This window comes from Ascidia mentula, chromosome 6 (genome assembly GCF_947561715.1).
Source record: "Ascidia mentula chromosome 6, kaAscMent1.1, whole genome shotgun sequence".
Classification (NCBI taxonomy): domain Eukaryota; kingdom Metazoa; phylum Chordata; class Ascidiacea; order Phlebobranchia; family Ascidiidae; genus Ascidia; species Ascidia mentula.
Window position 1 is genome coordinate 17851159 of NC_138571.1, and position 121896 is coordinate 17973054.

The 121896-nt window shown below is 39.0% G+C and overlaps 12 protein-coding genes and 1 pseudogene across 15 annotated transcripts; 7 read left to right on the top strand and 6 right to left on the bottom strand.

The window, feature by feature from the left end:
• Positions 1–20428: 20428 nt before the first annotated feature.
• Positions 20429–21574, top strand: LOC145907351 (uncharacterized; annotated as a pseudogene).
• A 4857-nt stretch (positions 21575–26431) lies between these two features.
• Positions 26432–29343, bottom strand: LOC145907352 (ficolin-1-like). The gene is made up of 5 exons (XM_082994770.1): positions 29121–29343; positions 28707–28849; positions 28311–28402; positions 27288–27355; positions 26432–26532 (listed from the first exon to the last, which is right to left on the bottom strand). The coding sequence occupies exons 1-5, from the start codon at positions 29341–29343 to the stop codon at positions 26432–26434; spliced, it is 627 nt and encodes a 208-aa protein (XP_082850896.1).
• Positions 29344–41144: 11801 nt separating this feature from the next.
• On the bottom strand, positions 41145–41924 carry LOC145907353 (angiopoietin-2-like). The gene is made up of 4 exons (XM_082994771.1): positions 41654–41924; positions 41458–41529; positions 41204–41343; positions 41145–41150 (listed from the first exon to the last, which is right to left on the bottom strand). The coding sequence occupies exons 1-4, from the start codon at positions 41907–41909 to the stop codon at positions 41145–41147; spliced, it is 474 nt and encodes a 157-aa protein (XP_082850897.1). The 5' UTR covers positions 41910–41924.
• A 3961-nt stretch (positions 41925–45885) lies between these two features.
• Positions 45886–52374, bottom strand: LOC145905942 (putative sodium-coupled neutral amino acid transporter 6). The gene is made up of 12 exons (XM_082993273.1): positions 52010–52374; positions 51528–51637; positions 51297–51463; positions 50866–50944; positions 50393–50487; positions 49332–49528; positions 48681–48760; positions 48233–48333; positions 47904–48028; positions 47428–47578; positions 46983–47098; positions 45886–46705 (listed from the first exon to the last, which is right to left on the bottom strand). Exons 1-12 carry the CDS (start codon positions 52181–52183, stop codon positions 46628–46630), a joined length of 1473 nt encoding a protein of 490 aa, XP_082849399.1. The 5' UTR covers positions 52184–52374; the 3' UTR covers positions 45886–46627.
• Positions 52375–53422: 1048 nt separating this feature from the next.
• On the bottom strand, positions 53423–54837 carry LOC145907354 (uncharacterized). The gene is made up of 3 exons (XM_082994772.1): positions 54802–54837; positions 54338–54459; positions 53423–53666 (listed from the first exon to the last, which is right to left on the bottom strand). Exons 1-3 carry the CDS (start codon positions 54835–54837, stop codon positions 53423–53425), a joined length of 402 nt encoding a protein of 133 aa, XP_082850898.1.
• Positions 54838–57776: 2939 nt separating this feature from the next.
• LOC145905537 (leukocyte receptor cluster member 8 homolog) lies at positions 57777–65293 on the bottom strand. Of its 2 annotated transcripts, none has more exons than XM_082992769.1 (16): positions 65111–65293; positions 64807–65025; positions 64068–64320; positions 63646–63815; positions 63278–63360; positions 63031–63174; positions 62742–62846; positions 62461–62580; positions 61805–61997; positions 61541–61683; positions 61202–61298; positions 60610–60726; positions 60469–60537; positions 59990–60122; positions 59389–59596; positions 57777–58800 (listed from the first exon to the last, which is right to left on the bottom strand). In XM_082992769.1, the coding sequence occupies exons 1-16, from the start codon at positions 65189–65191 to the stop codon at positions 58653–58655; spliced, it is 2283 nt and encodes a 760-aa protein (XP_082848895.1). In that variant the 5' UTR covers positions 65192–65293; the 3' UTR covers positions 57777–58652. The 2 variants fall into 2 exon arrangements, with proteins under 2 accessions (XP_082848895.1, XP_082848894.1); XM_082992768.1 differs by having other exon boundaries at positions 64807–65031.
• Positions 65294–65700: 407 nt separating this feature from the next.
• LOC145906463 (tRNA-splicing endonuclease subunit Sen34-like) lies at positions 65701–66677 on the bottom strand. Its single transcript, XM_082993880.1, has one exon. It carries the CDS (start codon positions 66589–66591, stop codon positions 65701–65703), a length of 891 nt encoding a protein of 296 aa, XP_082850006.1. The 5' UTR covers positions 66592–66677.
• A 472-nt stretch (positions 66678–67149) lies between these two features.
• Positions 67150–68510, top strand: LOC145905984 (uncharacterized). Its single transcript, XM_082993359.1, has 3 exons — positions 67150–67287; positions 67362–67619; positions 67692–68510. Exons 2-3 carry the CDS (start codon positions 67430–67432, stop codon positions 68450–68452), a joined length of 951 nt encoding a protein of 316 aa, XP_082849485.1. The 5' UTR covers positions 67150–67287; positions 67362–67429; the 3' UTR covers positions 68453–68510.
• A 2688-nt stretch (positions 68511–71198) lies between these two features.
• Positions 71199–82636, top strand: LOC145906446 (phosphatidylinositol 4-phosphate 5-kinase type-1 alpha-like). Of its 3 annotated transcripts, none has more exons than XM_082993859.1 (20): positions 71199–71310; positions 71821–71849; positions 72010–72102; positions 72513–72643; positions 72705–72822; positions 73452–73604; positions 73835–73954; positions 74319–74498; positions 74674–74757; positions 74997–75041; positions 75354–75426; positions 75792–75876; positions 76195–76278; positions 76460–76508; positions 76669–76750; positions 77532–77728; positions 78344–78392; positions 78707–78788; positions 79182–79257; positions 80782–82636. In XM_082993859.1, exons 1-20 carry the CDS (start codon positions 71253–71255, stop codon positions 80938–80940), a joined length of 1947 nt encoding a protein of 648 aa, XP_082849985.1. In that variant the 5' UTR covers positions 71199–71252; the 3' UTR covers positions 80941–82636. The 3 variants fall into 3 exon arrangements, with proteins under 3 accessions (XP_082849985.1, XP_082849986.1, XP_082849987.1); XM_082993860.1 differs by having other exon boundaries at positions 71824–71849; XM_082993861.1 differs by having other exon boundaries at positions 79182–79301; positions 80782–80918.
• Positions 82637–83824: 1188 nt separating this feature from the next.
• LOC145906758 (multicopper oxidase 3-like) lies at positions 83825–92717 on the top strand. The gene is made up of 12 exons (XM_082994209.1): positions 83825–83925; positions 83988–84060; positions 84534–84672; positions 85351–85537; positions 87579–87826; positions 88125–88241; positions 88723–88922; positions 89281–89470; positions 89841–90026; positions 90762–90901; positions 91411–91604; positions 92532–92717. The coding sequence occupies exons 1-12, from the start codon at positions 83838–83840 to the stop codon at positions 92711–92713; spliced, it is 1944 nt and encodes a 647-aa protein (XP_082850335.1). The 5' UTR covers positions 83825–83837; the 3' UTR covers positions 92714–92717.
• Positions 92718–94536: 1819 nt separating this feature from the next.
• On the top strand, positions 94537–100044 carry LOC145907355 (uncharacterized). The gene is made up of 13 exons (XM_082994773.1): positions 94537–94846; positions 94927–95063; positions 95130–95226; positions 95855–95951; positions 96010–96077; positions 96548–96779; positions 98106–98212; positions 98537–98608; positions 98711–98832; positions 99150–99246; positions 99501–99597; positions 99653–99720; positions 99812–100044. Exons 1-13 carry the CDS (start codon positions 94564–94566, stop codon positions 100042–100044), a joined length of 1710 nt encoding a protein of 569 aa, XP_082850899.1. The 5' UTR covers positions 94537–94563.
• Positions 100045–110136: 10092 nt separating this feature from the next.
• LOC145905545 (ficolin-2-like) lies at positions 110137–112577 on the top strand. The gene is made up of 6 exons (XM_082992777.1): positions 110137–110800; positions 110867–111006; positions 111219–111315; positions 111387–111483; positions 111606–111673; positions 112236–112577. The coding sequence occupies exons 1-6, from the start codon at positions 110452–110454 to the stop codon at positions 112454–112456; spliced, it is 972 nt and encodes a 323-aa protein (XP_082848903.1). The 5' UTR covers positions 110137–110451; the 3' UTR covers positions 112457–112577.
• Positions 112578–117377: 4800 nt separating this feature from the next.
• Positions 117378–119077, top strand: LOC145907356 (ficolin-1-like). Its single transcript, XM_082994774.1, has 6 exons — positions 117378–117677; positions 117771–117910; positions 117984–118080; positions 118139–118235; positions 118474–118541; positions 118845–119077. Exons 1-6 carry the CDS (start codon positions 117389–117391, stop codon positions 119075–119077), a joined length of 924 nt encoding a protein of 307 aa, XP_082850900.1. The 5' UTR covers positions 117378–117388.
• The last annotated feature ends 2819 nt before the right edge of the window (positions 119078–121896 follow it).

Here is a 121896-nt window from a genome sequence, read left to right on the forward strand (position 1 = left end):
GAGCAACAGCGACACATAGTGGAAGAGGAAAAAGGGAATGTCACGAAATGACTGTTAAAACTTGTCATTGTCCGCTGCAATATTCACATCGCTATATGACTTAAACCTTGGTTTCGTATATGTTTAAGATTTTCCCCGAAAAGTTACGCTCAATATTTTGTAAAGTAGATATGTTCACATTTTACACAGCAACAGACGACAGAAAACACACATGGAAATATTTTTGGAAACCGTCACGCATTTGTGGAAATATTGCTGGGAACCTTTGGGTTGATTAACTAAGCCACAAGAAGTTTCTCCCAGGATCTATAGAGAAGGTCAAACCTTGGTAGTTAATATGTTTGTGCAAGCGAAGCAACAGATTCGCCAAAACCACTCGTACAGGATGCAATCAGGACTGGTATCGGCACTCAAACCTGGGAAATAATGTCAAAGACGTCGGCAAAAGGCGCAACGTGATTCCATCGAACCAACGTTCTTCGTATCAATGCAATGAATAAACGCGGGAAACTGCATAACAGTTACTGAATTTAATGCCTCTCAAAAATAAAACAACATTTTGGTTCGGTACATATATGACGATGCATCAACACAAAAAAGCCATCAACTAATTTTTTCGACGCCTCCACCAAATATACTCCTTCTTACGTGCAAGTTTCATGCATTTTCCTTTACCAAAGAAAGGGCGCACAATACAGAAGGGAATATACTGGAATAGTGACATTGCCATATTTATGTGAATCATCAAAAAGGTCGATTTATTGGAACTTGGGCATTGCGTAAGAATGAAAGTTCCACAAAAGATTTCCCAAATATTTAGGTCAGTGGTTCTTAATCTTGGTTAGATCAAACCCCAGGGGTTCGATTTCGACGTTTCAGGTGTTCGACGAACCTCCAATGATTAACAAAAATCAGCGAACGTTTCAGTCACATTTATCTCTTAAATAGTTTCGCAAGTTAAGTTGGCACGAGGAAGTTGGATTGTAACCATTGAATACTTTCACTCGCATGTGTAAAGATAGTAATTGCTGGGCACTTGCGTGAATTTGAAAATCGTTCGTAGTCACGACTGTCGTAAACATTCATCACACACGTACAACATCAGTGGCTGGCGGTGCGGTTTTCGATATCGCGGCAAAATGCCGGACGTTCATACGTGTCGGCGCCTGCCGTGAAGGCGTGATTTTCTCCCTTGCAGCGACTGACGGCGGAGTTAAATCTGATTTAACTTTTCCGTCAACCGCAATGCTCGGAAGATTGTTTTCGCATGGTATTTGGTTTGTTATGATGAATTTTAGGTGGTTTAAATCACTTTTATTTATACGTTGAGTTTTTGGTGAAAAATTACCAGAAATTAATGAATAGATTATTATTGTTGCCAATGACGCAATAATTACTTTTTTGTTATTTTGAAAACGTTTGTTTAAATAAATCTTGTAGATCAGTTCCACAAATCTGGTCATTTTCTGATCCAAAAGTAATAGCGAACTAAATAATGCATTTGTTTTGAGTCACGCTCTGTAGCCTACATGATTATTTTATTGATTTTAAAGTTAAACGTTAAAAACAATTTGTCCTATCAACGATTTTACGACACAGAGGGTCAAGGTGTTTTAAACCGTACTTCGGGTATGAATCCCGCTGTCGCTTCAGACGGTGCGAAAATAATCCGCGAACAACTGCGTCTTTTGTGCAGAAAAGGGCGTTCCAAAACATATTTTTTCGTGCTGTGATGCAATCAAAACTCATTCCCGTGGCTGGGCTAAATATGCTTTACAGAGCGACCATTGCTGAACACGTATGGTGATGACCACTATGGAATATTATGCGAATTCACAATCACGGATTTTATAGTCATCTCTCCCCGACCCATCTTCAACACCATTGCATTCTAGTTGCGGTAAACGAAAAAACATAACATTCTGCATGCGAAAATGTCTTTGCTTTGTACACAGTTGTACACAGTAACACATTAAAATTGTGTTAGATTGATTTCAGTTCGTATTGCGTTTCGTTTTAAGTCTATATATTCCAATTATTGCTATTTTTGCATGTTTTCGGGGTTCGACGAATCCTTGCAGAGAATCCAAGGGGTTCGATGAGATTGAAAGGTTAAGAACCACTAATCAATGTTTTGATACTCAGACAAGAAAGCAACGAAGCGGGAAGTTTTCTGAGGGAAGGTTGGGAAAAAAGAACGTTGACTTCTTTCCACGTCTCTCTCGTATTTTAGCTGCATGTCTTGGTCTTTTTCGGTGCGAGCTTGGAAGTATGTGTAATGTGTAGTCACATACTAAAGTCTGTACACAACTATATGATTGACTCAAATGTTGCCAAATAAAAAGGTAACAAATATTAACAAAATGATGGAGTTTAAATATTTTAATTATTAGTTTTTTCTTCTGTCTCTTTCAAACGAATGTTCACTGGCATCGCAGCCAAGGCTTGGCACCCAAGCTTGATCAGCCACTGTGGCCCCTATAGGCGCAATGGGTCTTTGGGGCCTGATGGCTAATAATTGCCTGAATGTCTCTCTGTAGAATTCACAATGGCAAATACATTAATTCGAATAATAATTTATTATCAGGCTTTCGGGAATAAATTCCAAGCCCCGGCGAATAGCTTATGGAGTCTCAGTATTGATGGCCTTGTCACAATGATAATAGAGAATGCAATTGAACATGTAACAGACTGATCTTAACTCAACTTGTAATGCCATGCACTGCGATTTGAAACGTAAGATCACGTGACATTGCTAGAGCAGCAGCGACACAAAGTGGAAGAGGAAAAAGGGAATGTCACGCAATGACTGTTAAAACTTGTCATTGTCCGCTGCAATATTCACATCGCTATATGACTTAAACCTTGGTTTCGTATATGTTTAAGATTTTCCCCGAAAAGTTACGCTCAATATTTTGTAAAGTAGATATGTTCACATTTTACACAGCAACAGACGACAGAAAACACACATGGAAATATTTTTGGAAACCGTCACGCATTTGTGGAAATATTGCTGTTAACCTTTGGGTTGATTAACTAAGCCACAAGAAGTTTCTCCCAGGATCTATAGAGAAGGTCAAACCTTGGTAGTTAATATGTGTGTGCAAGCGAAGCAACAGATTCGCCAAAACCACTCGTACAGGATGCAATCAGGACTGGTATCGGCACTCAAACCTGGGAAATAATGTCAAAGACGTCGGCAAAAGGCGCAACGTGATTCCATCGAACCAACGTTCTTCGTATCAATGCAATGAATAAACGCGGGAAACTGCATAACAGTTACTGAATTTAATGCCTCTCAAAAATAAAACAACATTTTGGTTCGGTATATATATGACGATGCATCAACACAAAAAAGCCATCAACTAATTTTTTCGACGCCTCCACCAAGTAAATTTCTTCTTAAGTGCAAGTTCATGCATTTTCCTTTACCAAAGAAAGGGCGCACAATACAGAAGGGAATATAATGGAATAGTGACATTGCCATATTTATGTGAATCATCAAAAAGGTCGATTTATTGGAACTTGGGCATTGCGTAAGAATGAAAGTTCCTGAAAAGATTTCCCAAATATTTAGGTCAGTGGTTCTTAATCTTGGTTAGATCAAACCCCAGGGGTTCGATTTCGACGTTTCAGGGGTTCGACGAAGCTCCAATGATGTAAAAAAATCAGCGAACGTTTCTGTCACATTTTTCTCTTAAATAGTTTCGCAAGTTAAGTTGGCACGAGGAGGTTGGATTGTAACCATTGAATACTTTCACTCGCATGAGTTAAGATGGTAATTGCTGGGCACTTGCGTGAATTTGAAAATCGTTCGTAGTCATAGCTGACGTAAACAATCATCACACACGTACAACATTAGTGGCTGGCGGTGCGGTTTTCGATATCGCGTCAAACGGTCGGACGTTCATACGAGCCGGCGCCATGCCGTGAAGGCGTGATTTTCTCGCTTGCAGCGACTGACGGCGGAGTTAAATCTGATTTAACTTTTCCATCAACCGCAATGCTCGAAAGATTGTTTTCGCATGGTATTTGGTTTGTTATGATGAATTTTAGGTGGTTTAAAATACATTTGTTTATTCATTGGGTGTTTGGTAAAAAAATACCAGAAATTAATTAATAGATGATTATTATTGTTCGCAATGACGTAATAATTATTTTTTTGTTATTTTTTGAAAACGTTTGTTTAAATAAATCTGGTGCATCACAGCCACAAACCTGGTCATTTTCTGATCCAAAAGTAATAGCAAACTAAATAATGCATTTGTTTTGAGTAACGCTCTGTACATGATTATTTTATTGATTTTGAAGTTAAACGTTAACAACAATTTGTCTATCAACGATTTTTCGATACAGAGGTCAAGGTGTTTTGGTTATTTAAACCGTACTTCGGGTATGAATCCCGCTGTCGCTTCAGACGGTGCGAAAATAATCCGCGAACAACCGCGTCTGTTGTGCAGAAGAGAGCGTTCCAAAACATATTTTTTCGTGCTGTGGTGCATTTAAAACACATTCCCGTGGCTGGGATAAATATGCTTTATAGAGCGACCATATCTGGCCACGTATGCGAATTCAAAGTCTCGGGCTTTAGTCATATCTCCCCGACCCATCTTCAACACCATTGCATTCTGGTTGCGGTAAACAAAAAAACATAACATCCTGCATGCGAAAATGTCTTTGCTTGTACGCTGTAACCTAAATTCACTAAAATTGTGTCAGATTGATTTCAGTTCGTATTCCGTTTCGTTTTAAGTCTATATATTCTAATTATTGCTATTTTTGCATGTTTTCGGGGGTTCGACGAATCCTTGCAGAGAATCGAAGGAGTTCGATGAGGTTGAAAGGTTAAGAATCACTAATCAATGTTCTGATACTCAGACAAGAAAGCAACGAAGCGGGAAGTTTTCAGAGGGAATTTTGGGAAAAAGGAACATCGACTTCTTTCTACGTCTGTCTCGTATTTGAGCTGCATGTCTTGGTCTTTTTCGGTGCGAGCTTGGGAGTATGTGTAATGTGTAGTCACAGACTAAACTCACTGCACAACTATATGATTGACTCAAATGTTGACAAATAAAAAGGTAACAAATATTAACAAAATGATGGAATTTAAATTTTTTTGATTATTAGTTTTTTCTTCTGTCTCTTTTAAACGAATGTTCACTGGGATCGCAGTCAAGGCTTGGCACCCAAGCTTGATCAGCCACTGTGGCCCCTATAGGCGCAATGGGTTTTTTGGGCCTGTTGGCTAATAATTGCCTGAATGTCTCTCTGTAGAATTCACAATGGCAAATACATTAATTCGAATAACAGTTTATTATCAGGCTTTTGGGAATAAATTCCAAGCCCCGGCGAATGGCTTATGGAGTGTCAGTATTGATGGCCTTGTCACAATGATAATAGAGAATGCAATTGAACATGTAACAGACTGATCTTAACTCAACTTGTAATGCCATGCACTGCGATTTGAAACGTAAGATCACGTGACTATGCTAGAGCAACAGCGACACATAGTGGAAGAGGAAAAAGGGAATGTCACGAAATGACTGTTAAAACTTATCATTGTCCGCTGCAATATCCAAATCCCTATATGACTTAAACCTTGGTTTCGTATATGTTTAATATTTTCCCCGAAAAGTTACGTTCAATCTTTTGTAAAGTAGATATGTTCACATTTTACACAGCAACAGACAATACACATGGAAATATTTTTCGAAACCGTCACGCATTTGTGGAAATATTGCTGGGAACCTTTGGGTTCATTAGCAAAGTCATAAGAAGTTTCTCTCAGGAGCTATAGAGAAGGTCAAACCTTGGTAATTAAAATGTGTGTGCAAGCGAAGCAACAGATACGTCAAAACCACTCGTACAGGATGCAATCAGGACTGGTATCGGCAATCAAACCTGGGAAATAATGTGAAAGACATCGGCAAAAGGCGCAATGTGATTCCATCGAACCAACGTTCTTCGTATCAATGCAATGGATAAACACGGATACTGCATAATGGTAACTGAATTTAATGCCTCACAAAAAATAAAACAACATTTTGGTTTGGTAGATATGACGATGCATCAGCACAAAAAACACTTCCGGTGTCTCTACGGGGAAAATTGCTTCTTACGTGCAAGTTTCATGTAATTTCCTTTACCAATGAAAGGGCGCACAAAACAGAAGAGTGTCATTGTATAGTGACATTGCCATATTTATGTGAATCATCAAACAGATCAAGTTATTTGAATTTGGGCATTGCGTGAGAATGAAAGTTCCACAAAAGATTTCCCAAATATTTAAGTTCTGATAATGCGAAACGAAACAGAGTTTGGAGTTTGTCTGGATGGCAAATTTCTTGTGTTATGAGACGTAGCTGTGATTTGGTGTCAGGTATAAAGAGGGTTTCCATACCATGCTTATTTCTAGAATTTGTGCATATTTCCACAAGTAGTGTTTTTGAAAATAAATCTATGCCCTTTTCCAAGACACGTGTTTCCTTTGGACTTGCGTACTTGTTTTTTGTTTAGGTTTTGCGTCCTAACGAGTCTATTTCTTCAACAATTACGGATTATCAGTGACATGGCGCGGTGGTAAACGATTTCTGATGGACCACCTTCAGAAAAGTCCAATCATTCTGACGAATTAATATATCTTCAAGATCGGACGAAGTGTGAAATGCATTAGAAATGTCGACATCTAAAAGCAACATGCTTACGTTGACGATAATAACCCTGGGTGTAACACGTAATAGTAATTACAGCAGATTGCTACATAATAAACCGTGCAAATGAAAGCGTTGGTTTGAGTTCGAATTTCCATGGCATTTTTATATTGGAAGACGAAGCTGGGCGTTTTCTGAAGGAAGATTGAGAAAAAAGAACGTTGACTTCTTTCTACGTCTCTCTCTCTTTTATTTTAGCTGCATGTCTTGCTCTTTTTCGGTGCGAGCTTGGAAGTATGCGTAATGTGTGGTCACAGACTAAACTCACTGCACAACTATATGATTGACTCAAATGTTGCCAAATCATAGGGTAACAAATATAAACGAAACAATGCGATTTAAATACTTTATATAATAGTTTTTTCTTATATATTTTTTTATTAAATGTTCACTGGCATCGCAGCCAAGGCTTGGCACCTAAGCTTGATCAGCCACTGTGGGAACTGTAGGCGCAACAAATCCTATGGTGGCGAAAGGCCTGTTAGCTAATAATTGCCCAAATGTCTATTCCAATTGTCTCTCTGTTGAATTTACAATGACAAACACTTCGAATAACAGTTAATTATCGGGCTTTTGGGAATAAATTTCAATCCTCGGCGAATAGCTTATAGAGACTCAGTGTTGATTGTCTTGATACAGTGATAATAGAGAATGCAATTGAACACGTAACAGACTGATCTTAACTCAACTTGTAATGCCATGCACTGCGATTTGAAACGTAAGATCGCATGACATTGCTAGAGCACCAGCGCCACATAGCGGAAGAGAAAAAATGGAAATGTCACCCAATGACTGCTAAAACTTGTCATTGTCCGCTGCAATATCCACATCGCTACATGACTTATACCTTGGTTTCGTATATGTGCAAGATTTTCCCCGAAAGGTTACGCTCTATATTTTTGAAGCAAATGTGTTCACATTTTTCTCTTAAACAGTTTCGCAAGTTAAGTTGGCACGAGGAGGTTGGATTGTAACCATGGAATACTTTCACTCGCATGAGCTAAGATGGTAATTGCTGGGCACTTGCGTGAATTTGAAAATCGTTCGTAGTCATGGCTGACGTAAACATTCATCACACACGTACAACATTAGTGGCTGGCGGTGCGGTTTTCGATATCGCGGCAAACGACCGGGCGTTCATACGAGCCGGCGCCATGCCGTGAAGGCGTGATTTTCTGGCTTCAAGCGACCGGTGTTAAATCTGATTTGACTTTTCCGTCAACCGCAATGCTCGGAAGATTGTTTTCGCATGGTATTTGCTTTGTTATGATGAATTTTAGGTGGTTTAAAATACTTTTATTTGTACATTCAGTGTTTGGTAAAAAAATACCAGAAATAGATTAATAGATGATTATTACTGTTTACAATGACACAATAATTATTTTTTTGTTATTTTGAAAACGTTTGTTTAAATAAATCTGGTGCATCAGAGCCACAAACCTGGTCATTTTCTGGTCCAAAAGTAATAGCAAACTAAATAATGCATTTGTTTTGAGTAACGCTCTGTACATGATTATTTTATTGATTTTAAAGTTAAACGTAACAACAATTTGTCCTATCAACGATTTTACGACACAGAGGGTCAAGGTGTTTTAAATCGCACTTAGTGTATGAATCCCGCTGTCGCTTCAGACGGTGCGCGAAAAACTCCGCAGACAACCGCGTCTGTTGTGTAGAAGAAGAGGTTGTTCCAAAACATATTTTTTCGTGCTGTGATGCAATCAAAACACATTCCCGTGGTTAGGATAAGTATGCTTTATAGAGCGACCATATCTGGCCACGTATGGTGATGACCCCTATGGAATATTATGCGAATTTAAAATCTTGGACTTTAGTCATCTCTCCCCGACCCATCTTCAACACCATTGTATTCTGGTTTCGGTAAACAAAAAAACATAACATCCTGCATGCGAAAATGTCTTTGCTTGTACGCAGTATCCAAATACTAAAATTGTGTCAGATTGATTTCAATTCGTATTCCGTTTCGTTTTAAGTCTATATATTCTAATTATTGCTATTTTTGCATGTTTTCGTGGGTTCGACGAATCCTTGCAGAGAATCCAAGGGCTTCGATGAGGTTGAAAGGTTAAGAACCACTAATCAATGTTCTGATACTCAGACAAGAAAGCAACGAAGCGGGAAGTTTTCTGGGGGAATTTTGGGAAAAAGGAACGTTGACTTCTTTCCACGTCTCTCTCGTATTTTAACTGCATGTCTTGCTCTTTTTCGGTGCGAGCTTGGAAGTATGTGTAATGTGTAGTCACAGACTAAACACACTGCACAACTATATGATTGACTCAAATGTTGACAAATAAAAAGGTAACAAATATTAACAAAATAAAGAATTTTTATGATTTAAATTGTAGATTTTAGTTATTTCTTGAAATCAAATGTTTACTGGTATCACAGCCAAGGCTTCCCACCCAAGCTTGATCAGCCACTGTGACCCCTTTAGGCGCAATGACCCTTTTGGAGGCGAAAGGCCTGTTGGCTAATAATTGCCCGAATGTCTCTCTGTAGAATTCACAATGACAAACACTTTAATCCGAATAAAAGTTTATTATCAGGCTTTTGGGAATAAATTCCAATCCCCGGCGAATAGCTTATAGAGTCCCATTGATGATTTTCTTGTCACAATGATAATAGATAATGCAATTGGAAACGTCACAGACAGATCTTAACTCAACTTGTAATGCCATGCACTGCGATTTGAAACGTAAGATCACGTGACATTGCTAGAGCAGCAGCGACATATAGTGGAAGAAGAAAAAGGGAATGTCACGCAATGACTGTTAAAACTTGTCATTGTCCGCTGCAATATCCACATCGCTATATGACTTAAACCTTGCTTTCGTATATGTTTAAGATTTTCCCCGAAAAGTTACGCTCAATATTTTGTAAAGTAAATATGTTCACAATTTGCACAGCAACGGACAACACACAATTAGAAATATTTTTGGAAACCGTCATGCATTTGTGGAAATGTTGCTGGGAACCATTGGGACCACTAGCAAAGCCATAAGAAGTTTTTCGCAGGAGCCATACAGAAGGTCAAGCCTTGGTAAGTAATATGTTTGTGCAAGCGAAGCAACAGATTCGTCAAAACCACTCGTACAGGATGGAATCAGGACTGGTATCGGCAATCAAACCTATAAAATAATGTCAAAGATATCGGCAAATGGCGCAAAGTGATTCCATCAACGTTCTTTAGTATCATTGCAATGGATCAACGCGGAAAACTGCATAACAGTTACTGAATTTAATGCCTCACAAAAATAAAACAACATTTTGGTTCGGTATATATATGACGAGGCGAATAGCTCATAGAGTCTCAGTAATGATTTGCTTTTCACAATTATAATAGAGAATGCAATTGAACACGTAACAGACTAATCTTAAACTTGTATTGCCAAGCACTGCGATTTGAAACGTAAGATCACGTGACTGAGCAACAGCGACACATAGTGGAGGAGGAAAAGTGGAATGTCACGAAATGACTGTTAAAACTTGTCATTGTCCGCTGCAATATCGCTATATGACTTAAACCTTGGTTTCGTATATGTTTAAGATTTTCCCCGAAAAGTTATGTTCAATACTTTTAAAGTAAATATGTTCACAATTTGCACAGCAACAGACAAACCGTCACGCATTTGTGGAAATATTGCTGGGAACCTTTGGGTCCATTAGCAAAGCCATAAGAAGTTTCTCTCAGGAGCTATAGAGCAGGTCAAACCTTGGTAAGTAATATGTTTGTGCAAACGAAGCAACAGATTCGTCAAAACCACTCGTACAGGATGCAATCAGGACTGGTATCGGTACTCAAACCTGCCGTGAAGGCGTGATTTTCTCCCTTGCACCGACTGACGGCGGAGTTAAATCTGATTGAACTTTTCAGTCAACCGCAATGCTCCGAAGATTGTTTTCGCATGGTATGTGGTTGGTTATGATGAATTTTATGTGGTTTAAAATACTTTTATTTATTCATTGGGTGTTTGGTAAAAAAATACCAGAAATTAATTAATAGATGATTATTATTGTTCGCAATGACGCAATAATTATTTTTTTGTTATTTTGAAAACGTTTGCAACAAAGCGGGAAGTTTTCTGGGGGAATTTTGGGAAAAAGGAACATCGACTTCTTTCTTCGTCTCTCTCGTATTTTAACTGCATGTCTTGCTCTTTTTCGGTGGGAGCTTGGAAGTAAGTGTAATGTGTAGTCACAGACTAAACTCACTGCACAACTATATGATTGACTCAAATGTTGCCAAATCAAAGGTAACAAATGTTAACAAAATAATGGAATTTAAATATTTTAATTATTAGTTTTTTCTTCTATCTCTTTTAATCGAATGTTCACTGGCATCGCAGCCAAGGCTTGGCACCCAAGCTTGATCAGCCACTGTGGCCCCTATAGGCGCAATGGGTTTTTTGGGCCTGTTGGCTAATAATTGCCTGAATGTCTCTCTGTAGAATTCACAATGGCAAATACATTAATTCGAATAACAGTTTATTATCAGGGATTCGGGAATAAATTCCGAGCCCCGGCGAATAGCTTATGGAGTCTCGGTATTAATGGCCTTGTCACAATGATAATAGAGAATGCAATTGAACATGTAACAGACTGATCTTAACTCAACATGTAATGCCATGCACCGCGATTTGAAACGTAAGATCACGTGACAATGCTAGAGCAGCAGCGACATATAGTGGAAAAGGAAAAAGGGAATGTCACGAAATGACTGTTAAAACTTGTCATTGTCCGCTGCAATATCCACATCGCTATATGACTTCAACCTTGGTTTCGTATATGTTTAAGATTTTCCCCGAAAAGTTACGCTCAATATTTTGTAAAGTAGATATGTTCACATTTTACACAGCAACAGACAACAGACAACACACATGGAAATATTTTTGGAAACCGTCACGCATTTGTGGAAATATTGCTGGGAACCTTTGGGTTCATTAGCAAAGCCATAAGAAGTTTCTCTCAGGAGCTATAGAGAAGGTCAAACCTTGGTAAGTAATATGTTTGTGCAAGCGAAGCAACAGATTCGTCAAAACCACTCGTACAGGATGCAATCAGGACTGGTATCGGCACTCAAACCTCGGAAATAATGTCAAAGAACTCGGCAAAAGGCGCAATGTGATTCCATCGAACCAACGTTCTTTCGTGTCAATGCAATGGATAAACACGGAAAACTGCATAATGGTAACTGAATTTATTGCCTCACAAAAAATAAAACAACATTTTGGTTTGGTATATATGACGATCATCAGCACAAACAACACTTCCGGTGTCTCCACGGGGGAAATTCCCTCTTACGTGCAAGTTTCATGTAATTTCCTTTACCAAAGAAAGGGCGCACAAAAACAGAAGAGAATATACTGGAATAGAGACATTGCCATATTGATGTGAATCATCAAACAGATCAAGTTATTTCAACTTGGGCATTGCATAAGAATGGAAGTTCCACAAAAATTATTTCCATAAATATTGTTGCTGATTGCTACATAATAAACCGTGCACATGAAAGCATTGGTTTGAGTTCGACTTCCGATCGTAGACAAAACTTGTCTGGAGTTTTTATATTGAAAGGGGAAGCTGGACGTTTTCTGCAAGAACACTGGGAAAAAAGAACGTTGACTTCTTTCTACGTCTCTCTCTTTTATTTTGGCTGCATGTCTTGCTCTTTTTCGGTGCGAGCTTGGAAGTATGTGTAATGTGTAGTCACAGACTAAACTCACTGCACAACTATATGATTGACTCAAATGTTCGCAAAATGAATGGAAAAAAAACATAAACAAAATAAAGAATTTTAATGATTTAAATGGTAGATTTTAGTTATTTCTTCAAATCAAATGTTTACTGGTATCGCAGCCAAGGCTTCGCACCCAAGCTTGATCAGCCACTGTGACCCCTATAGGCACAATGACCCTTTTGGAGGCGAGAGGCCTGTTGGCTAACAATTGCCCGAATGTCTCTCTGTGGAATTCACAATGGCAAACACTAATTCGAATAACAGTTTTTTATCAGGGATTCGGGAATAAATTCCAATCCCCGGCGAATAGCTTATAGAGTCCCAGTGATGATTTGCTTGTCACAATGATAATAGATAATGCAATTGAACATGTAACAGACTGATCTTAACTCTACTTGTAAGCCATGCACTGCGATTTGAAACGTAAGATCACGTGACAATGCTAGAGCAGCAGCGACATATAGTGGAAGAGGAAAAAGGAAATGTCACGCAATGACTGTTAAAACTTGTCATTGTCCGCTGCAATATCCACATCGCTATATGACTTAAACCTTGCTTTCGTATATGTTTAAGATTTTCCCCGAAAAGTTACGCTCAATATTTTGTAAAGTAGATATGTTCACAATTTGCACAGCAACGGACAACACACAATTAGAAATATTTTTGGAAACCGTCTTGTATTTGTGGAAATGTTGCTGGGAACCAATGGGACCACTAGCAAAGCCATAAGAAGTTTTTCGCAGCAGCCATACAGAAGGTCAAGCCTTGGTAAGGAATATGTGTGTGCAAGCGAAGCAACAGATTCGTCAAAACCACTCGTACAGGATGGAATCAGGACTGGTATCGGCACTCAAACCTGGGAAACAATATCAAAGACATCAGCAAATGGCGCAAAGTGATTTCATCAACGTTCTTTAGTATCATTGCAATGGATAAACACGGAAAACTGCATAATGGTTACTGATTTTAATGCCTCACAAAAATAAATCAACATTTTGGTTCGGTATATATGACGAGGCGAATAGCTTATAAAGTCTCAGTGATGATTTGCTTTTCACAATTACAAAAAAGAATGAAATTGAACACGTAGCAGACTGATCTTAACTCAACTTGTAATGCCATGCACTGCGATTTGAAACGTAAGATCACGTGACATTGCTAGAGCAGCAGCGACACATAGTGGAAGAAGAAAAAAGAATTGTCACGCAATGACTGTTAAAATTTGTCATTGTCCGCTGCAATATCCACATCGCTATATGACTTAAACCTTGCTTTCGTATATGTTTAAGATTTTCCCCGAAAAGTTACGCTCAATATTTTGTAAAGTAAATATGTTCACAATTTGCACAGCAACGGACAACACACAATTAGAAATATTTTTGGAAACCGTCTTGCATTTGTGGAAATGTTGCTGGGAACCATTGGGTTCATTAGCAAAGCCTTAAGAAGTTTTTCGCAGGAGCCATACAGAAGGTCAAGCCTTGGTAAGGAATATGTGTGTGCAAGCGAAGCAACAGATTCGTCAAAACCACTCGTACAGGATGCAATCAGGACTGGTATCGGCACTCAAACCTGGGAAACAATATCAAAGACATCAGCAAATGGCGCAAAGTGATTCCATCAACGTTCTTTAGTATCATTGCAATGGATAAACACGGAAAACTGCATAATGGTTACTGATTTTAATACCTCACAAAAATAAATCAACATATTAGTTCGGTATATATGACGAGGCGAATAGCTTATAAAGTCTCAGTGATGATTTGCTTTTCACAATTACAAAAAAGAATGCAATGGAACACGTAGCAGACTGATCTTAACTCAACTTGTAATGCCATGCACTGCGATTTGAAACGTAAGATCACGTGACATTGCTAGAGCAGCAGCGACACATAGTGGAAGAAGAAAAAGGAAATGTCACGCAATGACTGTTAAAATTTGTCATTGTCCGCTGCAATATCCACATCGCTATATGACTTAAACCTTGCTTTCGTATATGTTTAAGATTTTCCCCGAAAAGTTACGCTCAATATTTTGTAAAGTAAATATGTTCACAATTTGCACAGCAACGGACAACACACAATTAGAAATATTTTTGGAAACCGTCACGCATTTGTGGAAATATTGCTGGGAACCTTTGGGTTCATTAGCAAAGCCATAAGAAGTTTCTCTTAGGAGCTATAGAGAAGGACAAACCTTGGTAAGTAATATGTTTGTGCAAGCGAAGCAACAGATTCGTCGAAACCACTCGTACAGGATGCAATCAGGTCTGGTATCGGCACTCAAACCTCGGAAATAATATCAAAGACATCGGCTAAAGGCGGAATGTGATTCCATCGAACCAACGTTCTTTCGTATTATTGCAATGGATAAACACGGAAAACTGCATAATGGTAACCGAATTTAATGCCTCACAAAAAATAAAACAACATTTTGGTTTGGTACATATGACGATCATCAGCACAAACAACACTTCCGGTGTCACAACGAGAAAAATTCCCTCTTACGTGCAAGTTTCATGTATTTTCCTTTACCAATGAAAGGACGCACAAAACAGAAGAATGTCATTGAATAGTGACATTGCCATATTGATGTGAATCATCAAATAGATCAAGTTGTTTGAATTTGGGCATTGCGTGAGAATGAAGCAATTTCCCACAAAATATTTAAGTTCTGATAATGCGAAATGAATCAAAGTATGGAGTTTGTCTGGATGGCAAACTTCTTGTGGTATGAGACGTAACTTTGATTTGGTGTCTATAAAGAGGGTTTCCATACCATGCTAATTTCTAGAATTTGTGCATATTTCCACAAGCAGTGTTTTTGAAAATAAATCTATGCCCTTTTCCAAGACACGTGTTTCCTTTGGACTTGCGTGCTTGTGTTTTGTTTAGGTTTTGCGTCCTAACGGGTCTATTTCCTCAACAATTACGGATTTTCAATGACATGGCGCGGTGGTAAACGATTTCTGATGGATCACCTTCAGAAAAGTCCAATCATTCTGACGAATTAATATATCTTCAAGATCGGACGGAGTGTGAAATGCATTAGAAATGTCGTCATCTAAAAGCAACATGCTTATGTTGTTGATAATAACCCTGGGTGTAACACGTAATAATGATTGCTGCAGATTGCTACATAATAAACCTGTGCAAATGAAAGCGTTGGTTTGAGTTTGATTTTTCCATGGGGTTTTCATATTTGAAGACGAAGCTGGGCGTTTTCTGAAGGAAGGTTGGGAAAAAGGAACGTTGACTTCTTTCTACGTCTCTCTCTTTTATTTTAGCTGCATGTTTTGCTCTTTTTCGGTGCGAGCTTGGAAGTATGTTTAATGTGTAGTCACAGACTAAACACACTGCATAACTACATGATTGACTCAAATGTTGCCAAATGAAAGGGTAACAAATATTAACAGAATAATTCAATTTAAATATTTTAATTCATAGTTTTTTCTTATATATTTTTTTTATCAAATGTTCACTGGCATCGCAGCCAAGGCTTGGCACCTAAGCTTGATCAACCACTGTGGCTCCCATAGGCGCAACAAATCCTGTGGAGGCCTGTTGGCCAATAATTGCCTGAATGTCACTCTGTTGAACTTACAATGACAAACACTTTAATTGGAATAACAGTTAATTATCAGGCCTTTTGGGAATAAATCTCAAGCCTCGGCAAATAGCTTATAGAGTCCCAGTGATGGTTTGCTTGTCACAATGATAATAAAGAAGACATTTGAACATGAACCAGACTGATCTTAACACTGCTTGTAATGCCATGCTTTGCGATTTGAAACGTAAGATCACGTGACATTGCTAGAGCAGCAGCGCCACATAGTGGAAGAAGAAAAAGGGAATGTCACGAAATGACTGTTAAAACTTGTCATTGTCCGCTGCAATATCCACATCGCTATATGACTTAAACCTTGGTTTCGTAAATAAGTAAGATTTTCCACGAAAAGTTACGCTCAATATTTTGTAAATTTTGCACAGCAACAGACAACATACTTGGAAATATTTTTGGGAACGTTATGCATTTGTGGAAATAGTGCTGGGAACCATTGGGTTCATTAGCAAATCTATAAGAAGTTTCTCGCAGGAGCTATACAGAAGGTCAAGCCCTGGCAATTAATAGGTTTGTGCAAGCGAAGCAGTAGATTCGTCAAACCACTCGTACAGGATGCAATCAGGTCTGGTATCGGCAATCAAACCTCGGAAATAATGTCAAAGACATCGGCAAAAGTCGCAATGTGATTCCATCGAACCAATGTTCTTCGTATTAATGCAATGGATAAACACGGAAAACTGCATAATGGTAACTGAATTTAATGCCTCACAAAAAATAGTACAACATTTTGGTTTGGTATATACGACGATGCATGAGCACAAAAAACACTTCCGGTGTCTCTACGGGGAGAAGAATGTCTTTGAATAGTGACATTGCCATATTGATGTGAATCATCAAATAGAACAAGTTGTTTGAATTTGGGCATTGCGTGAGAATGAAAGTTCCACAAAAGATTTCCCAAATATTTAAGTTCTGATACTGCGAATTGAATCAAAGTTTGGAGTTTGGCTGGATGGCAAATTTCTTGTTGTATTACACATAACTGTGATTTGGTGTGGAGTATAAAGAGGGTTTCCATACCATGCTAATTTCTAGAATTTGTGCATATTTCCACAAGCAGTGTTTTTGAAAATAAAACTCTGCCTTTTTCCATGACACTTGTTTCCTTTGTGCTTACGTGTTTGTTTTTTTGTTTATGTTTTGCATCCTAACGAGTCTATTTCTTAAAAAATTACGGATTATCAATGACATGGCGCGGTGGTAAACGATTTCTGATGGATCACCTTCAGAAAAGTCCAATCATTCTGACGAATCAATATATCTTCAAGAACGGACGAAGTGTGAAATGCATTAGAAATGTCGACGGAAAAAGAAACATGCTTGCGTTGTCGATAATAACCCTGGGTGTAACACGTAATAGTAATTGCTGCAGATTGCTACGTAATAAACGGTGCAAATGAAAGCGTTGGTTTGAGTTTGATTTTTCCATGGGGTTTTCATAAAAGGGTAACAAATATTAAGAAAATAATGAAATTTAAATATTTTCATTGATAGTTTTTTTGTCATACATTTTTTGATGAAATGTTCACTGGCATCGCAGCCAAGGCTTGGCACCTAAGCTTGATTATCCACTGTGGCTCCTATAGGCGCAACAAATCCTGTGGGGGCGAAAGGCCTGTTGGCTAATAATTTCCCGAATGTCTATTCCAACTGTCTATCTGTAGAATTTATGATGATAAACACTTTAATTCGAATAACAGTTAATTATCAGGCTTTTTGGAATAAATTCCAATCCCCGGCGAATAGCTTATAGAGACTCAGTGTTGATAGTCTTGTTACAATGATCACATAGAGAATGCAATTGGACATGTAACAGACTGATCTTAACACAACTTGTAATGCCATGCACTGCGATTTGAAACGTAAGATCACATTGCTAGATCACCAGCGACACATAGTGGAAGAGGAAAAAGGGAATGTCACGAAATGACTGTTAAAACTTGTCATTGTCCGCTGCAATATCCACATCGCTATATGACTTAGACCTTGGTTTCGTACACAAGTAAGATTTTCCCCGAAATGTTCGCAAATGCATTTCAACGCTCAGTATAAAATAGCGACTTATCGAAACCCAATATTTCAAGCTTACTCTTGCGGCTTTGAGTTTCTTTTATGAAACATCTACTTTCAATTGAGCGCATTATAGTAGATATAAAGACGTAAGAATACAAAGCGATTAAATTCATGCTTCTCATCGAACCTTCATGAAGAAATTGGTCGTGTTTTTTGAACACTGCAACATTATACCGTGTTAGAAATAGATATTAAGTTGTTTCGGTAAATTCACACACACCTGTGTCCAATATAGAACATAATGGATGGTTGCGACAGCAACGCACCGGAACTGACGTAGTGTTTAATTGAAATTGCACCTTAATATACGTACCGCCAATTTGAAGCACCACATAAATTGCACACGCACCAAACTTTAAACCGTACCAAACATATAAAAAACATTTCTTTCGACATCTTTCCACCCAATATTGAGTTCCAATTTTACACGGAAACAAGGTTTACAAACAGTTGTTTGTGCAGGAGACGATACATGGTTCTCGCCGATGCAAGATTTGCTGTCGCTAAACTTAACTCTGTGAGTCGGGTTGGCGAGCACGTGTTTGCACACTTCCGACGTTGCCGATCGTTGATGTTCAGCGATGCGTGTCCACAAGTTTCTTGATATCTGTCCAATGTAGGATTGACTACACGAATATAGGAGTTTGTTAACGACGGACGAAAGGTCTTCTTTTTGAATGGAAAATTCTGCGCAAGTTTGAGTGGGTCATGTTCCACGCCCTATACAGTCTTACTGTCTCTGCAGCGGTAATCGAAACGTGTTGATCTCCGACGGACTCGGTGGTTGATACGGTCTGGGTATGACAACCTCATCACACAGAATTTTGCGTTTTTGTGTGTGGATTTTGGAATGGCCACCTCATATTGTTTATTCATTACCGAACTTACGCACATAGCAACGAACTTGTTTCAACCTATTTTTCTCGAAATTATGGTTGTTTTGTTTATATGTGTGCACTACGGTATATAAGCATATTTTACCGTGCAAAATAAGTTTGATTCTAGCGCTACAGTGATGGAGCAGGAATTATGGATCGTGGCAAAATATATTACGGGAAAAAGGGCCAGGTTTTTTTTAGCTGCAGTATCTTTGTATTCGAAGACATTAATTAGGAAAGTTATTTTTATAGCAAGCGATAGGTTAGCGTACACGTGTCACAAACAAAAACGTATTATCATTGTATTTAATCTAAAAGAAACGACCGTTTGCAACTGTTCTGGTTACGCTGTATGATTAGTATAATGTGCCACAATCAATCTGTGACTACCTGTGTGATTACTACCACCGTGCGGAATAATGATAGCAATTAACTGTCATATAAATGCGTTCTTGTTATCGAACGTTTTCAGTTGATGGTTTAGCCTACAGTCATTTCGATACGAACAATTTAAGGAAACTCAACATCAACAGGGAAACAAAAATGTTCATCTTTTGTTAGTTTTCGTTCACTAATATCAATTCACTTATAAATGTTTTGACAAATGCCTTAGCCAGGGGTTCACAAATGGATTCATCAGGCTTGTCCACAAGCATATGAACAATGCACAATGTTACAGGACCTACGATGCAATGCGTGTTAATGATGCTTGAATGTCATTGCGTAAACCACTAAGTGGCGACAGCAACTCTGGAGCGATGTCTGACTGAAATAGGAAGTCATTGTGTTCGTACAACTGACTTGGAGGTCCACAATGCAACAGCACACATAGAAATCTGTTTTGAGACTAGATCTTATGCAGAAATATCTCGTCAACTATTTTGCAATGGAAATATTTTGCGGTGCCAGATCACCCAGCACATAGAACACAACACGCAATTGTATTCAATGTTGAGCAGAATGGGAGGCGCGACGGAAACACAAACACTACAAAAATTTCCATTTGTTTTGAGCTTGATTTATTAATAGCGGCTCGAGGCTCACGCTTTTGGGGAGAAGAGAAAAAAGAGTGTTTTTCTTGTAAATGTGTATTTGCCTTCCGCAGAGTTATTAAAATATGATAGGAATTCCATTTTATGGAAAGTGATTACTTGACCCACAAACAGTTTATCAAAAAAAAACGCATGTAATCCATAGTCTAATCTTTTTGCATGTAATTGCTTTAAGCGTAGTTCTTGTTGGTATTGGCAAAAATTGTTGTGAAAATAATATAACATTTTCAATTTGCCGCTAGATGTCGCAAGTGGTAGCGTATTGACAATATATTTTTATGTGTCATGATCAGATTCTACCTGTAGCACGCGTAGTGTGCGGACGTGCGAGAAATGGCAGAAAAGCCAAGTTACGCGCAAGTAGCATATAAAAAGTCGGCCGAATGGAGAAGGCCAAACTGTCTAAGTTTGAAGGCGGAAGGCATTTTGAAAAGAGAAAATGTGTTAGAAACTCTTAATAATCTACAGTACTCAATCAAAAAGCTTACTGGAATAGCTGAAATGAGGGGAAACTCTTTTGACATCACCTGTACATCTAGAGAACATGTGCTCGACCTATATGCAAAGCTTAGTACCCTAGAAGGGATAAAACACCTATGACTTTATGAAAGCGACAAAGTTAATGTCGCTGTAGGATGGGTTCCAATACCCTTTCCAAACCAGGCAATCGCAGAAGAGTTGACAAAAAAATATGGGAATGTTTCCAAGATGATACATCGTAAAGGAAGAGAAGGTTTGCTTTCAGGCATGCGTATCGCCACAATGAATGTATCCGACCTAGAAGATAACCCAATCCCAAGCTACATTCGAATTTTGGACTGCGAATTTTATGTTACCTACCATGGTCAGGTAGCAACCTGTAAATACTGCGGGGAAAAGGGTCACAAACAATTCGTTTGCCCAAAACGTAAATTGGATTTCCCAGAGCTTGCAAATGTTCAGCCATCAAAACGTGCAAACACATCAGAATTGAAGCAAAAGCAAGGTAACAAAAATCCCGGAGCACCAGGTGCAAGTCTGGAGCAACCTGATAAGAAAGCTGCGACTACAACTGATAAGAGCCCAAAGGGCGATAGTGCCAAAGTGCCAAACACTGTAGCTGATTACAACTTGACCGATGAGTTCCAACTGTTCCTTGTGGAAGTGGGGAGTAAAGTCTGCAAATGTCCGACATGTCGAAGCACAATGCGCCTTATGCCATGTTGTCAGGACTTTCAACCAGAATTCCGAAAGGAGGAGGGCACCTTCGAATGTATCCAATGCGAAAGGTACTCTATCATATGTGTATGTAACGCGATGAATCGCGTCCCTAAGTCAACGATGAGCATTGATTGTTGTAATGCTGTGTGTAAACATAAAATAATTAACTGTGGCTGTGGCAAAGTATTTGCGCAGCTCATAAACCCTGGCGAACCCTTTTGTTGTCCGTGCGGCATGGAATTTGAGTGGGACATCGAGATTGGACTGAAAAAATATTAAATAATGTCATAATGGCGTCACATATTGTTTCCTTTAATGTTCGGGGCCTAAACAAGACTATCAAACGAAAATCAGTGTTTAACTTTTTGCGTCGCAAGTGTCACATTGCTTTTTTGCAAGAGACCCATTCCAGTCCTGACAACGCGAAATTATGGCAACTAGAATGGGGCGGGGAAGCTATTTGGTCACATGGCAATAGGAGCAGCAGGGGAGTAGGAATCCTGTTCAACAAAGGCCTCTCTTATACGTTAAAAAACACCGTATCCGATCGCGATGGCCGATTCATTTTGGCTGAAATAGAAATTAACTCCAAAACAATAACCCTAGCTAATGTTTACGCACCCAACAACGACTCCCCAGAATATTTCCACAACCTATTCGCAGAACTGTCAAACTTTTCTGGTGCGCCAGTTATAATGGGGGGGGATTTTAACCTAGCATTTGACCCAAGACTTGATAAAACCGGAAACGCCCATCACCCCAACAAACGAGCAAAGGAGGCCTTACAAAACTACATGCAACACTCGAATCTTACCGACATTTTTCGATTTAAATTTCCCTCAACAAAAAAATTCTCCCGCACTCAGAAATCCCCACTGTCACTATCACGAATTGACTTTTTTCTTGTCGATCGCAGCTTAATTAGCGACGTAGTAAACGTTGACATTGTCCCAGGAATTATGTCAGATCACAGTGTGCTAACCTTAGATGTTGCAATAAACCCATCTCCGAAAGGAAGGGTCTACTGGAAGCTAAATACTATGCATTTAAAAGATGAAAAATACAGGGCAACAATCAGGAAAGTCATCAACAACTTCATTCTTGAAAACCCAGAAACAGACACAAATCCCCACACCAGATGGGACGCATTAAAAGCAGTAATTCGGGGTGAGTCGATCCGATTTGCGGCCGTATTAAAGCGAAAATTAACCGTCAAACATAACGCCTTAGAGAAGCAAATTACGTCACTGGAAACTGAGATAACCAACCTACAAGGGGACGATAAACAGAAGCGAGTCGAAGCACTTTCACAAGCTAAAGGAAACTTGGACACCCTTTTAGAGCGACAAACAAAAAGTGCTATTATTCGGAGTAGGGTACGTTGGGCAGAAGAAGGAGAAAAAAACACAAAATACTTCCTGAACTTAGAAAAACGACATGTCGCAAAAAAAAACATCTCTAGATTATTGATCAACGGGACTATATCCACTGACCATAAATTAATACTGAATAACCTAGCTGGCTTTTATACCCACCTGTATGAGAAACCTCCATGTTCGACTCCAAACACCCTGCTGACAAGTAACCTAGAAAAGCTCGCGCTGCCAAAAATTACTTGCGAACAAACGGAAAAACTGAATGAGGAGACAACGGAAGCGGAATTTTTAAATGTGATTAAAACCATGCAAAAAAACAAATCGCCAGGCTTGGATGGCTTCCCGGTTGAATTTTACAATATAGTTTGGGATGATATCAAACTGGTCTACCTAAATGCATGGAAGTTTACGGTTGAAACCGGTAAAATGTCCGCGAGCCAATCTGAAGGACTCATCACCCTAATTCCCAAACCAGGGAAAGACCTTTTACAGGCCCAAAATTATCGCCCAATATCTCTGCTAAACGTTGACTACAAGATCGCCGCCAAAGTGATTAACACAAGAATACGCGGTGTTATCGACGATATCGTATCCAACGACCAAAACGGCTTTCTTCCACACCGCTATATAGGAACAAATATCCGGTTGCTGTTCGACATGATTGACAGTACGGACCATTACCGCGTTCCTGGGGCAGTACTGTCTTTAGATATTTATAAAGCCTTTGACACTTTAAGGTGGGAATTTATCTACGCAACTCTCTCTGCGTTCGGGTTCGGAGTCAGATTTGTCAATCTCATTAAATGCCTTTACCAAAATGCCTCTGCGAGAGTCACCAATAGCAACTTTCTCTCAGAATCTTTTGACATAGAACGTGGCGTCAGACAGGGAGACCCACTCTCCCCAACGTTATTCGTGCTCTGCATCGAATGCCTAGCAACTGCGCTTAGACAGGGTGATTTTGAAGGCATACGACTAAACGACAAAGAATACAAAACATCCTTATTTGCGGATGATACACTCGTTTTTACTAAAGGTTCTGATGCGGATTTCACCAAAATCTTTCAAATTTTAGAGGAGTTCGGCGAAATGACAGGTTGCAAAGTAAATATGGAAAAGTCCTGTGCCTTTTTCATAGGTCCAAATCGCTCAAACCATCACAAACCATTTCAAAAGGATGGTCTACAATGGCCCTCGGAATCTATTAAGTACCTTGGGGTTATAATACCACTCACAAAATACAAAGATGAGGAACTTATCGAACTAAACTTTTCTCCGGCACTAAAAAAAGCGAACATAGTAATGAACCTTTGGGCGTCCAGAGGATTAACCCTTCTCGGCAAAATAACAATAGCTAAGAGTCTCATTATACCTCTATTGACATATAAACTGTGCGTCCTACCAGTGATCATCCCAAAAAAGTGCATTTGTAAAATCGACCGAGCCTTATTTAAATTTATATGGGGCTCATCTTGGGAACGAATTAAAAGAGTGAACCTGTGTAAAAGTTTGGATAACGGCGGGGCGGGCATGATACATATTGAGAACTATATGTTGGCTCTAAAATTTAAAGCGCTCAGGGAATTATTTTGCGAGGAAACAAAAAATATAACGGGTCTTCAAACTCCATTCTTACACCCAAACAGATTGGAGACACTTTTAAACGCGACGGTCGGCCCATCAAGTACAATCTTGAGGAGCGTCATCCCATTGAGAACCCTCCGTTGTAACATAAACATTGCGAAATCAATCCTGAGCAAAAACCCCGACCACGCATGCAACAGACCTCTCTGGCTCAACAAAGCATTAAAAAAACGCAGTAAACCCTTCTATTTCGAAAAATTTATAGACGCGGGAGTAATGGCCCACAACGACCTACTAGACCACAATGGGGAATATTTGAAATATGATGCACTTACTACAAAATTTAGTCTTGACCCAAGTACAACAGATTTCACTAAGTTTCTCAAGCTTATAGCATGCATGCCCGAGGAGTGGGACAATGGACCAGTGCCTTCACATAAAAACCTAACAGACGTTTTAAAAAATATCTTGACACATTGCGAGAGCACAAAGGCTTTGTATTCGTGGCTTCAAACCGCCAATATAATTCAACCCAAAGCACAAGCTGTATGGGAATCCTTAGTCAATGACAGAGTACCTTGGAGGCAAATATATAAAAATATACCGCAAGCTACAGTGGAAACTAAATTAATAAGTTTTCAAATTAAGCTAAATCTCAGGGCCATTGTGACCAATAAAAAGTTAAAAGATCTGAAGTTTATAGGAACAGGTTCATGTGTCTTTTGCGAAAATGCCGAGGAAACGGTTTTACATTTATTTGTAAATTGTCCTATCGCAGCACATTACTGGGAAAATGTATGCAGTTGGCTAAGCGCTAAACTCCGTGTACCCTTGTATTTTTCTCGTGCGCATTTACTGTTTGGTAGACATGAAAATAACAATATTTTTGAATGCTTTTAAAATTGCGCTCTTCTTTGTGCCAGATTTGTGATTTATCGATGCAAATACGGTAAGAGGAAACCAACAATAACAGAATTTGTTAACATGTTGCAAAAAACAAGATCTATAGAACTAAACATCGCCAGTGAAAAATACTGTAGCGAAACGAATTATTACAGAAGAAAGTGGTCCTACGCTGCTTGAAGCATATAACCAAATAACTTGACTCTCTTTTGCTGACTTCTCGCCATTGTGTTTAACCATTGTTTTTTGTCTTCTTGCTTAGCCTTTTCTTCAATTGTACGCCTTTAGCGTCCTTTTTCAAAAAAAAAAAAAAAAATGTGTCATGATCAGTATACTGGGAAAATGTAAGCTGTTGGCTTGGTGCCCAACTTCTTATTTTATGGCAAGTGGTTGGTTTCGAACACGAGTCACAAACAGGTTTTGTGATGACGATTACACGCTACTGTCACGTGATTTATGAAATCTGCCCCAATCCATCTGTGACCACCTGTGTGATTATTATGTTTTTGTGTTGTGCTAATTGCAATTATCTGTGTTTAAAGTGTGCTTGGTATCTAACCTTTTCATTCATTGGTTTAAAATCATTTCAATACGAACAATCCAAAGAAAAACAGCATGAATTTTATCGCAATTCTAGTCCCAGCATTTAGCAGGTTTCGAGACATTGAAATTAGCGAAATACTTGGTTAGCTGACTTTTCTGACTCCTCTTGCTTAAAGTTCCAGATGATTGCTAGGCCACGCTTTCGCGGTCTGTATTCATGCCGAAAATCAAGTGAGCTTTTGCCCTTTTACTCTACGCAAGGTTTCCGTCCTCGCTGAGCTCACCTAAGGACACCTGTGTTATTCTTTGACAGATGTACCGCCCCAGTCAAACTCCCCGCCTGACAAGGTTTGCAGGGCGGGCGCCACACTTAAGACTAAACCGTGACCAGGAATGTCTACTGCTTTACTGAATAATGACACAACAAGCAAAAGGTTCCATGTTTTAATGTTCCATGTATATTATTTTAATTTTATATGTGATGATTTGTGAAGCAAAGTATTTACAAAATATTCACAGCAACAAGCAAACACACTTGTGAATTCGATGCAATCGTGGTGGTAATAAGTATATGCGGTTAATAAATTGTTAATCACTTTTCAAAGAGTAATGAAAAAAAGGTATTTCCAGTAATTTCGATGATTTCTTTGTATTTTTATTAAATCACGCAAATAATTATATTTATTTGTTTTGTTTCATCTTCAGTTTTATTACATCACAGGTCTTATTTTCATTTCCCATGGTACATAACAGCGCAGTTTCCGCCATGTGAATCATGATCTCGGTCAAGTGTGGAGAATAGCCTCTGATTGTGATATTCCAGCTGATCAACTATTGGTGCAAATTTTTTAAAAGTTTAGTTTGCGGTTCAGATGTTAATCAGCTAATCACCTTGCATATAATTGAGAGCAGTGAATATTTAATATTTGTGGATTTAACGCATTTTGTGAGTAACATAGACAAATCTGCCAATAACGCTATAATTGCGAAACACATTATTTTTAATTCCGATTTTTTAGTATTGCGAATTCAGACTTCGTAAAAATTTTAGTTCTTGGAGACATTCTTCGATTTATTTTAAACTTCCGATTTTGGCGGCTAGCAAATTTCACAAATGATAAAAAAATGTTTATTAACCACCACACAAGTGATTAGCTCGTATATTTCCTTTAAAGTACGCAGACATTTATGGAAAAAAGTTTTGCACAAAAAATGTGCAAAACGAGTGAAATTCAGCACGTCTTTGACTCACCTGCGGCCGTAAACATGCTTTATATTACATTTGTATTGTCGGACGTGCATTGTGAAAAACTTAACAGGTTTTGCTTGGTTGTTTGGCGTATTGAATTGGTCAGTCTTTGTTATAAAACAGAATAAAATCAAGTATTTTTTACAAAATTTCATTACACTTTTAAGGCATAATTAAATGCGTAATTCTCAGTTGGGACTCACTGGCGACTGTTGGCAAAATAAAGTCCGTGTGATGCGGCCGGTATTAATAAAAAGGTTGTGCGCCCCTGAGTTAGAGGCTTTATTAAACCTCCTTTGTATCAAGCTAATTTATTTGAACGTGTTTGCTCGCTTACCTGCATCACCAGTGTACCCAGCAACAGTCAGACGGTAATTCTCCCCTGATGAACCGATGCTGAAGTTGCTGTCAAGATGGTACAAATAGGAACTCAAAAACTTGGCACTCAAACGCACGCATGTAGTTACCTGTACTTTGCATAATACTTTGTGTCATCAAAATTTTGCAGGTCAACGCGGAGCTCTTGACGTTTCCAACTTGTAAGTTCGTGCATCAGCTCCAAGCCTTAATTAATAAACAAACGTTAAGAGTTATTCGTTTTTTCTTTTACAAATGTTGTTGGTGTTTGACGATGAAAAGCTTGCACTCAAGAGCGCAGCCCAACATATGACAATCGTGACGACGAGAAAATACTAACATATTTGCATCTTCGATTGCTAGTGTTTGAAACTACCGCTGGAGGCGCTAAAGAACGAAACCTAATTGGGAGTTGGTAGTGATTGGCTGCATTGGTCAAGCGCCCAACCCGTATACCAAGAAATGAAACCTGATCGGGATTCAGGCATAGGATATTCCAGGGTGCAAATCACGGTCTGGCCAAAAAAAAAATCTAAATAAACAAAATCCTGCCAATCATGCCATTGCATGTAATATTATTGCCTGATATAGTGGTAGAGATCCACTACGTACATGTGAAGGTTGCCTGGCAAGTTGTACATTTGCGCACCAGTGTACATTGGTCACAATATACCCCGTGAAACCACAGAGCTCCTGTAGCTCAATTGGCAGAATGTTGGGCCTGGTTAGCCCAGGGTCGGGAGTTCAAACCTCACCGGGAGCTTGATTTTTCAAATCTTGCTCCGACTTGTCAGAAAAAAGTGGCTGATCCAGCTACTGCATTGCGTGGACTGCCAAGCCTGCGAACCTAATGATCGCGATACGATAGCTGTGATCCTCAAGCAAGCACCTGTGCATTTAGGCGATCCTGCCAATCATGCCATTGCATGAAACATTAATGCGTTGTAAACAAAAGAAACAAATTGATTTAAATGCGGGTGATGCTAATGTCGCAATACCTGACCAAAACTCTCCAGTAAAGAAACCAAATCCATTTTCATATTCTGTCCAGCCCCGATAAAAATTAGTTGAACCATCAAATCGTTTCTGTACAACCTGAAAATATATAAAGAAAAATAATTTACATTGTTTTGCTTGGATTTTTATATTTCGAGCAAACATCGAGCAACTACGTATATCCGTTACGTTACAATGTTCTTTGTATTTTATAGTTAAAATTGAAACAAATAATTTATTGAAAACGTGTGTATTTAAGACACCCTGTTTTGATTTGTAGCTTCGGTTCCATTAATATTGATAACATGACCCTGTTCTTTTGAAGAGGGGTTTCCATTCTTGGTCAAACGTTTGCAATTAACCAAAAATTTATTTAGTTCTAATCGCAGAAATATGAACTCACTAGCCAACCACCACCATCAGTTTGCATGTCGCAATATCCCTTGTATGGTTTAGGAGGAGAATATAAATTGTAGACTCCGCTTTGTGTCATTCCGTTCTGCAATGCATCCTTGCAACTGGCGTAAACAAAACGATTCATATCTCCTGCAAAATAAAACGTTATCATTGGTCTGAATAAGAATTATGTCCCTTTAACGCCGATATATTGAACTATCACCAAACTTAACGTTACTGTAAGATTTTTCTGCTATTCATCCTGTTTTGATGCTAATTTCGCGACAGAGACGGTAACGCCGGGTAAAAAAATACAAACTATTAAAATAACCTTAAATCATTTTTGCTTGAGGTTTAAACCAAGTGCCACTAACGCAGTTCCAAAATAAAATTAATGGAATAATTTAGCAAAACTAAATACGCCTGAGTTCAGTTTCCATTGCTTCCATCTTTGCTTCCAACCTCCTAAATTCATCTTCCCAGGTGTTATTGGCACCGGGTTCTCCTTTCGGTCCCTGGACACCACGAGGCCCAACAGCTCCCGGTGGACCCGCTGGTCCTGGTATCGGATCTTCGTTGCTTCCTCCACAAGTCAGGATGACCTGATTTGCTCTTTGGCACAAACTTAGAATTGGACAAATCATAAGGACTAGAGCGAGACCTTTCATCAATATTTTCAACATCATTTTGCAGCTTGAAACAAGCAATGCGGTAACTTAAAATACAGTTCGTGCTCAGTATCCAGTGTCTGGTATGATTCGTGGCAGAAATAATTTGGTACGTTCTTATTCAAACGTGACAAACAAATTGATGGTTAATTACAGTTCTGACGGACGAACACCACGATTGCAGAGCTTTCGGGAACCGAACATTTCATTTTCAGATTAAAAAAAAACGTGACAGACAGATAGAAAGTTAATGACATCCGTGACGATGATTTCAACACGACTTGCTTTATTCTTTGGTCAAATGTTACGAAGGGGTTACATCGCAAATTTGCATTTTATTTTGCAATACCTCTGCCCTAGGTGCAATTTTTTGAGATGGCTGTCATTTTCTGGTGCATCATACGCATTCATTAACAGTTATCTTGATAGTTGTCGTCGTTACTATTCTGTTTTATTCATTTTGCGCCCAAGAGCATTCAAACACCGCAATCTGCGTCATAATATCCATATTTACAAGTGATCAATCCAATGCTTCAGACTTGTCAGTCATCAGTATTATCAATAGTTTAAATTTTAGTTTAATGCACAGAAGAAAAAGTATGGCAATTGCGACATAACCATATTTATGTAAATTATGAAACATATCAACTTATTTGAACTTGGGCATTGCGTAAGAATGAAAGTTCCACAAAAGATTTCCCAAATACATAGGTTCTGATACAGTGTCTTTTTGCGCGTTATTTGTATGGCGAGCTCGGTTTTTGTTTAGTGTTGGCATCCAAGCGTGACTATTTTTTCATCAGTTACGGAATATCAATGACATGGTTTTTTTTTAAAATAAAAATGTGCCCTTTTTCAAGACACGTGTTTTCTTTGTACTTGCGTGTTTGTTTTTTTGTTTGTGTTTTGCATCCTAACGGGTCTATTTCTTCAACCATTACGGATTATCAATGACATGGCGCGGTGGTAAACGACTTCTGATGGATCACCTCCAGAAAAGTCCAATCATTCAGACGAATTAATATATCTTAAAGATCGGACGAAGTGTGAAATGCATTAGAAATGTCGACATCATAGCAACGTGTTTATTTCTGAGTCCATGTCGGTGGTAACCCTGTGTGTAACACTTAATTGTGATTGCTGATTATTGCTACATAATAAACTGTGCACAGGAAAGCATTGGTATCATTCCCAGTGGGTAAAAGAGCATGACTTCCGATCGCAGACAAAACTTGCGTAAAGTTTTTTTTACTGGAACCTGCAATAACGTACATAAGTCGGCTAAGACGAAGAGGGACGTTTTGTGAAGGAAGGTTAGGAAAAAGGACGTTGACTTCTTTCTACGTCTCTCTCTCTTTTATTTTAGCTGCATGTCTTGCTCTTTTTCGGTTGGAGCTTGGAAGTATGCGTAATGTGTAGTCACAGACTAAACACACTGCACAGCTACATGATTGACTCAAATGTTCGCAAATGAAAGGAAAAAATATGAATATACAGAATTTTAATTATTTAAATTTTAGTTTTTAGTTATGAAATCTAAATATTTTAATTTTGAATTTGTTCTCTTATTTCTTTATATCAAATGTTCACTGACATCGCAGCCAAGGCTTGGCACCTCAGCTTGATCAGCCACTGTGGCCCCGCAACAAATCCTGTGGAGGCGAAAGACCTATTGGCCTATAATTGCCTGAATGTCTTTCTGTTGAATTTACAACGACCAACACTTTAATTCGAATAACAGTTAATTATCAGGCCTTTTGGGAATAAATCTCAAGCCTCGACAATAGCTTATAGAGACCCAGTGATGATTTGTTTGTCACAATAATAATCGATAATGCAATTGAACACGTAACAGACTGATCTTAACTCAGCTTGCAATGCCATGCACTGCGATTTGAAACGTAAGATCACGTGAATTTCTACAGCAGCAGCGACATATAGTGGAAGACGAAAAAAGGAATGTCACGCAATGACTGTTAAAACTTGTCATTGTCCGCTGTAATATCCACATCGCTATATGTCTTAAACCTTGGTTTTCTATATAAGTAAGATTTTCCCCAACAAGATCGCAAATGTATATGAACTCTCAGTATAAAATAGCGACTTATCGAAACCCACAATTTCAAGCTTACTCTTATGGCGTTAAAAATCTTTTATGAAATTTCCACTTTCAATTGGGCGCAATGTAGTTGCTATAAATAACGTAAGAAAACAAAGCGATTCAATTCATATATCGAACCTTCATGAAGAAATTAGTCGTGTTGTTTGAACACTGCAACAATACACCGTGTTAGAAACAGTTTTTTAGTTGTTTCGGTAACTTCACACACACCTGTGTCCAATATAGAACATAATGGATGACCGTGACAGCAAGGAACTGAAGTAGTTTTGTATTAAATTGCAACTTAATGTACGAACCGCCGATTTGAAGCACCACAAAAATGGGACACGCACCAAACTTCAAGCTGTGTCTAACATAGAAATACATTTCTTTCCACGTCTTTAATCCAAATATGTTTCATGGGCACCAATTTTACACAGAAACAAGGTTTACAAACAGTTACAACAATCACTCTCTGCAAATCATTGACGAACAACAAATCACAAGAAACTTTGATAACGATTTCATTCACATATCTGAGAATGCAGAGGCTTCCCCATACAACAGAAAATATTGACATGTTTTACTTATTTAAAAGATCTTTCGGCAAAAACTCATGCCATAATATGTTTAAAAATCTCGTGACTGGTCCAGCTCCACAGTTATTAGAGCTGACCAAACTGACGTCATAAATCGTAGATAGGACTTGCGTGGGTGGTGACGTCATATATCATTAATTTTAGTCACACACCCGCAGGAGCGGAAAAAACAATTAACGCACAGTAAAAGGCACAAAACGCAAACAATAAACACATTAAGCTTTAAACAGTAATGTGGGAAAGGGGTAGGTATTGCCCACATTAAGTTGCAACTGTTGATGTTGTTTTTACAGCGATTCCATGAGCAGGAGAAGATACATGTCTCTCGCCGACTCAAGGATTTGCGGTCGCTGAACTTAACTCTGTGACTCGGGTTGTCGAGCACGTGTTTGCACACTTCCGACGTGTTTGCACACTTGATGTTCAGCGATGCGTGTCCACAAGTTTCTTGATATCTGTTCAATGTAGGATTGACTACACGAATATGGGAGTTTGTTAACGACGGATGAGAGGTGAAAGGTCTTCTTTTTGCATGGAAAATGCTGCGCAAGTTTGAGTGGGTCATGTTCCACACCCTATACAGTCTTCCTGTCTGTGCAGCGGTAATCGAAACGTGTTGATTTCCGATGGATTCGGTGGTTGATACGATCTGGGTGTGCTGGCAGCCTCATCACACAGAATTTTGCGTTTTTGTGTGTGGGTTTTGGAATGTCCACCTCATTTTTTATGCATTACCGAACTTGCGCACTAAGCTACGAATTTGTTCTAACCTATTTTTTTCGAAATTATGATTGTTTTGTTGATATGTGTGCACTACGATGCATAGGCATATTTTACCGTGCAAAATAAGTTTGTTTCTAGCGCTACATGGAAAGAGCATGAATTAGGGATCGTGGCAAAAGATATTACGGGAAAAAGGGCCCGATTTTTTTAGCTGCAGTATCTCTGTAATCGAAGACATGACAAAAATATTAGGAAAGCTATATTTAACTTTTTTTTTCGGGGCACATCAAATCCCCACGAATATCACACCACGTGAACGAATAACGCCACGCATAAAATTGAACAAAGTAAGTGGGGAAACGCAACGAATAAGGGAAAGGTCTTGACGATACACAGCGACTCCTTGCGGCAGCCAGTCCCTCGCGGGTAACGCACTAGTTGGCGCAAATACCTAGTAGGCACAGGAGAAAACACAAGGAAAAAAAAAACGCAAAACACACAAAAAATAATCGCATGGGGAGCTATCGACCCCTAGTGGTTGATTTAACATGGTGTAACTGACCACGTGTTGGCGCAGCTAAATGGCGGGCGAAGTGGGCGCTTTTATGGGGTGTCGGTATGCGTGATATTAAGCGTGTTTACGACATCGGCCAGGATTTCCTCGAGAAAGGGGTTGTCCCTATTTCGCTGGACAGTGAGTCTTAAGCGAAAGGAGGATTTGCAGGATGTTACTAGGTGGCGGGGTATGTCGTTGATGGGGCGTGTTTAATTCTGTTGCATGTTTTCCAGATAGTGTGTGTTAGTGCGGTGTTTAACAGTGCTCCTAATGTTTTCGTGTAAGGTGTTGTGTTGTGAAGTTGTGGAAATGTGATGTGTAAAGGGGGTGTCGAAAGGACAGGTGTTTAAGTCAGATAAAGTTCGAAAGACGTTGCGAATTAAGGTGAGCAGAGGTTGAATGGAAGGACAGTTGTGGAATAGGTAAGTAAAAGTTTCATAGGGGAATTTGCACAGGTAGCAGTGGGGTTGTTGGTCCAAGGGGAGGTATGATTTTTGACAATTTAACGGAAGAATTTTATGTGTTAGCCGAAAATTAAAAGTTTTGAGATAATTTGGAAAGATGGGATGGTGAATTTGGTGCCAGTCGTTGAAGGGATGTGGTGTGTTGGTTTCGTCGATGATCCGGAGATAGAGGGGTTTGAGTGTTTTGGTCATGAGCTCAGTTTCGGTGAGTTTGAAAGATTTGAGAAGATTAAGAATATGAAGATAGTGCGGAGAAGGTGTTGAAGCGTGTGGAAGAAAGTTTCTAGTTTTTCTAATTTCATGTTGCGTGATGGGGATTGATAGGGTTTCAATGTGTTGGTCCGGAATTAATTTAAGGGGAATTTCAGCGAATAAATTAGAGGGGTCAGGTATTGGAAGGTTTTGATTAGAATATAAAGTTTCGAAGAATTGCCGAGTGTGAGAAAGAAGTTCCTTGGGGGTAGAGAGAGGGAGGCCGTGGTCGTCTTGTAGTTCGAAAATGGGATTGTGAATGCGTGAGGGTAGTACTTCGGAATAGAGTAATTTATCGGTAATGTTTCAAAAATGGGAGTCGAAATTTGGGGATTTTTTATAGATTGAAAGGAGCGAAAGTTTTCAGAAGAGGGATTGTCGTTGAGAATTCGGCGGGCGGTGTCGAGTTGTTGCTGTAGGGTGTAAGTTTCTTCTCGGGATTGTTTAGCCAAACGTTTCGAATGTGATTTTGTCAGGGATTGAAATTTAAATTTAAGTGTTAGCCAAAAATCCATGGGGTTAGGGTGTAAGGGAGCGAGAGGTTGCCAAAGGGGGTAGAAGCGGTGAAAGTCGATACGGAAAAGAGGGTCGTTAAGAGTTTTAGTATTATTTTTCCATGTGCCACGGCCTCTGGGTGGAGAAGAGATAAGGTTAAGAGAGACCGAAACTGAGTCATGGTCCGAAAAAGGGCAAGGAGTAAAAAGATGATTATTGGGAGATAATGAAAGGAAGAGGTAAATTCGATCTATTCTAGGCTGAGAATTTGAGGCGCGGCGGGAAAATTGACGGAGATTTGGGTGTAGAAGCCGAAAAGAATCTTGTAAATTAAAAGTTAGTAATTTTATGAGGTTATAGCTGGGTTGTCGATTGGGTAGTGATGGGTATCTGTCTAAGGTAGGGTCGGTTACGCAATTAAAATCTCCAGTAAAAACAATTGGGGGGGTAGAAGAGATGTAGGGGTAGAGAGAGTCGAAGAATTTGTTGTTGAATATGTAATTTTTTGTGCCGGAGGGTGCGTATATATTAACTAAGTGAAAAGTGTGGGTCAGGGTTGATATATCGGCCGCAATAATGCGACCGTCAGAGTCGGAAGTTGAATTAAGAATTCGGAGGCTGGAGGAGTTTAGAAGAACTGCGACACCCCCGTAGGCAGAGCCTTTTAGAGGTGCCCAGTTTAAGAGGATTGGGCCGGAAGTCCATTCGGACTTCCACAGGGATTCGGTATGGGGGGTAAAGTGAGTTTCTTGGAGGCAAAAAAGGTCAAAGTTCAAGGAGGAAAGGTACCGAAATAGGGCCCTTTTCTTGGTTGCCTGGCCTAAGCCGTTAACGTTCAGAGTGCAAATGCGTAGATAAGAAATTGGCGCCATTATAAAAACAAAATAAAAACAAAGTCACGTGGTCAGTGGGGTTATTTCAAAAACAGGAGAATTAAAGTCGTCAGGTATATTCGCTTTACAACTACGAACAACTTTTTCTCCGGGCAAAAGATTGTAAACCGCGCCGCAGGTACAGCTGATTAGAATCCGCTGGCAGTTCTTATTAGTGCAGCGGGATGGGCTTGTATAGGCCTCATCCGGCGCCCAATTGCCGCATCGGCATTTAAAATGCACAGTACCACAAGAACATTTAATATCCTTGCCTGTATATGCAGTGAGACAACATGTCGTTTTCTTCGGTATGGGTGGTGAGTCCCTCTGTTTTCGTTTGCGGGAACGCACCTCGGTGAAGCCTTCTTCGTCACGCTTGGCTGCTTTGGGTGTTGACGTTGCCACGGGTGATGGTTGGTGTGTCGGAGCGGTAATAGTCAACTCGGGCTTCGGGATACGGTGTTGTACCGCCCCTGGTGTCTTGCATTTTGGACTCACGATGAGCGTTGCGGCGCTAGAGGGTGGTAGCGCCTCTGCAGTCTTGTTGATGTTGTGGTGCGTTGTAGCGGAAGTGGCCACCTCGGGCTGCAGGATACGACGTTGTACCGCCTCTGGTGACTTGATTTTATTCTTTTTCGCGGGCGTTGGGGCGCGCTTGAGTGACGCCTTTGGAGACTTCACGCCCCTTTGTGTGACGTCAGCCGTCACGGTCGGGGGCGCACGGTACGCAGCTGATGTTTTGCGCTTGCTCGCTGTGACGTCAGCCATCACAGTCAATGGTTCAGCACTTGCGACAACAGCTGTCGCGTTGCTGGTTTCACCTGGCCCGCTCTTATCAGTATCAGTGTAACTTCTGGCACATGCAGGTGCACAGATGGTGTGACCTCAGCGGTCGCTTGCATATTTTGGTCCGGCGCAATAACAGCTGTCAGACCTGTTGTAGCGTTAACTTCTGATGTCTTCTTATCTTCAGCTGGCACATTCGGCTCCTTATCGCCGGCACTATTCTTTTCGACTGCCTGCTTGCGCTCCACCGCTTGCCTCGCAAAGCTTGGGCAGTCGCTTTTCTGGTGGCCCATTTCCAAACAAAATTCGCATTTTTTTGGCTGGCCGTTGTATTTTATCTCGACCACATTCTTGCCAAGTCAAACCCGCTCTGGGATCGGGTTCTCTTTCAGCACAGACCCTTTCATAATAATAATTCGCTTGCCTCCGTAGAGTCCGCAATCGTTATTGGTTTTCCACCCTCTTAGTGTTGGGGCGTACTTGGCAAAATATGCGAGGTGCGCTTGCATTGGTATACGCGGGGGGACCTTGGTAAGTGTAACACATTCTTCATCTTCACATCTCGCGGTTGCGTAAACCGGCTTTCCGGTCGCTCGAAGTGCCATGGCGAATTCACGCGCCTTATCCTTGGTGCGGCAGTAAAACTTTACTCTGCCGTTAGAGAACTGCAACAGATCTTCTAGGAAGGTCCGCCAACGAATGTTATGTTGCCGCAGCAACGTTAAGATTTCGGGACGCTTCAGCCCGGGATTGAAACGGGCGTCCACTTCCAAATCCTCATCCGTGTCGAACGGATCTTTAGCTTGCACAGATCGGGCCGCCACACTGGGCCCGGCTACAGCTTTTGCAAAATTTATAACAGACATATTGCAAAACAGAAAAATGGTGTGTCAAGTGACAAAGGACACACCCTGGCCGCTTGTCGCTAACCTCAACTAAAACGTACGAAATAGTGGCCCTGAAAAGGGCCGGGCTGGCTAAACAAGCGACCTCAAGAATCTCCTCCAAACACATTCACAGCTGACAATTACGTTTCAAAAGAAGTTCCAAAAACAAACTGGTAAATCCTTCCGATAACTGCTTTGAACAACTTGCAAATGATTAAATAGAGAAAATAGCTTGTCGAAACAGTAGGTAACTCACGTATGATGCTTGCCTTAATCCCTTTCACTTTCTCGTGGGGGATAGTCGTAAGAAGATGGTCGATCATAAGCTTCACTTTCATCATTGTAGAATTTTCCGGCTGTCCATTTGAATTTACCGTAATCAGATTTGTGCTTTGATGCAATCCACCTCGATTCCCAATCGTCATCATTTAAGTCGTCTTTAAAGTATGTATCTGGGTCACATACCACCAAGGTGAAAAGACCGATCAGTATTAAAAGTTTCATTTTTTATGTATTTAAAAATGTTACAGTGTAACACTGTCATACAAATGCGTTCTTGTTATCGAACGTTTTCAGTTGATGGTTCAGCCTTTTCGACACGAACAATTTAAAGAAACGCACCATCAACAGGGCCAGGGGTTCACCATGGAATTCATCAGGCTGTCCACAAGCATATGAAAAATGACAATGTTACAGGAAGTACGATGCGATGCGCGTTTATGATGTTTGAATAACATTGCGTAAACCAGTAAGTGACGACAGCAACTCTGGAGCGATGTCTGACTGAAATAGGAAGTCATTATGTTCGCAAAACTGACTTGGAGGTCCACAATACAACAGTACACACAAAAATCTGTTTTGAGACCCGATATTATGCAAGAACAGCTCGTCCACAATTTTGCAATGGAAATATCTTGCGGTGTCAGATCCGTCACCCAGCACATAGAACACAACACGCAATTGTATTCAATGTTGAGCAGAATGGGAGACGCGACGGAAACCCATACACTACAAGTATTCCCATTTGTTTGAGATTGATTTATTAATAGCGGCTCGAGGCTCACGCTTTTAGTGAAAAGAGCATGTTTTTCTTATAAATATCTATTTACCTTCCGCAGAGTTATTAAAATATGATAGGAATTCTATTTTATGAAAAGTCATTACATGAGCCACAAACAGTTTTTGAAAAAAAACGCATGTAATCATAGTCTAATCTTTTTTCATGTAAATGCTTTAAGATGTTACGCAAACCCGTAAGCAATTTCACTGCCAGACAAAAAGTAGTTCTCTGACAAGATATCTGTGCTCTATACATCTTAGTTTCGTGGGTTTTTCTCGGCGGTCTTTGCCGGCGTTAACATTTGATTACCGGTACTTATCATTTGCAGGGATTAGACAAATCGACAGGGCTTCAATAAATACTAATTGACGCGATAAATAAACCAATAACGGTTCGTCTCCCTAACCCATCATTCACTTGTTGTACTTCTGTTTAGTGTAAAATTACCAAACCAGCAGTTTTACAATGTTTTCCATTTGTGCGCATAAGTTTGTGCGCAAAAGCGTCGCTGACAGCTCCCGCACGAATGAATCGCCCTGCATGACGTCACGCAACAATAATCTCGCTTTCGCACGATTACGTTCGCAACGGTTTAAACGTAAGTGTGATCGGCTGTATCTTACAAACCTGTGACCGTATCAAGCTACATTTTTCACTAAAAATTGTGGGAAGTTCTGACTATTTCATATTTAGGTTATTTTTGATTTTAATTTTTTATATCATATGCACTTTAACGCTAAACCGTGACTCGAAGGTCTCTTACACTTTTCTAAAAACAATGACACAACAAGCAAAAGGATCCATGTTTTAAAGTTCCATGTATATTTTTTCACATGTGATGATTTGTGAAGCAAAGTATTTACAAAATATTCACAGCATCAAGCAAACACACTTGTGAATTCGGTGCGATCGTGGTGGTAATAAGTATATGCGGGTAATATATTGTTACTTCTTCTGAATTTGCACAAGTATATAACTTAAGACAATTTCTTTTGTTTTTATTAAATCACGTAAATAATTCCATTTATTTGTTTTGTTTTGTCCTCCGTTTTATTACATCACAGGTCTTATTTTTATTTCCGAACGTTCACGTGATAGCAGCCACTTGTTCGAATCATGTGCACTTGTCTCCTCATTGTAATACTTTCCGTTCAGGTTGGAGGTAAAACAATACTTATACCACCAAGCTCCATGGTGATAAACAGCACAGTTTAAACTCCCATATAAATCATGATCTCGGTCATGTGTGGAGAATGGCATCTGATTGTGATAATCCAGCCAATCACCTATTGGTGCAAATTTTCAAAAGTTTAGTTTGCGGTTCAGATGTTAACCAGCCAATCACCTGGCATACATTTGAAAGCAGTAAATGTTTAATATATATAGATTTAACGCATTTTGTGAGTAAAATGGACAAAAGCGCAAATTACGTCATACTTGCGTAACTCCTTATTTGTGAGTCCAACTTTTTCGTATTGCGCATGCAGACTTAGTGAAATTGCAATTTCAGTTCTTGAAGATTTTGTTTCCATTTATTTTATTCTTTCGGTTTTGGCGGATAGCGAATTTCACAAATGATAAAAAAATGTTTATTAACCTCCACACAAGTGATTGGCTCGTATATTTACTTCAAAAGTATAAACGGTCAACAGATGAGGATCTAAAAAGTCTTGTCAGAAGGCACGCGACCGTATAGTATAAAATATTTTAGCACGCATCCTCATGTGAGTTTTGTAACTCACCAACGATTTAGAGCAGGGGTGCACAACCTGCGGCCGTACACATGCTTTATATTACATTTGTATTGTCGGCCGTGCATTGTGAAAAACTTAACAGGTTTTGCTTGGATGTTTGGCTTATGGAATTGGTCAGTCTTTGTTATAAAACAGAATAAAATCTTTCATTTTTACGAAAGAAATATTGTTAAATATAACATTTCATTACATTTCAAGACAGAGGTAAATGCGAAATTGTCAGTTTGAACTCACTGGCGACTGTTGGTAAAATAAAGTCTGTGTGATGCGGCCGGTATTAATAAAAAGGCTGTGCGCCCCTGAGTTAGAGACTTTATTAAACCTCCTTTGTATCAAGCTAATTAGATAAACATGTTTGCTCGCTTACCTGCATCACCAGTGTACCCACCAACAGTCAGACGGTAATTCTCCCCTGATGAACCGATGCTGAAGTTGCTGTCAAGATGGTACAAATAGGAACTCAAAAACTTGGCACTCAAACTCACGCATGTAGTTACCTGTACTTTGCATAATACTTTGTGTTATCGAAATTTTGCAGGTCAACGCGGAGCTCTTGACGTTTCCAACTTGTCAGTTCGTGCATCAGCTCCAAGCCTTAATTAATCAACAAACGTTAAGTTTTATTTGTTTATGCTTTTTACAAATGTTGTTGGTGTTTAGAGATGAAAAAGCTTTGCTTGCACTAATGCGCATCCCAATATATGACAATCGTGACGACGAGAAAATACTAACACATTTACACACAAGCCTATCTACCATTGTTAGTGTTTGAAACTACCGCTGGAGGCACTAAAGAACGAAAACTAATTGGGAGTTGGTAAAATGTAAATAAACAAAATAAACAATTGATTTGAATGCGGGTAATGCCAATGTCGAATTACCTAACCAAAACTCTCCAGTCAAGGAACCAAATCCCTTTTCATATTCTCTCCAGCCCCGATAAAAATTAGTTGAACCATCATATCTTTTCTGTACAACCTGAAAATTTAAAAAGAAAAACAAAATTGACATTGTCTTGCCTGGATTTTCGCTTAATATTTCCATCAAGCAATTACATGCATCCGTTATGTTTCAGTGTTCTATGCATGTTATAATTAAAATTGAAACAGATACTTTTACAGAAATCGTTTGTATTTCCTGCAGTAAAAAATTTAAGGCATCCCGTTATATTACAGTTTCGGTTGCATAACATTACCTTGTTTTTTTAAATAAAATTAATCATTCTTTGTCAAACCTGTACAATTAATCGAATAAAAATATATTTTTTTTCTTAAAAGATGAACTCACTAGCCAACCACCGCCATCAGTTTGCATGTCGCAATATCCTTGGTAAGGCCGAGGAGAAGATAAATTGTAAACCCCGCTTTGTGTCATTCCGTTTTGCAACGCATCCTTGCAACTGGCGTAAACAACACGATTCGTATCTCCTACAAAATGAAACGTAAGCATTGGTTCGAATATGAATTATGTCCCTTTAACGCAGATACATCTTTACTGATATCGACAACATTGCAATAATAAAAAAAAAACTTTCACCAAACCTGACATTACTGTAAGATTGTTCTCCAATTCATTCTGTTTTGATGGTAATTTCAAAACAGAAACGTTTACGCCTGTTAAAAAAATAGAATATATTAAAAATAACCTTAAATCATTTGTGCTTAAGGTTTAAACCAAGTGCCACTAACGCAGTTCCAAAATAAAAGTAAATGTTTACACTTTAGCAAAACTAAATACGCCTGAGTTCAGTTTCCATTGCTTCCATCTTTGCTTCCAATTTCCTGAATTCGTCTTCCCAGGTGTTATTGGCACCGGGTTCTCCTTTCGGACCCTGGACACCACGAGGCCCAACAGCTCCCGGTGGACCCGCTGGTCCTACTATCGGATCTTCGTTGCTTCCTCCACAAGTCAGGATGACCTGATTCGCTCTTTGGCACAAGCTTAGAATTGGACAAGTTAGAAAAAGCAGCAGAATGCAGCTGATATTTGCCATCAGAATTTTGAAAGTAGGCCTACAGAAGTTAAACAAGAAACAACATGAAATGTTACATGCTGATTTTGTCAAATCGGATACAGAAGAATGCATTAAAAAAGGAAAAACCCTTTTTTGTTACATTTTATCCGCTTGTTGTTCATTTGTGTTTAATTGAATTCCGCATTTCATGTTTGAATCACTTTTTTTCATCGAAAATTTAGTGTATTTTTACACACGACATATGAATATACAAAAATTAGTAACGTGCAGATAGTTTCACATCACAATCATTACATTGGGTTTTGAGAGCTCTGTTTTAGGTTAGCTGAATTGCGAAACCACAGCGTTCTTTTGGCGGTTGTTGATTTGATAACTTGGTTGTTTACAATTGAACTATCTTTTTAGCCGTGTGTCCTTAGTTAAAAACTTAATATTTAACATACAAAAACGACTGCAGTTCATCCAGATGATTTTAGCGTTTCATATCTTTCGTCACAAACTCCTCACAATGTGCAAATATACAACCACCTTTACACAGAGCAAGTATGTCCCTCTGTTTTGATCTGCAACGATATATTAAACACTCTATCTCTTTTTCTGGCAATGGCACTGCCAACATTAGCACGAAAACGAAAACAAGTGGTGTTCGTGAGAGCCTTCGGGTCCATTAGCAAAGTTTTGATTTGCTTCACTGCATGTGGAGGAAAATTGTTTTCGCTTTTGCGTGGGAAAAAAGCAACTTATGGAGTCAACTTCGTCCATTAGCAAAGCGATAACAAGGTTCACACGGGAATTGTGCGTGCCATGATAGGAAAGGCCATCATGGTATGTGAACTGATGGGATCGCGAAAATAAAACACATTGTACAATTTTAAATGCTTACAAATGACACGCGAAATCAGTATGTTGCAAAAAACATGAATTTTGGGTTCAACATAAAATATAATGTTTCTTTACCTGAAAGCTTTCGTCTCAATTCTCAACAACAGCAAACCCGATATAATTATACCAGCACAAAAAGATATTCTATGGAAATCGTGTTGATTTGCTTTATTAAACAAGTCAATGAATGAAAGCATGTGCGAATGTCTTGCATTACCTAAGTGAAATACTGGTGGTCCAATTTGACTCCCATAGCGAAGGCCTTGCATTGGAACTGAGGCAGTTGTTTTCTATCTAACCGCCAAAGAAATGTTTTAAAACATTGAAGAGGGCCAGGCATGCTATCGTTAGTTTTGTGAAATATACAAACGATCCCACATTACTTGGTTAAACAGTTTTTGGCGTTTGTCTGGATCAAATATTTTTGAGCAAATTACCGCAATTTCTGATATGATAATGCTGGTTCGTGATGGTATGCAATTAGAGGTGTATTGATTGCTGGTGGTAAGCATTCTTTCATGCACAGGATGGCCTAGTTTAAATCTCTGTGGATTGAAAACTTCCTTATTGTCCAATGCTGCAGGCCACTGCCTTTGTGATCGCGTCGTTCTTATTTTTGAACAAGCTGAGCACGAGAAGCTGGGTGAAGAAGGCACGTCGTAGCTACATTTTCACTACTCTCCGGGTATTTCAGCTGTGGGCCGTGGATTGGGTTAAATTGCTCACGAATTTCAATCCGGCAATAACCTTTGCGTACATGAAGAAGTTAAATTTAGTTCTGTACAATGTGTACACACATTCTCTGGATCAGAGTGTTAAAAAAACTGCTCTATGATATGTTTTTTTTTACTGGCAATGGCACTGCCAACATTAGCAAGAAAACGAAAACAAGTGGTGTTCGTGAGAGCCGTCGGGTCCATTAGCAAAGTTTTGATTTGCTTCACTGCATGTGGAGGAATATTGTTTTCGCTTTTGCGTGGGAAAAAAGCAACTTATGGAGTCAACTTCGTCCATTAGCAAAGCGATAACAAGGTTGTGCGTGCCATGATAGGAAAGGCCATCATGGTATGTGAACTGATGAGATCGCGAAAATAAAACACATTGTACAATTTTAAATGCTTACAAATGACACGCGAAATCAGTATGTTGCAAAAAACATGAATTTTGGGTTCAACATAAAATGTAATGTTTCTTTACCTGAACGAATTTCAAGCTGGCAAAAACCTTTGCGTAGATGAAGAAATTAAATTTAGTAACACATTCTCTGGATCAGAGTGGCAAAAAAACTGCTCTATGATATGCATATTTTCTGTGCAGTTTGAAAACCTACAGCTACTCGAATGGCGACAGCAAAACATTTCTTGTCACAGTTTTCTACACGAACAACACCTGGCAAAAAGGTTGAAAAATGGAAACAATAGTCGATGGTTGTGGGTTCAAGATGTACTTTTATTTTTCAATACATTGGATTATGTCATTTTCAGCATACGAAATCCATTACGAAAAGACATTTCCTCACACAATCATAAACCATTGAAATGCATTCGCACCGAACATTTGATTTTACAGCTTTTACGAGAGTAAGACATTTCAGAATAACTTTTCCACAAATTTTACAACGAGTCCAACTGTTTCCCACATGTTTTGCCGAAGAGAAACAATGTTAGTTGATAATTTTGGTGAATGTTAGTAAAAAAAGAAAAAATGTTTCCAATTTCAGGTAGCATTCTGTTCCAGATTGTTGTAACAGTCCGTTTCCCCTTCCAGTTACTCGGGGACGTACATGACGCATGTGGCGCTGACGTAATCACAGCACGGTTCCGCATCACCGATTCGCGATGTCCACGGTCGTTTACCTTGGTTGCTGACGTTGAGTTTACGGCCCGATTCAACTGGTCGCTAAGCAATTGGTTGCAACCAACAAAGGTATCCACGCAACCTGGAAACACGAACAGCGTTTTAAGATATATTGTAATGTAATATTTATTAGGCCTAAAGCTGGTTTAAAAGTGACCACGGTTTATATGGACTCGTTATTCAAACAAGCCACTGTTATTTGGGTATTGATAATGAACTGAACTATGTTTTTTTGAGCAGTTCGCGTGTTACTTGTGACAATTGTGTGTTTGCTATGAACGCTTTGTGGGAATACCGTTTTTGTATCTTCTTTTTTTTCAAAACAACAAATAATATATACAAAGTGAATATGTTTTGTTGGAAGCTCTCCTTGCAAGTTTTTATCTATCAGTTCATTCTACAAAAACAGATGCAAATTAATACAAACAAACCAAAAGAAGTTTTCGTAGCAAATTTCGTACCCGAAACAGTCGAAAGATTCCGGCTTGTAAGTGAATCACGTGACTTTCAAACCGCACCGGAAGTTACTTGAAAGCAATTCCGGCATTACCCAAAAAATATTTTACGACAATCTCAATATAGCAGTGGATATACGTGGATGCGAACCACACTTTGCTGTATGTTATGTCAACATAACGATACATATATGGTTGTATATTACCACACTAATCCTGTGTCAGCAAATTTTTGTGTCGAAATGTTTTTAGAAATTTATTTCTTGTTATTCCCACGTGTGTTTGAATGTGGGCCGCGGAAAGACTACTAGTTCCAACCCATATGCAGACTGAAGGATGCTCCGGTATTGTCCAATAATCAGGTTAATACATGCAAGCGAATTTTCGTATTCATCTGTAAGGGTGACGTTTGGCACCGGAAACCTGAAGGTTATTCCAACGTTTCCCTACACGTACTCTCGCGTTATCCATCTCTTTTATTTACCGAAAAATTTATTGTCGTGTTTGGGCAAAAATAAACCGATGAATGAATGAATCGCTTGCGTCTCGGAAATTAAACGAAGAAGAAGAAGAAGAAAAACATCTTATTTATTTGACATAACGCAGTCTAAGTCGACAGAGACGTTTTGTATCTCTCTATAGGGCAAGAATCTTTAGGTCTGATGTTAGGTGGAACGTGTAAAGGATACATTTGGAGGAGAATTTCACGTGGAGTGACAAAATGCGCTTAAATTTTACTTTTCTCGCAATTTTTTTTGCAGGAATTTTGTTCTCACATTTTCAACTCACTAGTAAATTACTTTTTCTATTGCTGAATTCCATACTACACACAAACTGACAACAAATCGAAATGTTGGACTCTTTAAAATGCCTTTGCTATTTCAGTTGACTTCACGTCGTGGAAAAAAAGGTACGAATAACTTCTGAAATCAGGGAAATTTATTCATTGGGTTAACGTTACATAACTTACGCAATCATAAAAATAAACTTTTGTCGTATGTACAGGCTTAACGATGCCAAGAATCAAGCTTTTAACTAAAGAAACAAAAAAGAGGGCATGGCCGAACGAAATTGCCACAAAAAACACGCGAACATTCAAAATTAATCCAACTTGGCGCTGAACTTTTTTCAATTTGCAAAGGGTTTGAATGAACGGCGAATTAAATTGTAACAGGAACATCTCACGAAAGCCAAACTTGTGGCAAAAGTGAAACAACTCATTGCCGGTGCTGCCAGGCATATTTTTTCTGGCAAAAATATTCTTTCTGGGCCTTCTGGCAAAAATAGTTGTATGTGTCAACGTTTCGGTTGCTATGCACCAGACTTTATCAGGATAAAGCGATGCAAATGTTCAAAACACAGCGTGGTCAATTGCCGAGGCGCATAAACGGAGCAACTACTTTTGCCAGAAGAGCCGTCTTACAGTAACAAGTGGAAATACTAACGAAATTTATATGCGAAATCGCCCCATTTTTGTCGTCAGGTGGAGCTCTGCGATGTTCGGACGCTTCATCAAATTTGCTCTCAAACCACGACAATATATCACTTCGTCCAATCGACCACGATCATGATCACACTCAGAGCACAAAAAAGAACACCAAGCACTGCTATCACCCAGGCCTGAAAGTGATGCAAAAACGTCGGGTGAATTATAAACGTTAAAACGTACACAACCGGTGCAACAAGACGTTAAATATATTTTTGAAACACAAAGTTTTTTTTATTCCCCAAACAAATTTACAATTTATTTTTTCGGCAAAGTGATTTTAGGATTTTGGATGTAAGCCCACGAAAGTGCTAACGTTTTCTAATAAATTAAAAACAAATGTTTACGCTAATTCTAGGGGGGGTGGTTAGCTGTTACTATATTTCATGAAACATTGTGACAGAAACTTACGAATTTTCTCTTGGTTGCGTATTCCACCTGGACTTTCTTCGCCGCCTGCCTTCCTGTGAGCTTTATGAAGAATGCGCTCGGCAATATGATGAGGAGGGATGCGGAGGCGGTGGCACCTAATATGTGGCATGTGACATGTGACACGTGTAAGATGATGACAATTAGAGCGCACACACAAACGCACATGGATTTTTGAAATACACATTTGTATTTTACACAAGTCAAGAAAACGTTTTCTCAACAAAACAACTAAGACTCGAGTTTCGTTTCCGCTGGAGGTTGATTAGCATACAAATCTAACCGCATTAGCCAGCGCTACTAACCGCATAAACTATCTTTGAAAAGCAAAAAACATTTAGAGCCTAATTTTGAAAGAGATTGTTTTTGTTGAACAATATTCGTAGAAATACGACGAAAAAATCAAAATATCAAACACAACGCATACCAGATAAGCCAAAGATGTCTCGAATGTTGGGAACGAACAAGACTGAAAGGATGGACGCCGTTAACACAGCCACCATAACAGCAATGTGTCGTATCCAGGAAAATTGCAAGTACGACTTCGGAAAGAGGGTTATGATTATTGTTTTTCTCGCCTGCCAACATAATTCAGAAAGGTAAAACTTTTGAAAGGTAGATATTTGCTCAGAATCTTTATATTTTTGTTGTCTTATATTTTAGCGTTTTTTTCCAATACAAGTACAGGTGATCAAGTTAGGTGGCTGTAGACAAAGACGATTCTACATAGCAGTATCATTGCAGTATGCACAGGATTTGATACCAACTTGGTTTACATTCACCATGCATGCAACCTCACAATGAAACCTGGTAAGTCGTAACTACGTTAGTTGATAGTCTGAACATTAGCGTATAAGGTTTTCAAGGACACTGATTATAAAACCAATAAAATGTAAGGCTTACAGGGTAATGTAGAAGCGGTACAGACAGAGTAACGCAGATAACCACCATCATGCGTGCAATGATAATGATGGGGTCGTTCGAGTTGTACATACTGTACGTGAGTAGTAGTTCGGACTTGACTTTGTCTGAAATTCAAACGGACGGGTGCGTTGTATTACTTACATCAGCTCCTAATTATATAGGTGTGATTAAAACGATATTTATACTACAGGATACACTTGGATTAAAACGAGATTTAATAATTGGTTGATGGCGTGGAACCTTCCATGCTGCAAAGCTACGTTTTGAATGGACCTGGGAGGGATAATGAACTTCCTTTTTACACTTACTGAAAAATGTGAGGTAACCGAACGTGGCAGAAAGCAGGTAGAGCGTGAGTACGTTCCCCATCGCAGTGGCAGCGACCTTTTGCATTCGCCTTATCGAAGGCCTGTGTATAAAAAATGTCAGATGCAAAACAGTATATGAAGTAGAGGCAAGACACCAAGACATTTTGACGTGCTACTCTGACGATAGACTTGAACAACTGTTATTTGTCGTCTTTTTGCGCTAATTTAAACTGCTAACAACGGAATCCTCTTAACAGAGACTTATAGTATCGAATTTCTTTAAACCAGTATTATACAAAAACCGTAAGACTTTTATCAGTAACAAGCCCTTCGTTTTTACATAGCATATCTACAATATACACATATATATGTTTATCTGTTCTATTGGTAGGCATCCTCAGTATCTCTTATTCAAACAGAATCATTTCAGAGACGAATTTTTTGTTACCTTCGTAATTCGGCGTATATAGGGAGCATGGAGGCGTGACACATGAATGAGAATACCATGGTCGGAACGGCATACGCGGTCTGCATAAAATTTAGAAACCACTGTTATGTTGTCATTGAAAAATTGAAGGTAGAGCAGAAAGGTGTTTGTGGTCAAAAAGGGTACGTTCATTTCACAAGCTTAATTGTATTTTTTAACTGGTATTGCAAACCCACTACGAAATGTTTTTGTGCCCAACTTCGTGTTACATATGACCTCTGCTTATTGTTACTATTACAATCTGGGCTGCACACTGTGCACATTGCTTTAACCTTTCAAGTCGTATTAGGTTGATTACCGTGCGGTTTGATTGGCAGATGCAACCAATATGCACGTTTGTCATAATTTGCTCGTTTGTTTTTATTTCAAACTAATTCGACCACTGAATATGTTTGAATAAAGGCTGCTGGCTTCATACTGGAGCTACCGACGCAGTATACTCTTTTCAATATTGTATACGTCTGTTTTAACAGCAGAACAAAAAACATACAATTTCCCATACAATTTGCAATGGAAAAAGAAGATCAGTTCTGTTGTCAATTGCAGCATGCCTGGCAGCAACAGCAGCACAAAATTTAACATGCGTTGCACATATCTTTAACTTATTCATACCCTGGAGTTGAAGTTGAAGGCTTTAGCCGAGCAGTACTGCTCTTCGTCGTCTTCGAAAGACAGGGTCAGCCCGTGGCTGCTGTTGCCGTGGTTACCATCCTCGAGAGGACACGGTACAGTGAACTTTTTTCCAATGACCGTCCCGGTGAATAGAAGCATGCAAGCCATGCCGAACCCGCTCGAATAACCCAGAAACTCTGGCGGTAACACCAAGAAGTTATCAAAAGCTGCTGCCCTGAATGTTAGCAAGCACATGGAATGGAATTTAGAGGATTTTTAGTTTTATTTCTCCCCCAGGTGCATGGATCGTACGAGGGTGAGTTGACGACAAAAAGATGCCACGTCACATTCGCGTGTTTTATCGTATACAGAACTATATACGCAGAAGTAATGCCATGCTTACGCATAGCAAGGCGGGATCGCCCCACTGCGCAGGCCCTTTATATTTATATACATGATTTTTACAGTGCGGAGGAGGTGTTTGCGGTGTCAGTTACCGGAAATTACATTGTTCTAGAAGGTTATTTGATCGCTTGGAAGGCGTGTCCACAACAAAGAGTGTCGCACACGTGACTGGCAGAATTCCACGTGGGTTGGATTTTCACGATGATGAAACAGATACAGGATGGAACGCTAACTACGGATTTACTTATAATTCTGAGAACAAAAGTGCTTGCGTAAGTTTTTGCCGTGAAACGTCTTAAATAAATAAAACATGTCAATGTTTTCAGCACTGTGGGCCAGTCTATTTAACTCTAAAGACGGGAAGTGAAAAATACCAAAATTTTATCTGATTTTTTTTTGGGCGTTTATCTGATTCGCATCTTTTAATTTTTTGAAATTTCTTTGAGGTTTGTGCACATGTTACAACCTATATAAGCATTACAAGCACACACGAAGGATTGTGCGAGTGACGTTGCTGCTCTCTTTAGCGCACCCAGTAAGTTATTTTCACAAATATTACCTCAAGCATGTAGTTTCAACACACAAAAAAAAATTGTTTTTATTTTGAATTTTTGTTTCATGAAGATTAAAAATTTCAGTTGGAGGAAAAAACTCACTTATGTCCTTGAGAGCTGCCAGGGGAGCGATGATCAACAACACAATCAAAAACATCAGAAAGTCGCCTTGCAGATAGATTGGTTCCGGCCCACCACTACGAACAAAGGTTACACACAACATTACAATATGAAAAATGTTGTATTTGTCACTGGAGTCGCAGTAATTTCTCCACCGTATATCAAGTTTGGAACATTGGATCATTTCTTGTAGTATTAATCCTAACGTAGTGTCAAAGCGATCTTATGATTATTGCGAATCCGCCTTTATAGAATAGCGTTATGTTTACATTTGCTATAAACATGCCAACGGACGGGCTTGTAATTTGAAACGCATTTAAACCTTAAACAAAGCACGACACCACGCAGGCGACCTTGTTTGACTGAGTTCCAGGAGTGGGAAACTACACCTTGTGCTGTAGTGAACCTGTGTTGCCTTTTGTGAATTAAAAAAAACGTGACTACAGTTTTCCTACCTTTCGGGATCGTAGCCAGCAAAGACCTTCACAATCTCTGGTAACTCTGTTTTGATGATGAACACGTACGAACAGATGGCTGTAAAACATTGATAAAGAGAGGGTTGCGTTGTGTTGGTGTTAATGTGTTTTTTGCTTTTGTATTCAACTGCGTTCTTAAATCATTAATTCATTTGTTTTTTAATCGGGATTGCGGGTAAATTTAAAACACAAACACACATGTTCAGATTGGTATCAATTTCGCTATGTGACAAATTGGTTTAAGATTTTTTTCAGGAAAAATGCCATGTTGTTAAACATGTACTTAAGATCTACTCAAGACAGCTTCCAGCACCACGTGACACAACCATTCTGTCGCTCTAAGGTTATTTACTGTAAACTTCGTAGTTGCGAAAAAGCGTTTTATGTTGGAATTGTCAAGGTCACCTCACCTCCTACGCAGTGAAGCACGATCATAAGTGATGTAAAAATCCGGCCCCAAAAGCCAAAGGCACGCCGTGCGAGACCTTCGTATGACTTCTCGCCATAGATATCACTCAAATGGAGCAACATCGTGATCGTGTATCCAGCCAGCAGAGACGTGCTTACGAGAAGAACGCTACGAAGAAAACGTTTTTAGTCGTCGATTCCTAACTTGCCATAAAACAAGTGTTGCAACTTACAAGAAAAATACAAGCCCGAGATTTTTCAGGGACTCTGCGAGACCCAAGATTCCGCTTCCCAAAATCGCGTTCATCAGGTTGAAGACAGCCAAGGCGAAGGACAAAACATCCTGTAATTGAAAACCAGGCGTTAAAGCACTGACAACCAGGCACTGCTACACTTACTGCGTTGTCAGCCGATACAAGCTAAGTGCAGTATATAGCCATGTTTACGTTCGGGATTGCGGATAAATTTAAATGAATGTTTAACCACATGGCTGCTAAATTTTTTCAAAAATAAAAATCTTTCAATTGGGATTGCGGGTAAATTTAAAACAGATACACACACGTTCATATTGATATCAATTACGCTATGTACCAAAATCATCCTGTAGTTGAAAACCTGGCGTTAAAGCATAGACAAACAGGCACTGCTACACTTACTGTGTTGTCAGCCGATACAAGCTAAGTGCAGTATTTGCGGCTTCAGTCTTTCTTTTTACCTTTCTAGTGTTTTTGGGTTCCAGTTTCTTGCAGACGGTCGACAGGCCATCTTCGGTCAGAGGCATTTGCGACTCAGTGGGTCCATTTTCCATAGCCAGGTTCTCAGTTGTGGCCGTAGGCGACGTATCGCGTAAAGGTTCGAACATAACCATGGGGTGATCGTCGTCATCCATGTTTCGGTGCTCCACAAAATTTTGAGTAAATATTTCGGCTCAATTTGGCACTTCTAAACAGGCTGCGCACTTTAGGCAAGCTTCGCTAATCTGCTTACAAAGTTAGAACGAAGATTGGGCGTGGACTCTTCCGTCCACAGTGATTGGTTCTGTCGCGACCACTCCTACTACACGACACTACAGACAAGATTGTCCCAGAATACCCCCACTGCGTCAGCAAACCATATGTCCTTCAGAAAGAAAAAGACAATTAGACGCCCCTTAAACGCCCCATTAAGGTCGCTACCGTCTTTTGTAACTGACGTACATGTGTTGCGTTACAGCCTGAACCATAACCACACAGCTTCCCTCGCTCGGCGAAATTTGAAACCGTATGTAAGCTCGTTCGATCTGCGTGGTGTGGGGTATTCTAAACTAGGTGGTGGGAAATATAATAAACCATTTGAGAATGTTTTCTTTCTGTCGTGAGTTGCAGATAGGGCCATTGTTTCGACCTAATAGGTCTCATCAGTGCAGCTATGGTGACTCTGATAACGATCTTGTTAGCTAAATAGCCGACAAAGACTTCCACTTTGCGGTGACTACACCTGCAATGGGAGCAATGTTGACACATTGGTCGACCATCTTAAATAGGATTTGGTCATCAAACGTATGGCAAAAATGCCGGTGGGGGACCTTTTTAGGGTATCCACATGACCTTACGGGCAATAGGGTCAAGGAAATTTCGTTTAGCTTTAACGCAACAAGTGTGTTCATGGACCTTTTGGGCACACCTCCTGTGTGGCGTGCAATAAGTGGAATCTTATTCAATATCTGCCTTCTAAAACCACAAACCACCAATTTTTTATGTGTTTGTATTTTGGAGCAAAATAATATCACTGTTTGGATCAAAGTATTGGAAAACCTTTACTTTTTAAAAAAACATTAGCTATTTGAATAAGGACTGGAGATGCTTATTAGAGCAAAACATGTTTTCAAAAAGGTTAAAGCGTTTCGACACAAGATTTTATGATACTTTAAAATTGACTTTAAAGTTTCCGCTTGTGTAACGGAGAGTAAGTGTTGCTGGAATAGGTTGATTTCGTGAAGAAAGTATGTCCATTGCCACTGTTTGGGTAGCGCCAATTTTGCTCATTTTAAATACTGCTTCTGATATGTTGCTTAAATAGCATTGACTGGAAGTGGTGGAAAAGTACGACGTGCACAATATTACACCAAAAAAACAGTTTTTCCCCTGTCTCACTGCTGCCCACTGAATTTATCTTTAACTTGCAACCAAGTCGACTGTATCTTGGTAGCGAAATGCAATGCAATCTGCGTGGGGCCTTCGGATCCATCCATATCGAATATGCTCTGACTGGGCGCCTGTTCGATGTAATCCTTGTCCAGTTCGGATGACTTGATGTTGTGGCGCATGCGTACCTCTTCGCGTGCTTTGGCGCGCTCAGCTCTTCTCTGCGCTTGCTCCCGTAGCATTTTCTCCCTGGAAAAGACATTTGAATGGACTGCTTAGTTTCGTGTACATCTGACAGAGACTCCGAGTAAATAGCACAACTGATGTGCGAATGTTGGTTCCTGCCAAGCAAATTTTTGACGGGGTCCAAGTATTTTGTAGATTTAGGCGAGTCAAGCTTTTTTTAAGCATCGGAGGAAAGAACCAGAACAAAAATAAGCCACGTTTTGGATATTTGTAAAAACCCAAACTTACGCATGTTAAACTAAAAAATTTGGGCCTATGTTTCCGTAGGCTAGTGCTTTTGTCACATATAACAAGTTAAAGCAGAAACTATGCAGCACGCTCGTGACGCCATTGTTTCATTCGTGAAAATAACATCAAGTTGTGTATTAAGGTTTTAATCCCGGTTTAATGACAGCGATCTGTGCCTAGCTGTAAAAGCACTGTAAAGTATAGTTGCATGGACATTGATGTTACAACCATATCATGCAGTATTACTTTAAAACAAATTTACCAAGATGCTACCTTGTGAAGGTCAGCGCATTGGTAGCCAGTATTTGTAACATTGTATAAGTGTATATGAAACAGCGGCACGCCTTTGTAAACGCGTTAACGCGACGTGGGACCGCGTCAATCGATATAAGCACAGAAAAAAAAATTAATGCCACTGAATCAACAGCAATTTAGAAAGCAATTGCCTTTTCTCCCTCATCAATTCCTGAAGTTCGTTTTTATCTTCGCCTCCAGCCGCAGAGTTGGTCGTTTCTGGCGCAATGTCTCCTTCACTGGTGCACGACAGACTTCTCAAATGTTTCTCCACCTATTGCACAGGATTGGAAGTTTAACCAAATTCTCGCCAAATGATGCGACCGTTTCTTCTTTGGACAAACACTTTAAATGCAAGCGTTACGTTGTAAATTTTTGGTTGATACAGTTGGTGTGTTTTAATAATTTGTCCTCGTTAAAGGGAAGCCTAGCTGAAAAGCGGGCGAAACGTCGGTCAATAAAGGTTACGTTTAATTGTTCCAGAAGGACAGATTATGAAAATAGAATATACCTGGCAGCAACAGCAATATAATATATAGTACTGTTGGTAAAGTTCCTTACATTTTATAAGGTACTTATTTATCATAATTTAGAACAATGAAAAACAACCACTTACGCTTCCTTTAATTAAGGTCTTTCCTAGCAATTCCATGACGAAATTTTCTACCAGCAGCAGAGAAGGAAATCCCTATGTTAGTGTACAGGGTATCTCTTTAAATAACACAAAAATATAATCTTTGTCATTTTGATCTGACGATAATTAACTTAAACTATCTATACCAAGCTAGAAACAATGTCAAAAATGGCTACAGGAATTAGCCTGCGCAAGCGGATCTGATGTCCTTCCATGACAAATATGTAGGAACATTATTTGCAGATTTGCTCATAATTCTGAGAATAAAAAGACTGTGGGCCAGTCTTTTTGTTCTCAGAAATACGTATAGGTATTTCATAATTTTCGCCTTTTTTCCTTAAAACAAAACGAAGCCTGCAAAAACGTTTTCCAGTTCCTCACTTGCCCGACGAAAGTAATCTTTCCAAGGCATAGGCGCCCTGGGGTGCTGTCCGAACGTTTTAACACGTACGTAAAAAAGGCATTTTCCGTCAGCGACAAAGGCGTCGGTTATTGATTGTGGCACATAAAAAACGTTTGCTTTTCGCTTAAATCGATCTTTTAGATATATTACAATTGACTGAGATTGAATTGTTCCAAATTAATCTAAGGCTGCCCTTTGAGAGAGCGGGTTGCGGACACGTGTTTCGTTAATCCTGTAAAACTGCAGTCAGATTGGGTACAATACGCCCTGAACAACAACAAATGAGTTTTCTTCAATAGTAACTTGAATCTAAATGGTAATCACGCTATAGTATACTGCAAATAAATAATTTTCTTCAGGAATTTTGTAATGACGGATCCGCACCTGGCTTAACTTGTAAAATACGAGCAGAGAAAAAACACATACTGAAATCATGAACAAGCAATAAAAGCCAATTGGCTGTTTAGCTGGCTGGATAGTTGTGTGTAAGTCACACCATAGCTAGACTGATAAGACCTATTAGGTAGAAACAATGGCTCTATCTGCAGCTCACTATAAAAAAAAACATACTGAAATGTTTGAAAACAAAGCAATCTTAGACTCGTTGACTGGCACCGCGCACAAGACTGTAGAGCGCAGTTCAATCAACATAAAAAAAATCGCTAAGCATGATTAGTGTTGCCAATTTGCGAGTAGCCACTATTTCAGATTACTTCTAATCGACTGCTTCTAATCCTTTCGACTGGGACTGATTTGCAACGTTGGAAAACGTATAAATCCATGAACATTGCATATGCAGCCGTGATGCAGAAGTCAGCTTGGGCCTATACCCGCAAAACCTCAGCATTCTGACTGCATAGAGCTCATTTGGGAACACAATATGTCAATAAATAATAATCAATTTTTAACACTTTGAGTATAGGCTTTCTGTTTTTATCAATACCTTCCCAGGTATACGTTGAACAGGAAACAGGAACGCTAGTTGTCGTTAATTCCATACCATTTACTTCGCCTAAGCGTAAATTTAAGTTTTTGGAACTTATATATTCTTCGACAATTTCTGCTTTGCTCAAACTTAAAATTTTTCCTACAAATGGATTTAGGTCTGCGCTACACGCGCTTTAGTAAATAACTCATCATCTAAACCAATTAGGGATGCACCGAAAGTTCGGGTTGCCGAATTTATTCGGCCGAATCTAAGGTTTTCGTGATTATTCGGTTTCGCAAAAGTATTTTTGCAAAATTCGGCCGAAGCCGAAACTTTTTACTGCATGCAACGCTGATACGCAAAGTTCAGTGCAGATTCGAGTCATTGTTCCAACAGTAGGAATGTGTTCGTTTTATTTGTTGTTAAGCATTTGGTACAGCAGTCGAGGTTATTCTTTAAGTGCCTGTATAAGGCTGTATGATAGGATTAGATCCAATCCAGCACTCGTTCTGTTTAAATTTATTGCGTCTAAAGAGATGGATACCAAAATTAGTTTCGCAACTTTTGCAGAAAATTGGTTTCGGCTGAATAAAAAAATTGCTGTTTCGGTGCATCACTAAAACCAATGACTTTTCAGCCAATCTTTACATGCAGCATTGTGACGTCAGAGCCATTGATGGCGCGAGGTCGGAACCATGAATAGGCAACACATTGTGTCAGGTCCTTTAATGACAATTACAGCCAAAATACAGCATAAATGTTGTCGGCATTGGTGCACCCAACGCACGATAGAGAAAATGTCGAAAATGACCACAGCAATCAGCCTTTGCAGGTCGGTGACCCGCGGATCTGTCTTTGCGAATCTATGTATTATATTCCTGTGACTCCAAAGGGAGTCAAGAACGATCAGCACCATTGCATGATTTTTCTTTTTTAACGGAAATATTAATTTCGCATGTTGGCATCATCAGATTTTGACTTAAATAATAGCAATAAAAATATTTAAAAAAACACAACAAAACTCAACAGCGGGACTTGTCAAGACAAAACGGAGGCGATAAAACAAACGAACGTTTTTCTTTAATGTCAACAGCTATATTATTTGGGTCTGTGACCCACGAAAGGGCACTGTTGGGATAAGTAATGTTGCGTCCTCACCAGGGGTCGCAGCGACTACTTTTTGACGCTACGCACAAAATATACGTAGTGTCTCACGAATCTCATAACAGCATAACTTTTATTTTCAACCTGTTTACATTGAACCTCATGTACTTTTTTGGATGAAAATTTTAACAAAAGTGTGTCGTTGTATTTGTATCTGTCGCCACTCGCCACCAGACAATCAGGCGAACGAGAACTGGGTGCCCTGCGTTAGACAGTACAGACTACATGGCAAAGTTCTATTAAGCCTCTTAGAAGACCAAATGACAACTGCTCATTTACGCATAAAATTGACACTCCTTCAAGTCTAATTACTTCAAAACCGGACCTGAACCGTTGTGACAATTCCCGAAGGCGAAACATAATCAATGGAAGCACGGGGGCATGAATTGACTTGGACGTCTTCCTGAATTGTCTGGGACGAAGTTTGGGGCACACTGGACTGCTTTGATAAACTACAGCACGCAATGTCACAGCGGATTTTATTGTTTAAATAAGGCAATGATGTCCGCGCTTCAACCAATCAAGAACCGCTACGAAAAAATATTTTTTCGTGCTATTTGCAAAGTTGTCCAATTTGTGTCTGTTAAGTTTTATGTACAGCGCGCCGTCGCTATGATTTCTACGCCAAAAAAGAAAAAGGACAATAGATAAAGTGCATTCTGTCGCGATCAACCACAGGCAACTCATTTTAGCTCGTATACGCGTCAGCCGCCACGGGCGCGAAGCCTAATTTGTTAGGCGAACTAAAAAGCGGTTGCTCAACAAAATAACAAAGCGGATTTTAATAAAAAAATGCAACAAAAATATGAAACGTTCGGTGGATCGTTGAAGGACAGCCGGGGATTCCTGCATCCTTTGGTTCACTTGATCATGTCTTGGAGGGATGTGTTGTCGAGTCTTCGGCTTCCCGGAGTTGCGCTACGAAGGAAGGAAAATCTGGCTGCCAATAAACGTGAGAGGGTAATGCACCAAGAAAAAGGTGAGACTTTTCTTTAATCTACAGCAGAAGACAGGAAAGATATCCAAGTCGTGGCCGAATAATGAAGACTCTTCTTCTTCTTAGTCTTCATGCACCTAATACTTACTGACGCGGTGCAGATGGCGGGATTTGAACCAACAACCCTCAGCAGAGAGCGAGACAAAACAAGAGATGCCAAAACAGCTCAAAAATCGACGGCAAAGCCCTGCGGGTTGCTTTACACCAAGAGCAAGTCGAAGGGAAAGCATCAATTTCGACAGCATTGAGAAGACAACAAGTGACGTCATTTGGTATCTGTGACGCCACAAAACGACTGTGACATCACAGCGAGGGAAGGGGCGCCGCGTTTTGGGCGGGCCTTACGACGTTTGGGTTGTTTTACAGTCCACTTTTAACTGATCGGGGGTGAGGTTCACTTTGGCCTCGATTAGGAATTTCAAGCAGTCGTCAGGGTTAGGGAAAGCCAACTGGCCTGTTATGAAACTCACTGGAACCGATGGTCGGTAACTACATTCAACAAAACACAGGACAGGGGTTAAAAAAACAAGGGAACTACCAGTTGGCTTTAGAAGGAAACAGGATATGTGACTAGTAGAGGTTTAATGTCAGGAATAATTGTATTTGTTATATATGCTTATTGCTACATAAATTGTTGGTAGAAGCTATGTTTAAAGTTTGAAAAGAAAAGTTGAATTTTTGTTTTAGGATATTTGGCAATGTTAGAGACTAAAAATTAAAAGCACAAGAACTTGGACTTACCTTGCAAACACCTGGGATTAAACATTTTAAATTATAAATAAAAATTGTTTGTTACATAATCAGCTATGTTTGTGATGTTTTTTTTTCTAGCATAAAAAAGGGTTTCAATCTACTTGTTAACAAACAAGTTACAAAAGTTAAAACCTAAAAAGTGATTATGCGAGAATTTAGACGTCACCTTAATATATACACAAATGTTTTACCTGTATTGAATGAAACTACCTTTCACAAAAGATTAAATTTTAGAAGATTATTGAAAATTTTTAGTTTTACTGTAAGTTGTGTTGGTAAAAACATACAATGACATATCGTAAAAATGCCCAACACAATACATACGCTTTGCATATCTTCTTGAGTGCGTTAGTCCGTTCCCTGGCCACGAATTTGTCCATGAGGTAACCGGCCATGCGCGGGGCACAGAGGAAGAGCTTGAAAAACTTACGATAGTTGCCGGCCGACCATGCCTCGCGTACGGCCAGTGCATGAGAAACAGATGTGTCTTCTCGTAGGGCAGGAGTCATGATAGACAATATGGAGGTCAAGTCTGCAGAATTATTAAAAATATCATATATATGCAATAGAGCCATAATATTCATGGAGAGGTGTGGACAGTAATGCACATTGTTCGTTGACCGAAAGGTACCACAAAGTGGAAATCCCTGTGCCTTCTACTTTTCCACAATAGCCAGCAGCACTGGGGAGACACCTTCTACGTCAAAACAGTGTGTACACTACTGTTTGTAGCTCTTACAATGTAATGCAGTGCAATTACCAAAAATCAGAGCTCTTAAAATATAATGCAGTACAATTACCAAAAAGACCAAAAATCAGAGTACAAATAGAATACTGATTTACATGTACCCCTTTAAACTAAACACAAAAACAGGGAAACTATTTTTGAAAAGCAGGCATCACAACACAAAAAAGGCCCAATTACCTGTGGTATTTTTCGTGTATATATAGTACAAAATGCTGTAGGCGAGGAACTCTGGGCGGTTCGGCGATGACGTTCCTTCGCTGTGCAGATGACGTAGTTGACTCTGGCACTGATTAAACTCCTCGTGGTCGCCCTGAGGCAAATAAAGATAGTACATGTTTGCTGTATCAATTTGGTCAGCTAATTTCTCTTCAGTCAGTCACAATCTACAACTTAATGACACAATGTGGCAGTTAAGAAATTATGCGCTCACAAATAAATTAGGATAAATTCACTTGCTTCTTCTCTCACAGGAAAACGTCACAGAAAAGACAGTTTTTAGCGTCATAACTGTACATGTCCGTAAAAACAAACCAAACCACAAACACAATGATGAACACTCCACAGGTCGAAGATTAGTGTTGACCAAGTAGTCATTCCCTTATGTATGACGGGCAATCTTTGAAAGCAACATGTAAACAACTGCACTAATCACTTACTTTTTCTAAAGCAATACGGGCATGGGTTTCATAAACTTCCACGGAGAACTCATTCCTTATTCCTTGCACCTAGAAACAAGATACACATTTAAATAAACTTTCACTAAATATAATATCAGTTGTTATTCCAATTGAACTTGCCGTTAGGTCCTGTCTGATGCTTTTCATTTGCCTACATGTGTACAGATAGTCCTTTTTCTCCTTCCAATCTTCTTTTACGCGCTGCAGCGAGACCTTCAGTACAGCCAGCGGTCGAACCTAAGTAACATTTTGATTACAACCAATTGTTACTGTAGCATTGCTTGTATATGTTGTTGTAGTTTTGTCACAACACACCATTGCTGTCAGCAAAAATATCTGTGCTTAGTCAAATAAAGTACTTCCTGGTTGAAGAAAACTAATATAAAAACCAGATAAATTTTTCATCTTTTTCAAATTCTGGGTCTTGAAAATGTTTTGGGTCACCTGTTTGTTCTTCAAACACTCTACATAAATTTTATGCCAGGGTCACAAAAATTTGAAAAATTTTCAAAAAATTAGGGTTGCTTTAAAAAAGGTTGGGAACGGGTTATTGGGCAGACAATTAATTTTGTTAGAATGTTGAATTACGAAAAAACACACCGAACAATGCTACTTTACTCAAAATAGAAGTGATTGCTGAAGCAAATCATCAGATTTACAGCTCTGTGTTGACCAAAAATGAGTAAATTCAGGAGATATTTTGACAACTTACGGATGACGGTGCGGGAGCAGCGGTGAGACGGAAATAATCCTTGAAGATGTCTTTGCATGTTCCAACAATTTGCATTTCTTCCAAATTTACATCGTTGCTGTGAGGCGAGATAATGTTTTTGTTATTTTAGTACCAAGAATGTTCTGACTAAACACTGGTAATGTGTTCAGGTTTCACACAAAATGCTTGCAGAAATATTACTTTTCAAAAAAGCTGTAACTAATGAGTAAGATAAATGAGACCCATAACCTCGGAATACTTTTTATTAAAAAAAACATTTTTTGGGTGATTATTTGTGAAGCTTTTAGTTTGCAGGAAATATCTTTATACATTGCTTACCCGGTGTCGAAAGCATTGAAGGTAATTTCCAACTTTTCTTGTGAAGAAGGGACAACAGATTTCTGAAAGCGGTTTGCGCGATTTGCTTTTTTAATTTCTCGTTGGGGATCGTTTACCTGGAAGGTCAGGCCTTTCTTTTTGTTCTGAAATAAGCAAAAAAAAGTTATTTTACAATTAATACTGCAAACAAATTTGTCACTGTTACCACCGTATTAAGGTTATTTTATAGCACAAAGTAGAAATGCAACAAAATAGAACACTTGCTTTTTTGTTTTGCTTTTTCGGTGTGTCAAATTTGCCTGCGCCGCGACCACGACCTCTGCCACGCCCTCTGGTGTTAGGTGACGCTTGTGTTGGCCAGTTCCTCTGTTTGTTCTTACCCAACCTTCCGGCACTGGTCACCAAGAATTCACGGCCACTGCTACTACTGCTTTCGGTGTCACTGCTTCTGCTGTCGCTGTCAAACAATATACAGTACTTTCAAACTAATATAATGCACATTGCCGATTGTACAAATCGGAAAATATGGACACTGGAAACACTTTAGATGTGAATCAAAAAGTTACTACTGTAAAAATATTGTGAAAAATACTATGCAACTAGAATGGGTTGTTTAATCAACTACATTATGGCAACTTGAAGAGCAACGCCTCAGCTAGTTTGCATCAAAAATGGTTTTTGAGTGAACAGTGTGCTGATGTACATGTTTATGGTGCATTTGGGCACTCATATGAACAAATAAACAAAAATATTTTTCAAAAAAGGTTATTTGCCTTTATAAATAATAGTCAAAACCTGCGAAATGGCATTAAAGTCAAATTTATCTTCTGTGCCTTAAGCAGCATGCTCATTTCTTGGGTCAATTCAGGTTTTTGGGGGCAGTTACTGTGACCTGGTCATATTTATACCAGTTTTGTTACCTGCTACGATATCTCCTTCGTTTTGGAGAATGTGACCAGGACCTCGATCGCGACCTTGAGTATGAGCTGGATCTTGACCTAGAACGTGACCGACTTCTAGACCTTCTTGTGACCCTTGACCTAACCAACACAGACCCTATAGTAAGCAACTTTCCATGTTTAGGGAATTTATTCACCACCTTTTGCACAAAAAATCTGCTGCATAATCTTAGTATTGGAGTCAAAAACTATAGTCTCAGTCATCATGGTGTGAAATGATGTCAAATATAGTGGAAAATTACCTGTAACCCCTGGTTTGGTTTCCGTAACGTGGTGAACGGTTGTCCACTTTTTGTGACATCGTTTTCCATCTAGAAGCGGGTGTACTTCTTTGGTTGTACATTTGGCTGCACAAGATACATGAACTTGCGAAATGCTACTGGAAATTTTCACACAGGCATACAGTAATAATAATAAAAAAACTTTGTGTTTTCTAAATTACATTTCCGTCGTGTAATTAAAAATTAAAAACCAGATCTTCTTCACTAACACCACAGTTAACATCGTCAATTATTAAAATCAATTACTCACCACGGCAGTGGTTCTTTATTCCAATCAATTTGAAATGCAGAGCCGTTTTTCATTTTTACATTTAGAACCGTTTTCAAAACTGCTTCTGTTTTGTCCTTGTCCCCTTCATTTTCACAAGCTTGAAATGCTCTCTGGATGTAGTCCCTAAAACAACAGCTGTTGATCATTATCACAGATCTTGATGACCAAAATAACAGAAGTAAATCAAGGTCAGATGCGAGGTGTTGATACATGTCACTGAACTCACATTAGTGCTGGGGGCCAAGAGCTTTGTTTGGATTCTTGGACATCAGTAGACATATTTTCTGTGATATTTTGGGTGTTGAGATCCTGGAAAAATAATGCCTCGAATGTAAGTGCCACGTAAATGCTAAAGACAAACTTAGGTGCCCTACAACATAAATTGTCATGTAAATTTACTTCCTTGCTATATACCGTATTCACTCGATTGTAAGCCACACATACGGTAGATTAAACATCTTTATAAACCGTGGATTACAATCGGGTAAATACGGTATATAGCCTAAGGAAGAAAAAGTTACATGCTATAGCATGACAAGGCTGGATATACAAATATAGAATAAAGTATGAACTGAACAAACACAATCGAATTACCTTTGAAGGTGGGCTGTCCTCTTTCTCTGCATTTTCTACAGCTGGGGTGCTTTTGATTGGTAATTTCGGGCTTTCCGTGAAAACTCTTTTTGTCTCGGAGGAGTCGTTTGGCAAAGCAGACTGCATCGCAGTGGGTTTGCTCTTCCAATTTAGGTTAAACCGAATTTCACCTAAAAAGTCAATGTCTTTTTTTTTTTTTTTAGAACAGATACAAAAAAATGTCAAAATTTAGGTTGACCAAAAGTCACCTGAAAAGTCAATGTCTAATTCCAATTTTTTACAACGCATACAAAACAAAAAATATGTTAAAGTTAAATACGTTTTTGTCGTGGACATCACTTGCACACAACACACCAAAAAGCGTCTCAACAATGTATTTTTTTGCAAAATAAGCAGTTAGGGCACAGAAAGCAAAACTCTACCTTTAGCAGGAAATGGTTTGCCACTAGGTTTGGAAAGACCGCTGGAGGCCACATCACTCCCACACAAGGAAGAAGTGCCTTTAACTGCTGCTGCATATGTAGCTGGGGCTGGGGGTTGCGGCGGTTTCGGGGGTAAAGGGGGCTGCATTCTGGTCATACTGGATTTGTTTCCCTGTAACTGCTGGGACATTGGAGTTTTGTCTTGTTTGGTAAAGCTGGTGTAGAGTGGGTTGTTATCAAATTGCTGGTTGTACTGTAAGTACAATGAGAAGCTAGTGTTATAAATACCACACAAACACAATGTATATATATATATATATCTTGAAATATGAATCTGAGGTTCTTCTGGTGAAAAACAACGCCGCTTGACCCGTGATTGATGTTGTCCATTGATTTATGTCCCGCTGTGTTTTACCTGTTATGCCCTTTTGTACTTTTTCGTCTCTTAATTTCTTTGCCCTTCGGTTCGCAAAGAAGCCTAGTCATGCGTACAGGCAAAACGACAGAAAATACAATCTTTTTTAAACAAAAGGTGTATATTTGTTGTTTTTCACCAGAAGAACGTCAGATTCATTATTCATTATGATACCTGGTGGTCAAAACCTATGTCAGTTTTCAGTTATTCTTGTTGTTCTGTTGCAATTGTGTTTCTTGTACTACCTTAGCTTATATATTTATATGTTTCATAACCACAAAAATCAACACCGAAACTAGAAGGTGAATACAAAAGTAGCACTACCTGCATCATTCTCATTTGATGGTTTTGAGCATAGCCAGGTTGAGCAGGGTATCGCTGTGACATCTGGCCATAACCAGGATACCCGCTTGAACCCTGCATATAATTTGGGTATCCATAGCCCATACCATATCCAGCTCCATTCCAGTGTCCATAATAGTTAGATCCAGGCATTTGCTGCATTCCTGTTTGTCCGTATGGGTTGTATGGATTCTTAGGTTCCTGTTTCTGGCCGAAAAACAATTTTCAGTGAATTTAAAATTAACTGCAACGATATATAAGTGGAGCTGGGTTTAAAATAACATACCTTCTTATTTTGTTCCGTAATTTCGTCCAATGCTTTTCTGGCCTTTTCCCATGCTGGCATTTCAGACTCGGCGTCAGCCATTTTTTCAATGACTATTATTACTTTGCTAGTTTATGCTCACACTGACTGGTAAATACAAAAACTAAGCAACTTCCTAGGACAAAAACACAACGACCACCTTACACTCGCACACACAATGAAGTCGCAAAATAAAACCAGAAAAAGGCTGACTTCCGGTAAAGAACCACTGATGCAAATCAATCAGTAGGTTATTATTTTTACTTGGGGGCTTTGTTCGTGTAAGTTTAAAAATATATATACTTGTTGTTGCTGTATGATCAATCACGCACTTGAACTTAAACTGTTTGAAGCTTTAATTTATTTTTGCTTGTTTGTGTTATTTAAATGAGTTTAATAAAAAAAATTGTACATGATTTGTTGCTGTTATTTCAAAGACTGTAAACGACAGATACTCCTACTGTGACGGTTTGTATGGAGATACTAGTACTTGTTACAACTAAATGTTTCCATAGCTGCCTATTTACTGTTAAATACCTACACAGATAGACTTGCAACACAACAATTTAATGTTAAGTGAGACCAGACCAAGCTAATGACAAATAGGACACACAAGAATTTTCATCAACAGAGCATATTAATAATGTTTTCTTGACACTGGTGGCTAATCTACCCATGACAGCATAGTCAGCTGCACACAATTCCTTGTTTGCATGAACACAAAGAACAATATACATTGAGTGGTAAATTCCTGGATCACCAGGATAGACCAAAAAATCACCACCAAACTTTACACCATCTGTTAGAAAATACCCCTTTGTATGCAAGTCATTATAAACATGATATTGCAACATTTGTTCAGGTGTAAGTTGTATGAAATTAGCAGAAATTGGATGACAGTTCAAGATTCTGGCCTCATGTTCCATTTTCACCCACAGCTGATTTGTTTGTAGTTGATGGCATTTTTTTAGCTCAGTTTGTTTTAACTCTTCAAAGCATGTATCAATGTCAAGGTTATTTTCACTATTCGTATCTACATGGCCTGAAGATGTTTGCTTAGCCTGGTTCTTTTTACTCTTGCCTTCTTTAATTGTCATTTCCAGTGAGTCAATTAAATTCAACTTCTCTTGTGCTTTGATTTGTGTTTGGATTTCATGTTGGCGCATTCTTTCCTTTGACAACAAATCAGGAGTGGTGTGTGAAAATGAAAAACATTCTTGATCCACCATGACACAATGTACACGTTCAATGACAAACTTGGCTTCAACATTGTTAAGTTGAATGGGCAAGCTGAGTTGTACCACCTGTCTTGGTTTTTGTGGGTAGCAACCCACCGCACATCCAACAACACCCAACTTCATTCGCAGCTCCAAAATTTCATCTGGATTCCAAACAAAAAATTTGCCATGGCAAAAATGTAAATGTATTGGGAGAACAGATTGATCAATTGTTTCAGATTCCATGCCTTCTGTTGATGATATATGTTTATTGCTTTGTTTTGGCCGTTCTAAATAACTTGTATTTACACCAAACCACGTTACTTCTATAAATACACAGCTACATATTGAAAAAAAATAGTGTTAAATAACGCAACAATTCATGCATTGAAAACGTGCAACAACTATAAACAGCATTTAGCTAAGTCGTGTTTCGGTTTCTTCGGCCCCAGGTCAAAAATAGTGTCAAGGAAAACACCAAATTTGTCACTCCCCCAACACGCCCAGTACATTACGTCACAGTATCAGGCGTTCTTCACGTGATTTTGGCGATTATTGCATCAGCCGAAATCGAACGTTAAACTAATGTTCTTCCGCCAGAAGCGAGTAAGTAGTACCTATCTGTACATTTTCTTTAGAATTTTTGTTTGTAGAACTAGAAGTAGATCTTGATTTTAACATAATCACACACCAAAGCGCTGTGCCATTATTGGTCGAAGAAACGTTAGGTTTTAACAAAAAGAAACATCATTTAAGCGGCGGATGAATATAATGACGACATCACAACACGTTGGCGAAGTTTAGTGAAAGATTGTTGCTGGCAGTTATTCTTTGTTTTGTTTCGGGAGAGTAACAGCATTTTCAATTCAAGTTTTGGGCCAACATGGCTCTGTAAAGGATTGCGATGGACGCAACCACGTCTATGCCATTTGCAAGCATGGAGTAAGTACTTCTGTCAATTTCTTGTTTTCGTTACATTTTATATTTTGTACTAAATGTTGCTTGTAAATTTTCAGTTTCTTTCACAATGGATTATCTATCGAGGAAACTCTTTTCAGCCATATACCAGGCTTAATAAAACACGATGAACGACACCATGAGTTCGATGTACGATTCCGAAAATACCCCCTTATTCGGGGGCACCTTGCTGGAGGGCTCTACCCCCTGCATGGTACTTGAGGACTTCTTTCCAGCCAAACAGGTGGATGGCACCACCTTCATGCATACAGCGCCGCTTGGTGGTGATGTGGGTCACGACGACGACTTTACTTATGGTAAATATATCTGTGTTTGAAGTTGCCTAATTTGTAAAATTTACAGTAGATAACAGTTGGTTAATGTTATAGCCCTGCCGTCGCCAAACTCCGATTGGATGTCCAACAAGATCGATCTGAACGACTTCGACTTTAGCAACCTGTTTCAAATCGACGAAAGCATCAGCCCTGTTGCTTTCACTAGCGACGCCGATGTCAAAGAACCATTTTCCCCAGTTGGAAGTGACGACTCTGGCATTTCGTCGCCTGCGAGGTCTCCACTATCGACCCAATCGGTCTGCAACTCACCACCACCACCCGCCGCTGTTTTATATGACATTTCATCAGATGATGTTGCTACTTTGATGTACGAAAGTTCCCCGTCCTCTATTACTAGTAACGGCGATTCTGATGTCACAGAATCGCTGCTAGCCGATCTCGGCATTCAATTTGTTGACGACGTGACCTCACCGAGCATTCCACAAGTTCCTTGCCCCACTGAAACGATACCAACAACTACGGAGCTTCGTACGATTCTTGCCGATTCGTGCGCCTCTTTGCCAAACTATGTGACCCCCGACAGCGGATACAGCGCGAAATCGAAGCCAGGCCGTAAAAACAAGGCGATATCGGTTCAGGAACGAAAGCAGAGAAAACGGGACCAAAACAAGAACGCTGCGACGCGATATCGCGAGCGAAAGCGCCAGGAGCAAATGGAAAAGACGAGCGAAGAGAGTGGCCTGTTGGAGCGAAACCGGACGCTCAATGATAAAGTCAACCAGATTTCGAGAGAAATTGATTACTTAAAAGAATTAATGATTGAAGTGTATCGGATCAAAGGGGCTATTAAGTAATTTGGTGTCGTGTTTGTTTTTTTTCGAATTATTTTTGTAAATAAAACGCTTAGCGCTACGCACTGTGTGCATTGAAATTTTACAGCCAGTTTCCTGCATTTAGAAGCTACAGCATAGGCGCCCCCCCCAGGTTTTTCAAAAAAAAGAACGAGTGGATATATTACGCGCGTCTGTCCGCACCTTGTAACTCGTCGCATTTGCAACGTTCGAAAAAAAAGACCTAAAAACAATGTGTTTCTTACGCGACGCACACAAAATATGTTGACCTAGTTTCGCTTGCGTAGCTGACATCGGTTGTTGCAACGTCAGTCTCGCAGTATGATATGCCAACAGGTACAGGTACTTAATGGTTGTGTCGTAGACCGATCTCCTGTGTTCATCGTTAACGCCGCCCTTTTGGTTAATACGCCTCATGCATTGAAATACAAACACAGTTTTTCGATCCTTGATGACGTCATAGTAACAAATTATGACGTCATAACATACCCGCCCCCCTGGAAAAATGAAAACTAGGCGCCTATGAGCTACAGGGCGTCAAAAGTTTACCCAGCTTAATGCAATACGGGGGTGATAGAGTTTTCGTACTGCTGGGTTTGTCGTCAAAAATAACTCGCAGAGACTAACAGGATGCTATTTTTCATAGTCTAGCGTTTATAACAGCAGATTATGAGCGTCCGGAGGGCCTTCCCTGGAAAACTAAAACAACCCTGGGCCACTTGTTGAAATCCCCAAAATCAAATTTTAGCAGCGGTTAGTTCTGAAAACTGGAACGTTGCGTAATTTGTAAGAAAAGGCAGCCTATATACACAAAACAAACCCACTTGTCCAAAGTGTTTTTCTGGAACAACAAATTCTCACCTGATATTGAAGAATGTGTTGCATACAAACAACAGGAGAAAAGGTTGCGAAAACTTGACATAGAGACATGATATACTTAAAAACTATTGTGGTTTTGATAAACATGCTTTGAATAAGTAGCCTAGCACAATGGATTTGATTTTTTCCCCTGTACATGCGATTTACAAAACAAACGTGTTTTGAAATGCTAAATTTGTCGTTATTTTGTTGCGTTTATACACTGTGTTCGCTACAACTTACATCAAAACTAATTGCGGCTTTGATAAACATGTTTCAAATTAGTAGCAAAATACATACAGCCGCTTTCTGACGGGATGATAAATTTCCGTTTCTGACTGGCTACACAAGATTTCTTGCCTAAACGTCCTGTACATGCCATTAGCAAAATGTGTTTTAATATGCTAAATATGTCTTTCTTCTGTTATAAAATCAACTTACCTTCATCTGCTGCATTTGTCTACTGAAGTTGTCTGGGTGAGCAAGCAGCGTCCAGCGCTTGAAAGAGAGTGATGTAAGATTTGGGCAACCAATAAAGGCAATGTAGGGTGGGAAACAAAGCTACTTCGTTAAACGGTATTTTTTAATCTTTGAGCTATATATGCAGAATTTGCATTACTTTTTTTTACTTCCAAATGATTGACTATTACAAAACACAAAAAAAAAAATAAAAAAGGTACCATTACATCGTCTATGATTACATGCCCTTGGTAAAGTGGTAGCACAGCCTTCGTGGTTTCTAAACACAACAAAAAATGGTTCAAAACGTTTCAGTTTGGATTATTTTAGCCAGAATCAAAGCTTCAACAGTTAAAATTAATAAACACTACTCGGTCTCCAAAACGGGATTATCGTCCACTTTAATTATGCACGTACAACTTGTTTCACGTTCTTAACTCATGGTAAAAATATTTGTTTTTGTCATAACTACAAATGTCCCATACCTGTTCTGACTTAGTTGGATAAACGTTAACCAACCACCACACTGACAACGTAAAAGTATTTCGCTTGCTGCACCCAGCGGAGATTGACAGCAGCCTTATGTCTGATGCAGTTTACCGGCAAATAATATTTTGTTGTTGTTAATGCACTTCTGTTTTCAGTGCCACAGGCCCACAAGGTTATTTTCGGACTTATGTGAGAATATTATGACAGCAAGAAACCTTCGAAAACTACATAGCTTCTATGTTGAAAGCTTTTGTTCATAATATTAACAGAAGGTTTGTTGTGTGCTTAAATAAATTTGTTTGTGGTAAGTTTTTGTGTTGCTTTTTAATCAAAACGTTGATGTTTATTTATTTTTTAACGCAGTTAGTAAGTTTGATTTCAGTGTCAAATGTAGGATATGGAGTTGGTATTGGCAATTTTTGTTTTAGCTTGAAAGTATATGAACATGTTGCAAATGTAATGTATATAGGGTTTAAATACTTACACTTTAAAAAGAAATATCAAATGTGGTACTGGGTGTATTAAATAAATGACTGTACCAATTACAACTGTTTTTTGGTTGTGGTCAATAAAGCTTATAACTATAGGTAGCCTATTCGGTGAATTATGTATTAATGCGGCCCCCTCTAATACTAAACGAAATGCTTGATGCCTGATTAATGATAGTGTGTGTTAAAAGTGCCATAACATAAATTAATAGTGTGATACTTTTAAAAGTTATCCTGTTTTTTTTTGACATACTATTTGTTTGTCCTTTGAAGAGACACATTAAAGGAAATAAAAAAGGGTCACCACCAACATAATTAAATTCTCTGTTTGCATAAATTTTGTGCACCCTTTAACACAGAATTTCCCAACCAATTTTATTAAAATTTTGCTGCATGTGTTCGCAGATTTTGGTTTTGATGATATTTTGAACACACCAAACTTTTTGTGCAGAAGTAGAACCATAAATTTAACTGTTGATGAAACTGTAAATTGGTCATTAAAGAAAGTTATGTCCGCCAAAACTGAAACAGGATTTACTGAACGCAAGCCTCCAGCAACAGAACAAGGTAAGTTGGCACAGCTGTGTTGCACAAATAACAATCCTACTTTAAAAACTTTTTCAACTGGTTTGGGTAAATGAATACGTTTACTTATTTTTCCAGTATTTAACAAAAATAAGATTGGAAAGTTAAACTTTGACAGGGATCTTAGATGTATTTATTATATATTACTTTTTATACAAAAAATTACTCAGCATGATAAAAGATGTGGGGTTATTTGCTCACTTACACCTGCAAAGTATATTCTACATCAGATTTGTGTTGAAACTGAGGAATTACAAAAAAATCTGTTTTTAACACTTTCCTTTGTACTTGCTGGGTATATGTATGTATGATTGTTCCAAAAAGTATATTTCAATCAACTCTCTTGCCAAAGCTTACTGTCAAGGGAATTGTCTTAAAATCAATAAACTATTTTCCATCTTAGTTAAAGTCTCAGGCCTTTGTTAATTGAGGATTAGAAAATGTGCACTGTTTGTGTGTGTGTGTGACTAATTTTCTTTTATATATTTCCAGAAGATGGGCAAGCAGTTGAATCTGAGATGGTAAGTGGAAATTTAAAATATCAATTCCTTTTTGTGGAATTGTGGTAAACCTGATACCCAGTAAACTGTTATTTTTGATATACCTACTTGATTTGTTTAAAACATGGCAATTTGTTTTAGGGAGGTTATTATAACAACAATGTCACTGATTTCTTTGCAGAGTGGCACACTTACCCCACCACATCTTCTTAAGGCCAAGAAAATCGGCCATAGAAGAGTGGACAAGTCGACAGGACAAACCACATACAAAAAGGTGGGCATTGTCGCAACCCACCCAGATTAACAGTGCACAAGAGGCAAAACACTTCTAATGGTTTGGTAGCAGCTTCACATGTGTGTTATTTGTGAATTACATCTCGGCACATAGAACTGGTGCTGGTTGCTTTTTAGTGCAGCGCCTAAAATTCAGTTACACAGGAAAAATGGACTCTATTTCTGAATTGAATGTAATCTTTATGCCGTGAGTAGACCATAGATTGCCTGGTATTTGTATTGCAATCCCCTTGGGAGGTTAAATGAACTCAATAAACCCTTGCCCTTTGTAAATTATATTACATTGTGAAAGCATTATCTCCCACTGCATCCGACTTATAGCATGCAACTTTACCATGTCTTCTCCCTTTTGTGCGGGCCAATATTGACGCCTCTGTACTTGTTTCACAGACACCTTCTTCGGCACTCAGTGGAAGTATTCAACTTGGAATCAGTCACACAGTTGCCGGTCTCAGCGCAAAACCGGAAAGGGATGTTCTGATGCAGGATTTCCAAGTAGTCGAAACCATCACCTTTTCCCCGTGAGTTTTCACAACCACAATAACCTAGTTTTCCACTGATGGTGTATCTGCATTTCTCCAGTGAGGGGTCCAACATTACTCCAGCCCATCATTACGGTGACTTCACATTTAGAACGTACGCTCCAACCGCTTTTAGATATTTTCGAGACCTGTTTGGAATACAACCTGACGACTATATGGTTTGTAAATACCAACATATAAAAATATTTTTTTGTTACTAATGTAGCCAAGCATACTAATAATAAACAAAATGTTCACTCTCTATATATTTTGAACAATGCAAAACATATAATGTAGTTTATGGCAATTGAAAACTCTTTTTCACTTAAATAATTTGTTTGCCTTATATTAAGTAAGTAGGGTTGTACATTGAGTGCCCATTTTGTTTATTATAAACCTTGTCCGAACCCCAAAGGCATCAGGTCAGGGCTGTAACTAACCCACAGCCACTTTTATGTATGCAAAAATGTTATGACTCCCTAAACTATTCAATGCACCAAGAGCTAGTTAATGTTTTACTTGTGTAGGCAAATAGTTGTGGGGCCAATGTAAGGGCAAAACCACATATTTTTGTGGAGTGTGTGAAAAAAGTTAAGTTGAAATTGTTTGTTTAAGGGGTGGGGCACCAATAAAAAAAAAACACGCAATACAAGCCCTGTAGTATTTCCTCTTGGTCCAAGTGTGTGTTCGTTTTTAGTCAACACATTGTGCTTGTACAGCTGCCTTTACTAAAAACACAACTTTCTACTGGCTGCATTGATTCCATAATGTGACTGGCAACATTATGATTGTTTCCACTAAATTTCAGTTATCCATCAGCCAACATCCTTTAACTGAACTGTCTAACCCTGGTGCCAGTGGTTCGTTGTTTTTTGTGACGCACGACGACAAATATATCATCAAAACCGTGCAACACAAAGAAGCGGAATTTTTGCAAAAGCTTTTACCTGGTTACTACATGGTGGGAAACGTCTGTTGTATGGAAACCTTTAATAGTTGTTAAATATTGGCAATGCTTCTTAGATAAATAAAATACTATATATGCTGGATAGTTGAACCAAGCTAACCTGACAGACTGTTGAACAATTACTGAGTGTATATTATGTAAACACCCATCAATGCTTCTTTTATTCACATGAGAGATTTTGGTAGATTTGTAACTGCTTGTAATGAATGTGATTTTTTGTGCAGAATCTTGTGCAGAACCCCAAAACTTTTCTACCCAAGTTTTATGGCTTGTATTGTGTACAATCCTCCGGCAAAAACATCAGAGTTGTTGTCATGAATAACCTTTTGCCCAGAAAAATTAAGGTATGTGCAATTCTCTTTATTGCTACTATCTGCATATAGGTTAAACTGTTATAAATTTGTTTTATTGGTAACAGTGAGACCAATGCTCTCTTTTTAGTGTATATATTTTTATGGAAATTGCTGACAATGTACTTTGCTTATATTTATTGATGGATTATTGACGATTTCAGACATACAACTTAGATATGCTACATGCTGCAGTGGAAAAAATGCAATTTTATTAATTTCCGTTGCTTTGACAATCGTAAAATCACTTTGGTTTCCTTATTCTTTCCACGCAAAATAATCAATTTTTTCAAGCAAAATAATCAATAAAAATAATACATGATGCAAGTTATGAAAATGGCCAATTATGTTGTTTCAGATGCACTTAAAGTATGATTTAAAAGGATCAACGTACAAAAGAAAGGCATCCAGGACGGAGCGTGGCAAAAAGAACCCCACCTACAAAGATTTGGATCTTCTGACTGATTTACCGGAGGGTTTACTACTGGAGCCCGAAATTCACACAGCTATTATGCGAACTATTTCAAGAGATTGTTTGGTAAGCGACATAAGTTTTCACATACAGATAGTAGAATGCGCATAATATTAACACTGTTTCAGAATTAAACAAGTTGCTAATAAAAATCATGCCCTGGTAATTATTACCCAGTAATTTGTCACACCGAGAGCAGGGCATTGAGGATCTAATGACTATTATTTTATACATATTGTAGGTTCTACAATCATTCAAAATTATGGACTACAGTATGTTGCTCGCAATTCACAATCAAGATGTGATGGAAAAGGAAAAGTTCAAGGTAGAATACTTATTTTATCATACTTATCACATGAGTTTTTGATTTCTCATGAAGAGTTTTTATCAAAATATCATTTAAATTCATGTGCAAAAACACTCTGAGAATATGAAGTTTGTAACTACAATGTTCTCAAACCAACGCACAATTTGTTTTCAGTTTAATGTTGTCTCACATAACATGAAAAGGGTTCATTTTTCTCAGTAAACAACATGTGACGTTTATATTTATTTTGCATTTAGTCTAAAGCACTTCCCAATCCTGAAACAGCTTTGGCAGACAAAGAGGTACAAATAATAAACCGTTGTTGACATTGATTAATTTTCTGTTATTCAAATGCACATGTGCCGACAAAATATGTCAGGCAAATTCTGTCCACTGAATTAATTATTTAACTGTCTGCGTAAAACAGCAGTTGGCTTTTTTTTATTTAATCAATTGTGTTGTGTTTATTATGGTGAAAAACGATGCCACCCCTTGTGCATTTGAAACTGTGCTGAGTGGTGTTCTATATCTGATACCTATGTATTATTGTATTATTAATGTATATATTATTGATAACAATACTGTTGGACATGCCGATATAATTTCATGTGCAGAGAGGGCACAGCAGGCAAAGTTCCACTGACTATAACTCTGATGACACTGCACCATCAACCTCAGGTTATTCAGGTAAAAATGTTGGATACATGCCTTGGTAATTTCATCCTTACGACAATCTAATGTTTTTGGTTGTATATACCTTCATACCTGTGTTTGAGTTTAATAAAAAATTTGTTAATTTTTAAAAGAATTACAAGGTGGTGCTATTTAAAAACTTCTAACAAAACAAATTTACTTAAAACACCAAAACAATTGTTGAGAACTTCTGTAGACTACAATATACGCATTAAATTAAGTATAAATTTGCCACATGCCCTTTTTATGCACTGAGTATTCAATCTCTTACACCAATAAGTAATAACCACTTAATTCCTGACACAGAATTAAGTTTCACAATTTTTTGTAAAATTTGAAAATCAAGATGTGTTGTACAGGAGGTAGAGGCAAGAGCAAGACGTTGAATTCTGTTGTTAGCTCGACACTTCTGCGAGAAAAATACAGCCAAGACCTCGACCACTGGTAAGCTGGCAGATCTCTAATCAAAGTAGACTAGGTTTATATGCTTCACAGCCCAGGCATCGGAGGTAAACCTAATGATTTTGATACAATAGCTGTGATCGCCAAGTTAGGACCTGCACAGTGAGCGATCATTGCATGAAACATTACTGCATTTTTTAAGTGTTCTGTACAGAAATTTACAATTTTTTTTTGAAATTTTTTTTTTTGAAATTGAAAAAGAAGATGGCAAATATTGCAAGTGGCTGCTTGTACAAAGTTTCTAAGCATTTTTGTAAATTTCTGATTGCAAGATTTCATTAAAACCTGTGTTTTCATTAGGGCTGGTGGAATTCCTGCTAAAAATAAGAAAGGAGAAAAGTTGTTGCTTTTTTGTGGAATCATTGACATTCTTCAGTGTTACAAGTAAATCTACATTTATTTTTTATATTCCAAGTCATTGCTATTATTATTTTGATGGGAATTTTCTTCAAAAAGCGAAACTGCTACATATACTTGGACAGTTGTAATACTGGTTGTTCAGCAACACAAAACAAATTACCGCTGAAGTTCATATGTCAGCTATATTACTGCTCAATATTTTCAGGTTAAAGAAAAAGATTGAACACACTTGGAAGTCTGTGATAGCGGATGGGGTTTGTTGCTTATAATATTATTTGTTCTGTTGGTGAAAAACATTTTTTTACAAAAATCTCAAAGTGAATGATGGAAATATTTAAAACTTTTTGTAAAATATGTGCTTAAGAGCTGTTTCTTGTGTTTTGTGTTGATGAGAACAAGTTTTTATTTTCACAGGATACTGTGTCCGTGCACCGCCCAGCCTTCTACTGTGAAAGATTTCAGAAATTTATGAGCGACAATGTTTTCAAGCGAGCAGGTTAGAAATCAGACTGAATGTGGCTTGCGTGCGATGTCAGAATAATTTTATTTAAAAACAAAAATAAATTGACTGGATTTCCAGTCTGTCTTCTTTAATGTGAATTAAAGTCTTACTGGTGCTGTTTGTCGTCACTTTCTCCAATCTTAAATGGTTTTTAAAAAATTTGCCATGGGAAGGTATGTCATGCAAGTAAAGCCAAATTTTATGCGGCTATTAATTTTAAAAAAAGCAAAAGGGCTTGGATCCATATTGCATAGTAAAGGAAGTACTAAGCCTTGCATTGTTTTGATTCATAGCGGTGAATTTGCCTGATGTTACTCCTACGTGATGCTGGCTATTGTCTTAAGTTCGCGTCATTATGGCTGTTTATTACGTAGTCCTGGTCTTTAACCTGCGGGTTTGTGTCTTTGCTGTTTAATACAGCAGGAAAAATAATGACAAAAATGTGCTACAGTAAAACAATTTGATAGCTGGTGTGTCCAAAAATGGTCACAGAAACTTAGATTTAGCAGAATTTGATAAATCCCATTCAGTATGCAAAAACAGAGCGGTTCATATATTTAATCCTGTAAGACTTTTTTGTGCTTTCAACTCTGTTTTATTGTATAAACTATACAAACCTCTGGCATCAACAAACAACACCTAATAGCCTAACCACCTCAGAACTTTACTGCAATCTGGCATTTTGACAAACACCTTGCTTGTTCGTCAAGTTTAACCTTTGCTCAGCTTGCGTCCAATTAAATGCTAACTTAACCTTTTCCATCTTCCGTATTAGTGATCTCGAATCAGCCGTCGACCAGAATCCGGGGCCAGTCGACGCGAAAGCCCCACTCGGTCAGCGCGCCGCCCGACACCGCCGCCCGGCCGGGAAACCACGCTGCCCCCCCAACGCAGGGTAATCCCCGGTTACAAGGTCGTCCGGACCTCCTACCGAACGAGACGCCCCGGCCGGAGACGAACACCGAAAGCGAGGTGAGCACGAACGCTGTTGGAAGTTTTGTTGATTGAGATTCAAATATTTTTCAAAGTAGTCGCTGGACCAGTGGTTCTTGGCCTTGTTTTCTCGCATTTTCCACTTTCAGGTTAAACGGAATCCCAATTTCTCTCTAGAAAAATTGAAACTTAGAGGAATTCAATTTTGACCCCATTGCGTGACCAAATTCCAACAAGCGTACGACACACTGTGATACAGAATTTCTCTTGCAACTAATTTTGTATAGTTTGGTGCCGAGTAATTACTTACCTACAACCCTATAATTTCCACCGGTTAAGAACCAGTGCACTAGACAGATCCATGCAAACTCATACTGTGTTACTGGGCATAGTAGGAACACTGTCATTTGTGTAGGCGTTTTTTGTTTTGATTTTTTCTTTAATACTGTTGAAAGAAATGGAACCACTAGAAAACTAATATGAAGCCACTAACAGTTAGAAGCATTGCTATTCGCATTGAAGTTTACATAAAAGTCCCACTTTGATTGTTGTTAACATTGATTTCTTGTGTTCGCGTGAATGCCGCTAGCTGGTCGATGCTTCCATGTACATTAGCGTAGCGTTCAATGAAAACTTAAAACCGATATTTCGTAGGTGAAATCCCCCGACCAGGTCCGAATAGAAGTGGACGGCGCTACAAAAGGTATTTCGTTTTTCTGGCTTGTTTTCGTCGACTTGGCTCATTTGAAAAATGTATATGGCATAATTCAACGCACCTAACCTGCACTAGTTGTATTGTGTTTAAGAAAGTAACCCGGAATTTGATTTTAAGTAGTGTCTTTGGGGGTCCCAAATTCTCGCATATTAAGCCTATCCCTTATAGATTGTATATTGCAAATCGCACTTGCAATGAAACGATTGGAGTTAACGTGCGCTTAAATACATGGATAAGTGCCAAGTTTAATGAGTCGACATTCTATCTCCTAAACGTGTTTTCGTGAATAATTCATTCCACAGATCAATCTCTAAACGACGGGAATTCCAAATTCCAAGACAACAAGCTCACGAATGAAAATGCTGAGCATGAAGACGCGAAGAGGTGAGTGACTTGTTTTTCATGTGATTTCCTCGGTTGGGATAGAGTTTGTGATTGGTTGTCATGTTGGCATCTTTCAGGCTTCTCGTCTAATAAATAACAAATATTGCATTGTTTTTGTCCCCGTATCTTGCACTTTCACCAATGCCAACGCCATGACAAAAAAACACTCGAAAATCGTGATAATGACGATTGTTGTTGTGTGGGCTCATTGTATTTTTCGCATTGATTTTAAATTACAAATATTTGTTGATAAAAATTCAAATTTATTCTTCAAACTTGAAACAGTTGATTTATTGAAATAAAAGTGCCAACTTGAATAAAAAAAGTGTCAGTCAACAGCATCACTGAAATACCGCAGTATTTCCTACACATTTACCTTTCCTGTACATACAGCGACCCGTCGCCGACGGAAACCGACCCCATTGTTGACGTCATAAAGCCGAAATCGCCCCCCGGGGAGGTTCAACTGGTAAACGCACGAAATGTTTATGAGACCAGCGTTTGATATCAATAGTGAGCTTTCCATTTTTTGATTTCATTTTTTGTTCAATCATTGCTCGAAATTGTCTTCTACTCCTAACAAAATTGATTGATTTTAATGATTTTATTTTCCGCAATCTCTCAGTTCCCGAAAAATTCCTGAAACGATTTGTTAACTTCCCAAATCATTTGTTTTGTTAAAAAATTTCAAAGGCAAACATCATGCTGAAGGCCCAAAAATCACAAATAAAGTTCAAAGGCTTTTGGTTTTTATGACCATGATTTATTTCGCGAAATCGTTATCTTTTTATTTCGTCCATCACGATTAATTTCAACTAATAGCCTAATTTCTGACTAAACAAAATCACCATATGTTTCTTCCGACAAAGCAATGACCGCATCGCCCTTCGCCAAATTACTCAGTAATAAGCCTTACAGTGACAACTCAAACCCCAAAAGCAATGAATTGAGCTGTGGTGTTTTTTCAATCTGTGGTGGTCTCTTTTCCGTTATTATCCGCATGGTGGATGATCACGTCTGGTGTTAGATCATGCACGGGGTACTTTCCCCATCAAGAAACCTTCCTTTCATTTTATAACGCCGCGAACATGCTTTGTGACCATTGACCGTTGAAGTCTGCATGGGGCTTGCTTGGCGATGTATTTGAAGGGACTAACGATAGGATAATTAGACACAATGCCATAAACGTCAGACGAAAAAGCAAACCGCGATTCGTAATGTAATGTACGCGGCGCAGACGTTTTTGGAACAACCGTTTACGTGCTGTTTGAGGTTTAATACGTGATTTAGGAAGGAAGGTTTGCTTTGTCGTCTGACGTTTATCGCACTGTCTAATTATACTATCGTCATTCCTTTAAATATATCGCCAAACGAGTAATGCAGTCTACACAACGGTCTATGGTTAAAAACGACAGAAATATTTTAACCGCATAACAGCCGGTGGTGAACAAGGTAATTTACAGTTATGTGCCGTGTCGTCACACATTGCATCGCATGCTTATCATATTGGTGGCCATTGCTCTCATGGTATCGACTCGTCTTGTGTCGAGAAGTGGTCTCGAGTACTCGTCAGGGCTTCGCGCAATTTGCTTTTAGGGAAATTAGCTTCGGTGAGCGCGTGTGCCGGCAAATTACCACGAGCGATCACTGTTCAATAAAGCAGGGTTTCTCAAAGCGTGTGCCGCGAGGAATGTTATTTAAAATGTCATGGACTTCCACTGCAATTGTATGTTTCCTTGATGCCAATATATAAAAATAAACAACGTTCGGAACTAAAACCCGCCCCGAATTCGTCCACCTAACCAGGACCACCTGTTGTTTTGTAACTTGAACTAACTTAAACGTTAGTAGTGCCGCAAACGAATTAAGAGGACCCGAGTTTGCCGCGAGTCAAAAAGTTTGAGAAATCCTTGGCATAGAAACCTGCGCTTTCTCAAAAGGGGTTTCCCCGTTTTTCTGGAGCCTCCATTCACAAAAATTTCTTTCCACGCAGGAAATGACCGATTTCTCGAATGCCGACGATCGTGCGCCCGCTAGTGGCGAAAGCGATGAGCTTCACGAAGAACCGAAAGACAAAAGCGGCAAAAATGAAGCGCCACCACTGTCGGCTGTGGAAAACCCGACCAACGTTATCCATGGTACCGCCTTCTAGAACTATCACCTTCATATGCACGACACCGTCCCGATGTTAATTTTCGCGCCAAATCTTCGTTCGCAAAGCGGCCAGGTGCATTTTTCTGAGACGTTGCTGTTTCCAAAGCTTTGCCTGCGTTGGAACATGTATTGGAAACTGTTCAAGCTCATCTGGTAATTGGCAATATTCGTTACGGATTAAACGGGAAATTTGTGTGGATCGGAATTTCGAGTTTAACCACTCAAGCATTCGCATGAAGCACAAAAACCTGCACCACCTCCACGTTGTCCAGATTTTTAAACTGTTTTTTTCCCCAACAAATTAACTCGGTCATCGTCCCTTCCATTTTCCTTTGTAAATCACGATTTTTTTCTCAATCCTAATAACTCACATCAAAATGTCCTGCTTTTTTGCTGACGTTTTTCCGAGCCGTCGCATTCTGTAGAAATCCAAAAACAGTTCACCACTGTTAACAGTTCAACGCACGCTTACAATAACATTTTTCATTACAAACGCAACTATTATCTGACCTTGCATGTTGTAGCAAGCAAAAGGTGTTTGGGGCCCACCAAAAATCACTTCGTAGTCAATCGACACGTTCCGATTGTTTCGCTGTGGCTGCTTGATATAATTAAGCAACTGTTGATCCACGTCTATGTCGATTTATTCATCAATAGATAATGTTACGCTCTTCGCTTTGATTTGCCTGTTGGTTTAATTCGCTCACAAATGGTTAACTTGCTGTTAAAAATAGGTGACATATTTTAAATACGTCATTGAAACTAGGAACAACTCCAGCTTGCAATCGTGTTATCTCCGCTGTTTAAACTTAATCCCTTTGCCAATAAAGTAGCCTTCCATTTTACACGTTTATTTGTTCATTAACAACGTGCGATATTTTTGGCTCCAACTGTTCTCGCGTGGGGTGGAACCTGACTTTCCTGTCTGCTATAACTTCCTTCAGTGCATAACACGCTTTTTTGTGCAACTCAACTGTGCCGAAAGGATATAAGACTGGATTGAGGAGATCAGTGCAATAGTAGAAGCACCAGACACAAGTTGAAAATCTAAATAGGCTTTTTGTGTGTGGCACCTAAACCGTTACAATTTGTTTGTTGTGGTACCTGATTCTTCGCTATTTAATTTTTTTGTGTCTCTTGGTTTTGTTGTGTCGTCGTTCCCGGTTCGGAACATGTAGAAAAATCCTCTGTAATTGTCGCAGCTTGAACAGTAGCACATATTCTACAAAGTAGCACGCAAAAGCAAATATTTTCTTCTGTCTGTCCTGCAGAAGAACTTTTCTAGAATTACGCTGTATGCAGTCGGTCTTGCTGTGAACGACAATGCAATTTTCGGCTTTCCAGATAAACCGTTGCGTCTGGCAAAGTGGTTTCTGCGCACCTGTTGTACGAAATATTCCCGGGTAAATGCGTATTCCCGTCGTATGAATATCCGCGCTTTGTGCTCGTCCTTTCCTTATTGTTGATCTCGCGACTTTTTTCCTCGCAGTCTCTCGAATTTCCCTTTTTTCCTGTGTCTCTCTTTTTTTCCTCGTCGCCGACGTCCGAAAGAAAATGACCTATTGTGCGTAGCGTTGATTGGTTTTACACTCTGTTATTTTCGTTCTCGTCGCTAGAAATACATAAGCACAGACGTCATCAAGTATGACGTGCGCATTCTTTTCGTTGTGACGTAATAAATTATGTCTTCACTGGATCGCGTCTTAAATGAGAAAAACAGGAATAGAAGGAGCTGGAATTTCCTGTAAAGCTACCGGAGCCAGTTAAGGATAGCATTAAGAGCTTGAGTTGCAAGTTCTTTTTAATAATCTGTGAGTTACGTGATTATCTATACCTTTATTGTAATATGCACAGGCGTTTTTCCGCACGCGTTAAGGTTTGGTGGTGCGTTTTGGGACCAGTATCAGCTTACATATATGCAGTAGTTGGCCTTGTTGTCACGCTGACCTCAAATCATTCAGAAGCAAAAAGGAATTTAAATACGGTTTTCCTTTTAGTTGTCACCACTGCGTGTCAATGTTATCTATCAAATGTATTTGTAAATATTCGGCTTTTGCCTCAAAGCCCGATTCGTTGCAAGCAATAACGACCCCAAAGTCTGGAATTTGGAGAGAAAGCGTAGCCCTATTATCACGCGTTGTTGCAGCAACTACTTCCGTTGCCAGAAGTTGCTCCTTTGTGGTGCGGATATTTCTTTGTTTAATTGTTTGCTCAGAGCCGTGCGTTACACTAAGATGCTAAAAGGGTCTGTAAACTGCCTGACATAATATGCTAGTTTCTTCCTCCCTCTGGCAGTGTTTCAAGTCAACCTATAGCATGTCAATTTTACATCCCACAAACCAATAAAGCCGGCACACTTTTACGTCGTGAAGCAACGCTTATGATTTTCTTCAATCTGAAATCAATCTGAATAAAAAAGCCAAAACTATTATGCTGTTGATCATATTACATAAAGTAGTAGACGTTTCGAACTATAACTGGGTTCAGTGCTATAATGAGCTACACGCAGTATTATTATAGTACTGATGATGAACCCAGTTAGAGTTTGAAACGTTTACTACTTTGAGACATCCAATTTTTGAGGAAATAAGTACAGCATTCGTATTGTCAAAACTATAGCCCGCATTGTATATATTTTTGAGTTTTTAATTACTGAAAAACATTTGTGCACAGTAGATCTTGCGTTATCTTAGCTGTTTACCTTGCTTCTGTTTTTCACCCTCTGCAGTCACAAAAACTGATGGTGCCTAAATGTATTTCTTTGGTATTAAATATCTATACACCCATAATGCTATTCTTGCATGTACGCAAATAGAACAGTTCTTTTTAATTTATAGAGATGTCTATTTGATCGGTATTTTCAGTTTTGCTTAGAAACTAGCATATTTCGTGAAGATGTTTGCGTTTTCAAGAGAACTTTTTGATTACATCCTTGTTGTACATTGGGTTTTGATTTTGGCTGCATCGGCAAATACGGTTCCTGGTAAGCATTTAATTCAATGATGTTTTCTCAGTTTAATACCAACATATCTACTCTCCCTACAGGCCAAGCGTGCGACCGTCCCTGCAAAGATGCAACGCTTTCCATGACTTGCGAATTCAACTTTACACTGGAGTGGTATGAGATTTTTAAATGAATGTTTGCTTTTGGGTGCTTTCGGTTGTTTGGTTTTGAATATTTTACTCTCTTGATACTTGATATATATCGCAAGAATATACGATAATAGGTTCATCGTTTAAACGAACGCATTTTTTTAAGTATTATTATAATGAGCATTAAGCAGCCACATTATTTCCTGACTTGTACCTAAGCATGGTTTCTTTAGGAGTGTCTCTTGAATGACATTTTCTCGTAATGGCCTGATTGGTCACGTTGAAATAAATGGTATTTATACAATAGTTGGACATGAACCCCACAAATTATATCGCAGCAGCGCTTGTCGTATGATATATAACCAAATGTAATAAAATCCTGAACAAAATGAAAAGTTTCGGAATAATAATAAAATATGGATAATCTTCTCGCCAAAGGGGAACATTTTATACGTACTACAGTCGTTTTATGCATTAAGAGCAAATGATTCCTTCTAGGTACGCCACCATGTCAAAGGCCTGCTACGAATGTCCTCGAGTCGAAGCTGATTGCTTCAGGCCCCATTGCATTGCCGGCGACGGATTTCCGAGAGCTGTAACAGTAGTCAACCGGCAACTACCAGGCCCTGCAATAGCGGTAGGGAAAGGTTACTAAATGTCACTTGCTGTCGATGACTTAAATTCGCCCTTTAAGTGTGTCAAGCTTGCAAACTGAACAGACTTCGTGATTTTAGCACTTTGTTCATTCGTACAGGCCCCAATACCTTTGACTAGTCATATTATTCATTTGTATATCCACAGAAGATTCTTTTCAGTATACTAGCTTTTCACTACATACAATGGCAGCTGTCCGTTAAGACTAAAAAATAATTAAGGTTGAAAAAAACGTTTTGCTCACGCGCTGAAGACCAGTAGTTTTTAAAATAAACAAAAAACGAACCGAAAACGACGCGAATCTGTAGTGTTTCCACCACGTGACAAAATAAGAAAAAAAAAATTATGCGTCGTTCCCTTGAAGACATTGAAAGGTATCTGTGCACATTGAACATCATTAAAGTATTCTTGTTATTTGACATGAGTTGAATTTGAGCCGGGATTTGAACTAATGATGTCCCGGCCACGAATCTCGATCAGGTTTTCCCCCCTTTTTTTTGACCGCACCGGGATTTGAACTCTATATGGGACGCTATTTACGAAACCAGACAAGTGTTGCGCCACCTTGTGGCCGTATTCCCCAAACGGGTGCTAGTCCACCTAACGGACGCACAGGCCTCGCTCTACGCCGTGCAGTACCAGAATTCGCGATTGTGTTCAGGTATGCAAGGGAGATACGGTCCTAGTGCACGTTCGAAACTTCTTGGACAACGAAGAAGGAACCGCGATTCACTGGCACGGAATATATCAGAACGGGACGCAGTGGATGGATGGGGTGCCGATGTTGACGCAGTGTCCCATACCGGCCAAGACCACTTTCACGTACAAGTTCAAAGCAAATCCCTCAGGTGATTCTAGAGAAATTGATCCCAATTCTCCACAAAACAATCGGCAGTTTTAAGTTAATCAGCCGCTTTTTCCTGACAAGTCGGAGCGAGATTTGAAAAATCAAGCTCCCGGTAAGGTTTGAACTCACGACCCTGGGCTAATCAGGACAAACGTTCTATCAATTGAGCTACAGGAGCTCAGTGGTCTCACGGGGTATATTGTGGCCAACGTACACTGGTGCGCAAGCGCACAACTTGCCAGGCAACCTTGGGAGCTCTACCAATATAATCAGACAACCCAGTAATGTTTAACCCTTTAAGCCCCACCAAGCCAATGTATTGGCTTTGGCCAGACAGCAGAGCGCCTTTTTTCTTTCGGGCATATCTCACGCTGTAGTGCGCGTAACGACTTGAGGTTTTTACCAACGGAAGGCGCAAGGGCTGTAGTTTCACATAAACATAACAAAGTTGTACCTTTGTATTTGAACTTTTTTGGTAAATTGTCATTGTTTGAAACCAAATTTTTGGAAAAATTAGCAGAAAATTTTGAGTGATGTCACTGCATACTTTGTCTAATAACTTATTATCTGTACGTTGTGACTAGAAATGATCTTCGTAAGAATTGTGGAGGAAGGTCTGACCTTTCCGATGGTGTGTTTTTTTCGCTGTATGACGTCACAATGACTATATATTTACATGCAAATCCAGATGTATTGAAAAATTAGCCAAAAAATTTTTGGTATCATTGCATACCTTGCCTAATAACTTTTTATCTGTAAGTTGTACCTGGTAATGATCTGCATAAGAATTGTAGAGGAAGGTCTCACCTTTCTAATGGTGTGTTTTTTAGCATCCTATGACATCACAATGACTATATATTTACATGCAAATATGGAGATAACAATTTGTTTTGCTTTGTATTTACGTTGAACACAATTGAAACCAAACATTATTGACTAATGTGATAATCCCTAAAGCATGGCCAAATACATAAACCAACATTGAGTAATTCTTTCCTCTGCATAACAATAACCAATGGTTTTCGAAGGGTATATCCAAAACATATTCACAAAAAGTTCAATGATGGTGATTTGGTGATGTTACAGTCACCTCTGCAACATCCCTGATGCATAATTTGGTATCAAAGCATCATATATATATGGAATTCATGCAAATATGCAATTCATATATTCATGCAATTTGTTCAAGAATCAAACAGTTGTGGGCGTGGCTGTGGGCGTCATCCAGTAAATGGGGTAGCTTCAATTTCATACAGCTGATTTTTTCCTTGTCTTTTTTATACATTGTCTCTGTTATTTCATGGAAAAGCTTTATATGCACTGGCAGAAGGCTTGTCTATTTAATTATCATTATATATTGATGTTATGCCTTTTTTTCATCAAGTTGCTGACATACACTACCAGTTGAACACATAAAGAAACAAACAAAAATTTTTTTTTTAGAAGTGCTGTCAAATTCATCTGCTATCAGTTAGCAAACGTCTGAGCTGTGTAACAAAGCTTACAAGCCTTTTTACAAGCAACAACTAACAATATATATATAACTTATACCAAAATAACTCTCTAAAATTTCAGTTTACTAGACAGTACCGTCGCTCAAAAATTTCAAATGTAGCGATCCGTTTTTTCGCTTCATTGCGTCTTGCTGTTCACATGGATTCAGGCAACAGTCGAATTATTTTAAAATTCGCACAATTTCGGGAGTTATGGACGTTTTTATAAAGGGTACTATGGCTTGAAAGCTGTTTTAGTAGGGGTGGTTGTATTTTTAGCTATAACTACACGAAAACATGGAGTTATTGAACTGGAAAAGCGATGATTGTGTAGAGTATGAATTTTCCTATCATTTTTGTGTTGAAATTTTTAGTCTAGCGTTTGTAGAAATAAAGTTATAGGTACCTGAACTTAAGCAAAATTTTTTTTCAAAAATTTTTAATTTTTAAAAAGTGATTGCGGGGCTTAAAGGGTTAATGCAATGTTTCTTTGCATGAAAAGTCACTGCGTAGCCTTTTCTAATGGCCACACAAAACTCTATTCCACAGGGACCCATTGGTGGCACGCCCATGCCGGCTTCCAACGAGTAGACGGGGTCGCAGGGGCTCTAGTGGTCCGGACTAGAGAAGGCGAGAACCCTCATGCAAATCTCTACGACGTGGACAGCACCAACCATACCATGATGGTGGGAGACTGGTTGCACCAGACTACCATGACGAAATACGTTCTGCACCACCATTCCTCTGGAAATAACAAAGGGGAGAGTATGCTGATTAACGGCCGGGGTCGGTCAGAGGTAAACGTTGTTGTGGTGGTGTGACATCGTAATGCCACGAATTTCATATATTGTTTTTTGGGATTTGTTTTGTGGAAAATTGGTTCTGAATTCCTGGAATTGATAAACCACATCAATGCGTAAACCTGAAATACATCGTAATGCAATTTGACAAACAGAATCAGAGTTGTAGTAGCAAGTGAGCTGCATTATATGCAATCAGGACAACACTTACCTTTATAAGAAAAAGCTGCTTTGAACTGATTTGTCAGCATGTCGTAAATGTTGGCAGTTTGTACACATTGGTTTGTATGAATAGGATTCCACATGCGACGGAAAACCATCATCCACACCGTTTGAGAAGTTTCTTGTCGAAAGCGGAATGAAATATCGTTTCCGCGTCATAAGCAATGCTGGCGTGTTTTGCCCTTTCGAGGTAAGCGGCGTGGACTAAGTTGAACACATTTAAATAAGAGCCTGCTACTGAATGCATTGGCGCCGCGACTCGCAACAGAAATAGGAGGTATGACGGTGATATAACAAAAATAGTTATTTTTGATACGAAAATCCGAAAAAATAGTTTTTCTTGTAATAATCATTGTTTTTTGCAAGCACCTGCGGTGTCGCTAACCAAAAACATGTTATAATGATATCGGCGAAGCCTAAATGCAAAACTTCTCCGCAATTTATAAACTAATAAATCTGATGCAGTAACGCAGTAAAACGTTTTTTCAATAGGTGCCTTATTTTCTGCCAAAACTGCATTTCTGTATCGTATTCATTGTTCTCTGCAAAAACCTGGTGCTCCGCAGACCCCGAATACACCAGGATGACGCCTGTGAACATTTAATTACAAAACTCCACCAATGACCGCTTTTATAACCTGATGCAGTAACATTGTTCACTCCTCCGTATAGCTTTCCGTGGACGGTCACGTGCTGACCATAATAGCAACCGATGGCATCGACGTTGAACCATTCAAAGTGACTTCTGTGGTCGTGCACGGCGGTGAACGTTTCGATTTCGTATTGAATGCAAACCATAATGCCACCTCGTACTGGATTCGAACACAAGGCATGGCAGATTGCCGCAATCAGTCACAAAAGGCCATTTTGAGGTATAGCAAGCGAGATTTTGACGTGTCATTGACGTAGGAAATATGATAACAATTGTTGTTATTTTTTGACAAAAAAGGTGACGAAAGTAAGCAAGTTGTGTGTGACCATTTAGATGTTTATATTCCCACTGCTTAATATAACCACTCATAAGGTTGTTACGGGACGAACTCTTTCCTTTCATGTTTTTTTTATATACAGTAATACTGTAGATATTAAATACAAAAGCAGTCACTGCTGAATATACCAGAAGGGTTGACACATTATACTGCTAAGTTGACACACTGTACTGCTAAGTGTTGTATGACAAACAATATTTTAGCGGCAAAATTAACTGAAATTTTTCATGCTTTTATTTAGGTACGTCAACACGCCGAACACGTCACCATTGACGTCACCACTGACGTCCACGGTTCAATTGAACCCGTTGAACAAGCGGGACAGCGCAGAAAACGTGTATATCTCTAATCTAAAAACGGTGGATGTTTTCGACACCAGGCTCTACAATAAACCCGACGCCGTTCATTTCTTAGGATTTGACTTCAAAAAGGTAAATGAAACAAATAAAAGCGCACTGTGTTAATTTACATCAGTTAGTTTCTCAAATACGTTTATTATAAGCAAGAACTACGGCGTGAGTCCGGAATAAATACAAAAGAATCCGAACATTGAACTGTGACCTGCGAAGAAGTAATTTTCCCCGAGCAAATAATTGGCAGTTTTATTATCCGCAAACAACTTGCATGCCATAAATGTCTCTGCCTACTTTTTGTGTGCGCACCTGCGTGTGTTGTGACTAAAAACAGTACAGACAGCACTAAGAGGACACATTTTTATTAGGATCGAAATTGCACACTTCATTTTTATGTATCACAAAATTCGCCAAAGAAAGAATAAAATATCCTGTCTTGTCACAAAAGGTCGACAACCCAGTTTATCACGACCCCGCGTATTATCCAATTCGCTTGGTGTCCCGCAACAACCATCTCTACTCGCCCCAAATCAACAACATCAGCTGGAAATCCCCGTCATCGCCCCTGCTGACTCAACCTGGCGATGTGGACGATACCTATTTCTGCAATCTGGACGAACCTAGCGGAAATCGGGTACGACCGTATATGGTACATACATTTACACTTATTTTTTCATGACAAAGCATTCACCGGCGGTTTATTCGCAACAAATTTGTCACACCATTTATAAAAAAATGGATCGCTGACTGATTTTCACCTGAACAAAATGCCATAAAATGTAATTGTGTTGTTTCAGACCAAAACCTAATAAGGCTTCTTTGGCAACACGCATCACTCCTAAGAAAAGCAAACACACAGATGTTTGGCACGAATATCATACGTAGAAAACCAGAAAATATTTTCCAAGCGTTGTCCTCCATTACATGCTTTATGTTGTTCCAACTTCCAACGTTAAATCGAGTTTTTTTGCAGACAGATTTTAAGACACTTTCACAGGGAAAGGTCACACAAATGTTTGGCACGCGATAGATAGTAAGCAACATAAATTACACGCATCCCTGTTTGAGCTGAGCACCCCTGATCCAGGCAATTATCTCTTTCCTGCATCACTGTATGACGAACTTACTCTGATCAATAATATAAAATTTAATAGCAACGAATTGATAACTTGACATTTGCGGTCGATGCAAGCGTAATTTTCGTATACCAGCAGCGCACGATTTATCCCTGTGTATACTCAACAAAAACTGCGACCCAAAAAAGTTAAAAAATGTCAACAAAGCCCGCTATAACGGCGTAAGTCCGCACTTGGAAATTTATTTAGCCTAAAATCCCGGTTTGAGATTACTTGTACGTCACCATTTGTAGTTCCGATCGTGTACCCACGTGTACGACGTCAAAGTCGGCGATCTGGTTGAGTTGATTGTCTTCGACGAAGGATTTACGTTCGACGCCGGTCATCCGATGCATTTACACGGCCAGCATTTCGCCGTCGTTGCCATGGGCAAGTGAGTGCATTCGAGCGTGTGAAAACAAACGGAATGTTTGCGCAATGTTGTTCTGCAATAAAAATTAGCATACGTCTTTGGCGCTTTAAACAACTTTAATTTTTACTTTTGCAAGTTGCAATAAACCGAGAAATAACAACCATCAACTAAATCAATGGTTCTGAAACTGCGGTGAATTCACCACTAGAAAGAAATGTTGTATTTGCATGAGGATGGATTTGTGTAAAGTGTAGTTTTTGGCGGGTTATTGGCAGCATTTGTCAAGCGCCCGACCCACATACAAAGAAAAGAAAACCTGATCGGGATTCGTGTCCAAGATGTCCTGAGCCCTAACCCCGGTGTGGTCGAAAAAAATGTAGTTTTTAAAATTTTAGTTCAGACATTTTACCAATTGTAAGAGCCTAGTTTCTCTTCCCAATATACTGAAATAACCAAACTCCATTTGCGATTTAAATTCCTGTTAGCTTTGAATATCGGTGAAAAGTAACATCACTGATTTTTATAAACAGGGTGGGAAATAATCTTACAACAGCTGCAATGAGGAATCTGCATCAATCCGGAGGAATTAAATATAACTTTGACAGACCGGTAATGAAAGACACGGTCATTATACCCGACGGTGGATACGCGGTATTGAGGTTCTTGGCTGAAAACCCCGGGGTTTGGGCTTTTCACTGCCATCTATCCTTTCATCTCGAAGCAGGTTTGAAGTTTTTTATTTTTCGGGGAAAACTTGGTTTGATCGAAGCTAATTTCAAAACCGTTTGGGGGCAATGTTTTTTTTTTGTAAATTTTGCTTGAAATGAATATGCAATACCAGATTATGAATCAACTTTATTAACACCATCTTTTTTTGGAATGTGTTTCTGAGGTAATAGCCTATCTTTTGTATGTTTTAGGACCGCATAAGAGTTGACAAAGCGTTGTTTTTCACTAGGTCTAGCATTGCAGCATTTTTTGGAATGACAAAGCGCGTTGTTCTATTATAACTATGATATGTTTGCAATGTTTATTTACCTGTATTTGAAGCAAGTAAACCGCTGGTACTTAACATTGCAATGCTAGACCAAAGAAGCGATTCTCAATAGGGCGTGCGCGTTATCGGTGGGCCCTGACATAATTATGGTGCAGTGTGGAGGTATGAGACTTAGGTAACCATCCCCTTGTACTTCCAAACCCAATCATAGGTAACTTGCCCTGCCGTTGCTGTTTCAAAATTTCGCTTTTACAATGATTTTACAATCCCTTTCGCTCAAATCAAAATTAATTCGGGTGGTGCGAAAATCGAAAAATGAAATTTACAACCATTGGACAAAAAAAGTCGTGGAAATTCCCCCCAAAAAAAAGTTTTTTATTCAACAATCGGTAAACTTTGGGGTAGGAAAAACACGAGTCAAACCCATGCAATTCACAGTTCACTTACCACAATCATATTTGATCTCAAATTTACATAACTTTTCAACTCCGTCACAAAAGCGTTTCTGCAAAAACTTGGCATAAGTTCTTGCCGAAACGTTTTTCGTTCATGAAACGTGACAATTATGTTAACAGCAGTTTGGGCCAGTCTTTTTATTCTCAGAATTATGAGTAAATCCGTAAATGGTGTTCCTAAACTTGACCTTGTTCGAAGGAATGATGGTGTCATTTCGAGTTGGGGATCAGAACGCAGTTAAAGGAATCCCTCCCAACTTTCCGAAATGTGGAGACTGGAGTCCCAGTGGAAGTCGAGCTTCGGGAAATCTGAGAATTTCGTTTATGATTTTGGAAACGAGCGCTTTGCTTTCTTTGTGTTTCTTTTTGTTTTACAACTAGTGTATGCAGCGTAAAATGACGATATTTGCAACTATTAGGTTCGCTTACATTTTATAAAATTGTAGAGTTGATCACACAAATCGCACCAGTTTGTTGTCACGGTGTCTCAGTTCGTTAGCTAAAAATTACGTAAAAAACACAACACCACACGAAAATTTGTTACGTGCACCAATGTAGCAGAAGAACAACAAGCGAAAATACACACCATGCGTAATTAAGGTCATATTGTGATATCAGGCAAAGATTCAAGTGCGGGGTGGTGTCTGGTTGAAATTAATTTTAACCTTTGTTTTGCTTTCACACAATTAAGTAAAGACATATTAAAATAGCGCTGTTTAGAAATGCGTAACGGAGGTTAGATGGAAAGTTTGGTTCCCGTGAGAAATTTCTTACCTCTGTCGTATTTGGACCAAAACGTGACAGCAGCGTTGTTGACGGTTAAATATCGTAGAACGTTCGTTCTCACGCTGCGAATCCCAAGTTGAAAAAAATTCAAATGAACCAGGTGGAAGTGGATTGTTTGATCAAAATACGGGTAGAACTGTATCAGTGAGTTTACGTGCACTATTTCCTATTTCCTATATTCTATTTGGATGTCCGTTTAACGTCAGCCAGAGAATAAATCAATTAAGACTAGAGTCAGAAACCTATGTTTTGAGATCCACAATCAAATAACCAGAAAATATCCATCGTTTTTGTTATTGTAGCATCAGTCGTTCAGCTGGTTATTGTGAGATATCATACCCCAAACCACGGGTAAAACTATTTCACAAATATCGCTGTCATAGTTGATTATCTCGCTTCGATATGTTAGTTGAACGTGCTTGGCTGCAGTGAAACTTAAATCGATAAGTGATAGCTGGGAGACTAATTGTTTCCGCTATGGGGATTGCCGACCGAATTAGGGCGTTTCCGAGTTCTGTATACAAGAGCATGCACTGTTTCGGCGTTGTTGGATAACAAAAATGTTACAGCATTTGAAAGATATATACTTAACCGCACCTTTTGTCCAATCGCCAACATTTCGCATTGGCAATGATTCTATGATCAAAACGTTCGCTAATGAATTTTACAGCAGTTATTAGGGCTGAATTGTTTGTCTTTTAAGTCATATTTCTTGTAGACAATGCCACACACCAAGGATTAAGTTCGATGAAAAACGGTGATTTTGTACCTATGTGCCAAATCTGAATTTCGCGCAAGTTTAGCGTAAAATACCAAAACGTTTCCTTCTCACGCTACGTTTAAGTGCGGAATAGTTTACCTTTAACGAACCGAAAGACCGCTAATGAACGCGAACGTTTCCAACAACATACAAAGCACCTAACTTCTCACGGGTTGCACATGTGAAATCGTCGAAAGAGTTTTTTTTAGAAAAACGCAGCGTGTGAGACTGAAAAAAGGCACAAAGCACAGAATAAATCTTGACACAGGCAGAGTGCTTAAGATAGCGTTGCAGCTGTATTTTGGAAATCAGATGAGAAAACTGTCACCAAGCAAGTGTAAGTAAATGTAAGCCAGGCTGATCCTGTAGTAAAAAGCTATTGCCTTTTTTAGTTGGTTTGTACAAAGTGTGGTAAACAGGCACAAACATATTGAAAAGTATGCAAGAGAGATTGAATGAATTGAATGCGATTGGTTTCAACTAATAATTATATTAGGCAAGAAACCACATTCAAATTTGTTCAAGTAAGATTTGTTGTGATTTTTGAGTCGCGTTGCGTCGTACCTTACAATGCATTATACGTACACATTTGTTAGGACTCTAAAATCTTTAATTCTGTGCGAGTAACTCTTACAATTTTTAAAATATTCCAGTTTTTTGGTCTTTTACACTTACAAATACCAAGATGGCAAGCATCCACTTTTTTATGTTGCTATTCCTAACTTGTCCATTTCTGAGCTCTTGTCAAAGAGCGAATCAGGTCATCCTGACTTGTGGAGGAAGCAACGAAGATCCGATACCAGGTCCAGCGGGTCCTCCTGGAAAACGGGGTCCACCGGGAGCTGTTGGGCCTCGTGGTGTACAGGGACCGAAAGGAGAACCCGGTGCAAATGATACGTGGAGAGAGGCGTTGAAGACTTTGCAAACAAAAACGGAGGCACTAGAAGCCAAACTCGAAGCTAATTCAGGTTTTTGTCAAAACAACAAAATTTAAGCTTAAATGCATGAAACATAATCTATTTATTATTTTTTATTTGGTAATTTGCAGAAATTTTGTCGCGCGTGAAGTTTAAAAGTTGTCAAGACGCACTCGCAAGGGGTGCAAGAAGCGGTGTTTATTTTCTAACTACACCAACTGTCTATCAAGGATATTGCGACATGGAAACTGATGGTGGAGGTTGGCTGGTACTGGCACAAGATAAAAAAAATTCGTTGTTGACCTGACTAAAGTCATTTCTTTCAAATTTTCAGGTTGTACAGAAAAGATATGATGGTTCAACTAATTTCTATCGGGACTGGAGAGAATATGAAAATGGATTTGGTTCCTTGACTGGAGAGTTTTGGTTAGGTATTGCGACATTTGCATCACCCGCATTAAAATCAATTGTGTATTTTGTTTATTTAGATTTTACCAACTCCCAATTTGGTTTCGTTCTTTAGCGCCTCCAGCGGTAGTTTAGGTACTGCAACAAGGACTGTAAAAGAACTTTAATCGTCAGATTTTCTGTTTTGTTTGAGAAACGGATAAATTTCTAGCATAATGTTTGAAACCAAGTGTTTCTAAGTACCGTCAGTCGGTTTATTTTTGAAATACGAAAAATCGATTTCGCCTACAAAGGCATCATCAGTTTCTGCAAATAAAATGCAATAAAGCACTCGAAGTTACCTGTACACAAAATAGGCAAGAAACAAAATAAAATAAAACTAAACCAGCTGTCGCTGGTTTTAAGACAGTGCCACATCAGAGGCTAGATTGCCATATCAGGGGCTAGATTCTGTCCACTTTAGAGATTAGATTTCTAGCATAATTTATTTTGCTACACCCAGACAACAGTATTAATGCAACGCGGTTGCAGAGCAAACAACCTTGCTGTGTTTTTTTAATAGCTGATTATTATCTGTCAACTTCAGTTCTATAACCAATGTATTTTTTCAAACATAATTAAATAATTCTCAAGTTTTTTTATTAAAAAAAGGGTTGGATTTAATGCACGAACTTACGCTGTGGAAACCACATGAAATTCGTATAGATCTGCAAAAACACGACCTCACGAAACACTACGCCAAGTACAGGTAGTCACAAATGCCCGTATGTGCTGCATCCTTTCTTATGGTAATAATATTTTACCAGAAACTTCAGCATCGGTTCGTCAGCAAGTAATTACCGTCTGTCTGTCAGTGGTTACTCCGGTGACGCTGGTAAGCAACTGCAATAAGTGTGTAAATTTGGCATCAGAAAATTAGCTTTTCCTTTTAAAAAAATTAACCTTCTGCAAAATGGGCTTGTAATTTGTGTTTTATGATATTGGCATGGGAGAGGTTATAATTTTACTGTTAGGTTGATTCCGAAAGCATTACCTCCGAATTTATTCATCATGTCCCACACACTATAAGGCTGAAACTGTATTCGCTTCAGACAGGAATAGATAAAAAATCGGCTGCGATTAGAGTGAAAATGATCGTTCACTCGAACTTGCCGGGATACATACAGTTTTAAGTGATAACTATAAACTATTGCGTTGCTGTTGCTGCCAGGCATGTGGTAATTACAAAGCCCGATGAAGCCTTGTTAGAAAGCAGGCGAAACGACGGTCAAAAAAAGTAAACGTTTAATTGTGTCAAAAGGTCAGATTCTTTTAAAATATAAACTATTCTTATTTGCATGATAGGTGATATGCTGGATAATCACAATCAGATGCCATTCTCCACACATGACCGAGATCATGATTTATATGGTGGTGTAAACTGTGCTGTTAGTTTTCATGGAGCTTGGTGGTATAGGAATTGTTATCGCTCCAACCTGAACGGAAAGTATTACAAGGAGGAGACAAGAGAAGTCGATTCGAACCGTTGGGATCCGGTATCACGTAAACGTTCGGGAATGAAAATAAGACCTGTGATGTAATTTAGTTTTAGTAAAAACGCAAGGAAACCAAAAAGACAAATTTGCTGCAGAAAAACGTGAAGTTGAATTTGCTCCATGCTGTATAAAATATAATGCTTTCTCGGGTTCACCTTGTTTCAAAAGTGCTTGTACAACTTTGTGCGCAAGTAGCAAACAATAAATAGTTTAATCTTAATGTAGTGATGTGCCAAAAAAAAGAGACAGTTGTTAATAGGTGCAAGTCATGAGCAGATTGACTGGTGTAGATGAAATATTACTTTGCCGGTTCAGATTTGAAAGCGAGGGTTTGTAGTTAAAATTGTTAAAAAATAAAAAAAACTTTTTTGTGTATGTGATGGTTTACACCTCTTTAGTTGTTGAGTTGCCGGCATGCTGGAAACGCAAGCGACCCATTTACAAAGCAGGAAACTTGATTAGGATTTTAAAAATGGCACTGGTAAATTACTTTAAGTATTGCATTGCGTCATTAAGTGTACAAATTCAAGTGTTTGTTGTTTTTGTGGATCTTTTCAAAACATCTAAATTGGCACTGACGCTGAGGCATGTTTTATTGCTGAATACTGATCCTATGGTAAATTTTATTGGATCGACGTTTCTCGACCTTTCGGCTGTTATGCAACAGCCTTCATCAGGAGGTATAAAATGTAAATCAAGCAATATGGACAATGTTGTGGCACATAAACAAAGAAACTCTACAATACAAGGGAAGAATTAAAAAAAAAACGATAAGGAAGGGCGAACACACCTGCATTACAGTAACAACACGGGTTATCAATGCTTTCAAAACAACGTTCTTACAGAGCCCTTTAAAGAGGTTCCGGACGCAATAAATCATTGGAATTGCGTATGTGATTAACACCATAAACATATTTTATCAGTTTATATGTATTTACATGCAAATGACTGTAGAATAAAAGACGATAGGTGGATATAAAATGTGTATCTGGTAATTTCAAGTAACGCCGATGATGCAGCCTAGTTACAAATCCCAAAAGTTTATTTTATTATTGACAACTTTTATTAAGTGCAATTGTAGCCGAAGTATTGCAAGAAAGCCTATGGAACGGCTAAGAAACGGACGTACTAAGACTTGACCCGAAAACGCTACAAGTCGTGTTGCTTATGCGTCGTTAAAAGTCATTACTGATCAATCTGTCTAGCACGTTTTTCTCGAAATTTTTTCTCTGAAATTAAGGTTTCCGGTCACATTGCCTGAAAAGCAAAACACAAATTAGCTCTGCATTATACGTACAACTTATCAAGATGTTACCGCACCGGGCATTGCTTTTACTGATTTGCCCTGTACTGTGTTTCTGCCAAAGAGCAAACCAAGTCTTTCTGACATGCGGAGCCAACTACGACGATCCTTTGCAAGATGCTGTCATGAAATTGGAAGCTAAAGTTGAAACTATGAAAACTGAACTCCAAGGTACGGCTAATTGAGCCTTGTGGCAATATTTGGTTTAGCTGTTATATGGCGTGAAATGTTTTAAAAGTACATTTACTTTGAACATTGTGAAATGTTGCAAATTAAAGGACTTTGAGAACACTACTCACGGATTTGCTCATAATTCTGAGAATAAAAAGACTGGCCCATACTGTTGTTAATATTGTCATGTTTGAAAAACGTTTCGGCAAGAACTTATGCCATTATCAGTTTAAATAACGAGCTCTATCATGACAATGTTAACAACGGTATGGGCCAGTCTTTTTATTCGCAAAGGACTTTAATACCTCGTAAATTTTTTACCAGACACAAACCGCGCAGTTACGCAACTGAAAGCAAGAGTGGAGGAACTGGAAAATAGTCTTTCAATAGCTTCAGGTTAGAAAAAAACATTTTCATATTGCTGTAATGTTGTCCATGTCATTGGTACGATTTTAATAAATTAAAAAACCCCTTTTCCTTCGTTTGCCGGTCGTTTAGTCTACTCGAGTTGCAAGGACGCATTTCAAAACGGCGTAACTCGGAGTGGGGTTTACTCCTTTACATCCCCGCGACCTTACAGAGGATATTGCGACATGGAAACAGATGGTGGAGGTTGGCTGGTATGTAGAAACCGGTTGGAAGGTGAAATATATGTGAAAAAAGAGCCATAATAATCATGGAGAGGTGCAGACAGGGTGCTGGTGGTTTGTCTCTGTTGTTTGGTACCCAGTTGGGTACATAACGGATCCACGTTGACCGAAAGGTACCACAAAGTTGACATCTGTGTGGCGGCTAGTGTAAAAGCTAGCACAGTGCCACAGTCAACAGCTGCACTGAAGGGACCTTACAGGTCGAGACAGTGTGTACACCCTGTTTTTAGCTCTAGAGATAAAATATTTACAATCATTTAAACAGTGCAGGTTCGTCGTGTTTTCAGGTGATTCAGAAACGGTTTGAGGGCTTGACCGACTTCTACAGAGGCTGGATGGAATACGATAATGGCTTTGGAAATTTAATGGGAGAATTTTGGATAGGTGAACAAAACCATAAAATTGTATGAATTTTATTAAAAGAAGAAAAATAGTCTAAAAACTCCAAACAAATAACGTTTTCGTATCAATATTCTTCAAACCCTTTTAATATCCATATGGCTTAAAATTGCAGAAAGATGTTTGTTTTGTTGCAACTGTCAGCTATACTTGGTAATTTATTTCCAGCATACTATGTGCTAAGTTATATACGTTGGTTTCTGATACTGAAAGCAAAGAAATGATATTTATGTGCAAAGGCTTACAGTTAATGCATGAACTGACGAGTTGGAAACAACACGAGTTACGAATTGATCTTGAAAACTTCAACTCCACCAAGTATTTTGCCAAGTACAGGTAAGAAAACTCCGATCACATTTGGTTTCTGTTTTATGGTTTAATTTTTGTTCAGCAATTTCGACATTGGTTCAGCGCAGAGCAATTACAGCCTGTCTGTCAGTGGCTATACTGGTAACGCAGGTACGTTGGCCGGTGGTGGTCACCTTTTCATGTTGTCCAAATGTTTTTTGCTATTTTTCTTCAACGAATGCTATTTGCATGTCTTTGATAGGCGACCAGCTCAATTTTCACAACCAGATGGCTTTTAGCACTTACGATCGAGACAATGACGGTTGGCATGGAAACTGTGCTACCAAGTATCACGGAGCTTGGTGGTACAAGTATTGCGTCAACTCCAACTTGAATGGAAAGTATTATCAGGAAGAGACAACAGCCTGGGACTCCACTTTTTGGCGTCCCGTGTCACGTAAACGCACTGAAATAAAGATACGGCCTGTGATGTAAAAGCGTGTAGTTTTCCTGGACGCGCATTCCTTCGTTGTAAGTTGTTCAAAATTGCACACGACATTTCTCAGTATTTTCTGAATACGATAAATTTATCAATGGAAACCAAGGTTATAACGTTTTGCAAGCATTGTGTACTCAAATTTGTGTACTCAAATTTGTGTATCGTCAAAGTAATTTGTGCCTTAACCGTTTAACCGTTCTGGAGCGTCATACTATATTCATTCATTCAAGAACAACTGTAAAAATTCGTTGCATTAATATTCAATAAATTGCAAAATACGCAGTAACTGGTGGTAGAATGTCGTCGAGGTATAGAAATTTGCAAAACTTACCACCGTGCATGTGTATTCTCATGATGTAATGCTGAATATTGTTCTTCTGGCAAATTTTCTTGTATCTACGTTTCTCGACGTTTCGACTGTTGTGCATCAGCCTTCATCAGGAGGTACGGTGTGAAATGTAAATCTAGCGCCTTTCCTTGTCGATTTTTTTCACTTCTTCCCTTCTATTGTAGCGTTTTTTGTTTTGTTTATGTGCCACAACATTGTCCACATTGCTTGATTCGCATTTCAAATTTGCATGAAGAGCAGCAGTATTCAGCAATAAAGCATGCCTGTCAGCGTCACTGACAATTAATTTCTCATGATGTATTTCAAATAAAGCATTTCGCCAATATTCGTAAAACGTAGTCCTACTGTGTGCTCGCTAGTGTAAAATCTATAGCCCAGTGCCACAGTCAACAACTGCACTCATGAAAATCTGGAAACAGTGTGTACACCTGTATGTAGATTAAACGTGGATCACCTTAACACGTGTAGCTATAAGAATCAGTAATGGGGATCAAAGCAGTGACAGCACTTGTTCAAAAGCAGTGACAACAGGATAAAATGCGGGTGACAGAAGTTAATGTGAGATTTTTCCAGTAATTTCATCAGTGCTGCAATGTTTTGGCACGTCTACCTTCTGATATGATTTAAATCTGGGATAATTTTTGTCGGCATCAAATTTCCCGCGGCTCAAAACGTGGTAGACAGATGACTTTCTAACCTTTCAGCAAATTGATTTGCATCGAATGTGTGTCACGGTTGTGTTGAACCTCTATGCAGGCCAAATGCCACAATGTCATTGGATTGGGAGAATTTTCGCGTGCAAAATGTGTTGGTGAATAATGCATTATTTTCGAAGTTTACCTGCTTACAATTTTTTGGAGGCAACATCGATCAAGGCTCCTACGCGAACAGCAAAAAGAAAAAACCTTATTGGTATTTGTGACGTAAATAATCTGGGTTCGAATCAAAGCATTGTTGTTTTTTTTTGTTAAGGGCAAAAAAGTCTGTTTAGGTTTCCGAAAAAAGTGTTTATTCGATAAAGTAACAACAGAAAAAAAAACAAGGAAACTTTCACAGCCAACGCTTGAAAATCAAGCTCCCGGTGAGGTTTGAACCCACGACCCTGGGCTAACCAGGCCCAACGCTCTACCAACTGAGCTACAGTAGCACTTATATTGTTCGAATGGAAACTTTCAATGATAATTGATAATTTTATTTTTTCCCGTCGTAAGTGCAATTACGCCGTCAACGAGTACAACGATCTGACGAGAACCGAATAGCTTGGAACCGTAGGCGGTTGTCGAGAAGCTGTCCGGTTAAAGTGCAGTTATTTATATATTAAGAACAATAGACATTTGAATAATCAAGCACAAGAGATAGATAAAAACACAAGGCAACGTAACTTTTGCAACCAAATCGTTAAGAAGGAAATGAAGGCATTTATACACGTGCCCCTGGCAGCAATTTAATTGGTTGATGAGGTGATGACGCCGCATAGCGTAAACAGACCTCGTGGAATGTTTACAAAAAACACGTGGCATTACTTGGCAAGAAGGTATTATTTCACAGCACGCTTCAACCCATTGATGTAAAAATTTTTGATATTTTAGGGCATTCTGTTTGGTAATGGTTGTTTCATGTGTGGTTATTCGAGACCCAAATGTACTCGCTATCGCAGAATAGGTTGAAAAACTTGAACGATACAGATCTGCACAAGTAACAAATCGTTCATGCACGTATACCTGTATGTTTTTTGTTCTGGCCTCAACACATTTTACGTGCATTGCAAAAAGCTAAAGTTGTGCTACAGGCATTAAAACCCACTGGAAGTGGTCTCTTTCACGAAATGGTGGAGGATCAATCAACTAAAGCAGTGGTTCTTAACCTTTTCACTCTCAGTTTTCTGACTTCAAACAACTAGCCTACTTTTGTGTATTGCGGTGTCGTATCTTTACCCATCTACAACCTCATAATTTCCCACTAGTGGAAATTTCTCAACACTTAAGAACTATACTGAACTAAAAGCACGCCCATATTAAAACACCTGTTGATATAAACGTTCTTCAGTCTGTTGCATCGAAGGCTTGAAACCTTGGGTGACGCGCACCCTGCTTTGTAAACAAAGGTTGAACTGCATACTATGTCACTCATTTGATCATCACCTTGTGATAAGCCATGGTGAACCCCGCTTTTCAAGAACACAGTTAGCTAGGGTTAAAACCGTTTATTTCGAGAAAAATTACTCTTTCACATTTGAAACGAAAAAGGATTGAGAAGTCCACGAATGGAAACCAAAAACTCGTATAGAGCAAAAATGTCAGCAGTAACTTTAAACCGAAAACTCCAACCACCCAATGTGACTTTGAATGATCAGTTAATATTAATAGTGAATTTATGTTCATTTTTAAACGTGCATATAGGCGTGTTTCAGTGACGAAATCTACCTCAAAACCCTTGCAACAATGACTGCATTTTTTCACCATTAAAAGTGTTAATATTAGTTGCGAGAAGCGAAGGTTAGCACCAAAAGTAAAAACAAATTTCCGAAATCAGGTCACTTTCTGTTCCAGTTTCACAACCATCTTCAGTTACTCGGGCACGTACATGACGCATGTGGCAGTGACGTAATCGCAGCACGGTTCTCCTTCGCTGATTCGGGACGTCCAAGGGCCCTTGCCTCGGTTGCTGATGTAGAGTTTACGGCCCGATTCAACCGGTTCCATGGAGGCAAACAAACGGAAATCAAGGTGCCATCCTATACAGAAAATCGCTTGTTGGTGATTTAGTTGTTTTGTTCAGCATTGACAAGTCGTTTTATCGTTAACTTAAAAACTACAGGAGAAAAGTGTTTGAAACTCTTGAAATCGGAAATCTTAAAAATGCATGTTGTATTTTAATAGTCTGTACTTCTGGCACATTCAAACGTAACTTTTATTCACCGACGTTTCGCCTGGTATCCAACAAGGCTTCCTCAAGGTAAATTGTACTGGTACAGCACACAGCCAACACCAAGAATAATGTACGAGAAGAACAGACTATTAAATTAAAATCTTAAAAAAAGTTTATCATGTGGTTTAAATTTTAGTTGGTCCGATACCAGTTCAGCTTCAATTGTAACGGTTATTATTCTCGAGGCTCGTTGGACCTGCTTCAAACCAATAGGGCCTTTATTTAACGCTACAAAGGCGATAAAAAGTATGCCTTCCACACAACGCTTTATTCGCGTTATTGCCCCGCATATATGTACGTATTTAACTACACCCAAAATCCGCCATAGAAATCACACGCAACCACTAAAGGCGTAAGAACCATGATGATAAAGAAAGACCTAGAAGAAAAAAACCTGATCGGGGTTCGTGACCTGGAAATCGTGGGTTCATATCCCGGCGTGGTAAAAAAAGAAGCAATGACTTATCACACAAAAATGTGACTTAAGGCAAATGCACACCGTTTACTGAGGAAGTGAAAAATACCTGACACCCCCAGCATATTTTTATGGCAAAAAACATCGTTTTACAGAAAAATACTTGACGATCCACATTTCGAAAGCAGAAAATGCTTTCTAAAACATACAAAAATGAGTGTCAGTCTGCTTTGCCAGGTCTAACAGTAATGTTCGTGATCCCTACCTTTCCTACAATTCCCCTTCGTTACCATCCACTTGTACATGAACCCCATCTCAGCCTTGCAGAAAGACACAGGCATTTCATATTTTCCGTTCGGCCTGTAAGGTTAAAATTTCTTAATTTTTTTCCGATTTCAATCAGAGTTAGTGAAGAAGGTCAGACACATCAAGGTCATGTTTCTTCAGTCATTCCGAAGAAGCGGTTGACGACACAATGCGTTTTTGTTTGCGTCATAACAAAGCTGTAACGAGCTTCTGTAACTTTGCATGTACCCAGGCTTGTGTTGTAAATTGCTTAAAAATGTTTCAAGAACAGGACATTATCAGTCATATATACTTAGAGGTTGCCGCAGACCCCCTGTAAACGCTCTACGGACCCCTGGTTAAGATCCAGCACTTTCCCAAAGCTTTCGCCGATTATAAGCACCCGTGTGAACGAAACAGGTAATGTTGAAACACTCGGGGAAACGATTATTGCAATCCTCACTCACTTGTTAAACATCTTGAAGGACACCACCTCGCCTGGTTTGAGGCTGCACGAGGCCAGTTTCCACGGCAACGGCGGATGCTCCGATGACGTCACAAAGCTGTAGTCGTACGGACGAAAGATCTTGTTGACGTAGACTTTGACTTCAATGAGCTGTGGAGGGGGTTTCGTTGTTGTGGCTAAAAAGGACGAAAGTTATTTCTTAATTGTGTAAGCTGCTTACAGATGGCCACTGTTTCGACCTATAAAGTCTGTATGCAGCTTATATACACAATTCATATTATTGGCTCCATTTTGCTTATCGTGTTTCTTAATGTTTGTGTTTCGGAAGGTCAGCATTAAATTTATATATTTAAGCGGAAAGATAGACGTTTCCTATGCATGGAATTCGAAGTAGTTTGGCCCTGTTTGTTGTAAAATCAGGTGAAAACGTGTAAACAAACCTGGGGTTGTCGAGGTCGTTGGTCCTTGGCAAAAACCGCAAGTTTTTCTGCAGTGTTGATAAGAAATCCTGAAAGAAAAAAGTTTGTTCCGTTTTAAAAACGAGAACACAAAATGTTTGCGAAAAGTCATGGGCAACTCACACACCATTTCATGTTATGTGTTTTATTTGTTCATGTGCGTGCATCAATAAATTTGGTTTGAAATAAAACAAGATGGATGGTAAAAAGAATATTATATATCAATTTAGACAAATACGTAGAAAATAGCAAGGACATTTTTGTGAATGAAGGTTAAATAAGCTTAGGAGAGATGCTTACGGGTGGTGGCACAAACTTGGAGAGCAACCCTTGAAACTGTCCACACAACCTGAAAAATAAACAAAAAGGCTTGTTTTATTTAAATGGAAAAGTTTGAAGGAAACAACATGCAAACTGTCACTGCTTTTTTAAACTCGCCCAAAAAATATTACAAGATATTAAGCAGAAAAAAATTATCTTAATACGGTCAGTTTCTGGACGATACAAATTTAACGGGAATCATTTTTTGGCAGTCGACGGAACAAAGACTTTGAATCTTGATATATTTCAAATAATCAACAGCTCGGTTGCAAAAAAAATCAAGACTACAGATTATAATAAAGCGGAAAAAAACGTCACGCAGAAATACACGTCAAACCTTCACAGAAATTGCTCCAACACTTAATTTTCAAGTAGCAGGCGTAGGTTCGGCCGGGTAAATACAGGGCCCGTCGTACATGGAAACCAAAAGGATAGGTCCTGAAAGAAATACGTAAACAATCTGTTCTCCTGACACAGCTAAACGTATCTTTTTATTTACGTTTCGCCTGCTATTCGATTAAGGCTTCATCAGGGCAATGAAACGTCAGTGATTAAAAGTATACGCTTAATTGTGGCATATTTTATTGCAATTAATTCGTTCTCTGGCAAAAGTAACTTTTATTCACCTACGTTTCGCTTGCTGTACAACCAACAGACTTTATCAAGGCAATAATCCGGCAAACACCCAGGTATAAAAAACCGTAAAAAACGCGGTTGGTGAAAACACGCGAATAATTAAATAAGAGATATTTTACAAAACAAATCTACAGACAATAGCTTAAATGCGCAGAAAACGGTTTAAAATTTAATTCTTTGCAGTTGGGAACAACAACACAGAAATTCGCCGAATGTTTGCAAAAGAAAAATTCCACCTACCCTTGCCACCTAACACAACAGGTTGGCGTTATCCACGTCTTTTTTACTGTGCTTGGCTTTCCGTATCCCAACACCACGTTGTAGTATTCGTCTTTTGTGATGGACGGCCAATTCAGCGGGGGCGGTGTGTTCTGAAACCACGTAAATACGTTTAACTCCAAGCTGCCGATCAGTTTAGTCGAAAAAGGAAACAGTCCGTTATTAAATGTAATCTCACAGGAAAGGCACTGGGTTTATGTCGAGCAAAAAATGACGAAAATACCTTAAATTGGCGAGTTAAATTATGGCAATGTGTGTGGTTGATGACGGTAACACAAAATACAAAATACTCTGAAAAGCTAGGTTTACAATCAATCTTGCAATTGCATGAAACATTGCTGCGTCTACCCTCGCTATAAAGTATAGACTTGGACAAGAAGATAATGCAAACTCTCCAGTTTGAAAAAAAATAAAATAAAAAATTCTCTAGAGCAAAAATTCCGATAATTCGAACCTAATTTGAAAAAAATTTGGACAGTTTAAATTTACATGCACTCTCTTGTTTCACGGCGAGATATGAATGGGTATAATATAATGGGTACCTTTATATATTTTACACAGTTGCAGAAAAGGAAAACGAGTCGAATTACCCCGTTGTTTATGAGAATAAAACCTCCGCTTATTTCGTCAGCTGCTGTGCCGTTGTAGTAAGCCAAGTAAACATCCCTCATGAACTCGTAATCTCCCTTCGTTCCTTCTGTCATACGACGGAGAGCGGCAAGGTCGCTTCTCATCTGTTCCGGTGATACAGATCTCTGGCGATAGAAGGATTTTAATGCAAGCGCTGACCAATTTGTTTCAATTAATTATACTCAAATTAGCTATTGTAATAAAATGAAAGGCAGGCACTACATATATTTAAGCAAACTGTGCCGCAAATTTTGCCGTATTATCGCGAAATTGCTTTCAGTTTTAAATTCGAAATTTTGCCATGTTATCGTGAAATTGCTTTCACAACTACGTCAAAAATATTAACATCATACCACAGTTGCCGGTAATTCCTGTGTAAAAGCTGTTGTGAAACATGCAGCAAGCATGAACAAACTAATCCATCTATCCATGTTAAGTGCTCAAAAAATTCAAAACCTTAACAAAAGGGTATATCGTACGCATTATTATTCAACATAATCAAAAGTAAATTACGGCTCTTATGACCATAGAAATTGCATGCAACGCTGCAATCACAAGAACCAACTTTGTTTAATTCAATCGTAAATGACCTTGCGCCTTGAAAGTTTGGCCAGTTTTATACCACGGGTCGCATGGAGTGTTGAAGGCGTTCGTCACAGATCGCGGTCATATTTTTAATATATATGTTAATAAGTGTACTTTCCCGGGATTTTCACAGCCTTCCTAGTCGTTTGCATTGTTGAACTCGATGTGAGTCATCCATAAGCCTTCAGATTTAAATTCCCTTGCGACGCCAGAGAAATGCAGATAAATATTTAAACCATCAATGCAAAATGAAAAAAAGCAAATTTAAACCAACAATAAAAGACGAAAAAAAAACAAATTGTAAAACCATCAATGAAATATGAAAATAAAACAATCAACGGAAAACTAAACAAAAATTTTGGGGGCTTTTGCCTCCACCTCTAATATGGCTTTTTGCACTGTTGGTGAGGAGAAAATGCCTTGCGAACGAAACAGAAAATATCTTGTTGTTCCAATTGCAGCAATCAAGATTCTGTTATGAAAGTCGATATGCTTTAATATGGGGCTGATGCATTGCCTTCTAGGCGAGCAAAACAATATGTTATTTCGAGGTAAAGCATATTGCTGCGGGCGATTCGAGTTCCTCTTGTATTAGAAAGTAAGCGGGGAGACCGTTGCAAAACCTAAAGATGAAATAAAAGAGATTAACACGGTGCGATTGCAATCTTGTAGTCAAGTCGACGAGACTTAGTTAAATTGGATGCAAATTTTGGTCGCAAAATTTCCCGCTCTTTTCGTGTTTGTCTGATGATGTAGCGTCGTTACATGATCACAGTACAAATGCATTTTTTGTTAGGTTTACAGTCAATGTTGCACCGGTTGTGTTTTTCGGAAAGACACGCACTAGTACCTAGAACTGAATTGGACACAAAGCTGCACGTGAGGACGCAGGATGTTTATATTCTTAAAAATACGCTCAAAAGGACAACATTAGTCTTGAAACTTTTTGGTGTGATTTTTGATGGAAATTGTTGTAAAAAAATCATTTAAACAACACCATTCGTATAAAGTACTTCAAACCAAGTTTGCTTGGCGGAAAACTTTGATCAAATTGAGCAAGGAAGTGCGCCCGCGTCCCGACTCTTCTGTATCGCGCCTATTATACAACGAAACCAATCGACGCCAAACAAGTCCCGAAAATCGAGTGGAATTAAAAGCCTGTAGCACACACAACCAAGAATCGATAAACTTTTGTATCAGTCTAGTGTAGCTTGCATAAAACCTTGCAACATACATGAAACTGGTTCGTCTCTGTTGTTTGGCACCCAGTTGGGTGTCAAGAGATCGACGATTGACCGAAAGTTACCACAAACTTACAAAAAGTTACAAAGTTACCACAAAGTTACAAAAAGTTACAAAGTTACCACAAAGTTCCCACAAAGTTACCACAAAGTTACAAAAAGTTACAAAGTTACCACAAAGTTACCACAAAGTTACGAAGTTACCACAAAGGAAATCTCTGTGCCTGCTAGATTTATGGTTAGGCCCGGTGCCACCTTACAGGTCGAAATATTTACAGCAACAATTCATGGTGTTTGTGTTAAAATGACCCCCAAGCTAAAAAAATACTTCGGTAATATCGCTAGGTGTCGTCGTGTGCCAACTAATGCGTTATGCAAATAGACCCATATACCAAGAAGAAAACCCGATCGGGATTCGTGGCCAGGATATCAGTGGTTCGAATCCCGGTGTGAAAAAAAAAAAAAAAAAATTTGGGCGGCCGCTGATTTGTCGACATTATGTTTAACAATTGTTGTCTCTTTTTTGTCTTCTTGCTTCTTCAATTGTACGCCTCTAGCGTCCTTGTTCCTATAATAATTATAATAATAAAGCAAAATTTGAGCGGGCGATTGGCTACATCGTTTGAGCTCCCTACTCATATGCTAAGACGAAAACCTGATCGGAATTCCTTGCCAGGGCTATCCTGGGTTCGAGTCCCGTGTGTGGTCAAACAAACAAATATTGGCAACATCGGTGAAATTTGGCACGATCATGAACAAGGTAGAAATCATGGTCTGGATTGCTGTTCAAGATACCGCGGGTTCGAATCCCAGTGTGGTCAAATTAGGTTGTTCGTTTGAAAGTGAGTTTTACGATGCTAGAAATGTCGACCCTAAACGTTCTGTCTAGCTCAAAACCTATATGAAAAGCAGCTGCAATCATGTATGCCATAGGCAACCGCTTGAAGCATTGTGGCGGTTTGGTTCGAACTTCGTAAACCAACGCTATGCAGATATAGGAGTTTCGTCAGCCGCTCAATATAATTTTTGACACATGGAAAGCCTGCAGCTGCGCCTCGATAACAACAGGGCTGAAGAAGACTGCTGGTTAAAAGATGGAATGCATAGTGAGGGATAAACTACAGTCCCACATACAAGTAATAGGGAATAGCATGATGTTTTTTAACAGGCATTTTTGGCATATATTAACCATTACTTATGGCGTTTATAATAAAGGAAAAAGTTAAATTAAAAAAATAGAATAAATTAGGTTGTTTAAGTAGCTCAATCTGGCCTCGGTGGAGAGCAAATCACACAAGTGTTGTGATGTTTTGCAACAAAGTTTGCAGACATACCGTGGAGAATTGACAATGAGTCACCAACTGCATAAAGCTCAACATATGCTGGCTTGCAGCTGTGCTGTAGTCCATGTGGACCCAACGAAAAAAGGTCGCACTGACATAAACGATAATTGTTCCTCAAGTTCAACAGAGTTGGGACTCTGCAGGCGCACAGCCTTACTCAATTGGATCAAAGTTTTCCGCCAAGTAAACTTGGTTTGAAGTACTTCATACGAATGGTGTTGTATAATCATTAGGTTTGCAGGCTTGGCAGCCCATTCCATGCAGCCTAGCTGGATCAGCCACTTTTTCCTGACAAACCGGAGCAAGATTTGAAAAATCAAGCTACAGGTGAGGTTTCAACTCACGACCCTGGGCTAACCAGGCCCAATGCTCTACCAAGCCTGCAAACCTAATGATCGCGATCCGATAGCTGTCATCGCCAAGCAAGGACTTGCGCAGTGGGGCGATCCTACCAATCTTACAATTGCATGGAATATTACTGGTGTTGTATAAAAGATTTTTCTTCAACCTACAGATCTTGGCTTTTAAACAGAATGTCACATTTCTACGTTATTGTGATCTCACTGCTTGTGACTGAGCTCGGGTGCAATTGCCAAAGAGCAAACCAGTTTATTCTGACTTGCGGAGGAGGCGGCGATGAACCAGTGAGAGGTGCTCAAGGTCCGCCAGGGAAAAGAGGCCCTCCTGGAATTGTTGGGCCTCGTGGTGTCCAGGGACCGAAAGGGGAGCCCGGTGCCAATAATACCTTAGAAAATGAATTTAGAAGATTGGAAGCAAAAATGGAAGCCATGGAAACAAAACTGCAGTCAACGTCAGGTATTTTTGAAATGAAAGGAAATGAATTGGTTGTTGTATATGAAATCTCATTGCTTTTGTTTACAGTGTCTGTTTCTCACTTAAAATTGACAAGTTGCAAAGACGCACTGGACAAGGGTTTTAACAGAAGCGGTGTCTATTTCTTCTATGACCCTGTTTACTATCAAGGATATTGGGACATGGAAACGGACGGCGGTGGTTGGCTAGTGAGTCCACGTAAATAGAGTCGCCCAAGGCAAGCGGAATTTCACTTTCACTCTAATTTTGGTTTATCGTAAGTTTGGTAACAACAGATTGCATATTCGATACTACAAGGCTGTTCTGGCTTAAAAATAGTTGAAACTATCAGCGTTTATCAGCGCACATGACAAAATGTGCAAAAACACAGCGTGGTCAATTGGTAAGAAATGTTTTCCAGGTGATACAGAAACGATTTGACGGTTCAACAGAATTCTATAGAGATTGGACAGAATATGAAAAAGGTTTTGGGAGTTTGACGGGAGAATTTTGGGCAGGTAGCCTTTATTTAATTTGCATCCATCAAAATGCGGATGCTAGTTGTTTAATTTTACTTCCGATTGTAAAGGCTTGGAGCTGATGCACGAACTTACAAGTTGGAAACGTCAAGAGCTCCGCGTTGACCTGCAAAATTTCGATAACACAGAGTATTATGCAAAGTACAGGTAAATAATTTTTGATGGCTCGTGAAAAAAAATCAGGTGAAAAAAATTGTATGGCAAAGTACAACAAAAAAATTTAATGGTTCGGGTCATCCGGTTTATTACTTGTTTTACTTTTTCGACAGCAACTTCAGCATCGGTTCGTCAGCAAATCGTTACCGTCTGACCGTTGGTGGTTACTCTGGTAACGCAGGTAAGCGAGCAAACAGGGGTGTCAAACTGGTGTTGCGGCCCAAGTTACAGCCGCGCCCATAGGTTGTCAACCCCTACTTAAAGTAACAAGAAAAAAAATACGAAAATAAATAGACTGGCCCATACTATTGTTAACATTGTCATGTTTCATACGAAAAACGTTTCGGCAAGAACTTATGCCATTATCAGTTTCAATGACGCGGTTGGTGTAGCTCCATCATTATATGGAGCTGACTTGACTGACGTCACAGATAAGGCTCGCGCGGTTGGTGGCGTCATATTGTTGTTCGCCACACACCACTGGGGGATTAATAGTGAATATATGAAGAAAAGCTTGTGGCACCCCTGAAGGCTACAAGTTATACCACGGTTGGAAACCACGGTGTTAATCTCTCTATGACCTGTTTATTTGACCGTGGGTATTTTCAAATATTTTGTAAATCGGGTGAGAATACAGAGTAAATATTTAAAACCTTTTGTGACAAGTGCCTCCAAGACAATTTGCGTTGTCGCGCTATGCCAAAAACAATATTCTGCATTCGAAAATAACATTTTAATGCCAGGTGATTGGCTGGATATTCACAACCAGATGCCATTCACCACACGTGACCGAGATAGTAGAGGATGTGCTGTTAGATTTCATGGAGCTTGGTGGTATAATCTTTGTCATAAATCTAACTTGAACGGAAAGTATTACAAGGGGGAGACAAGAGCAGACGATTCGAACAAGTGGTATCCGGTATCACGTAAACGTTCGGAAATGAAAATAAGACCTGTGATGTAATAAAATTAAAGACAACCCTATAAATGAACAAAACGCACTGATTTTTTGTCGTCAATTTTTATCGCTCAGCTTTCATCATTGTGTGGTTTTAAACGCAATAAACGCATTATTTTGCACCTTACTTCGTTGCAAAAAATTTACAAAAAATTCCTAAAAAATGTAATAATTAGTTGGGAAATTTTTTTTATTTTTGATGCATTGCTAAAAACGTATTGGTGACGTTGAGCGAGAAATGCGCCACCTTGTGTTGATTTGTTTTGAATTCGGCTCATTGAAAGGATGGAAAAGGGAGAGAGAAAAAAAAGAGAGAAAGGCGAAGTACGAGAAAAAAGCAAAGCGAATTCGTCACAATACGAAAATTTTTGTGTGTTTGAGAACAAAAAATGCTGGTCCATATTGCAAATCATTTAGACATGTTTTATTTATTTAGGACGTTTCGGCAACAACTCCCGCCCTCATCGGGCCTTGCTGCACGATTATGGCCTGGCTGTTTTACACTTTTAACAATCATTTAAAATGTTTCTTTAAGATATTTTCATTCATTCATTCATTCGTTTATTTTTGCCCAAGTATTTCAGCAATAAAAAGATGGGAATGCGAGAGTATGGGCAGGGGGACGCTGGATTAACCTTCAGGTTTTCGGTGCCAAGCGTCGCACCCTTGGTCTAATTACTTAACAACACAAGATGAAAAATGAAAACGAAAACATAAAGATGAACACGAAAATTGTGCAAAAGAGAACAATGAAAATAAGGAAATTTTACAATAAGGAAATGTAAAGACGTTGTAGAAAACATAAATAGTAAATAACGAGAACAAAACAATCAAACAAACTACTTCAGTTACGCATGAGTACGGACAGATGCATGCATGCTCTAGCGGCAGAAAAAAAGCACGTGGGTGGCACATGTGCACGTGTTTGTCAACATTAAACATACTTTCAGTTGTATTGTTGCAAAAGATGTTGTTTGTAGTGTTTTTTTAAAGCAAATTTTCCAGAGTTTTTCATTTTTTGCGGCAATTTATTCCAAATTTTGGGACCTTGGTACAGCAGCGTATTCTGGGCAAATAGAGACTTCATTATTGGAATAACATAATTTGAGCCATCTGCATGTCTAGTGAAATGGGAGTGTTTGTGCCATGGCTGAGTAAAAAAATTATTGAAAAACAAAGGTAATTGATTAAAGTGATGCTTGTGCATAATTTGAGCTGTTTCTTAACTTGCCCGCTATAAGCAGTTGAATTTAAACAGATCTTACATAATTACACGTAACTGAGAAGTCGTTACCCGTGCGATAATCAAATCGAATGCGAACATTTGCTTGCTAAATTCTCCTATTATGACATCGCATCTTCGAGCTTCCATGGTCAAAGTTATTCTAACACCATAGAGTTTAAAATGGAGTAACATGGCATTGTGCGACGCAGTTTCACTGCTGCAATGAGTTTGATACCTTAGTTAGTTCGATAGATGTAATACTTAGTTTCGTAATTAGACAGTAATAATGACAGATTGTTCGAGTTGTATTAGCGAACAATGTGGATATAAGCCTGTATTTTGATTGTCTAGTTCTTAATCGTTTTTCCTTTGTCCATTCGAACAAAAGGTAATACATAAGCTACACCTGAATATCAATTGGTTTATAAACCTTTTCCTTTTTTTCAAAACTTAGGTTTTTGTACAAACACATTTTAAGAATGCCCAACTTTGTAGCTAATTTTAGTTTCTAAACATTGCAAACGGAACGGAAATTAGGCTTTTATTGGCGTAGTAGTATAGATTGTAATCGCGACTGTTTCGTGTCGTTCGTGGTCGTCTTTACAAAGAACAAGACTCCTGAATATTTTTTTTCAAGAAAACTATGTTGCTCCAATTACCGAGGAGTATCTCAACCATGATTGACTGTCAAGATAGCAATGCAAAATCTTAGTTTAAGATTTTTTCTGAGCCATGTATGCCACCCGTATTACTGGAATTATAACAAAAGGTTATGATTCAACGTTCAACGTTAAAATACTTTGCACCACTTGTCTTTCTATGTATTAGTGTTTGTGTCAAAGAGCAAATCAGGTCATCCTGACCTTGTGGAGGAGCAACGAAGATCCGATACCAGGACCAACAGGTCCTCCTGGAAATCTGGATCCACCGGGGGTTGCTGTGATTTGTACAAATACAATGTAAATAAACTTTATAATTACAGTACAAAATGACATATGGAGCACAAACTACAGTCACATTCTGATTGTTTAGTAAAATAGCGTGATATCCAATACATTACTGAAATGCCCCTGTTGATGAGCACGACTTACGCAAAGAAATTGTGTATACAGACCTTGCATTGGAAGCCGTAACGAAAACGTTCTTTTCCATGTGAAACTTTAAGCCAGTAGCGACAGACAACGACTTGCTCAAATCCCCTGGGAGAAATGACATCGTTCGGTTGTGTGATTCTCGTGTAACGAATCCCCGTTCGTTTTCTCTCCAGTACCGAAATCAACAAAACCGTCAAATCGTTTCTTAACAACCCGAAAAAGTAAAGCAAATGGCTTTGGTCTTAACTTTTTGCAAAAAAAGGTTTTTGTTTCGCTTGTAGACTTAGGAAGGCATTTATGACGTCTCAGAAACCTAATAATAAGAACTTGATTCTCTATAGGACCTTGTGACCACGTGTTTTTGGTTTGCCCTCGTAAATTGCGCATTGCCTGCGTCGTTTAAACCAACCAAGTCACACAACGTAAACCTCTTATCGAGAACATAGTCTTCAGTGACCTATACTACAGAAAATGTCTGTACATTTATCATGTAGCCATGACTGTCGGACACATATAGCTCTTTAGCGGAATCCCAAAGGTCAAATAACAATTTATTAAAAGACCTTGGTCTTGGTTCGACATCGATTCGCAGCAGTTTTCACTTCCACAGCCACAGGGGACGGCGAGACCGCTCTCATAATGAAAGTAACAAAAATAGCAAATTGAAAGCTTATATTCAAAGATTCGTTTTTTCAAACTAGTTGCCTGCTTTATATTTCACCAACTTCTTTATGCCAAACACGGGAAAATTTCATAACAACGGCCTGGTATTTTACCAAAACGAAAATATTTATAATAATTGGCTGGCATGTCATAAATAAGTTCAAATTGGGAATTGGATTGGATACTGAAAACGAAAACCTAACGCCATTCGCTGCAAAGGTTTTGTTTGTTCATTTATTGGTTTTAGCCTTTGCCGTTATGTTGCCATTACCTGTCTTCCTTATTTTGGTGAAATATGATTCCAAACATCTGACTATGAAATCGTTGCCAGGTTTGTCTACTTCACTGTCAGACATGCAAACATCCTCCAAAACAGGTCTTGCGTCACTAAGCTCAACCGAAAAAGGTTTTCTCATGCGAATATTGGAAACGATCCTGGCAAACAATTGCTTACTGAAACCCCAAGAGATGTAATCGAATCTTTTAATGATGTTTTAAGCGAGTACTCTTGTGAGGATTACTTCAAATAAGATTTGTTCCCGATGGAGGAAGCAGCCATAGTTGTAATTGGTTTCAGCACTGCAAAGTGAATTTGGGTGTATAGAGTAGTTTATAAATTGACAAAAACTATTATCAGGCTTTGAACGAAGGTGTCAGCTCATTGTTTGATGATGATATAGTGTTACTTTACCTTGGTATATCGTGGATTACAGTATGTAAGGTAGGTTTGATATAGAAAACTATTGAGATCAAGTTTCAAAAGGAGGTATATCCACGTTCATCAAGCCTGGCGACATTTAATTGCAATTTAAAAACACATTTTGATCGCTGGGCCGTGATTAACCCTCGTAATTTGAATTTAAAAAAAATCAAACTATTGCAATATGAAATGCTTTCAATGTGTGGTAATGTTTATCCACTTGTGTAAAACTAACCATTGCAAATATGCACCAGTATTGTGGGAAGCGCCTGCAGAACCACACGATTAACAGTCATGTGCCATTTTCTTCTTTAACAAGGTGTTTATTGCTATGCGCTAAATAGTTGTGAATCGGATTGCTTATGGGTCAGAATTTTTCAGTCACGTATGTTTGAAAGTGCTTTTTTGGGACAATTCATCTCAAATCAGTATTACAAGTAAAGTTGCCTGTCGGAATAAAGTTTAAAAGCTTTGTCAGACTTCATTTACCCCCTCCACAGAAATAGGAACAAAGCATATGATAAGTTTATATATGTATATATATATTTTTTTGACCTCACCGAAATTTGAACCCAGGATGTCCTGGGCACGAATACTGATCAGGTTTTCTTCTTGGTATACGGGTCGGGCGTTTGACCAATGCTGCCAATCACCGCCATAAGTTTATTTGTTTTTTTATTTATTTTTTTTTCGACCACACCGGGATTTCCCGGCCACGAATCCGGATGAGGGTTTTTGCTTGGTATACGGGTCGGGCGTTTGGTCAATGCTGCCAATCACCTACCCACCGCCATAAGTTTATGGTTTAAATACTTTAAACAAAATGACACAGAGCGACACCTAACGGTACTTAAAAAATCCCTTGTTTGTTCAGTAAAATCGAGACCAATTCATAGCAAAAAAGTATCATGGGGCAAAACGCCATTGGTGGGAATTTATACACGCGCATGGAACTACTCACAAATTGTCTCGGTATCAAATGTAAAAGACCACAGAATCGCTAAAAAAAGCTTCGTGCAGTTTGTCACATAAGAAGAACAAGAATGGGATGTGTGACGCAAATTCGATGCAAATCGTGTTGTCTGTGCGTTACAGAGTCATTAATGCTCAATTTGTCTGCCACGTTTATCCAAAAGCATTTTCTGGTGGGCACGAATAATCTCGAAGCAGTATTATTAGCTTGTCGGTTGGGATAGCAGTGCAAATGTTGTGACAGACAACATTACTTACTCTCTGCAGGAATCACAAAAAATAATATGAGAAGTTTAAGGTTAAAATACTTTGCGCTTATTTTTCTGGTTTGTCCAACTTTGTGTTTGTGCCAAAGAACAAATCAGGTCATTCTGACTTGTGGAGGAAGCAACGAAGATCCGATACCAGGACCAGCGGGAACTCCTGGAAAACGGGGTCCACCGGGAGCTGTTGGGCCTCGTGGTGTCCAAGGACCGAAAGGAGAACCAGGTTCAAATGATACATGGAAAGATGCATTTATTCACTTGCAAGCGAAGGTGGAGGCTTTGGAGAGACGTTTCGAATCTGCTTCAGGTTGGCCATTTTTTTATGTAAACATAGTTATTATTCAAAAAATAAGTAAAAGTTTATTTTTGTCCTGGAACCAAGAATTTAATTTTGTGGCAGGTAAAGCCAGTCATGTACAGTTTACAAGTTGCAAGGACGCCTTACAAAAGGGCTTCAAAATGAGCGGCTTGTATTTTCTGACTTCTCCAGTTTTCTACCAAGGATATTGCGACATGCAGACGGACGGTGGAGGTTGGCTGGTTGGTATTTAGTAAACGTCAGTTGGCCATTGCTGTGAGCACCGGTATGATGAATTCAATCTTCCTTTAACAGGTGATACAAAAGCGATTTGACGGCACAACTGATTTCTATAGAGACTGGTTAGAATACGAAAGAGGTTTTGGGTCACTGACAGAAGAATTTTGGATAGGTATTAAAACAAGTTACAGACAAGTCTTTGTTGCTATTTTTATTTTGCTTTTCCAAAGGCCTTCAACTGATCCATAATCTTACATCGTGGAAACCGCATCAACTTAGAGTTGATCTTGAAAACTTTGACGCGACCAAGGTTTATGCAAACTACAGGTAAACATTTGTCTATTTCAGCGATTTTTTCTCAAAATAAGATCCTCCTCCGGCTCTAACAAAATATAATTCAACTGCTCAACAAATGTTTGTATATTTTACAACCAAGCATATTAAACAAACTGTGAGTAAAACGATACTGACCAAATTTGCTATTCCAATTGTTGGATCCTGGATCTATTCTCCCACATAAATTATGATGTAAATACTTTTATCACACTACTCCCTGCATTTTTAGAAATTTCAGCATTGGCTCCTCTCAAAGCAAATACCGCTTATCGGTCGGAGGTTACACCGGAAATGCAGGTTTGTTTAAATTTCTTATGGACTGCTTTCAAAATAGATATTTGTCAACCATTTCAAAAAGATAACTAATTGTGTTTAGGATAGCATTTAACACAAGAACCAACTTTACCGTTTCCCGATTGGGTTCTCTGTAACGTTTTGCAAACTCTATTGTGGTCCAATACCACATATGTAGTCCAAGTTGAAATCAATCCTCTATTAACCACTTTATATGATGCCAAAATTCTTTGTGATATTACACAACGTGTGGTCAAGGCTGTCAGCAGCATTTGTCAGTAATACAAAGTGTTTTTACCTGCGTAGGTGAGAACCTAATTAATCACAACAAGATGAAATTCAGCACACATAATCAAGATAACGACATTTGGCATGAGAACTGCGCGGAACAATATACTGGGGCTTGGTGGTACAATAATTGCCACGTCTCAAACTTAAACGGACAGTATTCCAATGCAGAAACCAGTGATCCAAGATACAACCGTTGGAGTTCGTCGTCTCGTAAACGATCCGAAATGAAGATAAGGCCAATGGCGTAATTGTGAATATTGTAATGCATTGCTGTCAATTTTGCAAATACAATGTAAAAAGTGTTCTTCTTTTGCTGCCAGGCATGTTAAATTTATAATAGACTGATCTTCTGGCATAAAATTAACGTACCGTATTGTTCCGTCTTTTCGTCTCTCGCAAACGATAGGAAATGAAAGGAAGGTTGAGGGCGTAAATGCGACCATTAGATGGCACTGTTGCATAGTATAATGTACTACGAAAATTAATAATCCACAGGATTATACTTAAGGCCGCATATCAGTATTAAATCCCAAAAATCTAGTTTTGAAGGCTATCACCATTAATACCCATACTGAGTGATTTGCTTTTTTGCCAACAACAATTCCTGTGGTCAGTGACCCATGAAGATCTACTGGTACTATTCATAGAGAAAAAAAATTGATTGCAGCTGCATCCGCCAAAACACAGCAAGGATCTGAGGAGCCTCCAGGAGGATCTTTTGTCCTATAGGATAGCAAAAACAGTCCCAGGGGGCAACCAAAGCAACTTTCCTGTGACAATTTTTTTTGCCATTGCGTAGAAAAGGGTTAGGGCCAACATTAAATTGCAAATTGGATGAGGTTTTTGTGATTCATTTTTTCGCAAAACCATCTTACATTTTTTTGCAGCCAATTTAGCTAAAATAATGACTAATCGGGGGCCTAAAAGACCCCTAGGTGGTGCTTTAAGCAACTATCTTGCAACTAATTTTCACCTTACTGCGTAGCCAAGAGGCGGGCCTAACATAAAATCACAAATTAAGGTATACTTCTGTGATTCAATTTTGAGCTACATCCCCTTGAACATTTTGGTGGTTTTTCAACTAAACTTTTCACAGCACCCTGCACCAAACGTCTGACTGACTGAGAAGAGCAAAAAATGCACTAAAACTGCACTAAACACGCTGAAAATCGCCCTGGCTACACCACGTGACTTCTTGCTCATTCAACCAGAAAATTGACCCCAACGCATCACCGGTTGCCTTGTGACGGAACTGAGACTATCTATGACGCAGGAGTACAAGACGGGCATTCCCCGCGGGCAAAACTATTTTAATATAATTACTGATATGCGGTCTTAAATAGTGGCGCACCCGCCCAGAATCGCAATTGTTCTGTGAAGTCCAATACATGAGCCATTCAACTATTACATTGTGAAGTTTCACACCTGTTTGATCATCGGATCCAGAGTTGTAGCTGTTTTACTAATATCACTAGACAACAGAAAATGGCCTTGTCAACAGAGTTACCGCCAAGACTACTGTTAGGCAGAGGATGATGCTTCAAGCCCCAAACCGGTCACATAGAATGGAACCAAATATCACGAGGCAGTCATGCAACAATTATCTGCATGTCCAATACTTAATTACATGACACAGGTGTTAATTAATCAACATCCAAAGGCCAATTAGGGGGCATGCATTGTGGCAGGAAATTATGAACATTTCAACACCATGAAAATTACATGAGAATTGTGTTATTAACTTGCATACAAGACCATGCAATGCATTTATTTGCTTAAAATCAATTGATAAACCAAACTAGGAGCTACTTTATCGGTAAAATAGTAGCACATACCCAGAATATGTTGAAAATTGCTTCGGTTTCAATGGCGTGAGCAGTGAATCTGTTCGGATGAAGCACCATTCATATGGTGATGGACCACTTCTCTCTGGGGTAATAAATATAGCTCAGAGTTAAATAAGTAATTTAGTTAATTAATTATGACAACGTAAAGTGTAGTAACATTTGATTTGAGCAATTGCAAGCGTTATTATTAAGCCAAATTGATATTGGGAAAAAGACAGCTTATGCAAAAATGCCATGATAAATGAAGAAAAATCATCAAAGCTCTGTGGTAAAATCAACCCGGAATGTGTTGTGGACCGTTCATGCATAGAATTCATGCTCTTAAACCAATTTTTTGGGCCATTTAAATGCCTGTGATTGAAGAACTGGCCACACATATTCATGCACATAAAGCACTGGAAAAATGTTTTTTTGTCACTAGGTGGCAATAAGTGACTGGAGATGCTTGAAAACCATTCCATGTTCCTCGAAATACATAAACTTACAAATTTAAGCTTAAATTTGACACACATTGCGCAGTTTACAAAATGGCTAATTTCCCTTAAGGCCGCATATCAGTATTAAATCCCAAAAATCTAGTTTTGAAGGCTATCACCATTAATACCCATACTGAGTGATTTGCTTTTTTGCCAACAACAATTCCTGTGGTCAGTGACCCATGAAGATCTACTGGTACTATTCATAGAGAAAAAAAATTGATTGCAGCTGCATCCGCCAAAACACAGCAAGGATCTGAGGAGCCTCCAGGAGGATCTTTTGTCCTATAGGATAGCAAAAACAGTCCCAGGGGGCAACCAAAGCAACTTTCCTGTGACAATTTTTTTTGCCATTGCGTAGAAAAGGGTTAGGGCCAACATTAAATTGCAAATTGGATGAGGTTTTTGTGATTCATTTTTTCGCAAAACCATCTTACATTTTTTTGCAGCCAATTTAGCTAAAATAATGACTAATCGGGGGCCTAAAAGACCCCTAGGTGGTGCTTTAAGCAACTATCTTGCAACTAATTTTCACCTTACTGCGTAGCCAAGAGGCGGGCCTAACATAAAATCACAAATTAAGGTATACTTCTGTGATTCAATTTTGAGCTACATCCCCTTGAACATTTTGGTGGTTTTTCAACTAAACTTTTCACAGCACCCTGCACCAAACGTCTGACTGACTGAGAAGAGCAAAAAATGCACTAAAACTGCACTAAACACGCTGAAAATCGCCCTGGCTAC

Bases quoted from the DNA above. Each gene is read 5' to 3' on its own strand.
- LOC145907355 (XM_082994773.1), top strand. From the start codon at position 94,564: ATGGCAAGCATCCACTTTTTTATGTTGCTATTCCTAACTTGTCCATTT. The intron at 95,952-96,009 runs GTAGTCACAAAT...ATATTTTACCAG, and splicing joins AAACACTACGCCAAGTACAG to AAACTTCAGCATCGGTTCGT. The intron at 98,213-98,536 runs GTACGGCTAATT...ATTTTTTACCAG, and splicing joins TATGAAAACTGAACTCCAAG to ACACAAACCGCGCAGTTACG.
- LOC145907352 (XM_082994770.1), bottom strand. From the start codon at position 29,343: ATGATTTGTCCAATTCTAAGTTTGTGCCAAAGAGCAAATCAGGTCATC. The intron at 28,403-28,706 runs GTGAGTTCATAT...ATATATTTTCAG, and splicing joins CTGATGGTGGTGGTTGGCTA to GTTGTACAGAAACGATTTGA. The intron at 27,356-28,310 runs GTCAGGTATTGC...CCATCTTGACAG, and splicing joins TTCTTTACTGGAGAGTTTTG to CAACTTCAGCATCGGTTCAT.
- LOC145905537 (XM_082992768.1), bottom strand. From the start codon at position 65,191: ATGGCTGACGCCGAGTCTGAAATGCCAGCATGGGAAAAGGCCAGAAAA. The intron at 61,998-62,460 runs GTAACAAAACTG...ATTGTTTGACAG, and splicing joins CGAAGGAGATATCGTAGCAG to CGACAGCAGAAGCAGTGACA. The intron at 60,123-60,468 runs GTAAGTGATTAG...TATTTGCCTCAG, and splicing joins CCCGTATTGCTTTAGAAAAA to GGCGACCACGAGGAGTTTAA.
- LOC145907354 (XM_082994772.1), bottom strand. From the start codon at position 54,837: ATGGAATTGCTAGGAAAGACCTTAATTAAAGGAAGC. The intron at 54,460-54,801 runs GTAAGTGGTTGT...CCTGTGCAATAG, and splicing joins AGACCTTAATTAAAGGAAGC to GTGGAGAAACATTTGAGAAG. The intron at 53,667-54,337 runs GCAATTGCTTTC...TGTCTTTTCCAG, and splicing joins GAATTGATGAGGGAGAAAAG to GGAGAAAATGCTACGGGAGC.
- LOC145907356 (XM_082994774.1), top strand. From the start codon at position 117,389: ATGAGAAGTTTAAGGTTAAAATACTTTGCGCTTATTTTTCTGGTTTGT. The intron at 118,081-118,138 runs GTATTAAAACAA...GCTTTTCCAAAG, and splicing joins GACAGAAGAATTTTGGATAG to GCCTTCAACTGATCCATAAT. The intron at 118,542-118,844 runs GTTTGTTTAAAT...TTACCTGCGTAG, and splicing joins AGGTTACACCGGAAATGCAG to GTGAGAACCTAATTAATCAC.
- LOC145906446 (XM_082993859.1), top strand. From the start codon at position 71,253: ATGTCCGCCAAAACTGAAACAGGATTTACTGAACGCAAGCCTCCAGCA. The intron at 75,042-75,353 runs GTACAAATAATA...TTTCATGTGCAG, and splicing joins CAGCTTTGGCAGACAAAGAG to AGAGGGCACAGCAGGCAAAG. The intron at 78,789-79,181 runs GTGAGTGACTTG...CTGTACATACAG, and splicing joins GAGCATGAAGACGCGAAGAG to CGACCCGTCGCCGACGGAAA.
- LOC145907353 (XM_082994771.1), bottom strand. From the start codon at position 41,909: ATGGCAAATATCAGCTGCATTCTGCTGCTTTTTCTAACTTGTCCAATT. The intron at 41,530-41,653 runs GTATTTAGTTTT...TTTTTTTAACAG, and splicing joins AATGGAAACTGAACTCAGGC to GCGTAAACGTTTCTGTTTTG. The intron at 41,344-41,457 runs GTTTGGTGAAAG...TTCATTTTGTAG, and splicing joins CAATCTTACAGTAATGTCAG to GAGATACGAATCGTGTTGTT.
- LOC145906463 (XM_082993880.1), bottom strand. From the start codon at position 66,591: ATGGAATCTGAAACAATTGATCAATCTGTTCTCCCAATACATTTACAT.
- LOC145906758 (XM_082994209.1), top strand. From the start codon at position 83,838: ATGTTTGCGTTTTCAAGAGAACTTTTTGATTACATCCTTGTTGTACAT. The intron at 84,061-84,533 runs GTATGAGATTTT...GATTCCTTCTAG, and splicing joins TTCAACTTTACACTGGAGTG to GTACGCCACCATGTCAAAGG. The intron at 88,242-88,722 runs GTAAGCGGCGTG...TCCTCCGTATAG, and splicing joins GCGTGTTTTGCCCTTTCGAG to CTTTCCGTGGACGGTCACGT.
- LOC145905942 (XM_082993273.1), bottom strand. From the start codon at position 52,183: ATGGATGACGACGATCACCCCATGGTTATGTTCGAACCTTTACGCGAT. The intron at 48,761-49,331 runs GTATGAATAAGT...AATTTTATGCAG, and splicing joins CCTTCAACTTCAACTCCAGG to ACCGCGTATGCCGTTCCGAC. The intron at 47,579-47,903 runs GTAAGCCTTACA...TTATGTTGGCAG, and splicing joins TACCGCTTCTACATTACCCT to GCGAGAAAAACAATAATCAT.
- LOC145905984 (XM_082993359.1), top strand. From the start codon at position 67,430: ATGAACGACACCATGAGTTCGATGTACGATTCCGAAAATACCCCCTTA. The intron at 67,620-67,691 runs GTAAATATATCT...TTAATGTTATAG, and splicing joins CGACGACGACTTTACTTATG to CCCTGCCGTCGCCAAACTCC.
- LOC145905545 (XM_082992777.1), top strand. From the start codon at position 110,452: ATGGAATATTACTGGTGTTGTATAAAAGATTTTTCTTCAACCTACAGA. The intron at 110,801-110,866 runs GTATTTTTGAAA...TTTTGTTTACAG, and splicing joins AAAACTGCAGTCAACGTCAG to TGTCTGTTTCTCACTTAAAA. The intron at 111,007-111,218 runs GTGAGTCCACGT...AATGTTTTCCAG, and splicing joins CGGACGGCGGTGGTTGGCTA to GTGATACAGAAACGATTTGA.